Source organism: Rousettus aegyptiacus, unplaced genomic scaffold, assembly GCF_014176215.1.
Source record: "Rousettus aegyptiacus isolate mRouAeg1 unplaced genomic scaffold, mRouAeg1.p scaffold_m13_p_6, whole genome shotgun sequence".
Taxonomy (NCBI): domain Eukaryota; kingdom Metazoa; phylum Chordata; class Mammalia; order Chiroptera; family Pteropodidae; genus Rousettus; species Rousettus aegyptiacus.
In genome coordinates, this window is record NW_023416309.1 from 84,125,596 (window position 1) to 84,268,812 (window position 143,217).

At 50.2% G+C, this 143,217-nt stretch overlaps 1 protein-coding gene and 1 non-coding gene across 3 annotated transcripts; both read left to right on the forward strand.

Annotated features, from left to right (window-relative positions):
- Positions 1 to 26,118: 26,118 nt before the first annotated feature.
- On the forward strand, positions 26,119 to 80,775 carry TMEM132E (transmembrane protein 132E). 2 transcript variants are annotated; one of them, XM_016163223.2, is made up of 9 exons: positions 26,119 to 27,627; positions 67,541 to 68,471; positions 69,945 to 70,091; positions 70,359 to 70,551; positions 71,414 to 71,557; positions 74,035 to 74,240; positions 76,132 to 76,420; positions 77,347 to 77,538; positions 78,557 to 80,775. In XM_016163223.2, exons 1-9 carry the CDS (start codon positions 27,561 to 27,563, stop codon positions 79,610 to 79,612), a joined length of 3,225 nt encoding a protein of 1,074 aa, XP_016018709.1. In that variant the 5' UTR covers positions 26,119 to 27,560; the 3' UTR covers positions 79,613 to 80,775. The 2 variants fall into 2 exon arrangements, with proteins under 2 accessions (XP_016018709.1, XP_016018708.1); XM_016163222.2 differs by lacking the exon at positions 26,119 to 27,627 and having other exon boundaries at positions 67,034 to 68,471.
- Positions 80,776 to 120,888: 40,113 nt separating this feature from the next.
- Positions 120,889 to 121,010, forward strand: LOC118604433. The gene has a single exon (XR_004951741.1). It is a non-coding gene; the product is annotated as a small nucleolar RNA SNORA70 (small nucleolar RNA).
- Positions 121,011 to 143,217: the final 22,207 nt, after the last annotated feature.

The following is a 143,217-nucleotide window of genomic DNA, read 5'->3' on the forward strand; positions in this document are numbered from 1 at the left end:
CCTTTGCCCTACTTCAGAAGTGTCCCTTGACCCTCACTACCATCTCCTCCCCTAGGAGGTGTGACAAGACCAGAACTGAGGGGAGATCCTCTCTGGGGGCCTTTACCCCTCTGTATCAGAGAGGCTTGGGCAGCTCGCAGCACCAGAACACCTACTGGGGACCCAGTGAGACAATAAACCGCGATAATCATGTTTTTAATAATCGCCTGGAGTTTGTTTAACTTACAATCGCAGCCAGCAATAAATCCAAATTAAAAGCCTAACCGGAAGGCCTGAGTTAAGCTGAGTGGTTTGGAAATGGAAGTGATGAGGGGGAGGAGAGGGAAGAAGAGGAAGGGCAGGCCGTCATCTTCCAGGCTGGGACAACTTCAGGAAGGGCAGAGGTGGCAGCCAGGACGTGGGCAGGTCTGGCCGGGCCTGGCCCCAGCATCGAGCCCAGCCCTAGCGCAAAAGGATTTCTTCAATGGTCCAGGTAGAGAAAATATCTAAGTTACCAAACCTCAGAGATGAAAAGAGACAATATCACCCCCCACACACACACACACACCTGCAAGCTCCATAAGGCAGGGACCTTGCTTATTCATCCCCAGCCCAGGGCATCTAATCTACAAATATGTGTTGAAAAACAAATTAATGAATGTGAATGAATGCTTCCACATTCATTTATCATTCATTCGGGTTTTCCCCATTCATATATTTACTGAGCACCTATGGTACCTGGGACTACAGAAATGAACAAGATCCCTGCTTTCTAGGAGCTCACTGACAGGGGGACAGAAAAGCAGATGGTTTCAGTCTGTGTGATGTGGCTGAGAGAGAGAGAGAGAGAGAGAGAGAGCACTCAAAGGGATTAGGCTTAACGAGGACACAGGTGAAGGGCAGGCTTAACGAGGGCTTCCAGGAGGTTTCTTGAAGCTGAGTCCTGAAGGACAATTAAGTGTGGTGGGGAGGGGGCCTGGGAGAAGGTCAGGGTTGGGGTACTACTGACCTGAGAATAGTATTCCAGACAAAATGAACAGCCTGTGCAAAGGCAGGGAGGTGAGAGAGGATGTGGCCTGTTCAGAGAAACGAGGAAAGTTTGCTAAGACTGGAGGAGAGACTTAGGGCTGGAAGAAGAGGAAGCGGGGAGGGAGGGATGAAGGTGGACGTTGGCCAGATTGTGAAGCACTGTGGGAGCATGCTAAAAGACTTTGGACTTTATCCTGAGGGCAAAGGGAAGTTATTGAAGGATTTTAAGTGGGGGGATGACATGACCAGAATTACAGTTTGGAAAGATCACTCTGGCTGCAGTGTGGAGGATGGATTAGAGGTGAGGGAGCCTGGGGCCAGACTGAACGATTAGGAGGCTGCTGCAGTGAACCTCGCCAGGAAGAGCGATGGCCTGGACCAAGCAGGAACAGGGAGGCGGAGGGATGCAAACACATCCACCGGGAAGGGTCAGTCAGGGTGAACAAAGGGCCACGGCAGCTGAATGTGGGGGCGAGGCAGAGGGGTGATTCCCAGGTGTCTTAGGTGGGCAGGCAGACGGCAGTGCCATTAAAGACAGAAACAGCAGCAGCCTGGCAGAGACACTGAGTCTACTGCAAAAGCCTCTCGGCGAGGAAGTGGCCACTTGCCCCTGTGTCTACAGCCTCTAACGGGTCACCTCCACACCCAGCCACACCCACGAGTACACTTGAGCTTGTCAGACCTGTGCCCCACCATGGGGGTCAGAAAACACTGTCCCTGTAGCCTCACTGAACTACAGAGCCCAAGGGGCTCACTGTCCTTTAGATTCTAAAGTCTGGAGTAAATCACGGGGTAGAAAGGAAAGAGAATGGGGCATCGGGAGATCTGCTTTGAGTCCTGACTCTTCAGCTTGCACATGCTGTGCAACTTCCTGGCCCTCTCTGAGCCTCAGTTTCCTTATTTATAAAAAGAGAATCGAATGGGTCGGAAGAATGAATGAGATAAGAATGAGCATGCAAAAGGCTTTTTGAACTATAAAACACCATATGAGTCTCGTATTGTCATTGTTACTCCTTTAACAATGATTCGGCCCATGTCTGCTCCATTCCAGATGCGCCTCTGTACACCACGGGGCCATCAGTGGGAACCGTCCCCCTCTTCACTGGCTTTGGGCTTCAGGTGAGCCAGGACAGAAGGAATGGGGCGCTGGAGGCTAGTGCACTTCAGCAGGAGTGTCCTTCCTGTCATACTCCCGCTTGCCACACCCACACTTTCTCCAGGACTCTGAGTTCCCGCCCATGCCTATCATCCCAGGGAGAGTACTGCTCACAGGCCATCCAATAGTCATTCAACGACCCTTTCTCGTATGCTGGGCACTGTGCTAAGGGCTGGGCTCTCTGCCCTCAGAGAACTTACAATCTGACAGACCCAAGGTATATAGGATTCCCATCTGCAAAAAGATCATATTTTTTAAATTTTATTTTATTTTTTTAAATTAGTTTCTACAATGGTTAGACAGTTATATAATTTATGAAGTGATCCCTCCAATTAGTACAGTACCCATTTGGCAATATACATAGCCATTACAATTATTATTGACTATATTCCCTATGCTGTACTCCGCATCCCTGTGACTGTTTTGTGGCTACTAATTTGTACTTCTCCACCCTTTCACCTTTTTCACCCAGCCCCCCAATGCCTGTCCCCTCTGGCAATCACAGTTTTGTTCTCTGTATCTGTGAGTCAAACGGATCATGTTTTGCTTCCTGTCAGACTTAGGATGAGAAGCCCCAACCTTCCCTTGACTTGGGACCCTATCAACCACACTGACCTCATGCGCCAGCCCTCTCCTCACTCGTGCCACTCCAGCTGTACACGGACTCCACCTTTCCTTCAAAGATGCCAAGAATGGCCCCACCACAAGTCCTGGACACTTGCTGCACTCCCTGGCCAGAATGCTCCTTCCCAAACACCCACGCAATTCATTCCCTCCCTTCATTCAAGTTGCTGCACAAATGTCCCCTCCTCAGACATGGCTCCCATGATCACCCTAGCTAAAAGAACAATCCCCAATCACTCTCCATCCTCCCACCCTGCCTTATATTTCTTCAGAGCTCTTACCATGACCTTCCTTTTAAATTGTTTACTACTTGTTTCTACCAATGGAATGTAAGATACATGAGGTTAGAGACTTGGTTTCATTCACTGCTCCATCTCAGTACCTAGAACAGAGCTCCATAAATATGGATGGATGGATGGAGGATGGATGGATGGATGGATGGATGGATGGTGGATGGAATGAATGAGTGAACAAATGAATGAAGTCAACCCTTGTAGCCCTTGTGCCATGACAGAAGCACCTGTTTCTAAAAGGCACTTCTCAAAAACATTTGCACATTTCTGAAACATGGATATGTACATTTAAAGCAGGATTTCTTTTTCTCCCAAAGCTATTATTGAATCGATGGTATATCTCACAATCGATGGCATCTTAAAATTGAGGAAATGCACAAGAAACCAGAGAGGCAGGGATTCATCCTCCCCAAGGAGACTTGGTGGAAACGTCCACAGGTAGAGCATATTTGGCAGAGCTCTGAGGAATGAGTGAGCATTTTTCTGCAACGAGATTGTAGAAAGGGCCTTCCAGGTGGGAGAAACAGCAGGTGCAAAGGCACAGAGGTCTGGAACGGTATCTGTCTATTGCAAGAAGAGATCCACAGGCTGGTGTGCCTGGGGAGGAAGATGTTGGAGGCAGTGGCTAAAGTTGAGACTGGAAGGCATTTAGAAAGGACCTCACATTCTCCTCCACAGAATATGGGCTTTGTTCCGGAGGCAGGTGGCAACTGTGGAGGCGTTTGTGTCCCTCACTTTCTTGCCTCATGCTGACCCCATACCGAGCCACTTTGACATGCATTCTTATGGACTGAGCAAGATAGGATGAGTCTTAAATCTAAATATCAGAACCCAAAATGGATTTTTTCCCTCCTTTCTCTTAATTATCCAGGTTATCTGTGACTCGGCCCTGCTTTCATTTGGCCTTCAAAGGCTGAGCCTGCGGGGCATGGTGCATTCTCTGGAATTCCCTAAGAAGCCTGGGTAATGATAACAAAATCTGACCCTCTGCCCACCCAAGGCGGCCTTCCGGCCACACACAGAAGCTTCTCCGGAAAGGAAGGACTAGCCTTCCCCCACATGGAAGAAGGTAGAAGTTCAGGCTCTCCCCTAATAATTCCACATGCCAGGCACTGTGCCAAACATATCACATCTATTATCTTCTCTCCTTGCAAGATGAGGAAACTCAGGCTACAATTCCAGCACCTGCAAATGCCTGGCCCATAGTGGAGCCTTAGTAAACATTTTATCTCCTACAAACATTAATTGAGTACCTACTGTGTGCAAGGCCCTCTACCAGGTCCTATTCCTCAATAAGCTCTATATGTGTCACACTCATTCTAGTCCCTCTGCATAGAGTCCTACACCCCTGAAAAGCTCCACAGATGTTTCCTGATGCTGCTCAGATGCCACTTCTTCAGTCACCTCCCCAAGCAGGACCTGTCACTCCCTTCTACTTCCCTCACACTCTGCAGGGCCCTCTGCACAGCATGAGGAGTTCACCTCTCAGCTTTTCTTTCTTCTAGAGCAAAGACTAGGACTAGTTCACTATCGTGCACACTGTAGGTCTTTGAAACACATTGGTTAAACACGTAAATGTATGGATGAACAACCATGTTATCAACAAAAAAATACTGCCCTAACGAAGAGCAGAATCGAAAGGGAGAAAACAGGCAGAGCTGAAATGTGAGTCAGGGAAAACCAGCCTCCACCTCTGTTCAGCCAGGTTCTGGGGTGCTCTGAGCAAGGAGGGAGGGATTCTGGGCTTCCTCCAGTCGGGAGGAAGGATAAGAGAGGCTTTCATTGAGGAGGTAGCTGTGTGCAGGGCTTTAGAAGGGGGCCTGGAGCACTTTCGTAGGAGAAACAAGGTGTGGGGACAGCCAGCAGGCTTGTCCTCACAGCAGTCACGCCTGGGGAAGCAGAGGGCTGGAGCCTTCATTTAACAAATGAAGCTGGCATTCCACAGCCCTTCACCAGCAGAACAGAAGTAATCTTTGAGTTTGCAGTTAATTTGTTCTTTTAATGGACCCATCTTGTTATCAGCTATTAAAATGGGCTTTCCCCATTAGCTGCTGAAATCCAGGGAGGCAGCTGGTTTCCCAGCCCCTCTGCCTTAACAAGGAGAGAATGGGTTGGCACATGTGTGTTCAGGCATTGAGGGGATGGGGGTGGGGGTAGCTGGGGGTGGGGCGTGGTGGGGGATAACTCACCAACACACACTTGCTCAGGGGCATTTGAACTCTGCGTGCATGTGCAATGGAACTTACACAGGATATTTTGAACACAGAGAGTTGCAAATCCCACCCCTGTATGGAAAAGACACAGGTATGGAAAAGACTCAGTGATTCCTATATGCATACAAAGGCAGAGCTGAAAAGGGCCTTAAAGACCATTGAGCTTAGAGCTCCTCTTGCGATAAAGGGGAAAGCGCAGAGAAGGAAAGTACAGCTCCTGAATGCCAAAGCCAGACCTGGACCCCAGGTCTCCCAGTGCCTAATTTCAGTGGTCTCTCAAAATATGAGCTGCAAAGGCTGGTCCAGGTCTCTCAGAGCTGGGGTTTCCAGCAGTCTCCTAGGGTCCCCCTTCTTGTTTATCTTTCGCTCCTCGAACCTGTCTCCTAAACATAAACCTAATGATGCCATCACAGCTCGGCTCACACTATTTATAACAGTTACACTCCTCCGCATGTGGACAGTACTTTTTAGTTTACAAACTGCTGTACCAGTTAACTCTCAAAGGTAGGCAGAGCCACTACCGTTTTAATCTCCATTTTCCAGATAAGGAAGCTCAGGCTCAGAGGTGGTAAGGAATTTGCCCAAGCTCATAGCTTGGAAGGGTAAGGCCAGGATTCAAAGCCTGGCCTCCCAAATCCAAACCCCAGTGCCCCTAGGGCTGCCCTGCAATTGTGGGTGTAGAAACTGAGGTTTCTCATCCAAAAACTGCCCCTGGAAGCACAAGTATGCAAGAACGCACATGCACTCATCACCCCAGCACATGCACTTGAACAAATGAGCAAGGCTGGAATGCATCTGCAGACAGACGGCCTCCCCCTTACTCACATATTCCTCCCCCAAGCCAAGGCTGGCCCAAATCTGCCGACACTCCAGGCACTTAATAACCAAAACATCAAGTCACTCAATCAATAAGCTCAGCTGTTGACAACAGTGAGGGCTGAGTGTTCCTAAGAGCTAATAATGCTCTGAGCTATAAACATGACCATTAGCTGGGCTCTCGCCCTGCCAGGCGGGCTCTGCTTCCATGGGCCGGGCACCCGTGCCTGTAGCCAGAGGCCCCGGCATTTCAAGGTTGGCTGAACCCACTTGGCCTGCCCAGACTGCTGCCTCCTCCCACCCCTGACTTTCCTAGGTACCCCTGCCCAGGACCCAAGAAAGGGCTGCCAGGCTGAGAAAGCCCCAGTCGGACCCCACCATGGAAACCCACAGGGTCACCCCTAGGACTCCTAACTTTGAAATCTGGGCTATCTCACAACTACCCTTGGAGAGCTGCCAGCAGAAGATGTTACACACCCAGCTCTAAAGAGACCCTATTCAAGAGGCTGCCAGACTCTCGGCTCAGCTGCCCCTTCTGTAAAATGGGAATAACCGCCACTCCCTAAGGTGGTTATGAGGCTTAAATGTGATCACTGTGCCTAAGCAGAATGCCCAGCATGTGAAAGTGCCTGAGAATTGAGGCAGCAGGAAAGTGATCCATGGGAGCCACTTGTGAGGGTGGGAGAAGCCAGCACAGTGGGAAGCAAGGAAGCACGTGAGCCAAGTGACATATCTCGACGTCAGACATGATTGGGCAGCAAGCAAAGGGTCTGCCTGATTCCAGCTATTTTTTTTTTAGATGATGTCCGACCTTAAAATTCCTGTTCATCCAGGGCAGATGGGGGAGGTGAGGGATTAATAGACCTGGAAGGCATGGGAAGGCAGTAACCTGTGAGGATGCCAGCCCTGGATTAAGGAGGGCACCGGGGCCACATCACGGATCCTAAATCTGGGCACAGGATTACATCGGCCTCTCTTTTTAAATGAGTCTTGGCCCTGGCAGGGAGTTGCAACATCTGAGGGTTGCCCTTAATTAGTTGTTGCTCCAGCAGATAGAATGAAGGGGCATGTACTTCCCCAGCTTCCCAGAGGAAAATAATATGCCTTCTTAGTAAGTAGGATTATTTGAAAGAGGTGTCAAAACAAAAGCTTTTTTTCTTTTTCTCACTGGAGATCTCTCAGCATTTCTGACTTTCCAGTGCGCGTGCGCCTCTCTCTCTCTCTCTCTCTCTCTCTCTCTCTCTCTCTCTCTCTCTCTCTCTCATTTTCTCTCTGCCCTCAACATATGTGTGTGTGTGTGTCGGGGGGGGGGATTTGGTTGTGTGGATGTGTTCCTCTCTGTGTGTCTTTTTCTCTGTCTCTCCCTCTTTGTCTCCCTTTATCTCTCGTGTGTCTCACAGATATAGTCTGTATGTGCACATGCACGCATATGCCATCTTATTTCTCCCACTGCCTACTCTTTCAGCCAGTTAAGAATTCCTGAAGACCTTTGGATAAGGGTTCCCACCAATGTCCCTAGACTGGGGCCCGAAAGTGCCTCGGAGGAATCATGATTCAGAACCATGGACAGAATTTCTTGTGGGCCGTGCTGGAACCTCCTGGCCTTGATGAAGTGGATGCTGCCCGGAGTGCTGGAGCAGGGTGAGCAGGGTGGGAGGAGGCTGAGCAGTATGAGAAGAAGCTTCTGGAAGTGGAGAGGGTGGAAGAGGAGAGGAGAAGCCTGAATCAATGGGAATGGGTGGGGCTGATTGCAGAGTCATGAAAGGAGGTGGGAGTGTAAAGAGGAAAGGCTATGAGTTCACGTGTGCCTGAGCATAAGAGTGAGGGGAGCAGGAATGTGAACGAGTATGTCTGCTCATTTGAGTGGAGGTGAAGGCAAATATGAGAGTTGTGCAAACGGATGCAATCCAGGATTACAGCCTGGTCGCTGTCCAGCTTCCTAGTTCCCTTCTTGTTGCTTCCGGGGAGGCAGCAGGGGCACTGGGCTAAGCCTCAGGTACGGGTGGAGTGGCAGGAAAGCTGAGCTCGCACTCGGGGCTCTGCTTGAAGAAGGGAAGGCAAGCAGGCCACTCCACCAGGCTGGTGGGTAAATATTTAGAGGGCTGTTTCCACGTGTATAAAAACTCAGCCCGTCTGCTAGGCAGTGTTTGCAGAGGCTGGGTGGGGAGAGCTGGACGTAGGCCAGCCAGGAAGCCTGTTTAAACCCTCTAACTCACAGCTCCTCCAACCCACGCTGCACCGGCCTTCTGGCTCGCAGCGACACACACAGGGCACCCAGCCCACTGGCACGCACGCTAGCACCCTGCATATGGGGCCGTAATCGCAGACACACACAGAGCGTATTGCTTCTCACACAGATGCACATGTGAACGCACACCTGTGGCACCCATATACACCCTATGCTCTCACATCCCAATACAGAAAGTGCCTTGGTGCCAGCTCGCGTGCTCGGGCACGCGCTCTCTCCCTCTCACACACACACACCCTCCCCACTATGTCACATACACAACCAGACCACACAGCTCACATATCATTACAAATGCATCTACAGTAGCCCATATAGCTCACACACACATACACTCAGTTCACAAGGCATCACATTCATGAATGTACGTAAGACATACACATAAACACACAGAGACCGAGAGTCATAGATTTTAAAATGTCACAGGTGCAACAACACACACACAGAACACACATATGCTCTCTCACAGAGGCCAAGTTAAACGCTCAATAGCATGTCACTTACCTACTAAAGTGCATGTGCATGCACGTTTAACCCTCATGGACTCATAAAGCTCACACATCATCACGAATACAATTTATTTATCAAAGGCCCTAGACACATCCTACAGCATCACATGCTATCTTGTACAGGCAACTCACCACCACCTAGGAGGTTTTATTCTATAAGTATAAAATTTATAGGGTAAGTAATTAAAAGACACCTTGGAGTCAGATGGCCTGGCTTAGAATCCTGCTTCTGCTACCCATGAAGTGAGCTTGGGCAGAGGAATTAAAAGAGACTGTGAACTTAGAATGGTCCCAAGCACGTGGTTAACACTCAATGAACTAATAATTATCACAGAGTTTACATGTGTTTACTGTCCACACTGTATAAGTTAGGAAGTTGAGGCCCAGGGAATAGAAGCCATGGGATATGATGAAGATGGTGGCGGTGGGGGACGGGCGATGCTGGTGATGATGACGATGACGAGGACATAAGAGCAGGTACTTAGTTGGCACTTACAATCGCCAAGTTCTGTCCTAAGTGCTTCCATAACATCTCATTTAATCTTCGTCACAACCATATAAGAGAGGCTCTGTTATGATCTCCACTTTGTGGTCGAGGGAACTTTTCAAGGCACAAGCGTTAGACAGTAAAGGTAAGAAAACAGGAGGCGGGCTCCAGAGTCGTTGCAGAGTTAAGCAGTCCCTGCTCTTCCATCTTGGCTTGCTTACTCCTCAGCCACCCTCTACATGAACTCCAAGACCCCTGAGTGATATTGGGTTTTCTCCCTGTGACTCCTACTCTCCCCTTCTGCAGGGGGGTTTCTCACTGACTGTCAAGGCCTCTTCTCTGGTCTGCATTCTTTCCTAGGAATCTAGGCCTCACTCTTGGCCCAAGGTGTTGAAAACCCAAGGAGACTAGAGCCAAAAACTAGGATTCCACTCCCAGGTCTGTGACTCAAATAATCGATGACCTTGCCAAGTTCCTTCTTCCCTCTGGCTCCCAGTCTGCCCATCTGTGAAATGGGAATGACTGTCTTTCACCCAGAGAGATCAGGCATATTTGTGAGCATGAATAGTGTAAACTATGGCAGTGTCGGGAAACTGGAAAGCTCCCAGAAACCTTGGCTCTCAGAATCTGTACTCAGAGCAGCATCGGGATCTCGATCCAGCTTTGGTGGGGATATCCAAATACCCTGAGATCCTACTTTAGAAGTGCTCAGAGAGTGATGGTCCTAGGACCAGCAAGGCCAGAGTCTTGGAAACAAACTGGCTTCCATGTCTTTTTACAGCAATGAGGAGAAGGCACGTCTCAGTCAGGATCAGCTACATTATACTGCAGTAACAAGTAATCCCCAAATCTCAGTGGCTGAAAAACAATTTATTTCTTGTTCACACTGATATCCATCACAAGTCAGCAGGGAGCTCTGCTTGCTGTTATTACTGGGCCCCAGACTGAAGGAGCAGTTAACACCTTTCCTGTTGCTAGTCACTCTACCCTGGACGGCCTCACTTTGGCAATTAAGCGCTTGGCCTGGAAATGACATATGTCAATTCTGTTCACAGATCAGGAGTCAGAATGAACACAGAGCCCTACTCAAGGGCACCAGGCAGTGCGATCTTACCTGGTAGGAAAGGATAGGTAGGGACAGCTGGACATAACAGGATAGCAGTACTATTGATGACCCCAAGGAGGGAAGAAGCTGTGACAGCACTAGGATGCCCTGTACCCTGCAGTCACAACTCCTAGGGTGGATCCAGCCTCTGTGGTAAGCACACCCAGTCCTGTGAAATATTCTCTCCCAGTGTAACTTTCCAGAAGGATATGGACTATGGAGTCCCAGAGGCCTGGATTTGAACCCTGGCTCTATAATGTAATGCCATGTGACTGTGGAACAGCCATATACTCTCTGAGCCTCAGTTTCCTCATCTGTAAAACAGGGTAAGTGCCTGCCAGAAAAAAAACGTCATGGAGATAACAACTATATCACTCCTGCCACCATGCCTGGCACGTAAGGGCACCACATTAATGGTGGCCGTTTCTCCCAAGGGCTAAGGCACTGAAGAGACCCACCCTCCACCATGGCTCCAGCCTCTGAGCCTTGCCTTGCCCCCTCATCACTCCATCCCACCCTGCCTTCGTCCAGGTGTCATCGGGTTTCCACAGTCCCATCATGCTTTGTAATGAGGTTGATCCATCCTTTGCTGGTGGTACCCACCCTAGGGAAGGAGAGGGGTGGGGCCGACTACCCAGCAATAGGTAACCCAAAGAAAATCTCCATGACTAGTCTGCATGGTCATTAATGAGGAAAACCATCATTCACTGGAACCTAGAGACTGAAGGGCTGGAAAGAGACGTTCCAAGCAGCACAGATATACTCATTCTGAGCATCTCCCTCCTCCACAAAATATGGCTGCTTCTGGCCCCAGAAGGACCGGTGGGCAGCCCCCAGCTCAGGTAGCTGGAGAAGGGGGAAGTCTGTCCTCCACAAGCCCATCCTTGCTCAGCTTCCTTATCTTCTCTGCTCTTTCTCCCCAAGACGTGCATGTGCCCCATAGCTCCAGATGTCACGCACGAGTGTGCAGCTCTCAAATTTCTCCCTGGTCCAGACCTGCTCCTGAGCTCCAGGCTCATATGTCCCTTTTGTCCCGGGTACCTCAGTGTCCAAATCCACAGAGAGCTCAAATTCTGCCTGCCAAACCTCACTCACTTTCTCTCCTCAGCCCATCCCAACTTGATCCTTCTGCCACATCCTTGCTGTAAATGCAGGAATTTTTGAAGCCGTTTATTTGTTCAACACAACTTTAATGCTGCCTGCATGGCAGGCCCTGTGCCAGGAGCTGAGGATGTTGAGATGAAAGACAAGGTCTCAGCCCTGGCTAGTTTTCAGTCCAAAGGGGAAGACAGACAGGAACAAAACACTGTGGAGCAATTGCAGGGGCATACGGGGCAGAGGAGGGAGTGATTGACTTTGTAGGGGTGGTCAGGAAAACTTCCCAGAGGAAGCAACCTGAAGGATGAGTTCCCTGGGAAAAGCTGGGAGGGGGCACTCCAGGCAGAGGGCACATTGCATGAAAGCAGCTATTAGCACGAATTCAGAGAACACAGGCCTCCGTGGGAAACTAAAGGAAAGTAGTGAGTGGGAGAAACCGCTACAAAGCAAGAAGGGGACACGTGTTTCAGTTTTGCTTTACAGGGTCCCTCCCTCCACCAATGAGAGAAAACAAGTGAGACAGGTCGTCTCACATGGGAGCTAGAGATCTCCGGGGATCCCCTTGCAGAGCCCGGGCCCATTGAGCCTCCTACCTGTAGCTGCTTCTTCCTCTTGGCTCACATCTCCTCTCAGCTTGTGCTGGCCATGGCCCTTAAGGCCCTGACCCTGCCTCATTTTCCTGGCCTCTTTTATGCACTCTAGCCCCCTGTATCTTTGGGTTGCCTGCCCTTGTGTTAGGTCCACCCAGGTCCAGCCAGCTGAAACCTAGGGGGACCTGCAGCTGCCCTTTCAATGGGGGCTTTGCAAAGGCAAGATTGATGTGGGGAGGGGCCCAGGGGGTGATCAGCTGAGCCACTTCGGGGGCTAGTGCTGTAGCAGTTCCAGGGGCCTTGGCGGAAACACTTAGACTCTGTTTTGAGGGCAATAGGAAGCCATAGAAGGTTTCTAAAGAGGGAGGTGATAATGCTGGATTTGTAAATCAAACAGATGATGAGAAAATGTGAGTAATGGCCCCACTGAGTGCTTGGCTGAATAGGACCTGCTGGGACACTCAGCAGGGAGGAAGCCTTGGCCCATCTGCCCAGAAAGCAGGGGCTTTGGGGCCACAAGTGGACTAATGGCAGATAGTCACTAAAGAAGTCCATTTTCCAGACTTGCAAAAAGCAGAGCTCACCCATTGACACCTCTTCACGAACATAGACGCCAGAGTCTTCTTCAGTGTCAGTTTGTGAGCTGATGTCTGAGTTGACCTTGAGCCCTACCCTCCAGTCCAGTGTAGCAAAGCCTCCGTGGCTGAGTGCTGACAAGGGAGCCTTGCAGGAGGGAAGAAGCCATCCCAATTCTCTGCAAGGGGGTGGGGAGCCCCACTGGCTCCACTCCAGCTACCTGTAACCCCACTTCTACCACATGCCATTTTTCCGAACTTTCTGCAAGAAGTCCAGAGGCAGCCAAATCAGCAAACTTGCTGCCATGATGGCTGGGCTGTAAGGAGGCAAAAGCCATGAGAAAAGTTCCATTATCTTCCCTGTGTCAAACCAAAGCATTCTGAAACCCACACCTCAACATGCAGAGATGCACACACATACACTCAAACACAGACGCCGGGAGCTGCTGACACAGCCGAGCCCTTCAGAAGCACCTAGAGGCTGCACTGACAGTGCCTTCTTTAGGCAGTCCTCATTCTGGAAAGGGGCAAGGACTCTGCTTAAAGACCACCACCCAGAGCAGCAGCTGCTCATCCCGCTCTTCCTCCAAGGCTTCGGCCTCTTAAATCTCCTCTGACGTGCTCTCAGTCTGTTTCCTGCTTTCTGTCTGTCTATTTCTCTATCTTTCTGGATCTTACTGACTCTTTCAGCTAGGTGTTCCTAGACCTCTCTGGGTTTCTAAGTCTTGATCTGCGTGTGTCTATGTCTCAATCTCACTGTTTTTTTTTCTATCTTCGTTTCTATGACTTTTTCTTTCATGTGGCACCATCACAGACTAGCAAGGTAGAAAGAGCCCTTATACTTCAACAAGCCCCAAAGTGTAGTTGTGGAAATGAGGAAACTGGAGCCCAGCAAAGGGAAGATATGTGCCCCCGGGCATACACCTATGGCTAAAGCCTATCTTGTTTTATCAAAGCTGGCATCTTCCTCCCCAACTCATGCTGATGTCAAGTAGTAGTAGGAGGAACAGGAGAAGGAAGGCAATGGCGATCCCACAGCAGCAAGGTGAAGTGGGAAGAACTTCGGGCCAATAGACAAGAGCTCAGTCCTAGTAATGAGCATGCCATTTAACCTCAGGCATGTAATTTACTATCACTGAGTCTTAGTTTCCTCTGCTGTAAAATGGAGATAATCAGAGCAACCCGCCTACTTCACAAGCCTCTAATTGTTTTCTTATTTTAAAAAAAGAATGTGGTAGAGTTTGGGAATAAATCATAAAGCATCAGGCAGGAATGGAGGGCAGAACAAAGACAATGACTGATGAATGGTGACAATGATAACCCTGACGATGACAGTATGATGATGGTGGCGGTGGTAGTAGTGATGGCGGCAATGGTGGTGATGGTAATGACAATGATGGTGGTGATGATGATGGTGATGATGGTGGTGATGATGATGGTGATGATGATGGTGATGATGGTGATGGTGGTGATGATGATGGTGATGGTGGTGATGATGATGGTGGTAATGATGGTGATAATGATGATTATGTTCACAATAACAAAATGCAATGCCCTGGATCCAGCCTTCTGAGGATGAGATGTAAAACAATGGTTCTGCTTCGGAGACAATAGCCACCCCCTCCTCCTCACACTCAGTGACTTCTCTCCACTCCCTGCCAGCCCAGACTTCCTATCCCATCTTCCCCTTCAAGTTACCCCAAACTGCAAATCCAGGCTCCAGACCTTCAGCCTTCCCATCACCTCCGGCCCCTCCCCTACAGATGTTACCACTCTCTCTGAAGCCTCAGCTCCACTTCCCCAGCCACCTCCCCAGCCTGTTCTTTCCCTCAACTCACTCCTACGCCCAAGCAAGGAGAGCGAGCATACTCACGCTAGCTATTTATACTCAGAACACCTCACATTTCCCCTGCCTTGGCTTCGTTCCATTCAGCACTGCCCTGCAGTCAGCTTTCTAAGACGAGCGTCAAGAAGGACAAGGTCCTGCCTGCTACTCACTCCTAGCTCTTTCTCAACTCCTGGGACAAGGCAACTGTGGATATAAGTGAGTTGCTCGTGGGGTGGCATCAAATCCAGCTCTCTGCCTCAGTTTCTGTCACATGAGAATGACTTGTTAGTCTCTGGAAGCAATGAGAAGAGTTCCCACCTGGCACAGATGAGGGTCAGTGTCACCCAGCCAGTCCTCAGAAGGCTAGAGCCAGAAGGGTAAGAGGAGGCTGTAAGATGGGTCATGTCCTATTTGTGTCATTGGACAATCACTCCTTCCACAACCCTCTTCTCAGCATGGGCATGGGTCAGGACTGGTCAGGAATTGAAAGCAGAATGGGAACAGAGCTATTTGCCAGAATCGAAGGCTGAGGTTTGGAGCTCGGGTGTCCCATCCCAGTAATGCCTCCCATCACATCACCATCTCTCCTTGGGCTTCAGGTTCCCCTTTGCAGGACACATAGCCACTGACAGATGCAGAAGTCTGTTGGGTGCCCTCGTTGCAGAATGGACAGGGGCTGGCCGCCTCCCACCACCCTGGCCTCCCCAGGGTCACTCACAGACTTCTCCACGCCTCCTCCCCTGCCATGGCTGCGCCTGAGAAGCACCACTCGGAAATTAATCACCCCAGCAGAGCCAGGCCCCAGCCCCTGACGTTCCAATTAAACACTTCACTCTGACCTTGGTTGCATCATCTCGGCTTGGAATAACGTCATCTGTCTTCCCCAGATGGATGGAGCTTACAGGCCAGTGGGGAGGACCAGAAACCCCCCATCCCTGGAGCTGGCCTCATCACCACAGGGACACATTTCAATCAAGAGGAACTGTGGCACTCTTAGGGAAAAAAAAAAAAAAAAGCTGTCAGCCTTCCCAGGGACAAGCATTCATCTCCTCAAGAGGAGAAAAACAGTCTTGATTCCCACCAAGGGGAGCCCCATGTTTATGCCTCTGCCCTTCCCATTAGTCGGGCTGTAACTGGCCAGCTGGAACTCTGGAATCCTAGGAAAGTAGCAAGCAGGAACCAAAAAAGACCAAGGATGGGATCTCACAGGACTTGGTTTGAGGAGAGCGAGGTCCCTGGTCAGGGAGGCTTGTCTGACAGGGAGGTTCAGCTCCTCCGTGAGCCAGCCCCCGACATGAGGGGAAACAGAGACCGGGACTTGGGACTTGTCCAGCCTCGAGGGAGACAGTCTCATTTGGGTGAAGTCTGAGTAAGCAGGGAGTCCTGCTCTTGGAAACCCCTTTTTGATGAGGGAGACATAGCTCTGCCTTATAGAAAACCCAGTCTGAGAGACACGGTCCTTGCCTAGGGGACCCACCAGGCTTAAAGATGAGACACAGCCCTCCCCGGTGGCAGAGACTAAGAACTTGACTTAGGAAACACCATCTGAAAGACAAACACGGTCTTTGTCACATGCCGAGCATCCCCTTGCACCCAGCTGCATGGGCCCTGGGGAAGGAGAGCCCCTCGATTCAGGGCTTCCTAAAGGAACCTTTGTGATCTTTGGCATCAGCAGGTCTGACCTGAATTCAAACTCTGTGCTTTCCTTCCTGTGTTTCCTTGAACCAGTGACTCAGCCTCTCTGAGCCTCCTTTCTTTACCTGGAAAATAGGACCCGCCTTGAGGAGAAAGCGGTGAGGCTATGTAGGGGAAGCACCTAGTAGTGTGTCCAGCACACGGAAACCCTTGGTAAAGGTCAGCTGCCCAAAATCAGACCAAATCACAAGACAAGGCAGAGAGGCAACCTGGCTGGCTCAGGAATCCTGGTCCTTGACAGGAGAAAGATAGCCCACATCCCACAGAGTAGTAACCAAGCCAACAAGGATACCAGGAGTGAGACCCCCAACTTGCCACAGCCCTCCTTGGGCCACCAGAAGATGGCACAAGGCCAGATGCCTAGGGAGTATGCTGAGGAAGCCCTAGGGACCCAGAATGCAGGGTCAGGGGGACAGGACCCACCTCCTGAAGCAACTCTGAATTTAAAAAAATTAGAAGCGATTACCCCATAAGCAACAGAAGAGGTTCCTTGGATGCCCCCACCTCCAAAGAACTGCTTCTGAGCTGTGCTGCTTCCTTCAGGGTTATTTTTAGCTTGTTTTCCCAGTAATGATTCTTTTGGGTGGATTTCAGGGTTGTAGCTGTGTGCTCTCTGGGAGACGCAAGCGGTATCCACACAAAAAAGAAGAGGTTGTTATTCATAGTAATTCCACTGGATTTGTAAAGTTATTATTAAGCATTTGTCACCACAAAAGTCACTTTGATTTGGCTTTCCTTAGAGCTGTTCTCCATGCCCGATTTTGCTTCCTTATCTTACATAGAAAGCCTAGAGAGTACAGGGGGGCCGTCAAGAACACACATAAAAAAAATGGAGACCATTCTTTTCAGAAAGATAAGGGAGAATGCAAACCCTTTGGGGCTTGCATCTCAGAGGAAGAACAATAATAATCTGGATAATAATGATAGCAAACACATACAGGGTATTTACTGTGAACCAGTCACAGCGTTAAAGAGCTTTGCAACACTTCATGGCAGGTACTATCAATGTTCTCATTGTAAAATGAGAAACTGGGTACAGAGAGGTTAGGTAAGTTGCCCAAGGTCACACAGCTAGTAGATGGCGGAGCTGGGATTTGAACCCAGGAGTCTGGCTCCAGGAATTAGGCTCCGAACGACCCACTAGACAGTCCCTGGTAATTGCCTGTGAGGATCTGAGAGACAGCTAGATGCCAACAAGGATGCCTTCACTTAGCCTAAGGGAGGAAGGGGACCTCCAAGGGAGGAAACCACTGAAGTCACCCCGGACTGTCCCCTGATGAACTTTGAGGTGGGCAGGAGAAGTATGGGGAGATCAGCCTCAGAGGGCATTTATAGTCGATGTGCTCTGAGCAAGTGAAATCAACACAGGCTTTAGCAACAGACAGACTTCGAGTCAAATTGCAGCTCTGCCACTTTCTAGCTGTGTAACTTTGAGCAAATTACTTTGCCTCTCTGATTCTCAGCTTCCTCATCACTAAATGGAGATAATAGTTACATACCACTCAGGATTATAGTGAAGACTCAAAAGGTAATGAATAGGAAGTACCTGAGACATTGCAGGGCATCGATGTCTAAACTATTGCCTCTTCTGCCCTTCATTCATTCATTGATTCATTCGTTCACTGAGTAAACATTTATTGAACAATTAATGCATGTATGGAAGTGTGTTCAACGTTGTGGGAGATTTAACAGTGAATAAGTTATCATCCTTGTCCTCAAGGAGTTTATACGTGAACAGGGAAGCTAAGAGATCTGGTGAATTCTAACTATGAGGCAGACAGTGATTGATTCCATCTGGAGTGATGAATAAGGCTTCGCAGAAAAGGCTCCACACAGAGGTAGGGAAGGAGGAACAAGTTTTCCAAGCAAAAGGAATGGCAAGCAAAAGACACCAAGGCAGAGAACGTACACATTTGTTAGGCGGGGAGTGGCTAAAGAGCATTGAGAAGGTATGTGTCGAGCACTAAATGCAAATCTGAGGAATTTGGAATGAATCCTATAGGCAGTGGGGAGCCATACCCGGCTTTATAGCAAGAGTGATGCATAAGAAAGCTGAGAATCAGATTTGGGAGGTGGGGAGGGGAGTGGAAACTAAAGTAATAATTTCCATCTTAAGAGAGCAGGAAGGAGAACCTGGGTTTTGATCCCAAATCTGAGTTGAGCTCACTATGTGAAGTCAGGCAAACTGCCCACCGTTCTGGGTCTCATGTACCCACCTGAAACACTGGATTTCCTGGAAGGCCTCTAATGGCCTTAAAAGTCCATGGTGTAAAGGCTTCCTTCCCAGTCCTCAGCATGGCTGGCTCCCCTATCATCTTCCCCAGCAGCCCAGTCTGGCATTCTCCACCCAAAGCAGGAATCATGGGCACTTCCACTTACAGGAGCCAGGCAGAGCTGGCTTAACAATTCTGTTAGGTCGCAGGCAGCAGTTTGGGAGGCTCTGGGGAGAAGACGGGCCCCTGGCTCTTCCTCTTCTACCTGCACCTGCTAGCCAAGTTGGCTAATAAAAGAGAAGTTGAGTAAGTTGTGGGAACATCAAGAATTTACTGCCATTTAGCTGCTGGGCTGTGGCAAGGAGAGTGTGCTTGCTCACTCTATATTTCTCTCTCTCTCTCTCTGGCTCTGCCTTTCTTTTTCTCTGCTGTACATTTGATCAGAGCTTTGCCCTGGAATTAAGTGAAGCAGTATGGGGGTGGGGAGGAAACGACTGGTGAGCCAGCCCAGCCCACATGGCCTGACTCCAAGTCCTCCCTTGGCCAGGTGCCCAGGGGTGGGCCTAGCTTTCTGTCCATGTGTGCCAGCGGGAGGAAGGGAAGCAGGACTGCTAGAGCCAGGGTTTGGCAAAGGGTGGGGGGTGGAGGGAGGGTGCTGTCTGATAAGGAACTATATAGGTGGAGTGCTCTAGGGAAATGAGAGTAAAAAGATTATAAACAGGCAGTTCAGGGGGCAGCTCATTTTGCAGAGTTGGGATGTGTGCGTGCGTGCGTGCATGTGTGTGTGTGTGCCTGTGCACACACATGCACCGATATTTTATACACATCTCAGTGTCTCTGACCACGTATATGTGAAGCTGTATGTAACTGAACATAATAGCCCTAGGAGTGCATGCCATACAGGCGCATACCTTCGTGTGTAGGGGATCCCTGCTTGCCTCTCCAGCCTCGCTTCCCAGCCCATACTAGCTCTCAGTGCTCCAGCCATCCCATTTCCTGATCGCACTGTATCCCCTGCACCTGGCTCCAGGCATTCTTCCTACGACAGCCTCCTCTCCTCTCTCTTCCCCCCACTTCCTCGGCCCACACCGACTTGTCTTTCCTCACTACTCATCTCCTCCATGAAGCCCTTACTTTTCCTGCAACACCTATGACCTAGACTGAACAAGATGCTCATTAACCCTCTCCCACAGCCCCTGCCCTTTCGTTTTGGGGGCAGCACTCACAGCCACCCTTAGTCCTAATCCCCTGTCTACCCACTCACCTCTTCCATACAATGGTGAGCTCCTTGAAGACAGAGACCATTATTCAGCTAGCATAGCTCCAGACACATAGTAGGTGATTAACAGTTCATTAATTCAATAACCATTAACTGAGCAGCCAAAAGATGTCAGGTAAAGGACATGAAATTGAGACAACATAGCCACAGTGCTTGCCTTCCTGGGTCTCCACTCCATAGAAGGAGACAAATAAATCAACACAGTCATATACATACTTAGATACAGGAAACAGGGCTTGAGGGGTGCAGAAATTAAGGATGAGGTATGGACAGTGTCAAGGACGGCTTCAGAGAAGAAAAAAATATCCAAAGTGAGATAGAATGAGAGTATATAAATAAAATTATTAAAACTGGAGTCCAAGGTCTGAGCTAAACCAGCAGCCACACTGAGTCAGGCTAAGCAGATTGGGATAAGGAGGAAGACTGGTGAGCCAGCCCAGCTCGAAATGATGACCTGGGGAGTCTCATCCTCATTCCCTCCATCAAAGGGAAGATTGATTCCCACGTCCATGGCAGGACTGAGCCAAGCAGTGAAACTTTGGGGATGCGCACATTGTGGGGCAGGGGGCTGGGCCCATCCTTTCATGGAGTTATATTTTCTATCTGTCAGTAAATGGCTATGTGACCTTGGGCCAGTCACTGGCTCTCTCTTGGCTTTAGGTTTCTTATCTATAAAATAGGAAGCAGGTAATTCTGATCTACAATCTTAATTGAGAACACGATCTTATCCCAGGAGGAGGATTTATTGTGCAGTGATGCCTGAGAGATCCAGATGCAGGGAGAAATTGAGCAGAGGGTTACTGTGATCAGGATTTGCAACCTGACTGATTCCATAGCCTCTGTTTCTTCCTTTTTATCATGAGACCATGTAATCATATCACATGGAGTCTGGGAGGACTTCATAGAGAAGGTTCTCGAGTTGAAAAGTTAAGATGGGCAGGATTTTGATTGGTAGAGAAGAGCACTCCTGAAGCAGGGTGTACAGCATGAGCAAAGATGTGGAGCGAGGAATAAGCCTAGCATGAGGAGGGATATCGCTGAGAATGGGGGTGGCAAGCCTGCCCTGGCTGGGCAGAGGATTCACACTGGGGGTAGAAGGTGATGCTGATGGCTCTGTCCTGCAGGCTCACAGGTCCCAGTCCAAGTTGCACCAGTCAGGGTGAGGTCAGCATGACAAGCTGGAAGAACTGGGATGAGGGCACAATTAGAGTTGGGACGATTAAGAGGAACATCAGAAATGAAGGTGACTTAGATAGTGGCCTCTCAGGTTCTGAAAGGTCAGGGGAATGAGGTGCCAGGCAGGTCCTTGATGTTAACTCAGACCCAAGACCTGATTATAAGGTCTGGGTGAAATCAATGGCTAATTACCAAAATAAACGATTATGAATAAATAATCCTGCATCAGTCTATTTTGTTGAGCACATATGCCGGGCATTGTTCTGGGCACTGGGAATGCACTTGTGAACAGTTCCTATGAAGGAATCTTGGCCTTGAGGAGCTTGCATTCTATCAAGAGAGTAGATTCAACAGACAAATGATAAAGTTAAATGTCAATTGCTATGAATCAAATTAAAGTAGGGTAAGGGGATAGAGCAATGGGGGCAGAGTGATAGTTGTATTATTTAAAATCAGGTAGCCAGGGAAGATGTCTCAAGAAGGCAGAATAAAGTAAAGGAGCAAGGCACGAGATCTAGGGAGAAAGCATGCCAGAGGAGGGAACAGCGAGTACAAGGCCCTGAGGCAGCAATGTGCTTGACATGGTCCTGCAGGGAGGCCTTGGTGGCTCCAGTATATTAACACAGAAGGAGAGTGCTAAAACTGTAAGTTTAGAAAAACAGCTAGGGGTCAAACCATCTAAAACCTAGTAGATTATAATGAGCAGTTTGGTTTCAAGAATAGTAACAAGTCAACATTACAGAGCACACATTTGGGCTCAGCACCATTGAGCAAACAGTGTACATTAACTGGGATTTTAAAAGTGATGTGGGATTGATGTGATTATCTTCATTTGACAGATGAAGAAATCGAGGCTTGGAGAGGTGAGGCCTTGGGCACCTGCCATTAGCAGCAGACATTCTCCTGGCTTGAAGATCAGTATTGTTCCTGGAATCTGAGCCGGGAGATCAGCCTGCAGGGGGCGACAAAGTGGTCCCGCGTCAGGGTAGAGACTGGTTTATTGTACTAGCTATATGTATGCATAACTGTGTCTATCTAACAGCACATAGGTGTAAGTTAAGTTCGGGTGCTGAAAAAGAGAAGGCGAGAGATGGAGACGCTCAATGTAGTGTGCGGAGAGAATACTACCTTCTCGTCAGAGGTTCCTGTGCTCCCGGAGCCCCTGTGCTGGCCACCACAGCATTGTCTTCCCTGCATTAAGTGGCCTGTTTATGCCTGGTGCCCCCACTGACCACGAGCTTCTACAGTCATGGTCATGGTAGCTTTCTCATCTACATAACCCTTGGAACTTACACCTCATAGTAAAAGTGGTTAAGTGGGTTACATGCCTAAGTTATGACTCTGCTACTTTCTAGCCATGTGACCCTAGTCAAGAAACTTACTTTCTCTGAATCTCAGTTTTCTCACCTGGAAAAAAGCAACAATAATAGTATCTACTTCACAAAGGTTATAGTAAGGACCCAGATAATGCATGCGAATTGCCCAGCACAGTGTTCGGCATATAAAAAGCCCTCAGTTGGCTTTTAATATGACTACGTGCTCAGTACGGGTTTGTGGAGCTAAGTTCTTGAATTTCCCCCATTGGAGTCTTGTCTGTCTTATTCAACCTAGGTACAGATTTCCCCTACTATCCAAAAGTAGATCGTTCCTGTGAAACGTTTTGTAAGAGAAATGGCGTAAAGCAGAGAAGCAATTACCGTAGGACACATCTTGCTAACAGATGCACAAAATAAATCGAGATAAAGCACAGATGCTCACAGACACAGTTCAAAGGTACGTTGGCTTGATGCTGAAATGCTGAGTGTTAGTCCCAGGGAAGGAGCTTGGCAATGCCACTCTCGCTACTCAGGGTGCATGCCGCCTCTATAACTGGCTCGCTGCTAAAGAAATGCTGAATGCTATTTTTGTTTTTCCGCCTTTTTCCATAAAAGCAAAAAAATTTTTTGGATATCTTTCAGTTAGCAAAAACAGGTACTAATGTAGTTCTTTCCTAAAAGTAAAGTGGCATAAAGCAAACTTTCAAAGAGTAGGGGATACATTTATTCTAGCACCTAGCACAATGCTTCACACGTAGAGTTGGATTTAAAAAACAAAAAAAGTCAAAGCATTAAATAAAATGACCAAATAAACAGGCCTCAGTTTTTACAGCTGTAAAATGAAAAGGCAGGCTTAGAAAACCTCTGAGACCCTCTCCAGCTGAGCCAGAGTAGGATTTCAGGGGGACCCCAAGTGCCCCCACAAATGGTGACCTCTCTTTAGAGAAGCTCCACGTTGGATTGTCCTTCTTCTCATGTTGGCAGGCATCCTAAAAAATAGGTGCATGCTGACAGGGCAAATGTCACCAGGTCCACCATGGTGCTCAGGTTAGGCAGAAGAGGAGGTGGGTATGAGTTTCTGCTTGGGTCCTTGATATGCATCCATGCATGGCTCAGGGGCCTGACACAGAGCCCAACTTGCTCTCCGGCTTCCTAGCAGGAGCCTAGGGCTGTTCCAAGTACCACCAAGGAGCTGGGGGTCAAGAAAACCTCAACCATTGCCAATATTCTAGCTAGAAAAGACTCTCGACCCTGACCAAAATGGAAAGGGCAGAAGGGAGATGCCACCAGCTTACTGAATAAGGTGCTTACTTGAGGCAGAAGAGTACACACATGCCAGGTACTCGCTCCAGCCCGGGGTTGCTCCTTTGATTCTGACATCCTACCCAGGTTCCAGCTGGCATTACCAATTGTGATCGCTGACTAGGCCTCACAGGTGCAGTCGGGACAGTCTGTGGATATGTTAGGAAAGGCCCAAAGGAAGGTATGAGCCCCTTTCCAGGTCAATGAGATGTGAGAATAAAATAGTTGGGGCACCGGGCTGTGTCTTCCTCATGACGACAGCTTCCTTCCTGAGCCTTAGAACCAACACTGCCAAGAGTAACAGGTCCATTGGGCACTGGAGTTGGAGTAATTTGGGCATTTGATTCTGGGGAGGGGAGGGCATTAGCAGCCCTTCACTTCCCTGGGGCAGGGAGGGACAGCTACCATTTGGAGGATCAGAAGATGATCAGACACCCAGCAGAAGCCTCTGGGTCCGTGAAGGGTATGTCCACATAAGGGAACCTGGGGTTGACCTTATATTTTCTAAAGATAGCAGGCTGCTCCCACCTCCAATTCTTCCTGACCCTGGGCCTGTAATTGATTATAAGCTTAGTGTTTCTTCCTTTTGGAATGTAAGTTCCATGAGGACAGGCTAGGTCTGTCTTTCTCACTGTTGTGAGCAGTGCCTATGATGTTGGATATATTCACTATATTGTGAAGAGGAAGCGGAGGCAAGGGACAGAGGGAGGAGGGAAAACTGAGTGGGCAAAGGGAGGCTCATTTTCCTATCACCTAAGAGCTGGGGAGTTGTGGATGGCAGCAGGTAGAGAGAAGAACGAGAACCCTGTGCTCAGTTTCCAGAAAGAGCCTCAAGAGTGAACTGAAATGGCTGACCCATGTCAGCTACCAACATCTGGGGAGAAGGCGAGCTCAGTTCCCCTCGCTGGAACAGTGAGTCTTCAGCTCAGAAAAGGACACTTGTGTCTCTCCTCTGGGCTTACTCTTTATAGGCCCTGTGCCCCTTCCATTTGGGGTTTGGGCAGGGGTGGGAGACCTCATTGTTTCCTTCTTCCTCTTCCAGGAGCCCTCCAGTGTCAGGAGATGTCTTCTCCCACATACAGTCTATCTGCTAGCTTGTCTCTCACTGGGATGGTTAATAAGCCCCAGGGTGACATTAATTGCCATCAGGCATTAGGGGCCTAATGAGAATCATCTTCCTGACTACTCCAGCACCTTCCATTCCTAGGGCCTCCAAGAGCTTGCCAGCCCTCCCCACCTTGCACCTCAGAGCTCCAAGCAGATGTGACATTGGGGGAGGGGTGAAAGCCGCTCTCCGCGGGCTCCAATACCAAGCAGAGACAGCAACAGTCGAAGCCAGGGAGGAGGGAGGCTTCCAGGAACGACTCAAGCCCATTTTCCAAAAAGAAAATGTCACTTTCCTGGATGAACAAGAAACTCACAGGGTTAAGAAGTCTAGGACCCAGTCAGGCAGATGGGGGATGGAAACTGAGCACCCCAACTGGCGTTGCTCTGACCTGCCTCGCCCCACACTCAGTCTGGTAGAGTGCAGAGGTATGGGGGGGGGGGTGGCCCTCAAGATCTACAGCTCCCTCCCATAAGAGCTGTGGCCATAGCCTGACCCTCCAGCGTAGAGTGGGATTGAGACCCAGCCCCTGAGGGTTAGGGCTTGATGTTATAAAATCATTACCATTTATCCGATACCTGGCTGAGGGTTGACAGTTGACTTGTCGGGTCTGATCTCGGTTGCGCTCTAATGGAACGAACGGGCCTGATGGTGGGAAAGAACGCCACCCCAACACCCCTCCCCCTCGTCAGCAGCTCCCTGGGTGAGTGTGCAAGAGGGGCAGTTCTCCACTCCCACCTCATTCCCCTGTAAAGGCTTGCAAAACAACCTGTAGGAAGGCACGTCCCTTCCTTTCCTCCCACCCGCTTCCCCAACGGCGAACGGATTTTCCCTAAGCTGCGCCCCGGACCCGAACGAAGCTGAGCCGGCGAGCTCCGGCGCCGCGGGAGAGGACTGGGCGCGGCAGCTCGACTGATCCCTATCCAGTGCCCCTGAAAGCCCCACGCAGACGCTGAGATGGGGTAGGGCGTCCCCTACCCGCACCTCTGGCAGAGCGGCTGTAAAACACCTCCGGCGCCCGCCTGGGAGCGTGCATCCTTTAGAGGGGACTTCGGTGGCTGCAGTGGCGTCTACCTAGGGAAATGCAGCCGCCGCAGCCGGCTGGCCCCACTCGGGCCCCAGAACTAGCCTGCACTGAGGAGGAAGAATAAAACATAAAACAGGGGCGAGCGGAATCGCGAGGTCGGCGCTTGCCTGAGCTTCATTAAGGAGCCGCGCGCGCCCCCAGGCTGGGAATGCGGAATGGACACGTGGACAGGGGAGGGGGAACTGGGGGTGGGGGGAGTCTCCGTGGCGCGCGAGTCGTGGGCTGCGCGCTCCAACGCCACGTGACCACGGGGACTCTGGGAGGGGGAAGCGAGCGCGCCAGGCTCTGCGCCCGCTACTGCTGGGGTGGGCGCTGAATCCCGGACGGGGGAGGAGGGAGGGCGAGCGCGAGTGTGTGTGTCTCTCTCTCGAGTCATTTACGGCGGAGCAGCCGGCGTGAGCGCCGAGGCGGCAGCGGCTGCTTCGTGCAACTGTGGCTCCCCCCACCTCCTCTTCCTTTTTGCTCCTTGATTCTTCTTCTCCCCCCACACACGTCCATGGGGAGCCGGCCCTCCTCCCGGCACCTCCTCTCTGCTCGGCCCCTTAGGCATCAGCTGCCGCCTCCCTGGCCGCCGGCTGCGCGGGCGCCGGGTTCCCCGGCCCCTGGCGTGGAGCCCAGGTCTTGCCGCCCGCAGCCTGGGCTGGCGCGGCGCTCCGCTCGCCCCAACTGACTCCGAGAGAGAGCGCCAATGCCCGGCTGCACCGAGATAGCCAGCGATCCGTCGTCCGGGGGCAGGGCGGGGGCGGTGGGGAGAAGGAGACGTCGGAGATTCTGAACCCCGGAAAAGTTCAAGGTTTGTGTAGATCCCCTGGGAAAGGCAAGGAGCGAGGCTGAGCAGTGTGCCCCTCTGCGGAGGCAGCAAGACCTGGGAGGAGAGGGGGTCGGCCCGGAGCTGCTGTGGGCTGACCGAGCCCCTCTCCATCCTACTACGCCTACAGCGGAAAGGCTGGTGTCGGCTCCCAGGGCAGGAAGGCTCCCAGGGTCAGGCTTTCCCGCTCCCTCAATTTCCAAGCCCCATCTCCATGGAGCAGCCCGCTCCGGCCGCGCCACCCTCGCCCCAGCCGTGGAGCTGCTGCCCCGGCAGGCGGAGCTGAGCCGGCCTGTGTGCAGCCTGGGCCCTGGTCGAGACTGGAGAGAGAGCACTGGAGCTCGGTGAGCTCCGCGAGGGGACAAGCCGCTGGCCACCCGCCTCGGGCATTCCGTCCCGGCGTCGCGTAGGGTGGTGGCGACCCGCATCGCCGGTCTCATCACTGCATGGAAACTTTTCCTTCTCCGGATGGATTAAAGTTGCCTGGATTTTTTTCTTTGCGAAAGAAATTCATTTACACCTAACCTGGGATTTTTATGCTGGAGCTGCTGCAAGGCGCTTGGAGGAAAGAAGCCGCGCTATCCATGAGGGGTTACTACCGAAACCGAATAAATTGGAGCTTGTGTTGGAAATCGACACCCTCGAGCGAGTTCGGATTCGAGCTGGGCCCGGGGCTGGGGAATCCAGCACTTGGCTCTAGGCAGCCCGCGAGACGCCAGTGGCGATCGGGCCGCGGGACCGCACGTGCTGCTCCCCCCTCACCGCGCAGATCCTGCAGGGGGCACCAGCCGGGGAGGTGGAGGCTCCTCCTGCCGCGAGCTGCGCCCCCACCGGCTCCGAGGGTGTAGCCGGCGGCGCCTGGGACGCCCCCCTCCCCAAAGTGTCCCCGAATTGCACTCACTGCCCCCCAGAGCCTCAGCAGAGACAGCCGGACGCCACGGCCATCCCGAGTTGGATGTAACCAAGCCAAGCCTGGGGCCAAGCCGTCGTCGACTGTTGCCCCCTCGGTCACTACCCGCTCGCGCCTCGGCCATGGCCCCGGGGATGTCAGGCCGCGGCGGCGCCGCCCTGCTCTGCCTCTCGGCGCTGCTTGCCCACGGTAAGTGTCTCGGCGCGGACTCGGGTGTGAAGATGCGGCGATCGCCGCTGGAGGGGCACAGAGGAGACTGGGGAAAGGCGAACCCCCACCCACGGACTCGAAGCCACCGCTCCTAGCTTGATATCTCGGGCTGCATTTCGAGTTACCTCCAGCCTCCTAGCCCTTTGGCGGGAGCTGAGGATGCGAGCCCCGCCCTGGGGACCGAGCCCTGCCCAGGAAAAGGGCGGGTGGGGTGGAGTAGGGATCACTCCAGTCCTCTCCTCCTTAGAAAGAAGGGTCCAAACCCGAGCGTCCGGGGGCGCGTCCGCCCACGGAAATCTCTAAGGATCCGAGGGACAGTGTCCGGGCCGCCCCTCCTGCCACTCCCTTCCCTGCAGCCAGCGGGACTGGGAGCTAATGGGGTCCGCGGGGATCGTGTCTTCCCTCGTACCTAGCGCGCAGGCGGGTGCGGGGCCACGCCACCCGCTGCCTCGCTTCCTGCGGCGGTCCCCGAGAAGGGAAGCGGACCGACAGGCACCCTAGGAGCCGCGGTGGCTCGCCCGCCCGCCGTCCTGTGAGCTGCATCTAAATGGCCGGCTTAGCCGAGCCTGGAGGGCGGGGATCTGGGCAGCGGGCGCAAGCTGGGGCGGCGGACGGCGCGCGGAGCGACCGGCCTCCGCGCTCTCGCGTTCTGCAATCTGTTGCGTCTGCTCCCCAGGCTCGCCCTGGGCTCCACGGTAGAGGGGGTGGCAGAGGGAGGGGCCGGGTTGGCGAGCTTTGGCAGTGGGACAGCAGGCATATGGGTGGGGAACAGAGGGTGTCTGAACAGCCCCCCATAGTGAGAACTCAGATCCGACGGGAGGAGCTGCCGCGGGCCTTCTTCAAGCTGGAGGCGCTCTAGGAGGCGTGGGGAGACACCGAGGGGGGAGGGAAAGAGAAGGGGAGAAAGAAGAATAGAGAAGAGAGGCCCTCTTCTCCCTCCCAACGTGAAAGCAACAGGCCTGGGACACATTTCCCTACCCAGCGGGGCGTGGGGTGGAGGGAGGGGCGTTTCATTGCCCTACGCTGAGGAGTGAGCCTAGACTGGCTGGAGAGGGCCTTAGACAGAGTGGGCAGTAGGCCCTCCGCGTTGGTGAAGACTTTCAATGTGTCGTGTTCCGCTGTTGCCCACATCTGCCCAGTCCCTAGGAACCTTCCTAAACTGCTGTGAGCACGCACAAGGTCTCTAACCAGCGGCCCCTCACCCTGACCCAGGCCACACTCTCAAGGTTGGAAGCATAAGGAAAGGAATGGCTCTGGGAATCTAGGGTCCTGAGGCTAAGGGAGGGGCGGTAAAGGTTGACCTCCCTCTACCGGTGGGTGGCTTCTTCCATGTTGGGAGTTGATTTGCCAGCAGTTCACTAGACCCAGCCAACCTCAGTTCTTGATCAGAAGGGTGGGCCTGGTAATGGTTGAGGGGAGGCCAGGGGAGAATGCAGCTGGGAACTCAAAAATCTCAGCTTCATATGCAGGACTGAAGGCGGGGAGGTATTGGGCTTTGCATGTCTGCTCCCTTGAGCTTGGGGGTCTACACTGTGACCCAGCCCTCGTGAGCAGGGAGTTTGGGCACCCGGCAGGAGGAAACTGAGTTCAGGCCTAGATCTAAGGGTGGTCCTGCCCCCCTCCTGCATCTTGCTGCCAGAGTTCTCTTTCGAAAGCCCTGGGCCATGGCCCCACCTCCGGGCAGTTCAGAAGCTCTTACTAGGTTCTCATTGCCCACCTTCCTGTGCCCTCAACCTGATACTGAAGATCCTTTCTCCTCCCTCACCTGCCGGAACCCTGCCTGCTTCCTAAGACCCAACTTCAGCTATCTTGGTACTGCTTCTCTTAGAGTAGTAGCAATCTGCCTTGTTTCCTCCTCAGATGCCAGTGTCTTCTCATGCCTTGTTAGTCCTGGAGTGGTGGCAGCAGAATCATGGGCTGATTCTTCTCTGTCCCTCCGTATGTATAGCCAGTGCCCAGTATGCTCAGGGCCCAGTAAGAAGCTATTTGAGGGAGCAAGGTCTCCCACTAGGTAGGCATTTTCCCTTCCTGATTACCCATCTGGCTCTCTTTCCAAGCGCCTTCCCTGAGTCTTCATCTTCTGCTTCAGTCTCCCCTTCCTCAAGGAAGAGTGCCAGCAGATGCTTAAAGCTTGGGAACCTCCCAGATGGATAATGGCCAGAATCACTGCAGTTCCTCCCCCCCAAAAAACCATCTCCCCTGGGCCTTTCTCTTTCACGGCTGCCTAACATCCACCCACCCAAACCACCCCTCTGTTCAGGAAAAGGGTATATGGATTTATCCTCACTTCCAGCTAACTCTTAGTTGGGAGTTCTGGGCTCTTCGAAGATGCTGAGGTGTGGAAGCAGTTGCAGATTTTTGTGTCTGGCAGGCCATTGGGGCCACAGGGTTCTGACCACACAGCCAGACTGGGAGCCAAGCAGCCTGCGTTTCTGTCTGACTCTGGTGCCATCAGGCAGAGTGACCTTGGGCTGCCTCCCTCATGTTCCCCATCTTCCACAAGCAGTGTGGCCTCTGGCCCATCCCTTCCCTTCTCACTCTCTGCCAGAACTGCTGAGCAGATATAGAGCCCCATTACCTTTCAGGGCCCAGCTCATCCTGTGGTGTGGCAGCCTCTACCCTGCTCCCAATTCTCAAGGCCTCCACCAGAGAACACCTGAGAAGTCCACTTTCCTGCATCTGGTTTTTGGGGACGTTTTCTGCTCCATTTTTAGTTTGAACAGTTTAGGGGAGCAGGGTGGTGGCAAAATCTGTTGCTAGCTCCCTACTCAGTAACCTTCTGGCTCTCCACTGCCTGTAAGATCAAAGATACATTCTTTGCCCCTGCCCTCAGGATCCAAGGCCCTTTATGATCTTGTCTCAAGCTTCTTCCCTTCTTCTCTTCTTCCACTCTTCACTTCTTCCCTCCATCCTCCATTCATCTTATAAGGGATCGCTCTTCTCACCTTCTTGCCTTTCTGCTTTTGAACCCACCAGCTCCTCCAACTGGAAAACTCTGCCTCCAGAAATTCTCACCTAGCCTTCAAAGCCCAACTCAAACATCACCTCCCCCAGGGAGTCTGCCTAGATTACCCCTTAACTTCCCCCCAGCAGAAACAATTGACCTCTTTCTGGTGTATCCTTGGCCGTTCATGCTCCCTCTGCAGCATTCTTCATGGTTTGCAGTGCCTGTGTGTGAAGGACATGTGTGGGCATATTTATACATGACCCCCACATACTTGCATTTAGTGCAGAAACCATGTCTTCTTGGTTTTTGCCTCCCTCTCCAATGTTTGACATATAGTAGATACTGAGGAGATATGAATATAGAAGATGCTGGGAAGACAACTCTATACAGAGGGGCCACCCCAGTGTCAATTGAAAAGGGAGCTCTGGGGTATAGGGCAGAAGAGGAGAAGAGAGGAGACAGGAAGAGACAGGCGGAGACACCAGGAAGAGAGCAAGGGGTTGGGGCAAGGCCATGCCACTCCCCTTGGGTGGCACATACAGGATACGAGCATCTGGGATGACATGTGATAACACAGCTCCATAGAATACGAATGTAGTATCCCATGGCACTCTGAATACATGATCTCAAATGCATGTGTCCTCTGGCAACCCCGAGTTTCTCCTCCAGGTTGTGTCCACACTTTGCCCACCCCAAGCTCTGGGATCCTTGGAGACGGAAGAGGGATGAAGCAAGAGGACAGAGTCTGTGCTGGGCAGCGGACAGCTCCCTCACTGCTGTAGTGAGGAATGATGCTTGCCCCCCACCCCCACACACCCATCTTCTCCCTGGCCACACAGAGCCTTTCGCCACAACACAGCCTGGTAATGTTTAAGACCAGTAGGTGGAGATGTGTTATAAACTTGGTGGCAGAAAATGAGCTTTACTGGAATCCATTCTGAGGACAGCCAAGCTCAGTGCTTGGCTGTAGGAGGTAAAGCCACTTTGCAAGAGCAGGGTGGGACCTGGGCATCTCCTCAGCCCTCGCTGGGGACCTGTCTGGAACCTGTAAACCCTAGGCCTGAGATTGATAGTGAGTGCTCGTGATGCTGCAGAAATTGAGATTCTGAGAGACACCAAATCTAGCCACCAGGGTCTGCCTACCCAATATGGGCAAGGGGTGTGTGTTGGGGTGAGGGTCTTGCTTTGTTGCCCTACACATAGTATTGTCCATTCACAACACTGAAATGAATGAGATCACAGAACCATCGGATCCAGCCCTTGTGCAGATAAGGAAATGGGCACTCAGAGGGAAAGGGACTGGCCAAGGTCATCCTATTGGTTGGTTCTGGAATCAGGACTAACACCAGAGCCCAAAGGGGGTTCCCGGATTAGCAGTCTGCTCCCACCCCCTCAGCAGAGATTGCCTCACCTCTGTTATCCCCTCTCTCTATGGCTTCGTCCCAAGATATGCTTCTGGCCTCAAATTAGCCTTGGGTCCCAAGAAGGCAAGATAATCAATCACCAGTAGCTTTAATAAACCTTGCCGAGGATTGCCAAGAGGGAATGTGTAGGGGTTCGGGACCTGATCTTCAGCTCCCTTTATGAGCTCAATGTCCAGATGAGGAAATGAGAAAGAGGCCTTGATTCTGAAATTGAAGACAATTTGAAATTGGGGTCCTCAGGACACAGCAGACAGGGGGTCAAATCCTGACTTTGTCATCAACTTGCTGCACAGCCATAGGAAAGTCACCTCCCTCTCTGAGTCTTTTCCTCTGCTAAGTGAGAGGGGTCAGTGCCCCTCCCAACTCTCTTGTTTGGTGATGGAGAAGCCTCTCATTAAGTCCCTCATGTTTCTCTACCCTACACCATGCCTCCCTCCACTGAAGCCCACAGCAGATGCCAACAAGTGGATACGATTCTTTTTCCTCGTTCTCTCCCCAGGATATCCCTCACTTTTTTTTTTTTTTTTTTTTGCCAGTACCCAGTACAGAATTTTAATAAGAGATTAATGAATCAATTGTGTATTTTCTAAAGAAAATAAATTTCTTTTTCTATTTTTTCTTCTCTGTGTTTTTAAATGTAAAGTGGGCCTCCTTATCATCAATTCAGTTGGCTGTGCCATATTCCAGCAGTCCCCAAGGATGGGCCAGTGTGTCAGGGAAAACCAACACTCTGCTAGCTACTGCACCAGTCTCTGGAAGATAGAATGCCAGCTGGAGGGAGGCGCTGAGACAGGTGAAGCTAGCGAGGTAACAGAAAGCGGACAAGCCCCTCTCCGGACACAGGCTGAGTCCAGAAGTCATTTTCTCCTTTTCTCTGGCGTTTGCCCCTTTCAGCTCTTCCTCCCCACTGCACCCTCCCAACACACACACACACACACACACACACACACACACACTCTCTCTCTCTCTCTCTCTCTCTCTCTCTCTCTCTCTGTCTCTCTCTCTCTCTCTTTCTTTCTTTCTCTCCCTCTCTCTCTCTCTCATCTCCTCCCCAGGACTGCTGGCTGGCAGACAACCTAGCAGAATGAAGTGGAAAATGGAAGCAATTACCTGGATTATTCAATGCTTGTTGCACGAATGAATGAATTCAAGAATGACTAATTCAGTGCAAAAAAGGGTAGAATATGTAATTGAAGATAATCTCTTTTTGGCTAAATTATCTAGATAATCATCTGTCTTTGGAAAAGTTCTGTTTTTTATCAAACTTAAATCCTTCCTGCTGCATTCTCACCCACATCTTTTTGGCCTGTGAGGGTGGGCAACTGGTTATTCTCTTCTCTTAAATGACTTCCTGTTCAGTTCAAACTGGAGGCAGTGGGAAGGCTGTGTGCTTACTGGAAGAATTTCCCAGTGTATCTCTGTTCCCTGGGACCCTCTCTCAGAGCTGGGAGAGTGATATGCTCAAGGTATTACCTAGATAACTGGGATGACATTCAAAACGGTCCAGGTTCTCAGAGGCATCTCCATCTAAGAATCCAGGTCTGAACAGCATCAGGCCCCATAGGGCAGGCTGCTGACCCTGAGAGACAACAGGCAGGTAGAACACCCTTAACCCTGAATCCCTCCCCAGGGACACCCTACAGGTGTCCAACCCTAGGTCAGCCACAGTTACGCTGAGTGACATCCTCTCTGCTTTTCTGAGGAAGCAGCAGGGAAGAGGGGAAATGGTTTCTGCCCCTGAGGAGTGCCCAGTATAACAAGGGACACATATTCTCATCTTCAGAGAGGCTCCAGTCTTACAAAGGGGACACAGCCCCACCCCTCAGAGGTAGCCGTTGTCCCTTCCCGTGGTCTGACGGTGAGAGACAAGATGACCACCTTTGTCCAGAGGTTGTAAGATCCACCTTGCAGGCCTCCTCCCAGTCCCCAGAGCTGTTGGGGAGCCTGGCTCTGGGCCAGAAGCAAGTGTATTTTGGGCGGCTTGATAAAGATAGTGCAGCGGACTTGTCATGGCAGGAGGCAGTGTCGGTGAGAGCTGGCAGCACGGGCGCACGTGCACAGAGGCACCCACACAGCCACGGGCACACACTGATACGATATGCTTGAGAGTTCTAATGATCTCATGAGTCTCGCAGCAGCCGCTAGGTGAAGGCGGTGATTGTGATCCCCATTGTACAGAGGGGAAAACTGAAGCTCAGCAGAGTCCTGGCCACACCAGCTCTTGAGGTCAGGTTTTCTGACCCTGAGTATGGCGGTCTTCTTGCCATCCCACTGTGCCTTGCGCATACAAGGAATAAGCCCAGACATGGACAGACAGACACGTGGCCCCATACACCTGAGCGCGCCCCCCACATCTGGCCCCACTAATCATTTCGGTCTCGCCTTGAGGCCCTCTCCCCTTACTCTGGAGGCTTCTTCCAGTCCCTTGAATGAGTCATATTCTTTTCTATGTCAGAACCTCTGTACATGCTATGCTGTTCCCTCTGACCAGATCACCCTTCTCCCCATCTCCTACTCAGCCTTCAGGCCGAGTGTCTCCACACTTCCTCTTGGAAGCCCACCCTGATTCTCAGATGAATAAAGACCAACTACTCCTTGCAACTCATTGCTGATTTTCCTTGATTGTAACCGCACTGCTCGACCTCTCTGCTGGCCATAAGCTCAGGTGGACCTAGAAGGTGGGTGGCCTCTTCCCTGTCACTGTACTCCCGGGGTCTGCTGGGATGTCTGGAGTAAAGTAGGCATTTACCGCTTGGTCAGCTGAGTCAATGAATGTGCACATGTGTACATACTTGTGCACAGAGATACCTTCCCTGACATTCAGCAAAGATTCAGTTAGCGCTTATGATGGGCTGGCATTTGGTCTTAATCTGTGACTACAACAAAATCCCTGCACTCATAAGCCTATGTTCTTATGGGGCAAGCAGAAAGCAGACAGTAAATAGTGAATATATTAAACAAGTGAATTACATAATCTGTTAGAAGGCAGAAAGTGTTAAGGAAAATAAATAGGTAGAATAAGAGGAAGTGGGAATTCCAGTGTGTGTGTGTGTGTGTGTGTGTGTGTTGGGAGGAGTTGTGCAGCATTGAAAGGAATGCTCAGTGATAAAGTGTCAGGAAGCCCACCTGAAGGAGGGGAGAGAACAAACTAAGCAAATATCTGAATATTACGGGGGACCAGCCCTGGGGCAGGAGTGGGCTTGACTATTTAAGGTACAGCAAGGGCGCCGGAGGGGCTGGAGCTCAGTGCAGATGGAGAGGGTGGGGAGAGAATGGTGAAAGAGGGAGGCCCTTTAAAAACTTTGGCTTGTGGACTGAATGAAACTGGGAGCCATAGCAAGGTTTGGAGCGGGAATGACCTGAGCAGACCCACAGGGATGGGGACTGGCCCCTCGGAGCCACAGGGAGGGACCTCTGTCTGCTCTCTTCAGCCCCTTGTCCTTTACAATTCTGGCTGTGGCTGCCTTTCCTGCCTCCTCCCAGCCATCCATTGGGGAATGCAGGGGCAGGGCCAGGGTGTGCAGGGGGCACACTGCAGCAGAGACCACCCAAGGACTGGCAAGCTGGTTTCCAGGCTTGCCCGGCCAAACTAGCCGTGTGGCCATTCGGGCCTCTTCCGTGGGTGGGGCCTCCTGTCTGTAAAATGGGGCTGCAGCAGCAGGTGCTTCCACGGCCTCTTCTTGCTCAAACCGCCAGCGTCACTGCCACAATAGGGGCCAAATGCCATTGCCCTCATCTCTGCTGGGACATTTGGGATTCCAAGCAATACTGCTTCCTTCTCGGATTCTGATTATTTAACTAATTATCTACCTTTACAAAAAAAAAAAATGTGCTGTAGAGATGAGGGGGTAACATGCCGCTGTTTGGGCAGTGATCTTCATCTCTCTAATTTGGGGAATATGATGTCTACATCTCTCTTGTTCGGAGAATACAAAATCCAGTTTCTCTGGATCCCTGAGTGCCCGGCAGTGACACTGGGTTACCTGTTGCTTTGACCTCTCCGCTTGTCCCTGTTTTATGTCTGCAAGTGTTCAGTTGGCAGCCCCCTCCTCCCACCACCAGCCTCTGCCACAGTATGACCGCTGCAGCCCATTCCTCTTAGCCAAGGAGGTGACCTGCCTCAGGTGACCCATGTTCTCCTCTACCCTGTGGGGAAAGACAGGCTTATGGAGCCTTTGTCCAATAGGAAAGAACTCTTGGATTGGAAATATGAAAAATTGCCATTTTCTCAGCTGCCAACACAGCAGAGAAATGATCTCAATTTTCTGTGGTTGTTCTCAGCAGGAGAAAAACTGCCAGCAACCAGCCCCATGCATGAGAGATCTGAAATGCTGGGGAAAGGGGGCCAGAGCTGGGGGAGGTGGTGGGAAGAGAAGTAGAAGGCACTGGCCATGGTGCAGAGGGCTGGGCTCCCCACATGGGCACTGCAGCCCTCCTGCCTGGGAAGCCCTCCCCCACTCCAGCCCCCACGGACCGCAAACCTATGTCGGAGCAGCAAACTGAACTATCTAGTTATCTTAATAGTCACTTCTATTAACTGAGCGCCTACTATGTGCCACGACCTGTGCTGGGCCCCAGGAATCATCCCCTGGGAGCCAGCGGTATACTCTGTTCTGTTTTGGCTTGGTCCTGATGCTCATAGCTTTCCTTCTCAGTGTTTCCCTGAACTTGGCTATCAAACAAACTTCTTGGTTTCATCACTTCCTGTATGATTTTGGACAAGTTACTTAACCACTCTGTACCTCAGTTTCCTTATCTGCAAATGAATATAATTGTACCTAACTTATAGGGTTGCTGTGTTGATTAAATGAGTCATTATTCCATGTCAAATATTTAGAATAGTGCCTGGCTCATATTAAGTGTCTAAAAATAATAGTCGTCAATATTATTGTTATTAGTATTATTAGTACAGTCAGACACTGTGTTAAGCGGAAAAATGAAGTAAGCACAAGACACTTCTGTGGTGATATCTGGGGGGGAGATGAGCCATGTCCGCACAGCTTGTGATAAAATGCAGTCATGGATAGGTTGGAAGGGATACAGAGTGTTGTGGAGGAAGAAAAACTTCATAATTGTTTGTGGGATCTGGGGAGGCTTCATGGAGGAAGTACCACTTCAGGAGGCCTTATCCAAGTTAGAGAATTCTTCCTCTGAAGACTAAAAAACCGGCATCTCCTGTGTGTCTGATCCCCTGGGGAAGACAGAAATGCAAGGTAAAAATGGTCACCGGCCTCCCAGTTCTGAGTCCAGCAGGGAGAGAGCCACCGCTGCCTGTGAAGGAGTAGCAATGCTCTAAATGCAGGGTACATGGTTGGTGATTCTTTACCTAGGCGATCTCTTAGGAACTCTCAGAACCATGACCCTATGTTTCATGGAGCGCATGGGAGCTGTTACGTGTTATGGAGCGAGGGAGTGACTTGATCGAAGCAGGGTTCTCAACAGCGACGTGGCTGGGGACAATTTGCAGACTGGGGTGATGTTGGCAGCAGCTGTTGCAACAGCTGATCTAGGAGCGAGGGCTCTCGGGATGGGGAAGTCATCGGAGTTTCTGACCGCATGGGAAAAGCCCACTCTTAAAGCCAGGGAGAGAGATCTGAGCGCCGGCTCTGCCACGTCCCAGGGGCCTGATTTCTCTTTTCTCCTCCTTGGTTTCCATCTCTGGAAGACCGGATGGCAAACATGAGGTGCAGAGTCTGCAGTACGAGGCTCAGTATTTGGAGCTGTCCTTATTATTTTAGCAGCTAAGGCCCAAGAGCGGAGGGCACTTGCCTATGGCTCGCAGCCAGTTCTGACCCCCTTGCGGTACTTTACTGTCCAGTCAGAAGTCCTGGGGAAAGTGGCCGAGGAGAAGAACTGAGAGAGATGAGAACTCCCTCACTATCGTTAATAGAGGCTCAGCCTCCCTCTTCATTTCTCACCCCCATGGCAGCCAGAGGCCGAGGGGTCAAATCTGTGCAGGGGCCATTGTCAGCGTTTGGGCTCCAGGAGAGCCTCAGAAGGAGCCAACATGTCAGAGGATGGTGGTGGAGTTTCGCGTGGAACAAATGGAGGTTGGAATCCTGCCCCGCTGTGGTGTAGCCGGGCGACCCAGAAGCCCGTGCCCGCCTGGTCTCCTTGAGCCTCGGCTTCCCCATCTGCTGAATGGCAAAACTAGCATCATCTCCCCCGAGCCAGGCTGCTGCAAGGATGCGATACCACAGTGCGTGCGGCAGTGCCCAGAACAGAAGCTGCGTGCCTGCTGTAGGGGCGCTCGGTACACGCGGTGGGTTCGGCTTCTTTCCTTCCTTTCTGCCAGGAGCCAGGCCTCGCTGCTGGGAAGCACGTTTAAGACAGTGCCAGAGACTTCCCAGAGAGCTGTTTTCTGGTGGTTGGTTTGTTTTGCTTTGTTTGGGGTCTGATTTTTCTTACCCTTGATACCTCCTAGCAACATCCTAGCTGCTTCCTCCTAGCTGCTTGTTTTAAGAACAGCAGTGGCCAGCTGCCGGCCCCTCTCCCTCCCTCCCTTCCTCCCTCCTTCCCTTCCCGAGAAGACAGCCACAGACATGGCCCCCATTCCAAGTGCCTCACCAAACCCGGGGTGGAGGAGGCTTTCCTGGGTTGGGCAGCTGGCTCCACCGCAATGCCCGGGTACTGGCCGGCGAGGCCACTGTTTCCCAGTATGTGCCTCTCCCCTACTGCAGCTCCCAACGTGGGAATAAAGGCTTCCTGTACATCAACAAGGCAGGCCACCTCTGCCTCCCCAGGGAAGCTCATGCCATTGCCAGAAATCATGTCTGGGGTTACAGGGAGTCTCTGACACAGAACCCAGGCATCTCTGATCCATCCTGCAGCCTGAAAGCATGTGGAGACCACTCCTGGTCCCAGAGTGGACCCCTCTTCCCTCTCTGCAGTCTCAGATTCCTTATCGCAAACAATAGGGAGAAAACACACCCTCCCTGTTAGGGAGGTTGACATGGGTAACTGAGATCGTGTGCCTGCCAGCGCCATCTGAACTCAGTGCATGGTCACTGGAACCATTTATTATTCATCGTGACCCCTGAGGATGAGTGAATGAGAATCACCTCTAACAACCCGATCCAGCCCGAGGGCCCTCGGCTCCCCAGCCTCCCACCGTGTTCTTCCTCTGCCTCGGGTGTTCTCTGCTCAACTGCTGTTCCTTCTCCCAGCCAACTGCGTGCCCTCTGACAAATTCTTTGCCACTGCTGGAGTTTACTTTCCCTGTCTTTGAAAGCTAGGTTTACTGAGGTGGATCAGTGCTGTCCAGTGGAAATATACCGCAATCCACATAGGTAATTTAAATTTTTCTAGTTATCTCATGAGCAAAAGTAAAAAGAAACAGGTGAAATGAATTTTGATAATATATTTTAACCAATATATCCGAAAGAGTCTTTCAACACGTAATCTGTACGAATATTATTTAACGAGATACTTTACATTTAAAAAATGTTGTATTAAATCTTCAAAATCCTTTGTGCATTTTATACTTACATCACAGCACATCGCAATTCTAACTGACCCCATGTCAGTTTCAAGGTAGCCACATGTGGCAAGTGGCCGTCATCCTGGACAGTGCAAAGCTAGGTGTTTCTAGGGCCCTGGAGTCGGTGGTCTGGGTACCAGTGAGCTGGGCCACTCTTCTTTCTGAAGACCTTCTTGGAGAGTCCCTGCCCAACAGGGCGCCTTCTCAGCTCTCCCCCGGCCCTGGTGCGATTCATGCTGGCCACTGCAATCCCCCATTCATGCCACTTTCCCTCCCCCTCTTCCTGGAGAGTCTGTAAACTGCAGGTCAGACCAACTCGCCCTCCTGCTCAGAACCCTCCACCTCACTGACAGCGAAAGTCAACGTTTTCACAGAGACTGACAAGACAGCATGACCTGTTCCTTTACCCGATGACACCCCTGTGACCGGATTTTCCCTCTCACCCACTCTGCTCTGGCCACACTGTCCTCTCTGCTGTCCTCACACATGCCAAGCACCGAGCCTCAAGGACTTGGCCCTTTGCTGCCCCTCTGCCTGGCCTTTTCCCACAAATAAACATGACTCATCCCCCCTACTTCCTTCAGGTTTCCACCCAAATGCATCTCAGCAGAGTGGGCCTCCCCACCCTCTCTGTCCCCTCACCCTGCTCCTTTTTCCTTCACCTGACATAGTGTGCAGGTATGTGTCTGCTTGTTCATAGACTGACAGCCCCTCCCCCACTGAAATGGAAGCCCCTGAAAGCAGGGGCCACATCTGCGTCAGTCACCGCTCCGTTCCCCACACCTGGACTGGCCTGAACGAATAAAAAGGCTGCTCCTTCTCCTCCTCTCACCCTTCCACCCAGGGGGCCACCCAGGGGAGAGAGATCTGGGAGCTAAGTGGGTGACAGGGACCAGAGCGGGGAAGTTTATTCCTTCATTCACTCTTTCATTCATTTATTCACTTACACGCTCATCTGCCATATCCTAGGCTTTGTGATCTTCGGAAAATTACTTCCCTGCTCTGTGGCTCAGTTTCCAAATCTATAAAATGGGATAATAAGAGCTTATTGTTTGTCGTTGTTATAAGGTTTCCTCATAAGGTTTGTTGTTGTGAATAAACAAATCAATGCACATAACCTGCTTGGAGCAGTGCCTGGCTTATAGTAAGTGCTTAATAAAAGGAAGCTATAGTTTTAATCGGCACATGTTTTTGATCACCTGTCTACTCCATGCCAAGCACTGTGACAAGCACAAGTCATGAAGCAGTGAAGACACGGTTAATGGTGTCTTAGACACTGATGTAAGACAAGAATGCAAACAATTTCAGTGCCGTGTAATCAGTGCCAAGGTGACAGAGGTGCAAGTGACCGACCTCACCTGGACTTCAGAGAGGGGCGGGTGCAGATTCCTGTCGTTTTGCAGCCAAAATCTCTGTGAACTGGTGAGTCCAGGTGCAGCAGCAGCATGGGATGGCCGCCTCCGGGTGGGTCCAGAGCCTTGCCCACCCAGCTACTACAGTGTGCTGCAAAGAGTAGGGCCCCGCAGCTAGGGGACCTTGGCTCTGTCACCAACCTGCAGGGGAATCACTTCTGTTCCCTAAGCTTCAGCCTTCTTATCTGTAAAATGGGCTAAGAACAAACAGCACCTACATCTTAGATCATGGGGATGTGATGAGCTAATGTATGAAAGGCTCCAGCACAGCCTGATGCTCAAGATACTATCATTACCCTCACCATTGAAGCACTGGCTACAGGGAAGAGAGACAGTGTGAACCTCCTAGGACAGTGCCCTGCATGCGGCTTGCACTCCATTGTGCTTGTCAAATGCACTGAAAGCTGGTTTGCACCCTGAAATCCTCTCCGTACTGTGGCACCGAGGGGTTGCTCAGTAAGGTGAGGCACTTAAATTCGAAGAACCTTAGGTTGGAGGAGCTGGATGGGAGCTTCAGGCCCCTCTTCCCAGCCCTACTGGAAAGATGGGTAGACTAAGGTCGAGAGAGGAGAATATCTTAGCCCAGCTCACACAGCAGCAGGGCGAGGCAAAGCCAGGAGTAAGACTAGGTCCCCATGCCCAGCCCAGTGGGCATGCTCCTGTCTTCAGAGGTTTCGCATGTAGGTGGGGGAGGGCAGCACGGCCAGCAATTGCGGGAAGCTGGTTGGTCACAGATGGGGCTCCTCACCTCCTGTTTCCCCGGGGGCTGTATCTGGGGGACTGCCTCAGCAGGCATGATGTTTACACAGAGTAACCAGATTCCATGTCCAATAATCACATCACAAACAGCATGAAATGTACCTGTGGGGAAGGCTTTGCTAAATGTGCAACCAGTTTTATTTTCCTTCCATTCCTCTCCCTAGGACCCCCACTCCTCTCCCTCCCACATCATACACACGTGTACAGCAACACAGACGTGACCTGCATTCCCCAGTCACACCAACACAGACGTGACCTGCATTCCCCAGTCATCCGGCTCAGGCTTCTGATCCCCGCCCAGTGAGGACCAGTTGCGTCCGTCGGCCTTAGAAGAGTTATTTCTCCTGTCTAGGGGGTGGACAAGAGGAGCGGGTATTTGAAGGTCTTTACCCCTGAAGTTCCCCACCATTCCCCATAGAGACCAAGGAATGTGAAGCCTTTGGCAGTTCAAAAACGCCTACCACATACCTTATCACACCTTATCACCTTATCACAGGTAAGCCTCATCCATAATCTTGATCCCCATTGTATGGATGAGGTTTAGAGAGGAGAAGTAACTGGCCCAGGTCACAGACAGGAAGAGGCAGAGCAGACTCCAGACCATGTCTTCCACTCTCCCTGGGCCCTAACTCCTTGACTCTGTGGTTCTAGGTCCCAAGGCCCAGCCCCCAATGTCATAGAGGAAGCATCATCCGCATTCAGCTTAATTCCAACTCGCCACGCAAGTGCCCGATTACAAAAGAGAAAATTGAGGCACAAAACAGCTGGTTCATCCACTGGCGTTGGCTTCCATCTTCCTCAAATGTCCCAGCCCTCTGCCCAGCAAACACTCTGCCACCCATCCTTTTTCCTTGGTCCCTGGCTGCTGCCTCTGGGTCTCCCAGCCACACGGGTCAGACCAGAGCTCTACAGGCCCTCCTGCCCCTCCCACATCCCTTAGAATCCAGATTCTTCTTCTCCATATCCCTGCAAAGCTCATCTACATAAAATCATCCTCGGTCCCTGCCTTTAAAAGTCTTCATCTTTTCTCTTCTCCCTAAACGGCCCCTAAATGATTTCTGTAAATTGCTCTAAGTAGCTCAAAAAAAAAAAAAAGAAAGAAAGAAAAAGAAAAAGAAAGAAATAATAATAACTCAGGGACTGGCTGCCTGACCAGAATGTCAATGGCTGTCCTCCTCCCTGGCCGCAGCTCCCAGCTCCTTTCCGCCTGCGCTCAGACACATGCCCCCTCTGCTACAAATCCGGGAAGGGAGAGCACTGCCTCTGAGACCCAGCCTTGCCTCCGCTGTTAGGCAGGAGGCCGCCCAAGGCCCGTGCTTACCTCATCAAACAGGGAGCTACTCAGGGCAGCAACACCCTTCCTTTCCTTTCCCCACCCCCTATCAAGCTGGGGACTCTCCAGCAGCAGCCTCCAGAGAAGACTGTGGCTCTCTCCTCAGACCAGGGGCTTCCCCAGGAGAGACTGCCTGCTCCATCTGACCGGGTTCTCTCTGGGCAGGACTGCAGGGGGCACTCAGAAGCCCTGCTGATTGTAACTTAGCTTGTTCTGCAACCAGTTCCCCTACAGTCTCATTTTCTTCACTCCAGATTAGAAATCTGGGTTCTGATTCCTAGACTGGGCTCTTGTTTCACTGATTCAATCAAGCATTCATTCATTCATTCATTCTACTAAAGCTTTCCAAATATATAAATTACATGCAATACAGATTATATAAGACACAGATCGAAGCAGAGTTGCTGGTTGAATGGAGAGAAGTATCTCCCTGAGGTCCTGCATGTCCCACTTTCCCCGTCACCCCATGGCAGCCCTGGAGACTCCCCCAGCGAGCCTGATTGGCCCTTAGTCCACTTAATCCATCTCCGAGGCCGCTCTTGTTCCGCCATTGGAAAGATCTGGGTAATGCTGCTTGATAGGCGGCAGGCCTTTCACCTCTCTCCCATCGATTTCCTGGGTCCCCACTCAGTTTTCCAGTGGATGTGAAGCCCATGAGAAGGATTGACTTTTGCCTGGGTTCCCAGCTCCCTGCTAGAATCCTTGAAGGAGTCCAGCCCCCAATTAGAAATGCAAGCATGAGAGATGCTCAGAAAACCACAGGTGGGCCACCCCAGGAAATCCCCGCTTGCCTCTGATGGAGGCTGGGATTGTTCCAGATGAGATGAAGCCCATTTGTCATCTCTTTGAACTCCCTTTGATGTAAAAGAGGAGGAAGGAGGAGAACAAACACAGACACAGCCCTTCGCTTCCTCTCCAGTTTAATTGGAACCCAATTAAGTGAGTAATTGTTACAAATGTGAAATCACCTTCCACTGGCTTGGAGATATAAGCCTGCAGGCATGAGCTTGAGTCTGCAGGATCCAGGCTGGGCCTCAGTTTAGGGCTTCCACCGGGCAGGGAAACGGTGACCTCCAGCACTCCTGACCCTCCGGCTAGAAGAGATGCAAGGTGACCCAGGCCCGCCTCTGCTGCTGGAGCACAGCCTCTGGCCTCCAGCCTCAGACAGTCACATTCGGCCAATTGTATTGACTCAAGATATGAGTTTGCCATCCCAGATCCCACAGACACTTGCTCTAGGCAGATAGTCCAGGCAGATAGAAGTAAGTGTCACAGCTGAGGCATGGACACAGGTCCCAAGGAAAAACAGAGAGGAAGGGAGCCAAATGGAGCATCGTAAGCCTTAGGCAAAAACTTTTAAGGAGTAGGGGGATGGGGCTTCTGGGGCCATCTAGAATGGGTCTCTTTAGAAGAAACAGAGATGGGTGTTTCTCCACAAGAGGGTATGGGGAGAAGCAGAGCAGGGATGATGAATTACTCACAATAAGAAACATTCTGGAAACCATCATAAGGACCACCTCCCCGCCAGGGGCGCCCACTCAAGTCCAGGGGTCAGTGGTCAGTTGCGTGAGCACGGAGTGTTTCTTGCTCTCACCTTCAGGATGGGGTTGTCCGATTGTGGCCTCTGCACTGGGGCTCTCGGGGCATAAAAACCTCATTGGGGATACCCGCAAAGAGAAACGCTGAGGCTGCTGCTTCTACCACGCACGCAGTGGGGAGGGGAGGAGGGCAGAGGGCGGGTACCAGTTTTGGGAATCTGTGAATTCCCTTTCTCACAACTGGGAAAACTTTTGTGAGGAATAGAACTCAGGCAGTTGTTCTCAATCTCGGCTGCATATTCAGATTTCTTTCTTTCTTTCTTTCTTTCTTTCTTTCTTTCTTTCTTTCTTTCTTTCTTTCTTTCTTTCTTTCTTTCTTTCTTTTCTCTTTCTTTTAATGCTGATGCTTCGGGTCCCATCCCTAGAGATTCTGAATTCACTAGTCTGAGGTATGGCCTAGGGTCCCAGGTGATTCTAAAGGGAAACCATGATTGAGACATTACTAGAGCGAGATTTTTCTTTTTAAATTAATTTATTTATTTTAATTAGTTTCAAGTACACAGTACATTGGTTAGACATCTATAAAGTTCATAAAATGATCGCCTCGATTGCTCCCTCCCTCCCCTGGCCCTCCACCTAGCCAATGTACTAATGCTAACTGCATTCCCTATGCCGTACTCCTCATCACTTTGACCATCCATAAGCTACTAATTTATACTTCTTTAGCCCTTCACCCCATTCTCCTAGTCCCCCAACCCGCTCCCCTCTGTCATCAAATTGTCCACTATATTTGTGAGTCTGTTTTTTATTAGTTTGTTCTTTTTGTTCCTTAGATTCTGCATATAAGTGAAATCATATAGTGTTTATCTTTCTCTGTCTGATTTATCTCACTCAGTGTAAGAACTTCTTGGTCCAACCATGTCATTGCAAATGGTAGGATTTCATTTGTTTTTTTAATAGCTGAGTAATAGTCCATCGTATATATGAACCATAATTTCTTTATCTACTCATCTGTTGATGGACATTTAGGTTGCTTCCATATCTTGGCTATTGTAAATAGTGCTACCATAAATATTAGGGTGCATAGATCTCTATGAATTATTGTTTTGACTTTCTTTGGATAAATACCCAGAAGTGCAATTGCTGGGTCAAAAGGTATATCCAAATTTATTTTTTGAGAAACCTCCATGCTGTTTTCCATAGCAGCTGTACCAGTTTGCAATCCCACCAACAATGTATGAGGGTTCCCTTTTCTCCACATCCTACTAGAGCAAGATTTAAACATGGCGGGAGTGGGGCAAGAATCGCCTTCTCAGGATCCACCCAACCTTCTGAATTAGGATGGCTGGGGAGGGGCCTAGGAACCTATGTTTTATAAAACTTCCTGAAGGTGGGATAGGCCTAGAGGGGACCCCTCATGCTGGGGGCCCTGGCGGGGAAGGGAGACTTGGAGACGCTGAGGGCCAGAGGGAAGGGGCCCTGGGAAGGAGGACGAGTATAGACAGGGTCTTGACAATGTATCTGTCCTATTTTTAAATGATTTGAAGAGAAACGTTTTTCCACTTTTCCTCTCCTCTTTCTCTCTTGCTCAGTCTTCTGTTCCAGGACCCAGAACTCAAGGTTCCACTCTTAGAACCACTGTTCAGTCTCATTATACACAGCAGGTGCTCAATAAACATTTATTGCATGAATTATAGATAAAATCTGTTTGGTGGGCTAGCCTGGGAATGTAATGACTACTGATAATATTGTCTCTAAAGAGAAATGTGTTGAAATGTGTTTCCAAGCTCTAATGGCCAGTTTCCAATGAACCTTTGATAAGCATCTTGTTTATAAGTCAGAGTGTGTACATGCATGCGTGTGTGTGTGTGTGTGTGTGAGAGAGAGAGAGAGAGATGAGAGAGAGAGAGAGAGAGAGAGAGAGAGAGAGAGAGAACCTAGCATAGACTCCAGCCTTGTAGATCTGCACTGAGGGATAGTATCAGCACCTGCATTAAATCCAGTGGAACATTTATGGAGATGGCAGAGAGGATGCAGTCAGAGGGAACAGGGCCTGAGTGGTGGTCGAGGGAAAAAGTAGCAAGGAAAAGCCAGAGAAAGCAGGATGTGTCTAGCATCTAGGGCAGTTGAGCCCTAGGTCTGAGGGACAGCAGTTCAAGTGTGGCCAGGCAGAGTTGGGGACCCAGGCTGGAGCCGTGAGGACACAGGAGTGTCAGGGTACTTTTGACAGTGCCTCGGCCATATGTGCATGAACCACTCTAGCAGAGCAAAGATTCCAAGCAAGAGAAAGACAGATGCAGCTGGAGATGGAGCTATGACGGGTGGGCCATGAAGTCACGGGACCTAAACCGGAGTTCTCCAGCCCAGGCCCGGCTCACAGTGGGTGCCCTTATCAGTGTTTGCAGTGGGAAGGGGGAAGGGAAGGTCCCCACCAGGGAGCAGACAGAAACCAGGAGGGTACAGGGGTGGGAAAGAGTACCCTCCCTGCCTTCTCACAGTGTGGGATTTGGGCAGTAATAGCTAACAGAAATCCTGGGAAGTATCGCTAGAGACCAAGGAGTGCTCTGGCTTATACTTTCATCTCCAAGGAGGGATAGTGGGCAACTCAATTGGCCCCAATGAATCTCTGTCTCTCTCTGTCTCTCTCTGTCTCTCTCTGTCTCTCTGTCTCTCTGTCTGTCTCTCTGTCTCTCTCTCTGTCTGTCTCTCTCTCTCTCTCTCTCTCTCTCTCTCTCTCTCTCTCTCTCCAAGGGGTGGCTATTGAACTCAGAATGAGAGACTCATAAGAGGCCACCAGTACCTGGGGCCACCCTTTCCCAGACCAGGCTGTCTCTCCTAAAACCAGACTCAGGTCTGCATGGAGCTCTGACCTCTGGCCAGAGGCTGCCTTTGTCCCAAAGTCCCAGCCCTACTTCCTGCTGATGGAGGACCTCAGAGAGGTGGCCATTCACAGGGGAGATGACCCAGATGGCCTTGGGGGAGGTGGGCTGTCCCTGACCACACAGGGTGACAGTGATTAAATAGACCAGCAGCTGGGCCGTTGGGGCCCTCCCTGCTGCTAATTTGGGTCAATTAAGCCAATTTGTCTTCGTTGACTTAAAGTTCCTGTTCTGTAATGGCTCTGGCCCCTCTGGGTCCTCGAGAAAGGCAGTTCCCTGGCTACAAGACTGCCTGCCTCTCCTTCAACCCCATCCCAAAGCCCCAGGCTCAAGGATACCCTGTATTGCACTGCCCAGGGCCTCTGCAGCTGTCATCCCGGCAGCTGCCCTGTAAGGCAGGTCAGGCAGGGTTAATCCCTGGAACACAGATGAGCAATTAGTGGTCCTCTAGGGACAGGATGGCTCCAAGTTAGTGTTAGTCATGGGCCTGTCTGTAGAGCGGGCGCGGTGCGGTAGCGCCTGGCCCCATGCACAAAGCGGCGGAGCAGCAGCATTTTAGGCAAGCCCAGGGGCAGATGTCAGGTCCCCAGACTGGCGCTGAGCTGGGTGAGCTCGAACAGGCCTCTTCCTTCCTCTGGACCTCAGTTTCCTCATCTCTGACAGAGGGCTGACAGAGGAAGTTGGGCCAGCACCCTACCGGCTTTCACATTTGATAGATTGTCCTGAGGTGGTAAGGGGGGAGCAGGGCGGGGCTCGTCTCTCTTCTATGTCTGGGAAATGGTATGCTCCTTCTCTGTCTCTGTTCTGAACAGTGAGAACAGGTGGGACTTTGCCACGTTCAGAAACAGACAGGGACAAGGAGGATTTGTAGCTTCACAGTGTCCCCTGCAGGAGGCTGCGGCTCAGATTTCATCCCCATGGAGCCGATCTGATCCTAACACCCAGAGCAGAGGGAGCACATGGCACAGGGCGGCGTTTCCGGGAGAGGGTGGTGGGAGAGGAGAATCTGGGAGTGAGGCACCATGGAATTAGTCGCGCTTCCCTTTCAGCCCCCGCCGATAGCACCCTTAACCCATCCCTGTGACCAGAGGCACTTACGCCAAGGGCAGAAGAGGGGGCAGCGGGTCCAGGCGGGATGGAAGTAGTGGCTGGCCTACCGCGGGGATGTGAGTCACCTCGCAGGAGCTCTTACTGGAAGTGATGGCGCAAAAAGCCAGAGCCAGCTGCTCAAGGAGGTCTTCCCGTAGGCCGTGTTCCCCGAGCTGAGGCCTGGTTGACGAGAGACCAGGTGAACCTGATGGCCTGTGCAGGGCATAGAGGCAGTTTCCTGGGGTTAAGGTTTTACACTGTCATCTTTGTGGCTGCATCTAGGCTGACAGAAAGTGTGATTGCTGAAGGTCAGGGTGGGGGATGGTGACAAATGGAGGAGACCCTTACCTCCCAGTCGTCTTCTCCTGGGTCATTCCCTTGAGGATAAGCCATGTTGCACCTCGGATTCCCCAGTCTGTGGGTGCCAGGGCCCCCAGGGCAGGAGGTCAGAGGGTGACAGACTCACAGACCACCCAGAGCCCTAGGGTAGAGGCTCCCAAGACTAGAAGGGACCCAGAGAGAGGCTGGCTCAGCCCCTTCTGATTATTACTGGCAGGGAGACTGAGACCCGGAGAAGCCCCGCAGGCCCCTGCGTCTCTCCCCTACGCCACCGCCACTGCCTCCTGAGTGCTCTGCCTGGCCCCAGACTCTCCGCCTGCGAGCCACCTCCAGGAGAGCTCGTTCCAAAATGAAAATCTGACCACCTCGCCACCGCCCCTCCACCTTCAGTAGCTTCTGTCTCCCATTCCTATGTATAGGGTGGACTCCTGCAGGCCCATCATAGTGGCACCCAAGGGTCCATGATCCGGCCCTGCCCATTCTCCTGTGCCATCGCCTGGCTTCTCTGCCCTCATCCCTCCAAACACATGCACTCTGTGTGCTCCCCTCCCCAGACGACCATCAGCACCTGAACTCACCAAACCCCAGGTTGTCACGCTGTGACCCCCGCCCCCATCCCTTCCTCTTCCTACCAAACTCCTACTCGCTTTCCCAGGCAAGAGGTCTCCATCTCTCCCTGCTCTGTGCACCCTCAGCATCTTAGCTGCTTATGGGTCTGTCCCTCTCAGAATAGCTGTGACCTCTCTGTGTCACACCTGGCACATGGAAAGCCTTTGAAGGACTGAATAAAGGGGTGAATGCATTTTGAGGAAGAGAATGAGAATGATTTATTATTAATAGCAGTTGCTAACGTTTATTACGGAGCACTACTTCTGTGCCAGGCACCATGCGTAGCGCTTGCATTTGATCCTCACGGCAACCCCATGAAGCGTCTGTTACTGTTGTCAGCATTTTAAAGGAGAGGTGGCCGAGGCTCGGGGAGTTTGAGCAGCTTGCTCAAGGTCACACAGCTGGAAAGAAACAGGACCAGGATTCAAAGTCTGGTTTATCTGAGTCTAGAACCTAAGCTGCACACCTCTACTGCCTGCAACCCAGCTGCCCAGAGTCGTCCAGGGTAGCAGGGCAAGTCTGCAGGGGCCGATGGATGTGTAGGCAGCACTGAGAGGGATGTGCCTGTCCTAAAAAGCTACTTGCATTTCTTTACGCAATCATCCCTGAAGCCCTAAGTGAGCAGACTGAGGTCCCTCATCCCTGACTGTCACATGGGCAGTCAGAGCCCTCAGAGCATGAGCTAAATGATGAGTGAGATAGCCCAGCTCCAGAACCAAGTGGCTCTTCAAAGCTTGGCCTGGCCATAATGTCCCCCTTTTGGGAGAAGGGAGTCAGGTATACTCAGAACCCTCACCTCAGTGGGGTCAGGCAGGACAAGGGGCAGCCCCTTCCAGACAAGCTCCTACGGGGGTCCTTCCCTCACCATCGAGAGGAGGCCCCACTGAGCCAGCGTCCCCCAAACGGCATTGCAGCAGCCTCGCCTTGTCCTGCTATCCCACTTGGGCTGCAGGCAGACAGGGAACTGCCTTGTGCCTCCAATAAGCTGTGAGTTTGTCTATAGGAAGAAGAAAGGCTGAGATGACCCATCAAAGCTCATCAGGACCAGGATTCCATGCGTCTAGGAAAAATTTATTAGCCAGCCATTGCCACAATAATGCCACATAACAAACCACCCCCAAAACTCAGTGGTAGAAAACAATGCGCGTTGATTTCTTGTGAGTCTGTGGGTGTCTGGAGTTTAGCTGTCTAGACTGGGCTTGTTTGGCTGGACTGCACGCTGCTGGTTGGGTCCTGTTCTGTCCATGTTTCTTGCATCCTCTTGAGGCTTATTCTTCTCATGGTAAAAAGGCCCAATTGTGCAGCATATTTCAAACCTCTGTGTGTATCTTCATTCACCAATACCTCATTAGCTAAAGCAAGTTCCATGGCCAAGCCCAAAATTAGGAGGTGGGGAAATATGTCCCACACACCACAAGGCCATGGCACAGGGTATGACTGCCTCATAGAATCTCACAGTTGGAAGGTTATCCAGGTCAATGCTCTGCCTGCGTAGAAGCTCCTGTGTAGCATTCCCAATGGAGATCATTGGCTTGTCAAGTGGCTAGGATCCTTTTGAGGATAGGGAGCTCACTGCCCCATAAAGCAGCCCTTCTATTGTGGGGCTGCTCTGACCCCAAAAAATTACAAACTCTTTTTTAGTTCCAAGTCTACTTCTCCCCAAATTTTATTCACTGATCTCAGTTCAACCAATATTTAAGGAAAACTTACTATATGTCAGCTGGTGACTGGGGATAGAGGTAAGAGTCACTGCCCACATGTTTGAGGGGCCATAGACCACAAAGAAGAGAGACAAGGGTGTGAGATGACAGGTACTCAGGTAGGGAATTTTTAACTTCGTTGTCCTGAGGAGGATACCTAACTTCCCTGGGACAATAGACAGATCTCTTCCCCAGGATGCCTCGCAAATTCTTTGGCGCTAGTCACACCTGGGTTTGAATTCTAGATTTGTCATTTATAAGCTGTGACCTTGAACATGGCCAGGCTGCAACATCCTTCTGTATAAAACTGGGATAATGGATTCATGCTCTCATAGGAGAAGCCAGAGTACATAAAACACTTGGCACCTGGAAGAGTTCAAGGTATGGTATTGTCGTCATTATTGTTGTTAATTGCATGCCCCGAGATGGAATTAGCTTTTAGTGCATCTACACGCATAAAGTTAAAACTTTGACCTTCAGAGAGGGACTTTACACTTGCCCCCAAGTTGGAGTGAGCAAAGACTGGTGGGAATGCGACTTTGTTATCTGTCCTCTTGTCGCTTCCTCTCAGAAGTGAGGACCGGAGGCGCTCAGCAAGGAAACTTAGCTGTGGGCATTCAGATCATAGAAGTTAGAGCAGATCTTCTGAGCAAAGACAGGGGAACAGGTGGCCTTAGCTTTGAAGAAGATATCACCCACTCTTGTGCAACCTCTTCCAGAATCTGAGGGCTGCAGGGAACCTCGAAAACGTCTAGTCGATTACCCTGTCTGATGCTTGGAGTTCAGGAGGGTAAAGATGTGACCCAGAAGCCCATGAGCGGTTCCCTGTCCACACCCACAGCAGACAACGTTCATCAGTTATGGCTCTCTTCTTCCTCGACTGTAGACTCAGATTCAGAATTGTTCTGATCGCAGACTCCTTAGCATAAGAGATAAGAACCTCTAGATCAGCTTAACTTTATAGCAGACCTGACAAGCCTCCTAATGGAGGTAGGATTTCAGAATCTTTTTAAATGGTGGGTGAATTCCAGTGAGCACCATGTTCTAGGTGAGGAGTATGTCTAGAGAGGGTTCTGTGCTCTGCACAGGGGCCTAAGGGAAAGCCATCCCATCTGCTCTGCTCTCGGGAACCCCCTAGTAGGTGCCTGGGGAAGGCCAGAGGAAGGAAGGAATGTGAGAAAGAAAATGAGATGGACCGGAGTGGAGTGGAATGGGGATGGGAGACGAGGAAGAAGAAGGCCATTGTGAGCAGAAGGGGCCATCAGGTGAGGCAAGGGTTGGGAAGGTGCCTGCCAGGGGTCTCTGCCCCTTCACCTTGAAATGCTGAGCCCAGTGACACAGGGAGCCCTCTTCTCCCCAGCTGGGCAGTGACCTGCCAGGTTATTGAGATAACATCAGCTCTGGAATTAATTATAGCACTTGCTTCTTGTGTTATGCATGAGCCTCTCCGAGTGGCAACTTCATTCATTTTCCCTGCTTTTGCCTTCCTAAGTGTAAGTGGTGTATGTGTGTGTGTGTATGTGCGTGTGTGTGTGTCCATCTGTCTGTCTGTCTAGGATGGGGGCAGGGAGATAAGGCCAGGCACCACCTCATGGCATCACTCCCCTGTTCAAGAACCCTAGTGGCTTCCCATTCCCCATGGCATGATGGGGCAGCTTTTAAAGGCATAAAAGCTATTATTCATGTAAAAGCCTTTATGAAAATCTGTGACTACAAAAGTTGCTCAGGATCCCTTGTAGGGCCTGGGACCACTCCGCAGAGCCCCAGGGCTCCAAGGAATACAGTTTGAAAACCCCTGCGACAAAATCCACAGGCTCCTTCACCTGGCATTCGAAGCCCCTTTTCCCCTGAGGCCCCCCTGCCCATCCAGTCTCAGCTCTCCTACATGCCACCCTACATGCCACTCAGTCCAAAGTTGCCTTTAATCCCTGGCCTATTTGCCACCCTGCTCTCTCCACTCGAAAGGTCCCTGATTCCCACACGGGTCCCATCACATCGGTTATTGAATTCCTACTCATTTTTCAAGACCTGACTACTTAAATCACTCCTCCTCCTTCAGGTATTTCTTATGTCAGCATCTGGCTCTTCTTAGAACACCCAGGAGTTCTATGCTTTTCCAAAATCTTGCAGTACTTCCTACCTTTTAGCATGGTTATTTATGTACTTGTCTGGTCTCCCCGTTAGCTGGCACATTTCTTCAGGGCAAAAACTACCTTCTTTATCTCTGTCTCGCTGGCAGTTCCCAGCAGGTTCTTGAGCAGAGGAGGGGCTGAATATTTATTCGTCGAAGACCTTTACTGAGTGATGTACTAGGCAGTTAGGCCGCATGGTGTAAGGCACGGTCCCTGCCCTCACCGAGGCTCTAAGAAAAAGCTAACCCACACACCCACAGTTGCAGTAGAGGAAAAGGTACAGAATGGCAAAGTGGGCAGTTCAGAAGTCACTGCCTAACCCAGCCAACGGGTGGTCAAGAAAGACTTCATAGAGGAGGTGACACCTGGGAGAAGTCAAGAGACAAGCGACACCTACCAAGAGCAGCATGTGGGGAACAGCACAGCAGACAGAGGGATCAGCATGTGCCAAGGCACAGAAGGCAGAAAAGAAAACGGCTGGAGCTGCCCGGACCCAGGCATGTGGGTTACAGAATGGGAGACGACTCAGAAGCCGGTAGGAACAGATAATGCAGAGCGCCGTGGGAAGAAGGAAACACTCGAGGGAACGTCAGCCTGGGGAGCAGGAAGGAAAGCATCCCACAGTCTTCCAGAGCTGCAATGAGGCAGAGTGGTACATGGGGCAGGAGGCAGCTGTGAGATGCTGGGCAGGGTTTTTCTCCTTTCTGAACCTCCGTCTTCTCATATGTGAAGTGAATGGTTTGAGCCAGAGAATCTTGAAGACCCCTGTCTAGCCGTGAGTCAGAAATGCCAATAGAGCGTAAGCCAGATGACTGCCAATCAGTCAATGTTGTGCCAAGAGAAACTAGGTATAATAGGGCTTTGAGGAGCAGCTAGGATAGGGCAGAGCTGATCAGGGAGGGCCCCATGAGGGACATGCAGGGGAAGGGCCAGCGGGAAGCTGTGGGCCAAGGACTGTGAGAAGCGCTCTGCGTGGATGCCTGTATTTCCTCTTCACAACACCTGTGTGTAGTACGTAGGTTTTGTTAGCCCCATTTTGTAGGTGAGGAAGTTGAAGGTTAAAGATTGAGTGACGAATCCAAGGCTGCGGTTTGGACCCTCTGAGTCCCTCCCCAGCTGGCAGGCTGAGCTCACCTTCCAGGACTCCCATCCTCCACCCCAGGCCGCATAGTCACCCCTGCGCCCCTCGCCGTTCTCTCTCTTTTAGGCCCTATCACTGCTCCGTGGTGCAGAGGGAGAAGAGATGGTCAGACTCCTTCTCAGGGTGACTGACTGTGCCAGTTCGCCCGGGAGCAAAGGACTTTCAGTATTAAACCCGTGATGGTCTTGAGCAAGACAAGTAGGTCCCCCTACTCCTTTTTCGAGTGATGAGCTGAGGCCCAAGTCGCTCCTTGCAGGCGGCAGTGCCTTAGTCCACGAGTCTGACCCATCCCCAACGTACACACACATTCCAGCGTGGGACCCAGCTCAGGAAGGGGGCTTCCCTTCCCAACCACCCAATTCTCAAGGCTTCCTTCAGCCCGGCCTGAGTGGGGCTTCAGAAAACTCCCTGGTGAAGACACTAGGAAGCTTGTAACCAAGTCAGGGAAACCCACCAAGGCTAAACAGCACAGCAAGAGGCCAGTGATGGGCCTCTCTCCCAGGCCCAGATGCCCAGACTGCTTAGCATGTGCCCTGCTCCTTCCTCTATCAGTCGCTTTAGTCTCTCCTCCCCAACAGGAAACTGCCCGAACTGGGCCTTGGCTCCCTTGACTCAGCTACACGGCCCCAGCAGACCCCCACCCCAGGGATCAGGAGTCTGAGTTCCAAACCCACCTGCCATTAAACCTCTGGGACCTCAGATTTCTTTCAATCGCTAGGCCTCCGTGAAATCGGGATAGGAAGAAGGCTCACCTCTGAGGACTCTAGTCAAAACATCAGAGGTGGTTCACATAAATGCACTGTGGACCAGTGAGAAGGTCCTACCTTCACAGTCATGCCCACCTCCAGCGCGGGTGTGGGAACAGAGTTTAGTCAATCAATATACCTGGTCCCCAACTTCCAGGCTCTCGTGCTCCCAGGAAATGAGCCCTGGGCCAGGGAAATCGGGAGGGCTCATGAGGCTTAACCCCAGCTGTGTGTCCTTGGGCAAGCCTCTTAGCCTCTCTGAGCTTTGGTTCCTTCCTTGGCAAAAACAGGGATCTTATTTCCTAGGGTTATAGTGAGAATGTGTGACACATTTAGCCCAGTGCCAGCACTCCATAAGCAGCCTCTAAATGTGCGCTGGGCCCCCTGGAGCCCTGCTGTTGGCTGCAGCCCTGACCCTGGATAGGGCAGAATGGGCCGGAGGGGTGCTGTGGTCCCCCTGCTCCCCCCAAGCCCTGTCTTCTCAAGGCCCAGCTCCAAACGCACCCCCGCCACCACAGGCACACAGCCGGCACGCATGCGGGTGCGCGCGCGCACCCTCCCTCTCTCTCTCCTTTTCACACACACATTTTCTTTTTTTGTTGTTTGCAGTTAATTGTTTATTAGAAGACGCAGGCGGCTGCGCCAGTGGGAAGGCTCAGCTTGCTCCGCTATAATTAGGATAATGCACATTAGTCATTTAGTGTAACTCAGAGAGCAGCCCCCTCCCCCGCACGCCCCTCCCCCCGCTCCTGCTGTAGCTCCCTCAGCTCCCGGACCAGGCTATACGGGTTTTCTCGGGTTCCCAGGGGCCTGGGCCTGGGCCTGCGCCTGGGCCACCAGCCCCCCGGCCTCCCTCCTTCCCTCACTGGCACCCCCTGCCCTCTGCTCTCCTCCTCCACCTCATTCTTCCATCCCGCTGGCCGCCCTACCAGCGAGGGGTTTTCTGCCTTATCTCTCTTCCTCTCCCTCTCCTTCTCCACTCTCACCTCCTGTTTTCCTTTTCTTTGTTCCCTTTCTCTGCCTCCCGCCTCTCCTCTCCCTTCCCAATTCCAGCTTTCTCTCTCTTTTTCTCAGCCACCCCACCTCCAGCTTCCTTCTCCTTGCCTCATTTCCTCTCTCGCCCTCCCTCCACAAGCCCTCACCAGCAGCCTGAACCAGAGGTCTAGTTAGGTAGGTCAGCAGAGTAGGGTGAGCCTCCGTTTTCAGGCCCTGGGGCTGGCAGTGGGCCAGTTTCCGTGTGACCTCATTGGAAGGAGCAGGCCTGCTCCCTGGGAGGGTGCCCTCCTGGCCGCTTGCCTCGCCCCGGCCCCCAGGGCCCTAGCGTTTGTTTGCAGAGGACTGGAGAGGCAAAGGTAGGCCTTCCTCTCCAGATGGCCCTTCCCATGAGCACATCAGTGTGGCCTCACTGCCCCATTCCATGATTTGCTCAATCTGAAATCCAGGAAACAGGGCCCCACGAGAGGCTAGTGCTTCGGAGGTGAGGATGGGAGCTCCCGTAGGCTGGCTTGAGTTGGACAGGGGGTAGGGGAATGAAGAAAAGTGTTTAGTCCACCAGGAACAAGGGGCTGTTCCAACAGTTTCCTTTTGTCCCCAGTCCCACAGCCGCTGGCAGACTCCAGACCTGTCAATGAACCCCCTGACCCCTCTTCCTCCATCCCTGAGCCCCCACCCCCAACCCTTTCCATCACAAAAGGGACCTCACATCAGGCCCATTATAGCTGAGAAACTTCGGTCCTGGGGCCAAGGGGTTGTTGCTGGGAGCAGGGGTGAGGGTGGGGTTTCCTTCCGATTTTCAGAAATAAATAAAAGAGCTGTTCCCAGGGGTGAGGGATGCCTGCCTGGAAATACAAGGCCTCCTTGTCTTCACAAGCCCGTTTGAGCCTCTGGTCCCGATTCTGAGGTCACATGCAGACAGACCAACAGACAGACACACGCTCACAACTCACAAGGGCAGGTTCACAGATCAGAACCAGGAGGGGGCCAGGGCCACTGGAGCGGGAGGGGCTCCTCTCTTGGACTCTTCCCCAGAGAAACCCTGCCTCTGTGCCCCAGGCTCCTACAGCCCAGGGCCACCTCCCTGAGGGGTACATCTTGAGGTCCTTGCCCCCAGGGGATTTATATAACCCCCCCCCCCTCAGCTTCCCCTTCTCAGCCTTCCTCTCTGTCCTGGGCCCAAGACTCTGCACTCCAGTGCCAATTGTAACTTACAGTATCCCATGAGAGCAGAGAGCAAGGGGTGACCGTGGCCCAGCTAGTCTCTCAAAACCTCCGTCTCCCCTTGGAATTGCTTTCCTCTGGTGGCAAGGCCGTAGGGATAACAAGAACGTGCCCCTGGGACGAGCAGGGAGCGGGGAAATAAGAGCCCTGGTTCCCATGGGCTCCGGTCTACTTCGCTGTGTGCCGAGCAGAGCTGCCTTTCCTGGGCCTCAGTAGCAGGACTAGATGGCCAGTTCCAGCTTGCAGGACCTGTCCTAGCATCAGTTTCTCGGGGTCCAGTGATCACCTGACTTTCTGGTGCCCCTGTCCTCCTCTGGGCTCTAGGGGAGCATTCCTACCAGCCAAATTAGCTGAGCAAGGTTTCCTCTCCAGTCTTGACTCCTCCCCTCTTTTCTGCCTCCTCCTGTCTCTCTCTGATTTCCTTCCTTACTTTCAAAGATGAGAGGTCATAGCTCAGTGGCAGCATCTGGTCTGGTGGAGAGAAGGGTTTAGGCTGAGGGAGGAAAAGGGGTGGCCAAGGTTAGGATAGATGTCCCAGGATAGGGTAGGGCAGGGGGGTCTGCAAGAAAAAGACTGGTACAGACTGTGTGTGTGTGTGTGTGTGTGTGTGTGTGCGCGCGCGCGCGCGCGCGTGTGACCAGGCACAGCCTCCCAGGACCACCTCAGTCATTCTTTTATCTTTTCATGGGGTTCTGTGCTGATGTCAGGAATAAAGAAATCCATGGGGGTCTTTCCCTTGGCTCCAGGCAAATCAACCTCCAGAGAAGTAAGGTTGGGGTTCATTCATGGGCGGGGAGGGGAGCCAGTCACTGGCTCTTGGAGGATCCCTGTTCCCTGATGACAATAATTTAATTTAATTTAATTTATTTAGTGATGTTGATAATAGCACTCAAACAACAGCACACATTTAAAAAACGGTAACCGTGTGCCAGGCATGGTTGAAGCACTTCACAGGTCATCTTAAAATACACACATTTCATTCTCACAGCAACCCAGTGAAAGAGGGACGGCTATCACCCCATCTTATAGTTTAGGAGACTGAGGTAGAGGAATGCTAAACCACTTGTCCAAGATCATGCAGGTAGTAAACTGCAGAGCCAGTCTGGTGAGAACCTTCTCGGCCCTCAGTTTCTTCATCTGGCAAATGTGGGGAAGAAACCCTGACATCCTTTCAGCTAAGAGATAGGGAGTTCCCAGGCAGATGGCTGGAAATGACCTAGCCAATCACCAGTGCTGCTGGGAGTAGGCAGGCGGGAGGTTTCCTGGATTTAGGACCAAGCCGGGGAGGGATGCCCTTCTCCTGCTAGCCCCTCCCCCAAATTCACTTATTCCAACACTGTGTTCCAGCCAGGGGTGAGTGTGGGATGGGCGACAGTATTGGGAAGCTGCCTGTCCAGATTTACAGCCTCTAGGGGCTATGGGCTGCTGGAGGCTTCCGTTGCCCCTCCACTTCGCCCCAACCCCACAGAAGCGGTTAGTTATTGCATACACACTAGCTACAAGTCCTAGCCCTGGAGTGCCTGCTGATCCCAGCCGAGCTCAGACTGTAGGCTCACAGGGGCTCTCACTGTCGGGGATACAGGGGCCAGAGGAAAAGGGAGCCTCCAGTTCGATGGGGCACACACAGCCCTGCCTTGGGGAAACTGCTTTGGAAAGGGGGTAGCAAGGTGGAGGAAGTATGGAGGGGCTCAGGTAGGGGTGGGCATCTCTCTCAGGCCCCACACCTCAGGGAGGCACCCATTACTCTGCTGGGCTCCTGCTCCAATAGGTGACTTACCAGCCTTGGATGAGGACATGTCTGCACGAACCAACATATATGGCAAATTTGTCAACTTAGAAAGACAGAAGTAGCCCTGTCCTAGGTGCCAGGCTTGGAGAGCATAGCTGGGGCTGGGTTTTAGCCCAGCACCTTTATGCAAGATCCAAACTGCTAAATGGATCTGTGATAATAAATCACAGCCCCTGGGATGTTTGGGAGACCCTGTCCTAGTGGGTGTGGAAAGGCAGTGTTCTGGACTCACCAGGCCCAGCTGTCACCTCCCCTTTATCCAAGTGACTCTTGTGTGCTCCGGAACCCACCAGGACTCCCTGTTCTCATGGCCCCTGCTCACCCCTAGGTCACCCATGTAGCAGACGGGGCAGGGACTATCCACTTCTCTCCAAGATGAGGAAACTGAGGCCCAGAGAGAGGAGGAAACTGCCAAGGTCACATAGAAGATCAATGGCAAGAACTTCCTGGTCTGGATTCCAGGGCCCCCAACAACTAGTACTCCTTCCAGCCTCGGTGCCACTTTTGAGGTCCTTGGGACACTGCTTCGTGTGCCTGTCGTCTCTGTATTTGTCCTATTTAACTTAACAGATGCTGACATGAGCTAAACAATGCACCAAGTGCTGGAGAAAAACAAGTCAGGACTACCCTCCTCTCAGAACTAAATAACCCTAAAGTGTTGAATGAATTAATGAATGAACACTGAACTGACTCTGTTTTAGGAACTGCAACAAGAAACTTGCTTATTTAGTCATGACAACTCTGAGATAGGTTCCATTCATTTTATGGGAATGGAAATCTAGGTTCAGAGAGGTTAAGTAACCTGCCCAAGGCTACACAGATAGGAAGAGTCAGAGCTGGCATTTGAATGTGAGTTTGTGTGGCTCCCAAACCACACCAGTTCTTCCATCTTTTCTTTTCTTTTCTTTTTCAAATTTATTTTCTTATGTTTTATTTTTTAATTCTTGGAATAGCTTCAAACACTTTCCTTCATTTTTAATGACATTTATTGTTTTCTTTCTAATTTTATAAGCAATACATATTCACTGCAGACAACTGGAAAATACATAAAAACATAAAGTAAAAAATAACAATCACCCATAATCCTCACCCCCCAGAGATAACCACCATTAACATTTTGATGTATTTTCTCCCAGAGTCTACATATTTTTATACAAAATTCGTAGCAAGCAGTACAGCCAGTTTTGCACCCTGCTTTTTTTAGTTCAAACTATTTTGTGAACATTTGCCATTCTGAGTAAATAGTTTTTAAGAACTTGATCAATAATGTCTGCATACATCCATTCTCAGGCATTTGCTTTTATTTGTCCATGCCCTGCTCTTGGACATTAAGATTGTTCTAATTTTTACTAATAAACATAATATTGTGGTGAATATCTTTCTACATAAATCTAAGCTGATTTGCGCTTATTAGATTCCTCAAGGGAGAGTTACTGGGGCAAGAAGCAAGAACAGTTTCAAGGCTTTTAAAACATTTTGCAATTGCTTTCTAGAAAGCTTGTCCAGTTTACCCTCTGACAGTAGGGCATATGAATGCCCCATTTCTTAAAATTTAGTTAAACTGGATATTACTAATTACAAACACAAAAACGAGAACCTTTCTCAAGCCATAGGTTTTTCCCACTGCAACACCATGCTCCGCAGTAATTGGTGTACTGGTTCATGATTCCCCATTTTGCCAGTGGGGAGATAGGATCCCAGAGAGCAGAAGTGACATGCTTGCCCTAGGTCAGACCCACCCATTAGCCAAGGAAGAGCGGGACTGGAACCCAGACATCTCTCCTCTTATCAGAGCTTCTTCCATGCACCCTCAGTGGAAAGCTTCCTCCACTACAGCTTTCCTGGGCCAGGGTGGGGAGACCCTACTGTGGGCCTGGTCATCTGTGTTAGGAGGGGTCCCTGGGCATAGCCCATTCCTGGCCTCTTGATCATGGGCCACATGGTCCCTAGAATCCTCACCACCTGCGTCAACCATGGCTCTTGCTCCTTCTCATTCATTCGTTCATTCATTCATCCACTTGTAGATTTGGCACCTCTGTGTACTAGGCACTGTTCTAAGCTCTGGGCACTTGATCACTCACTGACTGTCAGCATCCCTGAGTTACACCCTGCAAATCACAATCCCTTCAGTCCCAACCCTCCATGCTTAGCCCTGTGTTGTCCAAACTTCTGTAATGATCACAAGACCTGGGATGGTTGATAAACATACAGACAATCAGGTCTCTCTCTTGAAAATTCTGACTGTAACCCTGGGGTCTGGCCCTAGAAACTGTTTGCTATTATTGTTTTGTTTGCTCTGGCTGATTCTTACATTCAGGCAGGTTCAGGAGCAAGTGCTAAAGGATCCCCAAGCACGGACATCTGGTGTGGTTCTCTCTCTCTCTCTCCCTCTCTCTCTCTCTCTCTCTCTCTCCCCACTCCCCCCCCCCCTGCCCCCTTCCCCCCTTCCCTTCCTCTCTCTTCTTCCCTCCCTCTCATAGCTCAGCACCCTCGGGTCCTGCTGGCATGCCCTGCTGTGACCCTCAGCCTCAAATTCGCCAAAGCTAACGACAATCTTTTTTTTTTCTGATTTGCAAGCGATTAGTTTTAATTTGGGGACAATTAGAGGTAGAAGCAGGAGGCATCTGATCTTGATTAGAAGCAAGGAGCTGGCCAGAGGTGTCCCCAACCCCCTGCCTGCCTGCCTGGCCCTAGCCTCCACACAGATTATATATTCAACAGGGAAGGGGCTTCTGTGCTTGGGGGAGAAAGTGCAAAGATTGGAGTGGCCAGACGCCCTTTCTGTGCTCCCAGACACCTAGGGCCAGCCTGAGATGAAAAGGGAGAACCTCTGTCCAGCTGCTGTCCCTCTTAGGAGAAGAATTGACATTTGTTAAGCACCTACTGTGTGCCACATCTCGCACTATACATAACTGGTCCAGACTCAGTGTTTGCCCATATCCTAGTTGGCTGGAAAGGCAAAAGTATAAACAAGTACTTGCCTTCTGGAATTGAAGGTGACTGGAGAGACCTTGGCACAGGCAAAGGGGCACATGGGCTTGGGTCCTGCCCCCAGGAAACATTCACAGAAGTAACTAATAAGACAGCTCATCGATAATTTGTATCTCATGCTCATACCAAGACCAAGCTCCTGGTCAGTCAGAGCCAGAGGTGGACAGAGCGTAGTAGCAGCAATGCATCACCCAGGTGGTGGCAGTGATAAGTATCAGGAAAGGCGTCATGGAGGAGATGGTGCCTGGGCTGGGCATGGACGGATACGGGGACTCTCACACCTCTCCCCCTGTGCAAGTCTTTTCAAGTGCTAGTGGGTCCAGTGCCCTTCTGTGAGGCCACTGAGGCCACTATTCACACCTTAGTGTCTTTCTGGAATAAGAAGGGAAGGATGAAGTTTGCTGCCTCTCAGCTGAGTATGGCCCTGAAGTGGCCCTAGGAGCTGGTGGGAGAGGGGACTTTGGGGGATGGGTGTTCAGGCCTATTGCATCTAAGGACACCTCATCCTTAGTTCCCTGCTACGAAGAGCCGGCTGTGCCCTCCCTGTGTAGTGGGAGAAAGGAGCAGTTCGGCTCAGCTGGGAAGGGTCACATACAAGGCACAGTCAGGGGAGGGATAGGAATAATGCCCATTACAGCTAGGAGTGATGCCTCGGTCATCATCATTATCCTGGTGGACAAAAGCTGCATGATCTTACCCTGTCTTCCTCCCCCTACCCAGTATGGTATCTCCACATCTAACTGGAGAAACTGAGGCTCTGAGGGGAAGAAATAACCAGTCCCCATGTATTATTAGTCTGCTTGGGCTGCCATAACAAAGTACCAGGGACTAGGTGGCTCAAACAAGAGAAATTTACTTTCTCACAGTTCTGGAGGCTACAAGTCCAAGATCAAGGTGTCGGCAGGTTGGTTTCTCCTGAGGTCTCTCTGCTTGGTTTATAGATGGCACCTTCTCTCAGTGTCTTCACATGGTCTTCTCTCCGTGCGTGACTATGTCCTAATCTCTTCCTATAAGGGCACCAGTCATATTGGATTAGGGCCCGTTCTAATGATCTCATTTTAATGTCATCACCCCTTTAAAGACCCTATCTCCAAACGCAATCATATTCTGAGGTACTAGGGGTTAGGACTTCTATATGAATTTGTGCACAACTCAGCCATAACCCATCATGAGCCCGTGAAGACATGGAGTAGCCCCTTCCATAGGGAGAGGATCCCAGGGCCAGACCCAAGTGATTCCTGAGGCCGCGCAGGCTGTGTAGACCGAGGAAAAGCCAACTGCTGCTCCTGGGAGAGCCAAGGCCGCTGACAGGAAGACAGTGTTAAGTATGGCCGGCAGGGTGAGCTGGACTGGAGCACAAGTGCAGTAGGTAGGAGAACATGCGTGGGGTGCAGGGAGAGTGGAGCAGGCAAGAGGCCGGGGCGGGGGGCCGGGGTTCAGAACCAAGCCCGAGGGACTGCTGTGGGCTGCCCAGTGTGGGGCCTGGGGGGTGGGCCTGTGCCAGCCCGTGTGTAAGCACGAGTGTGTGTGTGTGTGTGTGCACGCGTGTGTGCTTCCTGGTCAGTCTGGACAGTGTGAGCACCCCTGTCGTGAGGAGTGTGTCCAAGGCAGGGCAGGTCCAGGCTGTCAGTCCACCCCAGCCATACCCCTGCAACACCTCTCCACAACCTCTGGACCTGGCCTGACCCTAGCTCTGTGTTGATCCTCCCCTCCCCCATCTGTCTTCCTTCAGCAAACCTTCTGTCAGCTTTTCTTTCCCGAGCGCATGCCGTGATGTCTGCAGAGCTCCGTGTGAAGTTAGAGGCAGGCCTGTGTGCATGTGAGCGCACACGAACGTATGCACACATGTTCACACGTATGAGTCTGAAATATCTCTGAAAACGTGCCTGGATGATCTGTTGACAACTCCACCAGCCTCACCTTCCTCCTCCCAGCCAGAATGCTTCCTGAAGCTCTCCCATCACCCCAGGGAAACTGAGTCCCAGAGAGGTCAAGCAACTTCCTTTAGGTTCCAGAGTAAGTGAGGGGGAGCACAGAGATGAGTGCTGGGGTCTCAGGGGCCCTCAGCCCCCACCTCCACCACAGAGGAGGCCTTAGGGCCCCAGAGGACAGAATGATTCACAGCGGTGAGTGTTATGTGTCGTGATGACATAAATACTAAAATTTTAGTGCCCCTAAATCATCTCGTCTGGCCTCCCTTTCTGAAAGTTAGTTGTTTTCTTAATACAATTGCTTCCTCTTCCAGAAACTGTCTCCTTATCTGCAAGGTTGCTGGGAGGGGCCGACAGCCCAGGCCAGGACTCTCCCCCCTCAGTGGCCACCCCAGCTTCTCTTTGGTGCCTCGATCAGGAGGCATTCACCAGCCCACGGCCTCCCAGTCAGTGCTGGGCAGCCCGTTCAGAGAATTCCATTCATTCAGCCAAGATCTACTGAGGGTGAGGGGTGCCTGCAGACACGTTTCTCCAACCCTTCCTCCATGCCTCTCTGAGTCCGTTGCTCATCTGGTGGCCCCTGCCCCCACTGTGCTCCAAGCAGTCCAGATGGCCAGCCGTGAGGATGGGAAAATAAAAGGGTCAAAGGGGACTAAGTGCCACTTAGCAGCCTCTGGGGTCTCCAGGGGGTGGTAAGCGAGGCAGAGCAGTGGTTCTGACTTCCGCGTCCCTACCCTGTCCACCCTGGTCTGGAGAGTGAGCACTTACAGCTCACTGACTGCAACTGCCATTCTCCTCCCCCAGTGGGACAAGCATGGTGGCCCCTCCTTATCTCTGCCCTGGACATCCCACCATGTCTAGCAGTGTCTGCCTGTCCCTCTCGGTCTTTTAGCTACTCAAAATATCCCTGTGAGTGGGCTGATGTCATCACCTCAATTTTAGAGGTAAAAACTGAGGCTCAAAATGCAAGCAACTTGTCCGGTGAGTGTGGCAGGGAGAAACCTCGAACTTGACTCCCAAAGCCTCTGTAAGTTTGCCTGCTCCCTGCTGCTTCCAAAGTAGCACATCTAGGGGCCAGCCTTGCCCCAGGTGTCAGAGGGACCTTCTCAGAGACTCCAGGGGTAACTGTGGAGCAGGGATTCCAAGCAGCAGCCAAGAAGTTTCTCTTGTCTCTCCAAACATCTTCCTATCCTCATCGGGGACTCAGCTGCCCATCTCCACCCCACAATCAGCAGCAGCATACCTTGCAGGGCTACAGAGCATCTAGGGGGTAAGGGGGACTTGGGAACAGAGTTCTTCTGGGAGTGGAGGGAGCAATCTGGTGGTAAAAGTGTAGGCTGCCCAGAGGACCAGGGACCAGTGGTTTTCCCAGCAGGTCCTAGAGGCTTCTCAGGAGGAGCCCTAAGGAGCTGTACTGAGAACAGTACTTCTCTTAGAACAACCGACCCCAGGGTTTTTGCTATGCCCTAAGCCAAACACCTCATTTTTAAATGAGAAAATTAGACCACGGATTTTAAAAGTAGGATGTAGTAGATACCAGAGCCTCAAGAGCAGAAAATTTTTTAGCTCACTGCATTTATGAGGAATTGAGTATGAACGTTTGTCAACGTTTAGCTGATGGTGGCAAAATGAAAAAAAGTGCAGAAACTTCAAGTACCCACCACAGAGCCGATTAGGAGACTCTTACTTAGTGTAGATCAACCATAATTTACTGAAGGCTCGTTCTGTGCAAAGCGTTGCAGGTAGCTAACTCCCATGCGATTCAGGACAAGAGGTCTCTCAGAGAGGACAAAGCTCTGAGGAAAGTTCCAGAAGTTGAGGTCACATCTTGGAGGGCCTCATGGCGGAGGTGATGTTCAAGCAGGACCTTGGAGGAAGATTCAGATGTGGATGTGTGCAGATAGGCAGAGGGCATGCACATGAGCCAAGGAGGGGAGATTAGGTGGCATCCGAGAGTGTTAAAGCCAGAAGTTGTCCAGTTATGATGGCAGCAGAAGGCTTGGGAAGAAGATTCCTGAGGAAAGGGGAGCCTGGAGCCCTGTTCTAGAGGGCCCTGAGTGCCACGCTCAGGTGCAAGGTGAGTTTGGATTTTATTTTATAAGCAGGAGAGATACTTTACCAATACTTACACACACGTTTGCATTTTGTTGTGCAACCTATAGAGCGTTTCTTATTTGATTCTGAAAAACAATACAAATGACTGCACAGCATCCTGTAAGATAAGCGTTATTAGTATTACCCTGATTTCAAAAGGTAGGAGTATGACTCAGGGGTCCATGAGAAGATCCAGACCAGGTCCTCAAACTTTGAAGCTTCATAATACGGTCTTTCCTATTCTGTGAGTGTCTAATAAGTGTTGAGTTGGGATTGAGGGGCCAACAATTTGTGTCCAGGAGCAACAAATCATTCTGGCTGCTATGTGTGGGAGGGGTGCCAGGGAGGGGGTGAGCTGGGGAGAGATAAGTTTCAGTTAGGTGGTGTTACGTAGTCATAGCAACAGGAGTAAGGCCAGAACTGGGGCAAGGGCTTGGGGATGGAGGACAGGGGCACTCTGGGACATACCAGTGAGTCAAGAGGTAGAATTGTTAGAATATAGCAGGACCCTGCAAGGATGGGGGAAGGGGACAAAGAGGAGGACGAAGTCAAACCCAAGGCCTACATTTGGGCTTGAGTAACTGAGGATCGGATTCCTGTCTATAGAGTGTATGGGGCATATAGAGGGCATAGAGGGGAATATGGGGTCCCTGCACCATCTGAAGTAGCTGGAACAGTAACGGGCTTGGGTTCTAGAGTCAGGTGGCCCTGGGTTCAAATCCTATTGCTGGTCCTTCTGCCTTATCACTTGAGTAAGTTACTTAAGTGTCTTATACCTACCTATATCTGTATAATATAAGAGAGACGTTGTTAATAGAAAACTGGTTGACTCAATGGAGGTAATAATCATATTTGGCTCGAAGGATCGATCTGCGGATCAAATGAACTAATGCTTGTCGAGCACCGAGCATGGTGATGATGGTGAGTTATCACCTCCTCAGCTCTCCACTCCACTCTCAGCCATTGCGCACTCAATTTTTGTAAGTCCTCACGACAGCACCTTAAGGCAGAAAGAATGCTTATGTTCATTTTACAGATGAGGATACAAGGGGCACAAAACCTGTTTAAAGTTTCACAATGTTTTGCACTAGAATTAACTTTACCCCTACGTTGCTGATAAGGAAATGAAGCAGTGGTGAGAGGGAATTAACACCTGCGAAAGTGGGGCTAGGCTTAGAGCCCGGGCGGCCTGGCCCAGGGCCACCCCTGGACCCAGAGCCAGGCTGGGCACTGCTCAGTGTAGAGTTGATGGCCCTGTGTGAGAGTGGGAGGCTGGGGTGCCCTGAGGTCCGAGCACAGCATCTCCTGACCACTCTGAGGTCTTTCTTCTGTCTGTCCCCAGCCTCCGGCCGCTCCCACCCAGCCAGCCCCAGCCCTCCAGGGCCACAGGCCAGCCCGGTGCTGCCAATCAGCTACCGCCTGTCACACACTCGGCTGGCCTTCTTCCTGCGGGAGGCGCGGCCCCCACCACCTGCGGTCACCAACAGCTCCCTGCAGCACTCCGAGCCCTTCGTGGTGTTCCAGACAAAGGAGCTGCCTGTCCTCAACGTCTCCCTGGGGCCCTTCAGCACCAGCCAGGTGGTGGCCCGGGAGCTCCTGCAGCCGTCCAGCACCCTGGACATCCCTGAACGCCTGACAGTCAACTGGAAGGTGCGGGCCTTCATCGTCCGTGCCCGTGTGCCCGCCTCGCAGCCAGTGGCCCAGGTGCTATTCTACGTGGCCGGCCGGGATTGGGACGACTTTGGTGTCACCGAGCGGCTGCCTTGTGTCCGCCTGCACGCCTTCCGAGATGCCCGGGAGGTCAAGAGCTCCTGCCGCCTCAGCGGGGGCCTGGCCACCTGTCTTGTGCAGGCTGAGCTGCCCCTGGCCTGGTTCGGGCCCCCTGCCCCTGCTGCACCGCCCACCACACGGCACAAGTCTCCAGATGGGCTGGAACCCGAGGCAGCGGGGGAGAGCCAGCAGGCTGAGCTGTACTACACTCTCCACGCCCCTGATGCATCCGGGGGCTGTGGGGGCACACGGCGGGGGGCTGGGGCTGGAGTAGGGGCCCGGGCAGAGAGCCCTACTCAGCACCCCCTGCTGCGCATAGGGAGCATCAGCCTGTTCCGCCCACCCCCCAGGAGGACCCTGCAGGAGCACAGGCTGGACAGCAATCTGATGATCCGCCTACCTGATCGGCCCCTCAAGCCTGGGGAAGTGCTCAGCATCCTCCTCTACCTGGCCCCGAACTCCTCCTCTCCCTCCAGTCCCAGTGTGGAGCATTTCACACTCAGGTAGGGGGTTATGTATGGGTCAGAGTATGGCTTCCCTTCCAAGGTCAAATGCATATCTGATGCCTATCCAGCATCCAATTCCAGCTCTTTATCTATCACTTGACTGACCTCAGAAGACACACCTCACTGATTTGAGCCTCAGTGTTCTCATACGTCTAATGGCAACAGAAATCTGCTCCTACCTCTGCATCTCACAGAAATGATGTCCTGGTAAAGGAGATATATCAGTTTTCACAAGCATGGATGTCCAGAAAGATAAGGTTGGGGGCTGGAAGGGCCCTCAGACATTAGTCGATGCAACCCTCCCATTTTACACATGAGACTGAGGCCAAAGAGAAATGGAGATCAGAGAGCGGCTCCTCGCTGGAAGCCAAATGATGAGCAGGAGTGTGTGCCTGTGTTGGAACATTTGTCCAATCCTAGAGTTGGGAAAAAAGCTTTCAGGACTCCCAGCTCTTTCTATACCCTGAGAAGTATACAGTTCACAAATTCAGAAATACCTTAAATCATATCACATCCCCACGAAATATAATGATGTCTCACAGTAGGAATCCATGGTTTGAGCTATATTGGGTGGTTCGTAAGAAAAGCCTCACCAAAATGCCCCTTTCTACCCCAAACACTATGCAATGGGAGCTGAAACATCACCATTAGCCTCCAACTTCTTTGAGTTAAGTATTGCCTTCTGTCCTGGGTGTACTACGTTAAAGTTCAAATATTCCTGGAAAGGATCATACCTGATTGAATGATTGATACCCGAATGTGACTATGAGTTAAATCAGTCGTCAGAGATCTTGGGCTGCATCAATAGGAATAGAACATGTAAAATTAAGGAGGTGATAATCATTCTGCTTTTGTCCGTGTTAATTAGAGCACAGCTGAAGTGTTGTATTTAGTATAAGACACTACACCTTATGGGTTCAGAGTGTCCGGAGGAGGGTAACTAGGATATGAGTGACTTAAAATACGGCAAAGAAAGCAATGATCGGAGGAAATGGAACTTGTAGTCCTGGAGTAAAGAAAACTCAGAGAAACCTGCTCACCTTCCTAGCTTTCTGAAGAACTGCTATAATTAAGATGGAGGAGAGTTGTTCATTCTTGCCCCATTAGAACCTGTGGCTATTATATTACAGTTAGATATAGAGAAGAGGTTCTAGGCCTTAGGGGTTTTCTGAAAATGGAACGGGACGGGTACAGGAGCAGCGAGACCTTTATTACTAGGTATGCAAGTAGAGGTTAAGTAAAGACTCAGCAGGGATATAGCAGAAGTGGTTATAGCTTCCATTGAGGGTCAGAGGTTGTAGCTACTTGATACCAGACTTCCCAGGTTAGTCTCAAGCTTTGAGTCTAGGGCCCTGGGGAACTTACTTACCAGGTCCCCCTACTCTCAGCCCCAGCCTAGGGGTGGTGCAGGTGGGCAGTCATTGAGCCCTAGGCTGACGCTCTCCTGTTCTTTCTACCCCTTTGTCCCAGAGTGAAGGCCAAGAAGGGTGTGACCCTTTTAGGCACCAAGTCACGGAGTGGCCAGTGGCACGTGACCTCGGAGCTGCTGACTGGAGCAAAGCACTCAACAGCCACCGTGGATGTGGCCTGGGCCCAGGGCACACCCCTGCCCCCATGGTGAGCCGAGGTGGCGCTTCTGCCCACCTTTTTGCAGGACAGGTGCTTGGTTTGGTGGGGAAATTCTTGGTAGAGGAGGCCAGGCTTGTAGAAGGGCTGGGGCTTAGCCTGCGAGGACTCTGAGTCCGGGCGGGTGGCTCGAGAAGGCTCAGAGGGCCTCGGCAGGCAGGCTGCTGAGAAGGACTAGGTTTCCATAGGGGTTTCAGAGCTCATGAGCTGCTCCCAGCCCTTCCTCCCCAGCTCTGCCTTTTTTCCTCCACCTGGCAGGGAGGGCCAGGGGCCCCTGGAGATTCTGCAGCTGGACTTTGAGATGGAGAACTTCACCAGCCAGTCAGTCAAGCGGAGGATCATGTGGCACATTGACTACCGTGGCCATGGTGCTCTGCCTGACCTCGAACGGGCAGTCACCGAGCTGACGGTCATCCAGCGAGATGTGCAAGCCATCCTGCCCCTGGCTATGGTGAGCAGGGCAGTGACTGGACCAGCGATTGCATGTATCTGTCATGGGAGTGTATGTGACAGGAATATGCATGGCTGAGTGTGCATATGGATCGATGTGTTTGATGTGTTTGAACGGGTGCCTGGGTATATGTGCCTGCCTCCTGAACCCAGGTGTGTGTATGTGTGCGTGTGTGTGCGTGTGCGTGTGCACATGTGCGTGTGTGTGTGTGTGTGTGTGAAGAAGCAGGCTGTGCCTGTGGCTCGAGTAGGACAGCAGATGCTGTGGGGGACAGGTGGGAGAAGTCATCCATGGAGGCACCATTCAAGGGAGGTTTCCTGGAGGAGGTGGCCATGCAGTTAAACCTGGAAGGTCACATGGGAGGAAAGGCTCATACAATCAGAGGAGTGTTCTAGGCAGGGGCTCATACGGACAAAGGTGTAACAATGGGAATGTGAGTAGTTTGTTCAAAGAAGCAATGGATTTAGGAAGAATGCATTAGGATAGTAAAGCTGGAATAATCATCTGGGAACAGCCCAGGAACACCTTGAATGGCCAGGCAAATGTGTTGGGCTTTACTCTGTGGGTCCTGAGGGGCATGGAAGATGTTGAGATAAGATGGAGGGGATTGAGGAAGGATTCTTTTCTGGCAGCAGAGTGACCTAGACCATGAAAGCTACTGCAGAAGTCCAAGCAAGCAGACTTCTGAGAAAGTTCATGAAGCTAGGTGGATATACCACCCTGCACATGTGCGCAGGCGTCCCCATGGGAAGGATGCACATCTGAGGAGTGGGGGCAGTCAGGAGCCAGGGCCTCGATGGGTGTGTCCTGGGACAGCAAGCGCCCAGGCTTGGCAGAGCCCCACATTGCTCCCTTCCCACAGGATACAGAGATCATCAACACGGCCATCTTGACAGGCCGGACGGTGGCCATCCCTGTCAAAGTCCTCGCCATCGAAGTGACTGGCCTCATCCTAGATGTCTCTGCTCTGGTGGAATGTGAATCTGACAATGAGGACATCATCAAGGTGAGCTTCCTGGAGGTGGGGCCCTGAGAAGAAGGCCTCAGATCTTCAATAGAGAGTGGAACCCCAAGCCAGAGGAGAATTCACTTTCCAGGCAGGTGCCCTTGGTAGGCAGGAAGACAGGAAATGGGGGACCAGAGTAGGGAAGAGCCACGGATATCCCGTATCCCTCTTGTGTGGGGTGAGGGAAAGCCCTGGGTACCGCTCCACCGGTCCTGGAGGGCTGGCTACCTGTAGGAATGAGGAGGACGAGACCATTTGGCAGGCCGGGGGGAGAAGGCAGCATTGACAACTCGAACTCAATCCAGTCTGGTAAGTTGTTATTGAGCCCCCTGCTCTGCAACAGGACGGGCCAAGGCAATGGGGGGCTGGGGGTGGACTCCTCAGAAACACGCCCAGAACCCAAATGGAGATCCAGCAGAGGGAGGAAGCTTCCAGAAGCATGTGAGGCCATGACTGAAGGTTGTATAAGGAGAGACCCACTCTGACCACACATACCCCACTTCCTCCAACTCCCGAGGGCCCCCCACTCTGAACTCCTTCTGAAAGACCCGCCCTGGGCCCAGAGGCCTCCACGGCCCAGCAAACAGGGTATTACTCTGACTCAAATGGCCCAGTTTGCCAGCTCCCCATAGGAAGGGCTCCTAGATATGCCCCTGTCCTGGCCTTGGATCGTGGTCAGAGGCAGTGAAGCAGGCAGTAATGCAGGAGGGTGTCCAGCCCCAGAACCTCAGAGTGGGTGGGTAGTTTGCCATGCCAGCCTCCAGCAGGTGCCCAAATCAATGAGTAGACACCAGAATCTGTTCCTGTGACTCCTTCAGCTTGAAGGCGAGTGGGAGGAGGGGGGTGTGGGCGTCCTCCCTCTGGCTCACTGGGGCTAACCCGGAGTGCATGCTCTCTCTCTCTCCGTGCTCTGCCCTGGATCTCTCCGGGTGTCTGCAGAGCCTGAGGCTCACCTCATCCTTTCCTTCATTCAAGAAGAAGGGCTGCCTAGTAAGCCAGAGCAGATGACTCTGTCCCACACCCCCCTCGCCTCCTACGGGTGCAAGCCTTGCACAGGACCATGGAGCCATCCACTGCTGGCAGACTAGAACAGGAAGAAATGGGCCTGTTCCCAAGGGCCCAGCACCTTCCTCTGCCAACTAGATCCCCGCCCTCCTCCTCAGCCTCAGAGGGACCAGAACAAAGTCGTGATAGCTTAGATACCAAAGGGAATTAGTGAAGATTCTAAATGGAATTTGTTTCCGTTCTCAATGAAATATACTCAGATTCTTTTTGGAGTTTGCCAATATTCTAAATGGAATTCGCCAGCCTTCAGATGGACCGCTTTGCCTTCTGAAGTGGGAAACGAACGTTTCTGGCGGTGCCGCTGTCCCACCTCCACCTGCCCCTCTGAGATGATTAAGCAGGCGAGCACGAGTTTGGGACAGTCCAGGGGCTCGTCTCCATGGACGAGCCCCAGACCCAGCACCGTCCCCACCCCCTACCAGAGCCTTAAGGGTGTCATCAGCCCATAGGCTGCATCTAAACCTGCGGATGTTGCACCAGCAGGAACGCCTAAATATACTGCACACGATGTTCACTCCAGGGTGTGCCAGGTGTGTATGTGGGCACGTTTGACGCGAACACCCATCTGCATCAGCCCTGAATGCAGTACTGGCAGCGACGCTTCTGTGAGTGGGCACAGTTTTCCACCCAGATGTGTTCAGTGGGCATTTGCTCCATCCAGGGAACCTCTAAGGTTCAAGTTGGTATCCAAGTGGGCATGCATCTGCCAAAGCTGCAGCCATTGGTGGCAACCATCAACCTGTCTGGGCTTGGGGTTCTCTGGTCTGGAATTTTCCTCTCCCTTTCCCTCACCTCAACCCCTGGCTAGAACAGCTCCCTCACCTGAAATTAACCAGTGCCCATTTTCCTGGGGCCATTGGGCCAGAGGGGTCCAGAAGAAGCTGTGAGTCTGCCCCTCACCCCGCACTCTTCCACCTGACCTCCTCCCTGCCCAGGTGAGCACAGGTATCCTACTCAAGACAGGCTCTTCCTCTATACTGTGGAGGACTGTACCTGCCAAACATCTACTCCCAAGCCCAGGCAGTCATAGGGGATGGGGGGCCAGTCCTGAGGACCCTCAGCCTTAAGGCTCCTCGGAGTATGGTCTGCCAGTCAGAAGCAGCCCCTTGTAAAAACATTTGGACATCGGCTCTTTTCCAGGGAGCTAACACCTCCCACAGTAGCCCCTATGAGATGATCTCTGGAAAAACAGAATGGAGGCGGGGATACCCAAAGCCTATTTAATTCCTTAAATAAGGTGCCTCCTCTCCACACACACATCCCCCCGCCCCTCCCTTTCAGCCTCATGTGACTGGCACTTTCTCTCTCCAACAGCCTTCTGGCCCTGCTTGTCAGACTGCAGTCCCCTGCACTGCCCTACAGGAAGACCTGTAGGGCAAGACATGCCAACCAACCTCCCTCCCCCTCCCCAGGTATCCAGCAGCTGTGACTACGTCTTTGTTAGCGGAAAGGAGTCTCGCGGGTCCATGAATGCCAGGGTCACCTTTCGCTACGACGTCCTCACTGCCCCCCTGGAAATGACAGTCTGGGTCCCCAAGCTGCCCCTGCACATCGAGCTCTCGGACACTCGCCTCAGCCAAGTGAAGGGCTGGAGGGTACCTATCCTCCCCGACCGGAGGTACAGCCCCTCCACACACAGCAGATACTCGGGACACTCGTGGGTGGCCCAGCCCTGGCACACAGTCTGATCTGCATGTGTGTATAAGGCCCTCGATGTCCATAGTCTGCAGGTCAGTTATGCGATCAACAAACTTGTATTGAGCAGCTACTGTGTGCCAGGCATGAGATGTGGGGTAAATGTGGCCAGTGCCTGACCCAGCCAAGCTCTGGGTCCATCAGGGAAGCCATCATGTATATGCCACAGAGCATGGTGGAGGCGGGAAGCCCTAAGTGCAGGGAATTGAGTGGCACGAAGGAGAGAGAACCACCTCTTCCTCCAGGAGAAGTTAAGGCAGGTTTCCTAGAAGTGATTCTTGAGCTAAGTCTCAAGGAGTGAGTGGAAGGGAGTTGGCTGGGGAGCAGGGTGAATCCAGTCAAGCAGCAGACAAAATGGAGTAGACACAGCAACACGGGAGCACACACACCTGCGCACACGTGACCCAGCCCGGCACCTTTGCGAGCGCATAGCCAGTGCGTGACTCATACCGGGCCCCCTCTCTGGGAGGCAGGCGCGCACACCTGAGTGCCGTTCTGTGAGTCACGTACGTGTAAACGCAGCGCACCCCACTCACCCACTCATCACTGCTAGAGAGAAAAGCCAGCAGGGAAGAGGGGGAGGGGTGGGACTGGGGAGAGAAGCAGGTGGCCAAGCGAGAGCTGGGCTCAGTTCAATTCTGCAAGGATTGGGAAAAGCAAGGCAGTGTAGACCAGAGCCTCTCAAACTTTAATGTGCACGCAACTCGCCTACATATTCTGTCAAAATGCAGATTCTGCGTTTCAGACCAGCTCCCGGGCGATGCTCATGCTGCTTCGAGTACTGAGGACATAGTGAACTCTGTAGACAGCCAGCCTGGGTTTGACTCTGGACTCTGCTATTTGCTCTCTGGGTAACCTTGGGCTGTTTCCATAACCTCTCCGTGCCTCATTTTCCTCATCTGTAAAATGGGCACCTTAACACTTACCTCACAAGACTGTTGTGAAGATTAAATTAGTTAACACTGGTAAAAGAACCCTCTGTGTGAATGAATATTCTGGTGGTTCAGTCCTTCCAAGCACTAGCAAAGCAGTAGCCACACCCTTCGCTCTCTCTCCAGAGCATGCTTTCCTGACAGCGACTCTCTTTGTTTTCTCGTTCCTTAAATAAGGTGCCTCCTCTCCACACACACATCCCCCCGCCCCTCCCCTTCAGACTCATGTGACTGGCACTTTCTCTCTCCAACAGCCTTCTGGCCCTGCTTGTCAGACTGTGTGAATAATCTAGATAGGCTGAAAATTCCCCCAAATCATCGTATCCTGGTTCCCTTTTGCTCATCAGTTCTTCCCTCAATCTCTCTCTCTCCTCTTGCATCTTACTAAGAGCAGCAACAGAAACCCACACTGCCCTTTGGACACTGCTCGGAAATCTCAGCTAAACACCTAGGTTGACCACTTACAAGCTCTGCTTGCCACACAGCGCAGGACACAATGCAGCCCAGCTTTCCGGCACTCTGTGACAGGGATCACCTTTGCTCCAGTTCGGAGCTGAGAACAGAGGCAGGCGCACGCTTAGTGCTGAAAAAGAGGCTGCACTTGTTAGGATTTGATGCCAGCTTTTTGCAGCCGTGGGCGAAGCCAAGCAGAGGCAGACAGGGACTCTGGAGGGTCAAGAAGTCGTCTTTCTAGGAGAGAAAAGCCTGGGACTCCTAACTCCAGACTTCTCAGGGACAGGAGAAAGCCAGAGAAAAGGCTTGTCATTTTCACAGCCTCCACTTGTGGGAGCTGGGGAGCCCCAGGGGTCGGCAGGGCTGGTGGGGAGGGGCTTATGCAGGTCGTTGCCAGGGAAAGGAGCCCTGACTCCATGCCCTCGCCAGGTCTGCCCGAGAGAGCGAGGATGAGGACGAGGAGGAGGAGGAGCGGCGGCAGAGTCCCAGCCGTGGCTGCACGCTGCAGTACCAGCACGCCACTCTGCAGGTCTTCACCCAGTTCCACACGACGTCGTCCGAGGGCACCGACCAGGTGGTCACCATGCTGGGCCCGGACTGGCTGGTGGAGGTCACCGACCTGGTCAGCGACTTCATGCGGGTGGGTGACCCCCGAGTGGCACGCATGGTGGACAGCAGCACGTTGGCAGGCCTGGAGCCAGGCACCACCCCCTTCAAGGTAGGCACAACGGCAGTGCCAGGGGCCTTGTTTACCTGCGGGGGGAGGACAAAGGCAGGATTTTCAGGGCCTCAGCCTCTGGGAGCGACACTGGCCGGGCTCCAAAACACACTTTCTTTTCCGCCTGCCCTTCTGCCTAAAATGCCACCACCGAAGGTCAAGGTCCTTTAGCTTCACCGTTGGATCTCCCTTCAAGCCTTATCAGCCTTGCCAACTGTGCATTGCTCAGTGTGGTCTCTGAGAGCAAGTGCGGATGAGGAAGGGGAGCAGGTGAGAGGGCTCGGGCGGCCTAGGGGCCAGAAAAGGGAGTTCGGGATGGAGGAACTCAACTCTGACCTTCCTCCTGGACAACCGGGTGCCTGGATAGAAATCTTCCACGGAGGAGTCGGTAATCAGTGACCTGGGCTTGAATCTGCCTTCAGACATATTTGTTTATAGAACAATCGATCCAACATTTAAAAATTGGGACGTTTCTAATTTTTTAGAAATCTTGATTTCTGGTTTTACAAACTATGAACCTGGCAACACTGGGCCTCCCTTCCCACCTAGCGATAAGCTGCTAGAGTCAGTACTGGTGCCTCCTTGACATAGGTATGAATTCTCCCACTTGCCACAGTCCCCAGCACTCCCTTTTGTCTCCCTAACATTGAAGTTGGAATATCAATTGCTATTTATCACTGTGCAGAGCTGTTGTTTTCCTTAAAATCTGCCCCTCTCTCATCTGTGCTCCTGCCTGGCTCCTGTGAGCCCTGAGCCACGCTTGGCCCCTGGACCCTCGTCCCCAGTTGCAGACCTAAGACAGAGCCTTCCAGCCTGCCCCACCCCGTGGGCCTCTCTTCCAGCAGCACTGGGATTCCTCCCTGGCTGGTGATCCTGGGAGCGCTGTTTTCCTGGCCCTCACCCACCCCTCCCCCACTCTGCCCCAGGTGGTGTCGCCACTGACGGAGTCTGTACTCGGGGAGACACTCCTGACGGTGACAGAGGAGAAGGTTAGCATCACGCAGCTGCAGGCCCAGGTGGTGGCCAGCCTTGCCCTTTCCTTACGGCCCAGCCCCGGGAGCAGCCACACCATCCTGGCTACCACGGCGGCCCAGCAGACCCTCAGCTTCCTCAAGCAGGTAATTGGATGCCCAGCCTGCCAGCCTGGGGGATTGGGGTGTGGAAGGAGGACTTGCAGGCTCTGGTTTGCCCTTGTGTCATGAGTCCCCCAAGTCAGGGCTTTAAGTAATGGAAGATCTATCTAGCCTCCATGCCCTGCACACCTGCCCCGCCCCATGCCCTCTGCGCAGGGAGTCTAACCAAGGTCTGTCTTCCTGTGCCTGCCACCCTGAGAGCTTCTTGCTGAGGGATCCCCCTCCCGGATTCTCAGAGGGCCCATCACCTCTGTCTCTACCCCCAGGAATTACTCTCACCCATCTCTGGAGCCCCAGTTCCAGCCTCCCACAGACGCACCAGGACACTAGCTACAGACAAAAGTAGAAGGATGACAGGCAGGAGCACAGGGACTGAGAAGGCGGGCGTTGAGCACTAAACCAGGAGTCAGGAGCCAAAAGTCCTCCGCCTCTGAATCGCTCTGTGACTCAGGCCAATCCCTTCTCTCCGGGCCCTGCTTCCTCATCTGCAGAGGCTAATTCTCAGAAGGCTTTAGCAAACAGAGAAAACTGGACATGTATTCTCAATCTCCAAGTGTCTGATCGGGATGACCCCAAGGTCGGGCATGGAGTTGTGAGGTTACTCCTGCAGCAAAAGGGACCTGAGTTAGACCCAAGACAGAACTTACCTTAGCTCGTCAAGGGGACAAGGGCAAAATGGGCAAGGGAATTCTCAAAGCAGCAGGAGACTACAGTGTGCCCGGGTACCCTCCTCATAACCTCCAGGGGAGGACTTCTGCTCAAACAATAGGTCCTGAGCACTTGCCACCAGCCAGGCACAGTTCCGGCACTGGAAATACAGCAGGGAACCAGAATGCCTTGGTCCCGTCCCTCACAGAGCTCAATATCCAGCAGGAAAGTGAGATGAATCTAGCTCTCTGACCCTTGTCCCTTCTTCTTCCTCCTCCTCCTCCTCCTCTTCCTCCTCCTCCTTTTCCTCCTCCTCCTCCTCCTCCTCCTCCTCCTTCTCCTCCTCCTCTTCCAGGAAGCCCTCCTGAGTCTCTGGCTCTCCTACAGTGATGGTACCACAGCCCCACTCTCCCTCTACAGTCCTCGGGACTATGGGCTGCTAGTGAGCAGTCTGGATGAGCGGGTGGCAACTGTGACCCAGGACCGGGCCTTCCCGCTGGTGATAGCCGAGGCAGAGGGGGCAGGGGAGCTGATCCGTGCTGAGCTCACCATCTCTGAGAGCTGCCAGAAAACCAAACGCAAGAGTGTTCTGGCTACGACCCCTGTGGGCCTGCGGGTACACTTTGGGCGGGAGGAGGAGGACCCCACCTATGACTACCCGGGCCCAAGCCATCCGGGGCCTGGTGGGGGCGAGGACGAGGCGCGAGGAGCTGGCCCACCAGGCACAGCCGTGCCCCCGCCCAAGGCCCCGGGCCCAGGCACTGCCAGCCCAGCCATGCTGCCTACAGAAGATTTCCTGCCACTGCCCACGGGCTTCCTGCAGATGCCCCGGGGGCTGACAGACCTGGAGATTGGCATGTACGCACTGCTGGGCGTCTTCTGCCTCGCTATTCTTGTCTTCCTCATCAACTGCATCGTCTTCGTGCTGCGGTATCGGCACAAGCGCATCCCGCCAGAGGGCCAGACCAGCATGGACCACTCTCACCACTGGGTGTTCCTGGGCAACGGGCAGCCTCTGCGGGTGCAGGGGGAGCTGTCTCCGCCTGCTGGCAACCCACTGGAGACCGTGCCCGCCTGCTGCCACGGCGACCACCACAGCAGCGGCAGCTCGCAGACCAGTGTCCAGAGCCAGGTACACGGGCGGGGTGATGGCTCCTCTGGCGGCTCAGCCCGGGACCAGGCTGAGGATCCCGCCAGCTCGCCCACCTCCAAGCGCAAGCGGGTCAAGTTTACCACCTTCACCACGCTGCCCACGGAGGAGCTGGCCTACGACTCGGTGCCCGCCGGTGAAGAAGATGAGGAAGACGAAGAGGACCTGGGTTGGGGCTGCCGGGATGTGGCAGGCACCACGCGGCCCGCTGCACCCCCAGACCTGCACAATTACATGCGCAGAATCAAAGAGATTGCATAGAGGTGTCATCCCCTGACAGGGGGGCCCTGCGTGGGACACAGCCAAGCCCCTCCTCACACTGATGCGGGCAGCCGACGTGGATTTGTATACCCTGCCCCTGCCGCTTTGCTCTGTGCAGGTGGCCACCTCGCTCATCTGGTCCTCCCTGCCACCTCACACTGTTACCTTCTTCTGCCCCGTCAGATGGAGGGCTCCTTCCTCAGGAGCTTGCTAGAAGGAAGTGATCCCAACCCTTGTTCTACCCTTTCCAAACCTCCTCCCATCTTAGATAAACCTGCTGCCCCAAGAGTGAGGCACAGAGGCCGAGCTTGAGGCCAGGTGGGCCCACACTGTGTCCCACCCCTGCCTCCCTCGTTCCCTGTGTTCCCCCTGTGCAGGGAACGGGGCTTCTGGAGGGTCTTGTGTCACAAGCTGCACAAAAACTTTTCTCAAACCACTATTCAGGGATTTCTGTTCTGCAAGGTGAGTAGGCGGTGGCTACCTGCCTTGCCAAGGATCTTGCTGTGGACAAAACATTTGGGAGATAGGGGGACACTTGTAGCATCTTCTGGCTTTCAGGTGCCACCCCCGGCAGTCCCTTCACAGGATCTGGAAGCCGACTCCAGAGGGATCTGGGGCCAAGGGAGGCACCTTCCTGAGAGCTCAGGACTTCTTCCTCTGCCCCTACGGGCTCTGGGCAGGGACATAAAGGGGAGGAGTCCTCCATCCACCCCAGACAAGCCACGCCCAGAGCACCATGGTCCGGGTGGGCCCGGGGAGGCCTGCATGCCTCCTGCCCAGCCCACCGCAAGGTCAACACTACGCCTTAGTCGCCCCTCCTGCTCTGCTGACCACTCCTTTTCTCTCTGCAGGGGCAGACACCCATTCCCCCAGGAAGCGGAATCTGGTGGGAGGGAGGAGAGGGCACCAGGGAATGCTGTGAAGGACCTTGGGATGGGCAAGGCAGAAGGGAGCCGGGCGCCTCCCTACCCCATCACACAGCCGCTTTTCTCTCGGGTTCTACCCACCACTGTGTCGGATGTTTCGTTAATAAATGGAGGCGACCAGATTGGAGGTGGGGGCAGCAGCTCCCAGAGAACAGACAGTACATAGTGGCTGGCTCTACGTCTCGTCTTTGTGTGCGTGAGCACACACCCACCCTCCCCACTCACATGTCCACACACGTCCACTAAATGATATGAAATGGAAACACGACTGAGCTCAGCTGCTCTTCCTCCTCCAACATCCGGGCCCCTTAGACCTCTGGCACTATGGAGATGCCCACATTAGAGGCTGAAGGATTTGCTGACTCAGAAATGTGCCCCTACAGAGAGATGCTTCCTCTAGGAGTCTGCCACGATTGGCTCAGGAGGGAGGGGCTAGCCTCAGGGCCTCTGGAGAAATGCCTTGAGGGTGAGAGGGAACAGAAGAGTAAGGAGAGGTGAGAGAGTTTGTTGTGCACACCTGAGCTCACTTGTTTCCTTCACTGCCTTCAAATCTCCTCTCAGAGGAGGTTCATACCCAGCACTCTCACCGCCTCTCAGGGAGGCCTCCTTTCTCCATGAATCGATGGACAAAGTCTGGTGGTCTCCATGACAAGAGCCAGGAAAGAGAAAGTGAAGGCTGTTGAATGTACCCCACCCACACCACCCCACCCCCCTGCCCCAAGAGGGCCATAGGCTGGCCCATAGCCCCTCTTGGTGCATCTGAACTGTGTGTATGCACACGGCCTCCCCTGGCCCTGGGAGACCACTACCTGGCACAGACAGCAGCCCCTGAATGGGAGCCCAGCCAGGGCTGCCTGGCCAACCTCCAGTGCCGTAGACAGGTGGCTACAGCAACCATCTTGGAGAGAGGAGAGGGGAAGGCACAGCAACCAGCATCCTTTACGGAATGAACCAGGGGCAGGACGGGCTGCACTAGCACCTGCCCCAACATGCTCTTGCCAACACAGAAGGATGCCTGCCTTGCATGGTCATCTGCTTAACTAATCACAGCAGCCCCGGGGGCATTGTGAGGATTAAATGATATCAGGTATGTAAAGCTCTCTGCTTGGGGCACAGCTGCAGACGAAACTCTTAGCTAAGACAGAACCTGGCACATAGCTGTTCCCAACTAATGAAGTTTCCCGCATCCAGGCTTAATTATCAGGTAAGGTGTGGGCCTTAAAGGAAGACTAGAGATTGGCCAGCTCTGGCCCAGTCGTGTTGGCAACGAAGAACAAATGTAGCTCAGCGGCCAGAAGAGAGCTATAGGGAAGCAGTGCCCAGGACAGAACCAGCGGGGGGCTTTGCCTGCCAGCTCTCCTGGACTTCTCAGAACTCAACTCGTATGCAAATGAGCCCCAACAGTGACCATCCAGAGGGGAGTCTCAGTCATTTTTCATACAATGTCTGGAATCTCAGTGTGTTCAACAAATATATTTGCCGACTAACTGAAGTCCAAACATAAATTATAAATGGCCTTTGCACTATTCCACTTTTGGGGATTTTCTATATCCCGACACCTTACCACGTGATCAGTGTGAAAAATCACAAGTTCCAGGAAGAAACGAGGAAGACATAGGTACTAGGCAAGGGAAAATGTATTCCAGTTTGGGGGTACGTGCATGGGAGAGGGTGCTGGTGTTGAAGTTGAAACATGGATCCATTTGTTTATTCGACACATGGAGCTTCTGCTATGTGATAAGCCCTGCCAGGGAGCATGAAAGCAAAACCATGGGCCTGTCCCCAGGGAGCCCCAGCCATGCAGGGAAGATGGACGAGTCAACGGGCCACGGTCATGTGGAATGATGGATGCTATCTGTGATAGCTTTGCCCTGGGTCGAAGAGGCACAAAGGAGATGGGGGGAGACAGTCTCAAGCTGATTTTGCTGAAGATGAGGCCGGAGACATTCCAGGAAGGGAGGATGGTGGGTGTGAAGGCCCACAAGCCGCACAGCCTGACACCCCAGGCTTTCTCTTGCTGATATGTCTCTGCATTTGCTTTCCCCATGCCTGGAACAGGAGTCCCTGGTGATAGGGAAACATAAATACATATATGCAAAGGTACAGAGGCCAGAGGGAGTAGGGGTGGGGTTCAGCATGGATTTGGGAGTCAGGCTCAGACCTGAGGTTCAGATTATTTCCTTCTCGCTGGGTGAAGGAAGCATCGGAGGGGCCAGGGGACTAGTTAGGAAGATGCTGTAGCAGAAAGGACGAGGGCCAGGGCAGCGAGAACAGAGAGCTGGGTGGGTACCGTGGTTTTCAACTACAGACTTTGCCAACTGCTTTATCCCTCATGGAGGTGAAGGAGAGGAGATATGAGCTACTGCTTGATGTCACGACCTCCTTCCCAAATGAACCTCAGAGAGCAGGCCACTCCAGGGGAGACAGCGGATGCTGTCATAATGGTGTTTGTCAGCATCCAGGCTTTCCAGACGGGGAAACGAGGAGCCAGAGAAGGGAGCAGTTCGTTAACCGGCTGAAGGTCGCCCAACCAATCTAGCGATAGAGCCAGAACCCCACTTTCTTCCCTTTCCTGTAATTTGTATCCTTTTCCCTTCATTCCTCCTCACTACCCCACCCTCCACCCCCCCTCCCAACCCTCAACCCCACCACCGCCCAAATGCAAGAACTCAGAAGCAATTGCTAGAAACAGCAAGTCCTGACCCTCCTGTAGTTCAAGAGGGAGCAGGCCTGAAGGAACAAGGTGGGACATTAAGTTAACGGCCCCTCTGGAAGGGCCCTGGCACTGAACTCCTCTTTAAAAATTAGTCTCCAACCCCGAAAACGTATTGAGGGACCTTGTAAAAAATAGTTATTGACAGAGAGCTGCTTTGGGAGCACTGGAGAACCAGGCCCATGAATCAGCTTGCTAGCAGAAAGAGATCTTCCAGACAGCCGGGGCCAGTGAAGGTAGAGCCAGAGATGCATAGAAGCCACCTGGAGCCTGTTCCCACCCTGGTGCTCAGCTCTGTGCCCCAGCCCCACGCTGCCAGCTCCCGTCTCCACACCAGCCCCAGGCACACTTCCATGCCTGTCTTCAACAAATATTGACAGGCACTTCCTGTGTGCCAAGCACTGTGCCCCCTTAAGAGAAGCCTTCAATGGCGGGGGAGACATCTGGCAGCCAAATTGAAAACATGGTAAAGAGGCCAGAAAAGGAAACTCTCATTAGAAGGGATGAAACTTTCTAAGACAGTTTGCTAAGGACTCCTTGGGTCCGACTGTGCAACTGCTGTGTGACCATCGGCCAGTACGTCACCAGCTCCGGGCTCTTGTTTCCCCATCTGCGCAAACATGGAAGTCGCCACTACTAGGTGATATCCACTGACCTCCCCAAAGAGGCCCCATTGTTTCAAAACCTGTATTGCTAACAAACATCGAGAGAGATAAGAATCACGACTCCTATTTTATAGATGTGAGGACAGGAACACAGAGAGGGCAAGTGACTTGCCCATGGTCTCCAGCTTAGAAGTGACCTGTCAGGCAGCCACAAACCTACTCTCTTTCTGCCACATCATGAAGCGACATTGGCAATTGAAGGAGAATGAGGTTGGAGAGATTTGGAGGTGAGAGAGAGATAGGGATGGGTCTCTAAATGTTTGATATGCTGAGTGATGGAGGCAGGCTGTGGGACCCCCATCCAAGGCTCAGACCAAGGATAGTGTTTGGGGCAGATGGAACACTGAACACTATGGCCTTTCTGCCATTGCTGGAGGAACAGTACTCCACCCCTCTCAGAAACACCATCCCTACCCAGCTGAGTGACACAACAGTCCATCCAGTCCTCCTGGTCACCCTTTGAACAGAGAACCAGCAGAGCTTTCCTGAGCATGGTGCTGAGCTGGCTTTGTAAGAAGAGGCTGGCTGCACAAACAGAGATGCCCAGTGTGGGGAGGTGGATGTGAGCTGGCACCTGCCTTTTTCTTTGGGATACTGGCTGTCCCTTTAGCCTCTGGGGCCTGAGCAAAAGAAACTTGGAAGCTAATCCCTATGCCCCACCTCTATGCCCCCAGCTCTGCCATGGTAGCATAATGAGTGTTGATTAAATCTTTGCCATAAATCTAACAGAGGAAGTGGATTATTCAGTCACCAACATTTACTAAAAGCTCACTATGTGCTAACCACTTTAGATCCATTATTTCATTGACTTTTCACAATAACCAACTAAGGCAGGTGACCTTATACCCATTTTACAGGTGACAAAACAGGTTTGGAGAAGTTATATGACTTGTCTCATGCCGCACAGTAAATAAATAGCAGAGCCAGGCTTCAGACACAGGTCACATTGGCTTCCCACTACCCTCCTTGGTGGGGACTTGCAATTCAGAGAATCCTTCTGGCGCAGTGGCAGGAGCGCCAGGCTGGGAGTCCAGGAGCTTGGTGGGAGCTCTCACTCTGCCATTGACTGGTCATGTGGCCATGAGCCTGGCACTACGCATGTCTGGAATAAGCCAGGACCATCAACAAATTCCAACGGCCAGATGGTCCCTCTAGTGCCTTCAGTCTTGATGGTTCTTGGGTCTTGAGTTGTGAAGCCCTGGGCACCATCCAGCCCTGCCAGTTCACACCTCCCACCTACTACCCTCTTAGAGAGATTGCTGTTGTGCGGTAGGAGGCAGGGACAACAGCTTCAGTGGTTCTCGGCTGTCCTCCAGGCTTCGCCGTCTCTGCCATCCTTTACTTGATGCTGCCACTGGCAGCTGCTCCCAGGGTCTCGGATTCTCCATGTTATGGGGTTGGGGGAGCATAGTGAAAGAACTAAGGGGGATGTGGGAGAGGTGACTACCTCTGTGTGTGCCACAGCAGCAGTGTGTCTCGGGGCTAAGACAGAACTTGGAAGGTCAAGTTGTCCATCCCCCGCCCTCAGGGGGCTCCTAGTCTGATGGAGGAGGAAGAGGCCCTGACCTACAGCGGCTCCCAGTCTGAGGAGAAAAACAATCCATGAGAAGTACCCAGTCTGATGGGGGGCTTAACCAAACCCTGAATAAATGACACCATGCATTCAGAGGAACATACAAAGAGGTGCATATACGTGAACTGTAATCTGTGCAGGTCCTTAGAACACAGAGCTGAGGAAATAAAGTAAATGTGGAAGCCAGGCAGTTAATCCAGAAAGGCAGTCTGGAGCGGGGTTGTAGTTGTATTGGGAGGAGGGATTAGGGAGGGTCTACCAGATGGCTGGAAAGTCAGAAACAACTACTTGAGAATTAGGAGATGGGATGGATTTGTCCTGCCCAGAGGGATTGAGCAGTATAGGGACCTGGCTGAGAGGAATGTGTACAAGGAGAAGAAGGAAGTGACCCTCAGGTGACCCTGGGCTGCTGAGGAAAGGGCTGCTGCTGTCTAGGTATGGGAGAGGCCCAGGAGAGTGTCCCAATCATTCTCACTTCTCAGGGAGAAAAAAGAGCCTGGTGTATAGGGAGGAAGCCTGGGTCAGGGTCAAGGGGCTTGGCTTCTAGTCCCCTGGGCATCTCCACTTCCACTGTGACCTGGCATGAGCCTCTTGCCCTCTTCTGTGAGACGAGAGGTCTAGACAAGGTGTCATCTGAGGACATTCCCCAGACTGACCCCCTGTGCCCCAGTCAGGAGCCTAGCCATGACCCTTCTGCAGAGTGTGTCCCAGCATGTGAGTCATGATACCTGACAACCCTTTCCTGGTAGCTGAGCAGGGCTGGGGCACAGGGTGGGCCTCAACTTCTTGTGGAGCTCCCAGCCTCCTGAGCGAACAGCTGTAGGACCTCCTGAGAAGCCAGGCCAGCAGGGCTTGAGCAGGGCTTGAACAGGCCTTGAGCCCTAGTTCTGCCTCTTTAGGGGCGTGCAGTATCCTTTCCCTCCTGATCTTCTGCAATTCCAGAATGACTTTCTTTATCCTCTATTATGAAAGTTCCCAATAGGCCTTCCTGCAATTCACAGACAGGGGCACTGGGGTTGCATCCTGTAGCTTCTCCCACAAGGAGGGGTCCTGCAGTGAGCAGGGCCCTGGCAGTGGGCTTCTGTGCCCATTTGTAGCATGACTCTGCAGCCCAGCCCTTGCTTTAAAAGTGGACTCCACTTGCAGATCCTACCCTGACCTGTCAGGAAAGAAGGCAGGTGGGGGGTCGCAGGAGGTAGGAGGTAGTAAGTGCCTCCCCTCTCTCCTTATTATTTACTCTACCTCCACTTGGGCACATATACTCTACCCCTCCACGAGACAGAAACAGCAGAGTCTACCCCTCCCCTGGTGGACAATTCATCAGCACTGATGGGAACCGGGACACTGTTAGGGCCTCTTCTGTCACACACACTTGTCCACAGTGTCCTCCTTTCAAAGTCTGCCCCCTACCCCCCACCCCCGGCTCAGTTCCAGGTTCTAGATCCTCTGCGGGATGGTTATCTACCCAGGGATCCAGGGAAGTGGGGGGCCCAGAGGAGGGCTGGTCTGTGGTTAGCCCACTGGGCAAGGACCATAGCCACTGGGGTGGAAAGAGAGGCGGGAAGCAAAGAACCCTACAGCAGCTGCAGCAACACCAGGCAATCTCCAGAGATACTAGGGCCACAGGGTGACCGTTCACCCCAGCAAACCCTGCTCCAGGAACAGACACAACAAAGCTCCAGACACATCCAGTGATTAAAGTGCTGCCTTTGTCAGACACTGAGGAACAGGGCTCTGGTGGGCGACAGGGCAAGCAGAGTGCATATGCAGACATTTCCAGCATACGCACAGAGTACACATCGTAAAGGCACTCTCTGAGCAGCCCTACTCATTCATGCTTGCAGGCATGCACGAACGGGCACATGTTCCTCCTACACATGCGTGCGCGCGCACACACACACACAATGCATGCACACGTATACTCCCTATATGGACACATGTACACACACATGCACGCATATCAGCATTTGGAGCCCTACAGCTCCAATGCTGTGATAACCAGGGGTAGCTAATGCTTGGCCACATAACGGGGCAAGGCCCTCACAGCCTGTCCACCCCACCAGGAAGGAAGGCAGAGGTCACAGGGGTGGTGGCCAGGTCCAGAGTCGTGAGTGAAGGATAGGTGGGCCTAATGGGGAGGAGCTAAATAAAACAGGCAGCACTCGGCCCTGAGGTACCCATGGGTCTCTTCAGAGGGGGTCAGCTGCCTGCCTATCTGTATAAATCACCTTCAGGGGTGGTTGACTGGATAGGAGCTTATTGGAGAGTAGGGTCAGGAGCATATTTACTCCAGACTTAAAACAATAAATAAGTAGTCTCATAGCACTCAGAAGAATGCCCATTTACATGCAAGCCATCGCTGAGTTAATTACAAAGATTCTTATCTGTTCATTAAAGCAGACTGGAGAATCCTCTATTTGGAAACACTTTGCAGTTAAAGGGACTATGTTATTAACTCTAATGAAATGATTTATTTTGGGCCCAAGCCTGGTGAGGTAGAACCTGGGGCCAGAAGCCCTCATTCTGGGAGTGTGCTCTGGTTCTTGGGCTGATATTCTTTGCACAGAAGCCAAGATTTCTGGGAAGAAAGAGACAGAGATCCTGGAGAGAGTATTAAAAGCTCTCCTATGGATGGAGAGAGCCCCAGCCGAGGTTGGCTGGAAGGAAAGGGCACTTCAGGTGACGTGGGCTCAATCCGGCCTAGCCACAGAAGGCAGCAGAATTTATTTCTCCCTGAGCTCAGTGCCCCGTCTATGGAACGGGGATAAAGTAGCTCCTACCTCATAGGGTTCTTGTGAGGATTAAATGAGTTATTGCATGTGAATAACTGAAAATGTCTAGCCCCCAACTCACCCTAGCCAATATTTATTTTTTTCCAAGGAAAGGTGAATTTTCTAAATTGAGGAACATGGAGATCAGGTCTGATTCTCCATTTGGTACTCCAAGTTTTTTTTCTTTCTTTCTTCTTTTTCTTTTTCTTTTATCTATCTATCTATCTATCTATCTATCTATCTATCTATCTATCGTCTATCTATCTATCTATTGTCTTGGTGTTTAGATGCAGGAGTTCCCTCTTAGATGAAGTCATCTCTCTTGGGTACTTGCACAATTTTGAGGAGAGATCGATAGTCCCCCAAAGAAAGATATTGATGTTTTGCTAATTTGGAGAAGTTCAAGTTTGACAACCCCACAGAGATCTGATTCCAACCTTGTGTCATATACCTGCATTTAAGACATTCTTCAAGACAGACCCTTAACTAATATTCCTTGGAATTATCCTAAAATTGGAAGGCCTGAATGGAATCTTTGTGTGTGTTGGGTGAGGGGAGGCCCCTGGAGCTGAGGCCAGGGACACTCAGCTCACAGAAGCAGGCCCTCAGTTAAAGTAGGCCAGGGAGCAGTTTGCCAGGCCACATAGAGCCCAGTACCCACTCCTCAATCTGGCTCAGAGCTCAAAGGACAACTGCGGGCTGCCAGCATTCAGCAGACAGAGATGTGTATCTGCAGGAGGGAGATAAGGCCCAGCCTAACAGCAGAGAGCAGATCTCCCGCAGGCCCTTCTCTAGGCTCTGTTCATAGGCTGGTGAGGACAGAGCCAGCTGGCCAGCTGCCACCACTCCCCACTCCATTTTCCCACTCCTCTTCTCTTTCGAGGCCTCTCAGTCCCCCTGATAGGGCTGTGCTCTGGGACGGCGGCATTCTAGGCATACTAGCCTGGGCCCCTCTGGATGGATGAGTTTCTACAGTTGGGGCAACCAGAATGTGTGAGGAGTAAGGTGCCCACAGTAAGTGCTGGGGGACTCCAGGATTCTCCGGTGTCTGTTTTGGCATAGTCTCCTTTTCCAGGGCCAGACACAGCCCAGCAGGGGCCTGCCTCATCCTCAAATGCTCTCCTTAGGATGTACCTCCTGGCTGGGATATGCAGTCCTAGTCTTGAGGGTGTCCACCCATAAGTCCATGGAGATGCTCAGACTTTGGGCCAGACCACCAGATCCCCAAGGCATGTCTAAGAAGCTGCCTTCTGTTTGTAGCTACACCGCCTGACCCAGACAACTCATCTCTGAAGAATCGCTCCATGACCTTAGGCCAGCGGGAAAAGCAGTGATCCCACCTGTGCTCAGCTATCGGCTCCTCAGAGAGGCCTGCTGTGATGCCCTCCACCCAAAAGAGCAACCCTCAGTCACTCTCTGCCCGCCTAGCTGGCCTCAGTGTGCACAGCACTATCACCACCTGGCCCTGTCTGTCTGTAACCCCCACTAGAGTGAAGTCTCTATGCAACATTGAGGAACATTGTATTCAACACTGTCTCTCCCACACTTGGAGCAGGGCCTGGCCCATGGCGGGGACTTGAGGAATATTTGAAATGAATGAGACCCACACTCAGCTGGCTGTGGTGTGAGCAGAGTCAGAGCCACTGTTTTCTCCCACTGACACAGGGAAGGAGACGGTGCAGTGAGGCTCTCCATCGGGGTGTCCACCATCAGGAAGCAACTGCCTGCAGCATAGAAAAGGAACCCAACATAGAACAGACTCTGGGGGTCCTCACAGCCTCTAGCCCAGCATCCCGGCTTCACCTGAGGGGCAGCTTCACCATGGGATGACCCTGGCTATAGGAGGTGTGTGGCGTGTGCCCACCACCACCAACAGGATCCTGATGGGGGTCGGCCATGGCAAGGGTGGGGTGCGCAGGGTGGGGAAGGGAAGGCATGGTCAAGGGGATGTGAGCGATGTCTGGGGTTTGAATTCAAGCCTGAGAGCAGGGCTTCTCAGCTGGCGGTTTGTGGAGGACTCCAGGGAGTCCCGACCGCCCGACACAGGACACAAACTGAAATGTGTGCATGCGCACTTGCATGCCTGTTTTTCATCACTTCAGAAACTGTTTACCCCTCCTTCACCCTCCAGGGTCCCACTCTCTCTAAGTCACACCTGAAGGGCGCTCACATCAGCAGTAGGTGAGGCCACTCATCTTAGCAGGGAGTAGAAGTCACAATCAGAATAAAATAAGACCAACTCTCCGGCTCCAAATAGCCCTTAGTGCAGTCCCAGGCTGAAGGGATATGAGTTGGAGAGTGATTCTATTTGGGGTACTCCGTACTCTAGGTCCCTCTGCTGAAAAAGGGAGCCTAGGAGACAGCCCTACCTGCTCCCCAGCTGACACAGTGGGCAACTCCCACATTTCTTGGTCCCCACCCTCCCCCCACTAGGGCGGCATGGCAGGAGCTGCACTCAAAGACTAGGGTGAAAGAACCTGCCCTGAATCCTTCAGGCTCACCTCCACCTGTGTCTCTGTCCCTGTAAAAGAGACTCAGCTTTCTTACCCAGGTGTGGGGGTGTGAGAAAGAACTCCAATGTTTAAATAGATAGACAAAAATATTAGGAAGGTCAAAACTTTCTTCGGGAAACAGCACAAGGAGAAATGCTGGTAAGGGAGGAAACCCAGACTCCAGCAAAGACCCAAAGGCAAGAGAGGGCCTGGAAATTTTGGAAACTCACAAGGGAGTCTTCCACTGAGCTCAATGAGCAAGCCGAGAAGGCCAGCAAGGCCACCCTAGGATTTGGAGTGGGCCCTGAGGCCAGAGAGCACCAGTAGAGATGTAGAGTGGCCCAAGATTAGGTTTTAGAAAGATGGCTACGAGGAGGAAGGACGAAGAGGGACTGGGACCTGGTGAGAGAGAGAGAGAAAGCGCTATGCTAGGAGTTAACTGAGGCAGGAATGGAAATGCTTTCCCGAACAGCTCTCCCAGGGTTTCCAAATTCCTCCTTTCAGATAGATGTTTATTCCTCTATAAGATTCCCTACGGTCCAGGCCCTCAAGAGTCTCTGTGCCCTGGGAGGGTCACGTCATCCAGTGAGAGAGAAGGAGTTTGGAGTGCCAGGGCTGGATTTGAATCGTGGTTTTGCCATTGAATTTTTGCGAATTACTTCGAATCAGTGCCTCTGTTATCCAATCTGTAAAGTGGGCTGAAGCTGGCTTCTTCCAAAGGGTCTTGTGAAGACTGGTGGTCTGTTCCATATGGTCTAAGTCATATAGTAAGTGATCGCTAAGGGGTGAAACATTAGTATGACATTTTGAAATTCCCAGTAGATCACCAAGCCCCGGCACTGGAAGGAACCCTTCCAAATTTGGAAGAAAGCAAAACCCAGAGCAGCGAAATGATCTGCCCAAAGTCCTAGAGTTTCAGCGATAAAGAAGCCAAGATTCAACCCCAGGTCTCTGGGCCACTGTTCCACCTCCCACCTCTGGGTTGCCTCACTCGCAGGCAGACTTGGCCTTCGGGTGTTTCAGTGAAATGACTGCCCTTCATCATGTTCTCAGATGGTTTAAAGTTATCAGGTCTGGATCCATACGTTCTCTTCGCCTCTCCCATGATCACAGCGTCATTATCTTCTCCCTCGGAGATCTGCTTTCGAGTGCCATCGAGGCCCAGGAGAAAAGGCGCTGCAGGGCCTCCCAGTGGAGTGGACGGATCTGGCTGGAGAGAAAGAGCCGCGGGAAAGCAAGAGATGCAAAATGTTCGTCTTGTCTCCACTCTCCCCCCTGGGCCCCAGAGTGGGCCTGAGGCACAGGCCTGTGCTCCGTCAGCGGCTCCGGATTGCGATGGATGTGGGACCTGGTAGGACGGTGTCGGCAACACTTGGTGAGATTCATTTTCCCGCTGCTAGGGGAGAAAAATGTAGCCTCCGTGTCATCCATCTGCTCTGCAGCGAAGTGGTAAACAGGCGAGCAGCACGGATAACAGCCTGGAGCGGAGCCCAGCTCAGCGGGCTCCCTGCAGGGCCTGGGCGGCTGGGAAAAAGCGCTGTGATTTGTTTCCTGTGTGCCACGGCTGGGAGGACTCCTGGATGCGGACCCACTGGGTGGGACCCTCAGTGGAGTCACACACACACCTTCGAGAACCAAAAGTTAGGAAGTCGGATAGATCATGATTCGCCTTCCTCATCTTTCTCCCCTCTGGAGGGATCCAAGAGAAAAATGGCTGTGCTCCTCCGTGTCCCTGAAGCCCTGCCTTTCATGCCATCCCTCAATTAGACTGTCACTCTCAGGATCCTACCCATAGCCAGCACACAATTCACCTCCTCCAAGGAGCCTTCCTAGATCCTCCTAGCTTTATCTCCCAGGGCTCTCAGTAGGTATTTTACAATCGAATTTGGCTTTCGGTAGTTGAATGCTGTTTATCCCACTTCCAACCCCCAAAGCCATATCATTTCGGAACCTCATTCCTCCCCGCTGCCCCTGGAGTGAGTTTGCCACATTCCAGGGCAATCAAAGACTGGGCTCAAGCACACGCAGAAAATGAAAGTGCACCATTTCCCTCCCAGGTCAGAGCCTATCTCCTGGCAGGCTCTGTCGAATGCTGTTGTCAAGTACACCGTGCTTCCAGCAAAACAACTAGACACCTTGAGGGAGATTTGACTCTTTCTCCTCCTGACCACCCCCCATCATTTCCTCCCACACAACCTTTCCTGACTGCTGTCGACCATCCCTTGATCTGTTTTCTATAAGCATCAAAGTGCTTTCATGTCCGCCCTCCTGTCTTCATAACTCACATGCTAAGAAACATCACTACTACGATTATGTTCCACTTAGCAGATGGGAAAACTGAGGCCAACGCAGAGACAAATCCTGCCCAGAGTGACAGAAAGTCAAAGCAGGGATTAGCGCTAGATTTATTCTGAACCTTCAGAGGCAAACTCTTTCCACATTTTTTAAGTTCCCAGCACCAGTGTGAGGTCTCTTCCGGCTCCTTTGTCAACGACAGGGACGGAGCTCACTCACTCTGATGCTCTTTCTCTCCATCCTCCACCCCTCCATTCTCACCAAGACACCACGACACCTCCTACCTGGCCTCCCTGCCCAACTCTCCCCACCGCGGCCCTTGGCCTCAGATTCACCTTTTTAATCTGTACCTGTTCGAATCGGCCCTCACTGAGACTGCCCTAACCACCCCCGTCCCATCCCATCCTTGCAGATGTCCTTTGGGGGGAGTGCAGAGATAAGGTTTATGCCACCCCAGGTGAGGGGTCCTTGCAGGTGCTTTCGGTTTGCCTCCTTGAGCACCAGAGCCCTTTCCCCCACCCCCCGCACCCCGGGACCCTCTGGGGAAGCGGGGAGTGCAGCTCATTCACACACACCAGACTTTTGAACACCCTGACCTCACCCCACCTCTTATCCCCCAGCCCTTCCACCCCATGGCTCACAGGAGGAGGAGCATTCGGGGCCGGTCGGGAGGCCGGGTTCTCTCATTCAGTGCCCTTTCTAGCCAGGTTGGATGAGAGACTGTGGGAAAATGAGGGTGACCATTCCCAGCCCGGCCCCCACATCCACACACCTGCCCCATGACAATGCATGAGCCCTTTCTCCTCCCCGTCTGTCAAGCAAGAAGGCAGAGTCCGGGAGATCTTAGCTTGGGGTGGGGGTGTGTGGACCTTTCACAGAAGCTGATGAAAACCATGGACACTCCCTCTACCACCTTTCTAAAAAAGTCCTACTTACACACAGTTTCACGTGCTACTCAGTGGGGGTGCGAACCACTGAGGATCCTCTCACAGACTTCCCGTTAAAACTCCATGGAGGCCCCGTCAGAAGCCCTTCCTTGTAAGATGGTTCCTAAGCACCTTTCCAGCTTTAGCTCTCTGATGCTTACTTGTCTGCATGTCTGAGCAGAGCCCAGGCAGAGGCCGGGGAGAGCAGCCCCTCTCTGTCCCTTGGCTGCCAGCTTCAGAAAAAGCGAGGGGAGCGAACCTTTCTCCCCTCATCCCTCACCTGGGGTGTTAGTGAAAACTGCATGGCCATTATTCACTGAACCAATCTCTCACTCCAGCACTGGCCTGACCCCTCTCCCTCCCCTGAAGAACAAAATTAAAAGAGATTTGTCCTCGAGCTGCCACAGCTCATCTCTCTTGCACCAGCGGCCGCCACTTTCCTGGGCTGGCAGCTGAGCTCCGGGCGGGGATTGCCAGGTGAGCCTGGCAGGAGGCCCGAAAGCCCCTCTCCTTGGCCTCTGTCCTCCCTGCTCGGACCCTCCCTCCAGCCCTCTCCTCCTTCCCCACTGTCAGCCAAGGAACATTTTAAACGGATTCAATTTAAAACTTCAGAAGCAATCCCTTCCCACATTTTTAAAATTCATAGTCCCAACGTTATACCCTCATCTCTCATTTGTTCATGCTTTCATTAAACAAGTGGTTCAATTTGTCACCTCTTTGCTGAAGATTTTCTATCCCTTCGAACTGAATTATGGTGTCCTGCTCTCAGAGTGAGCTCCTCCTTGAGGCTTCGGTCTACACTAGCTTGAGCTGCCAGCTTCTCTGTCTCTCCCACTGGGGCAATGAGCTGCTTGAGGGCATGACCCTTTGGGTTCATCTTTATAACCCCTACCTGTGCCTGGCATAGAGCATGTGCCAAGATGACTGACTATATCTACTTGTTGTGGGTCCACTATATGCCGGGCACCACATAGGCCCTGAGAGGCTTGACCAAGAATGATGCATCTAATAAAGGAGACAGATGCAGAATCAAACAGAATGCTATTGTGACCAGTGCCACAATAGGAGTGAGACTATGCCCTTTATCCACTCACCCCACATCTCTGGCCACACTGTCACATCCTCTGGAGCTGGACCAGGCACTCCCAGGCAGACAAGACAACCAGTTCACCACAATCCCTTGGCCATTACCAGGACTCTGGGGCCAGGAGAACTTAGTGCCAGCTCTGCTCCATGTGAGGAGATTGGAGGATTGTGGGAAATTCCCCAATGACTGTTCTTATAAAGAATGGAAAGAGGCTGGCAGAAATGAGGAAGGGAAGGGAACCATTCTCTTGATCTGCCCCAACCATGCTTACTTTGGCCTCACTGACGAAAGAATATTATCCTAAATGCCACAAGGACGGCAAACTCACTGCAGAAAACAACTGAAAGCCTCAGAACTGAGCTTGGAGGACTTGCTTTTGGGGACCACCTTCTTAGCCTCCTAGATTTCCTCCTTGAAGGGGCTTGCAACTAGAGCAGAAGTCTCGACCAAATCATCATTGCATGTGAAGTGTCAGCTCAGAGGGTCCCAAGGAGGAGAACCACTCAGACCAAGGCAAGAGCAGACTGATGCCTGGTCTTTCTAGGTGGTCTCCCATCTAAGTACTAAGCGATGCTGCTTAACTTCCAAGATCAGACATCGGACTTGTTCAGGGTGGCATGGCCATAGACCATGGACCGTGGCTCCACTGGGGCACGAACCCAGGACCTTCTGGGTGTAAAGCAGACATGCTAACCACTACACTATGGAGCCACACCAAGTTATCATTCATAGCATTTGCTACAGTTGATGCAGGGGGCTGAGGAACATTTTGCTACATTAAACAATTCTTTTTAATCATATGGTATATATTTAAGTCTAGATATAAAAAGCAGACTGATCCACCACATTAACAAATATATTGGACATTTAATGCTGAAGTTGTGAACCGTTTTATTTTTTATAAAAATACATAATGATACTTAAACAGCTTTTCGAAAAAATTAAAATAAAATTTCAACTGTATTTAAATAATTTTAATTTTTATATTCATTTATTATAATGTGAATTACACATTTTAGTTTTAATAATCATTTTGGATATTTTTTTGAAAACATGAAAAAATTCAATTTTCAAATTTTTAATAACACTTTGAACTGACACGTTAAATGAAAATATATTCAAAATTTTTACACTTTGAATAAAATTGCATTTGTTTTTAATTCTTTGACCGAGCTCTTCGACAGAGTAGCACTGTCGACATATGATAGCTGAGCACTCGAAATGCGGCCGATTTGAATTGAGATGTACTGTACATGCAAAATGTGCACTGAATTCTGGAGACCTAGCGTGAAAAAAGGATTGTGAACTATGTTATTAGTAACTTTTAATATCGATTACTTGTTGAAATAACCTTTTGGACATCTTAGATTGAGTAAAATAGATTATTAAAATTAATTTCGCCTGTTTATTTTTACTTTTAAAATATGGCTGTTAGAAAGTTATATGTGAGGCCCACATTTGTGGTTCACATACCTTGCACAGGTCCGCTTCAACCATCACTGTCAGGAGAACACACATTTTATGAAAATCTTGATTACAAGAACAAATTTCGTGACTATATGGAGTAAGTTCGTGGTAATTTAAGCACGTGTGATTTTTAACACTGATTTCTTCGAAATTTCTCACGATTCTGATGTTATTACGTTTTTTGTTGTGTTATTTGAGGTATAATTGACACACAGTGAAACATCCTCATTTTAAGTACATACTCGGATGAGTTTGGGTCAGTGTGTCCATCCATTCTACCAACACCCCAGTCTAGATATGCGACAACCCATCACTCCAGACAGGTCGTTCACATTCCTTTTCAGTTAAACCCGCCTCCCAGGGGAACTGGTTTTCTGATTTCTATCACCATGGATTCATTTTGCCTGCTCTTGAACTTCGCATTTCAGAGTCCTGCATTATCTAATCTTCTGCATCTGGCTTCTTTTACATGTCTTTGTTACCGGCTCCCAATAACTCTCTTTCCTGGTGTCACCCATTTGAATTTTCGGCCCCTTCCCCTGAGGTCCCAGGGCACCTTCCTCTCACTTTCGTCATCGCGTGCATCACATTGGGTGGGAGTCGTTTGTGGCTGCAACTGTACCTCCCACCAATGAGAGATCTCTGGTGAGGGGCAGGAGATGGAAAAAGTAATGTACATTTCAGTCCTGGTTCCACCACCTAGAAGCTCTGTGACTTTGCCAAGGTGAATTATTGTCTGAGTCTCAGTTTCCTTGTCTGTACGATGGGAACAATGATACTTACTTTGTATCATTTTTATGAGGATTAACTATGTCTAGGCACATAGACCCTGAGTAAATGTTAGTCTTTCCACGCACTCTCATCCCTCCCACCTTTGTTTAGGAGGCCCGGGACCCTCTGAAAGGGGAGTCGACCACTGTCATCTGGCCTCTGCATCCAGACCTGGGAGCTAGAGCAGGGAGTGAGATAGACTGAGACGGGCTGGAGACTCAGAGTTCCTGAGTTGCCTGGCACGCAGAGCAGCTGGGTGGATTGGCTCCCACCTGTAATGTGGCTGAGGGTAAGGAAGAAATAGCTTCTCTAGGCAGCATCCAGGCTTGGAGTCAGCGACCAGAGTGAGCCCTGTGTGGTGGCAGGACAGGCCCAGAGCAGCTGGTTTCCAGGTGGGCACTGACAGGAGCAGGCCAAGGATGCTGGAGCATTGCCCAACACCACTTCCTAAATCCCATCTTCTCCCTATTCCCAGTGTGGCAGCCATGCTGCCAACAAGCCTGGCAGCCCCTTGCATCTCTGTTTCCAGAGAAGCCTGAGAGCCTGGGGCTTTGCCAAGCCAGTCACTTTCGAGCTGAGGTGTCCTGCCTGAGCCCCAAGAATAAAACCTGTATCATATCCCATCACCAAGCTCTGGGCTCCGAAACTTGAACACAAGCTGCGTTGGAACAAAGCCCCACCCCAAGTCGAGGGACAGCCCCCTACTCCAGAAGGGGAGGCCAGAGTCAGGATCTTGAACTCCATTGCTAACTCATTCTTTGACCTAGGCTTGTGTTTTTCTTCTCTGAGTGTCCATTTTCTCATCTGGAAAAGAAGAATAAGCCCTGTCTTCCCTACCTCCCGCAATTCTGTGATAGCAAAATGAGAATGCATTTTACAAGTAGGTCCACTTGCTGTGTGACCTTAACCAAGTTGCTGCTCTTCTCTGTGCCTCGGTTTATAAGAGGCAGCATAAGGGCAGAAGCTAATACAGTGCTGCCCCCATCCCTGCCCCATCCCCATCTCTGGGAGCAGAGACAGCATCTCACAGCTGGAGCTGCCTGGGGTGAACGTCAAGGTTTTCTTTGTTTTCCCTTAGAGAAAGCCAAGGCTTGACTCACACACGGTCCTCACCCCCCAATCTCCATCCATCCTCAGAGATGACCAGGGAGAGTTCCTGTGTCCTGGAGGAAGTCCAGAGGGCTCCTGTCCTAAGAGATAAGGCCCCAGCCAGATGCCAGCTCTCCCAGCAGCAGCCAGCCTTAGCCAGGCCCTTTTGTCTCCCCCAAGCTAATTATCAGTGTCCTGGAAGCTCCTCTTGGCAGCTCCAACCTCCACACCTTGCCCAGTGGGTTTCTCCTCTCATCAGTCCTTCCCTGTCCCTCCACTTCCATCCTTTTTTCCCCCCGATATCATCACATCTAATAGGGATTCGCCCTGAACTGCTGAGGTCCCAGCACTGGTTTACACACAAATAAATGAGACGCAGCCCTGCCCAGCGGAGCATACGGACAGAAGTGGCTCTGGTGATCCGAGGACCATGTGCTGTCTTACAAGTGTATAATAACAGACACCATTTTTCCATGCACACCAGGCTCCAGGGACAGGGCTGAGGGGCTGACAAGCATTATTCCCTGGAAACATCACAGCACCGTGAGGTGGTGCCATTACTGGAATGAAACGGTCCCATTGCCATTTTGGAGACAGGAACACTGAGGCTCAGAAAGGCTATCCTTGTTCGAGGCAGCATGTCTAAGAACTGCAGAGCCAGAGATTAGACCCAGTCTGTTTGACTTAAAGTCTCTTGCTCTTCACCTACTACATGTAACACAACTGCAGTCGAGTGACAAGGAGCTATCGATTATGCCTGAGAGGGTCTAGGAATGCCTAAGGGAGGTGACTTTCAGACAAGGACGGGCCTTGGAAGATGAATAAGTTTCTGCCAGGCAGACAAGGAAGGATAGGAACAGCCTAGACAAAGGCACAGAGGCATGGAAGTACATGACAGATTTAGGGACACGAGCTCTTAAGTACGGCCAGACACACAGAATTAGTGGGGCCAAGCAAGTCCTCTCATGTCACCTCTTCCTAATCAGTGAGTGGCTGAGGCCCAGAAGGGCTCCACCCCTCATAGCCAGGCAGCCAGGGCTGAGCATGGGACCCCAGGCCCAGGTTTCCAGGCTGGGACTTTGCTCCCATATCAAGCTACCCCTCTGTTTTTCCCATCTTCTCTCCTTTTCGCTCCTCCCTCACTTCCTGCAAACCTCTCCCCTACTCCCTGACACCACAGGGCTCCTCCTCCTCTCCCTCTCCCTTCTTCCAGATCCGGTGCTCCATTGTCATGGTCACCTCTAGTGTGCTTCTTCCCTAATGCAAAAGACATGCTTTTGCCAGGGGTGAGTTCACAGGAATCATTTTACTATTCTGTGTAGGGTGCTCAGGCCACAGGCTGCTCCTCAACAGGTAAAATGGGGGGCGAGCAGGTCCCAGATAGGCTGTTCGATTCCACCTGCTTCCAGGTCGTGCACAGGTGCACCGTGCACAGCACCTGCAGGCCATGTCTCTGTCACTGGAGTGGGCCAGCCCAGCTGGGATGGTGACCGTCCAGGGCAAACATGAAAATCCAGGGTCTTCTCATCTCTTTCCTAGACCTTGGCCCTGCTGCCATTCACATCCCAACTGGTAACAATGCAAAAATAATGATTACCCGGAGAAGTGCAACCGAGTGTTGTTCTGTGAGTACAGATTAGATTTGCCAGTTTTGGCATCTCTTTATAAAGTCATTTCGGCCCACCTATTTGATGACATGCTTTGAATTTCGGGTACTTTGAATTCTCCTTTGAACAAGTCATATGTAACATCTCATGGGGTCCCTCACTAATCACTGAGTTAAATACAATCTTTGACTCATGTTCATTGTATTTCAGGATGAGCGTCATGATGGTATTCAAAATAAATTTTTCTTTAATACTCCCAAGGTGGCTGCCAGTTTCTCACCTGGAAACGAGGACAGGGAGCTGAGGTTAGGGGCAGGGTGCCCCCTCCCGCCCCGGTGGCAGGAGTGTGCACCTCAAAGTCTGACTGGCCCCAGTACTCTGGCTTCCTTACCAGGCATGGGGCGTGGCCAAGGGAGTGGGGGCTTCTACTGATCTCTCCCAACAGCTGTTCCACTACATGTTTGCTAAGGAAAGCACCTTCTTTCTGAAGGGAAGCCCTGGCCCCACATTCTGAGCAGAAAGGGATCTTCCTTTCCCAGTCACGCGCAGTCTGTGGGTCTCACAGAGGAGGGCTTTGGAAAACAAGTTCTGGATCTTGTTGGTTCCTCAGTCAGCCAGTCATTCAAGCAGCGTCACCTGAGCGCCTACAACATGCCAAGTGCTCTGAGAGTAGAGCCAACCAGGGCTCCCCCTTCTGGTCTCTCTCACCTTCCCTGGGCCTCAGCTCTGCTGTCACTCATGTCCCAACTGGCCCTGGCTTCGGGTGAGTTCTTAATGAACCAGAGAGGCCCTAGGTCCCCACCCCTGCCCAGCCCAGCAAGCCTGGCCCAAAGGCTGCACCCTCCCATGGGAAGCAGGGCTCCCCAGACCAGACGGCAGCTGACCTGCTTTGATGTCCAGTCCCTCCCCTGAGAAAGACTTCCTGCAGTGGGGCCTCCTTCCTCAGAGAGGAATCAGCACCTTTTCTCAGCCAGGCTCCTGGGTCTCTCGAACCCGCAGTGTGGTTCGGTGCAGGAAGCACTGGGCAGAGTGAGGCTGGGATCCCATCTCTGCTGCTAATTACTTGATGTGTGTCTTTGTGCCGGGGGGCTCACTCCTCTATTGTCCCATGTGGACGATGTGGCCCATAAGAGCCCCTACCCCATGAGACTGTGAGCATTAAATAGAACCATACTAAAAAGTCTTCCTACCATACCCCATACACGATAAGCTCTGAATAAATGCTGGCTGTTTTTACTGTGGTTATTAATTATTAATCTCTCCCATGAAAGGCTAAGTGGGGTCAGAGTTGTTAATGCCATCCTATAAACTGGCAAATTGAGGTCCAGATGATAAGGAGATTCAAAATGTCTCTAAATGTAAGTTCAAGTACAAAGCCAGAAAACAAGAACTGGGGACCCACCATACCTGATTTGAATTCCCCTCATCAATTCCCTGGGAAGGAAAAAGGACAGGACCATTTAGTGAGCAAATGGTGCAGAAAGATGAGGATGGCCACGAAGTCCCAGCCACCACAATCCCAAGAGTCCTGTGCACAGTGTGCCGTGTCCACCGTGGTGGTGTTAAGGAGCCATGTAGGTAGCACACTACCCCTGACGCTGTGGTTTGGAACTCCAGGCACTCCTGCTAGGAAGCATGGGGGGCAAGAGGCCCCTCCACCTGGGGCTCCTGTTCAGGATGCTCCACCCCATCCCCCTCTGGGCTGCATCAGCCTGCAGGGAGCAGCAAGCAGGTCTCCTGGGAAGCAGGTGATCTGAGAGCCCCAGTGGAGGCTAATTAAAGAGCTTTTGGAGGCTCCCACGGCAAACCTACAGATGGACGGATAAATGAACAGGAGAGTGCAGAGAGATCTTCCCAGGAGACCACAGCCCCACTTCCCCCAATCCCCACTCTCTCCTTTGTCATAGTGGACATGACAGGGATCAAGGTGAAGGACTCCCAAAGGAGGGTGCAGGAGGAGGGGGAGCCAGTGTCTGTGGCGGGCAGGGCTTACATGGGCTCGCATCCCGTTATGGCCCAGGCACTGTGCTAGTAACAATAGGTGACCTCATGTGGTGCATACTCCTTACCAGACAATGGTCTGAATGCTTTGTATGTTCTATCTCATTTAGTCCTCACATTGTATTCATTGGAGGTGAGTACTGTTATTATCCCCCATTTTACAGATGAGGCAGAGAGAGGTTAAGTAACTTGTCCAAAACTAAGCACAGTACATGCAAGATCTCATCGAACTGTTCTTACAACACTATGGTGAAGGGGACCATTTTTATACCATTTTATAGAGAAAAAACCATGACTCGAAGGTAAAGTAACTTGCCTAAGATCACATAGCAAAGAAGTAGGGGAATATGAATTAAGATACAAGTTTGTCATACTGCCATCAACCCTGAGATCTAGGTCATATTATCACCAACTTCATTTTCCAGAGGAAGAAACCAGGCTCTAGGGCTAGTAATATATTAATTAGGATGAGAGCCCAGCCTCCATGTCTCCACACTACAAAGGCTGTTTTCTGGGATACCACACACTCCTGCACATGTGTAGGCTGCATCTTCCCCCATCAGACCAAGCACCCCCAGAATTAGGGCTTGACACCTCTCTACTTCACAGAGTCCCCGGGTGGGAGTGGCTCATTGTTGAGATGATGCTTCCTGGGGCACAGGATCTAAAAACAGACCTTGTGGGCTCACAGTGGGGAGCTTCCAGTCGCTGAAGGTCTGTGTCGGGGACTAGAGGCAAGAGAGGGGATGCACTTCATGGGCTTACTGGGTGTCTGGGGGCCTGTTTGGGGAGGGCCTCAGTGGACCCGATCTCAGAGAAACTTCAATGTTCTACCCAGTTCCCCTGGATTCCTTGACCCTTGGGAGCCCCTCATGGCTCCCTTAGGACTGCCCTGTGAATCTTGGCCTGAGGACAAGCAAGAGCTTGTAGAGTCCACTCTTCCCCAGCCACCTTTCTCTGCTCTCCTCCTCCTCACTGGGTGACCTTGGATGGCAGGTTCTTCTAATATGGCCCTCTTTCTGCAGGGGAAAAAGAGGGACCCACCCTCAAGGCCCTAAACACATCAAGTCACGAGAATACTTGCCCCAGTGGAGGCAGCCAGGCCCAGTACATTCAGGAACCCACCCTAGTGACCACTCGTGTGGCCTCGCACTAATACAGGAGACACATACACATGTGAAAGGCCCTGATGGAGAGGGGCTGCCTATAGTTGAATGTGGTTGTCCAGACAAAACACACAAAGCACACAAAAGGAAAGGGGGGAGAGCAGAAAAGGTAGAGAGGGTTAGAGACCTAGAGTTGGAGAAAGAGAAATGACAGAGAGACAGAGAAATGTGGAGGGGAGAGAGAGAGAGAGAGAGAGAGAGAGAGAGAGAGAGAGAGAGAGAGAGAGAGAGAGAGAGAGAGAAAGAAAGAGAGAATAAGAGATGGAGACCTACCAAGACAGAAGCAGAGAAAGAGAGAGCCAGAGAGATTAACCAAGACAGAAGAACACAAAGAGAGACAGAGATGCACCTACAAATCCAAATATAGACGCTGAGGAAACTAGGCAGTGAGAAAACGGGGAAACTAACAGATGTAGAAAGAGAGGAGGAAAGGGAAGGGAAGGGAAGGGGGAGAGGGGAGACAGGGAAAGCTAAGGGAAATTCCAAAAGAAAAACAGAGACAAGATACAGAAGAGACGGGAAAAGACAGAAGCCAGAGGATTGTCTGGAGGAGAGGAGGGAAGGAGAGAGAGGAGGGCTCAGGAGAGGGTGCGGCCAGTGGGGAGCCAGCAGAGATGGGCACCCCAGCCCCACCACCCCCACCCTTCGCATATGGCTACTGATTTCCTAAAGGCACGAAAATGAGAACTATTAATCTCTATAAATAATTTTATCCACCGAGCCTCCTAAATGGGTTCTCTGTGTCTATGAAAGCTTTTAAAAACCATTTGCTTGGTAAACATGCAGGCAGCAAACAAAAGCCTCTTCCTAACAGCCAGGAGGGGAGGCTGGAAGACCAATTAGGCCGAGGGGGTAATTAAAAGGGAGAGCTTGCTGGCCAGCCCCCTGCCCGCCTCCCTCCCTCCTGGGGCCTGGAGCCAGCAGAGGCTGCCAGTCCAGCTCCGATATGTGCAGGTTCCTCGGCTCTTCACCCCACTCCCCACTCTGTCCTCCCTTCCTGGCTCAGCCAGCTCACAGCCATGCCCTGGGGCTGGGAAGGACACACTGTGAGCATCTCAGTAATTGCTCAGCCCTGAGTCAGCCCACCCACTCATGGAGGGCATCTTATTCTTAATAGAAGCCCGAGGGAGGTGAAACCTTGACACCGCTATGCCTAAAGGTTCAGAAAGTCCTTCCTTGTCTCTAGCCTGAGTCCCTCTTGCTTCTCCATGCCCTCCAGCCTTTAGATTTGAGGTGTTCTTGGTCACAGCTTCCTAGAAACAGACTGCTCGGCTTCTCAGATAGAGAGCTTCCTATCCCTGACTCTAAACCCCAATGTTTCGCGTCCACCACAGGTACTTATTTCAAATAGTTTTCAAGGTGCCTCCTGGCCCAGCCCTGGATAGCGACATCCTACTTTGCTAATATCCTTCCTAAATTACACTGGGAACTGGAGTTGCCCCTTATTTTTGGCATCTATTCTGGTATTAACAGAGCCCAGGGAGCATTAGCAGCTTGGCTATCCACGCCTCTCCCACAAAGCATCTCTGCTGCCTGGTGTCAGCTGTTTGACTAGTTGCTAAAGCTCTCAGGTTATCATCACTCCTGCTGGGCCCAGCCTTGGCTCTTGGGCCCCCCAAAGAAGGGCACCCCCTATGTTCCTGTTAAGCTTCATCTGGTCAGACTCCTGTCTTCACTCCAATCTAGCGAGATCCTCTTGGATCCTTATTCACAGTCCCTCTGGTTTCTATTCCACTTCTCAGGGCTGGGCTCTGGAGCATTGCTGAGGACACTCTGGATGGTGATGGGCACTAGGCATCTATGTCTCCCCTCACTCTCCGGGGCTGATCCATGTGTGGGCCCTGCTGGCTCCCTGAACTGCCCGCAGCCGTCCAGCCTTCCATTCATGCTGCATGTAGTCAGCCATGCCAAAGAGCCCCACTGGGGACCCTGGCTTCATGGGACATGCCCAAGTGGTCCAGGGGTGCCAAGGTACCTCCATCCAGCTCTCCTTGACCCCCAAGAACCCCACAGGTCCCTGACTCTATGAACTTAGAACCCACACAGGCTCCAGCTAGCAAAGAGAGGTCTGCATCCTTCCCCCGCCCCCAACTCTAGCTGTGATTAAGCAAGACCCGACCCCTCCAATGCCCAGAGAGGCCTTGGTAAAAATAGCTGAGGGATGGAAGGGGAATGAATGACAGATCTCTTTTGAAGTGCTAGGTGTAACAGCTTTCTGCCACAGGCCACTGGTCGTCCACAGATGTGGCAGTTGTGGTTTACCAAACTCTACCTGCATCAAACCAGACAGGAGGATCCAACGACACTCCAGCCAGCCTTTCCGAGTCCTGTGTCGCAGGAGCGAGGGCCAAGGCAGGGGTGGGCAGCGGTCAAGTCACGAGATAGAATTCATCTTGGATTAATTCGGTCTTGGAAAGACTGAATCACTTGACAATGGACTTTCTAATTCAGGGACCCGAATAGTGACTAAGATAGTGAATTTTGTGTTTGAATGCAGCTCTGTGACTTAGCTGCTGGGTGACCCTGAGGAAGTTACTTAACTTTTCTGAGCCTATTTTCTTTTCTTTTCTTTTTTTTTTCCCCTGAGCCTATTTTCTGATGTGTAAAATGAAAATGCCACCGCCTCTTTACAGGGGTCATCCGGACACCTATCGAGTGCCCACGGTGTTTAGGGAACCACGGGAGAACTGCTTCATTTCAGCCCCATAGAGTAGATGCTCTAGTTTCAAATCCATTTTCAAAAACCCTTGGAACCAGATTTTTAAAAAGTAATTCAGTGCATAAAATGTTTATTTCATAACACTTCCAGGGGTTTATTGGTAATCAAATACATTAATGTAGCTACTATGAAACATGTGACCAGTCACATAAAGCAAAGTGAATAAACTTTATATGTTTACAGCTTCCTGTCAGATCAAGTCAAGTTATGTCACCATATGAGTTTTGAAAAATAGTTTGGTTTTGAGAATTATTCGCTTCCTGAATTGCAGGTAAGAAATGTGGTCCTGAATTGAAAGCAGCGACAGAAGCCGGAAGGGCTCAGGCAGCGTGCCCAGGGACACTCGGCGAGTGAGAGCAGGACCAGAGTTAGGGATGAGGTCTGTCCCCATCCCAGGCCTGAGCCCTTACTCAGTCACCTCACCTTCGGAGGTGTCTGCACAGGATTTTGCCCCTCACCTCCTACCCAGCATTTTCATACCAGGTCTCTCCTTCCATCCTGGTAACCTCTGAAGGGCAAACTAGAAAGGTTTAATGTCTACGAATGAAGCATTAAGTCCCAGACCAGCGGTGATGTTTACAGGGATACAGGGGTCTGCCCTTGCTGTTCCCTGCCTCCCTTCCTAGTTGGCCTCTCTTTCCAGCCAGCCCTTTCCTCCGACGATGCCCACGCTACATTGTGCAAGGTCTAAGCTCACATCTTATTCTACCATGCAATGCTAGGGTACCCTGGGCAAGTGACTTAACCTCTCTGTGCTCCACCTGTCTCATTCATTCGACAACTATGCTTCAAAAACCTACCACATGCTGGGTATAAGTGCAGGGAATAAAGCAAGGACTCTTCCCATCATGGGCATTGTATCCTAGGGGAAGGGAGATGGGGATGAACCAAATCAACATATCAAATGTCAGGTGGTGGGAATAATTGTTTATTGAGGAAAATGAGCAGGGGAAGGGTGTGGTGGGATGCTATTTTAAGAAAAGCCTCTCTGAAGAGGTGACTTTTGAGCAAAATGAAATGAGTGGATCAAGGCCTATGAATATCTAAGGAAAAGAGGTTCCAGGCAGGCAGGCACGGTCCAGACAAAGGCCCCAAGGCAGGATTAGGCCTGAAGGACCCAGGGAGCAACCAGGAGACCAGAGTGGTAGGAGAAAGCAAATTGTAGGCGAGGACCTGGAGAAGATGGGGACCGCAGTAAGGGGGCCTGGCGAGCCACGGGGTGGGGGCACTTTGGGCTTTATGCTGAACAATATGGTCAAGTCGAGAGCAATAAATCTTAGGGATTAATGTTGTGGAAACACACCCAGCACAGGGTCTGACCTATCACAGCGGCTTAATGAACTAATATCCGTAACCTCCTGGGCAGAGGTCATGTGTCCCCAGTGAGTCTGGGAGCTCCCTCAGGCTGGGCTGCATCTCCCCCATCGGACTGGGGGTCCCCCATGGCAGAGCATCTTCAGACTGGGGGCCCCTGAGCCGGCAGGGCTCCGACGCTGCAGCCCAGAGCCCAGGCCTCTCCCCGCAGCCTGCGGCATGTCCCGGCTGCGTTTGTGTTTGCTGAGCATTTCCTCGCAGCCCCCGTCGTTCTGTTAGTTTTTGTTGCTCCTTTATTAATTGGTTTTTCTGTCCTTGGGATTATTTGATTTCCACTTAATTGCTTGATGACAGCAAGGTTTATTTTTGTTCTTTTCTTTCCCAGAAGAGGGGCAGATGCTGGAGAGAGGCCAGACTGGCTGCTCAAAGCTGTCTGGTCTCCTCTGGGGCAGCCTTTCCTCTCCTGCCTATGCTCTCAGTTCCCCTTCCCACCTGTCACACTGCAGGGGTCAGGGTGGGAGGTTGCCACGGGCTCTAAACTGCAGGCCAGGCCTGTGGGGGAGGGGCAGGGCCACCCTCTGTGTCTACAACTGGGATCTGGCGCTACAGATCCAGTCAAACCCCTCCTCTGTGCAGTGTGTCTCCTGAGTGGCTGGGCCAGGCCTTGAATGAACACTCTCACGCATTCTCAACAGCCTGTAAGTACAAGCCATTAATATACCAGACGAGGCAGCAGAGCACCTAGGGAACTTGCCTGGGGCCACCAAGCTAGCTTGTGTCAGGACAGGAAGCCAGATCCGTCAGATGCAAAAAGGCAGATAGATTCTCCCCTCTTTTCTGCGGGTGAACCCTGCCTCTAGGAACTCTCAGACTAGACCAGTGACAGACAGGTGGGACAACAGAACACCGAAGGTAGAGAATGGCCCTGCCACACAGCTGAGCGAAAAAAAGCAATTAAAAAAAAAAAAAAAACTTACAGCATGGTCCCACTTTAGTTAAATGAATACTATATATACACATTTTTGGAAAGATTCATTCTTTCAACGGATATTTATGAGAGTTTTTTGTGACTGTTTCCCATCTAGTTACTAGGAAATACAGAGTGATGGGAAAGATCAGGCCCTGCCCTCATGCGACGTACATTCCAGAAGGAGAGATGGGCCATAAAAGGAGTACGTCAGCAACTGGTAATTTCAAGTAGTAATGCATCCTGTGTAATACTACATAAAAAATCAAAGCAGTATTAAGTGACATGGCTGCGGAAGACCTCAAAAGACCTCAAAAGACCTAAAAGACCTAAGAAGGTGGCGTCTTGTTGAAACCTAGGTGATGAGGAGCTACTGAATAACAATCAGACAAAAATAATGGCCCGTGCAAAGGCCCTGAGGTGGAAACGAGCTTCCTGTGTTTGAAGACCAGACAAAAAGCCTGGTGTGTGAGCGGTGGTGGGAGGAGGTGGGAAGTGGAGAGGATGAGGTCAGAGAGGAAAGCTGGGGCCAGATCAGAGAAAGCTTTGCTGGCTATGGCATGGAGTTTGGGTTTTAAGTTATAGCATGCTATGAAGGATTTTTAAGCCAGTGGTCCCCAGCTTTTTTGGCACCAGGGACCAGTGCTCTATGAGAATCTAATGCCTGATGATCTGAGGTGGAGCTGAGGCGGTGATGCTCGCACTGGGGAGCGGCTGCAAATACAGATGAAGCTTCGCTCGCTGGCCCGCCACTCACCTCCTGTTGCATGGCCCAGTCTTAACAGGCCACAAACTGGTTCCGGTCCGCAGCCCAGGGTTTGGGGACCCCTGTTTTAGCTATGTGTAGAAAAAGGTCTGGAAGTATACCTGTGATGCTCTGAACAGTGGTTATCACCAAGGAGAGAGGGTTGAGGGATAAACGAGGAAAGGATGGGGTAGCAGAGACATCAAGACTCACATCAAGTTATAGCGTAAGAGGCAAACTTGGGGCCGCTTACCTGCTTGGAGGGACCCAGCACCAAGGAGGCAGGATTTTTCAGCCAGAGCTCTGGGGTGAAGACAGGGGACAGGTTATCTAGACACCACTGGAAGAGGCCACTGGACCAGGGAATGAGAAGTAGCTGGAAGTTGTGTCCAGCTCCAGGGGACCCTGGCAGGTTAGGGCAAACACGGAACTGGGTTCTGGGGACATGAGCAGCAGGCCAGCTCTACAGACTGGATGTTCATGCTGGGAAGAAGGGAGAGTTGGGTAAAGAGGCAGCAGCCTCTGAGTTCTAGAACTGGGTCTCTGGGAATCGTTTCTTTATGAATTCATTTATTCAATGAACATGTATTAAACATCTACACGGTGCCAGGCATGCCCTTGTCATTGGAGATGGGGAGTGAACATGATCGACTTGGATCCTGCTCTCTGGGACCTTACGGCACAGCGAGTAGAGAAGTGTAGACTTGACCAGCCCTAGCTCCTGGGCAGGTGGAAGGCGGAGGGAGGGAACTTAATTCTCTGAAGTATATACAATGAGCCAGGAATATGCTGGGCCTCTTATACGTTTAATCCTCATGACAACTCTAGGAGGCACAATTATTGAACATGATTCATATAGATGAGGACCTTAAGGCTCAGAGAGGTTAAGGGATTTAAGTCACAGCTATAAGTGTGAGACAGAATTTGAACCCAAATGCTGGGCTCTTTTGATGCCACCATGCTGGGAACAAGTTAGCCAAGACTGACGATACTGGAGAGAGGGTATATGTTAAGGAATCTGACAGAAGGTGCTTCCTTCCTCCAGGGGCATCTGGACCCATGCCTTGCAAGGGGTCCCTGGCAAGACTGTGAGCTGCACCTGGCCCTTAAGACTCTCTCTCTGGGGACACTTAGGATTCCAGGGCATTTGGGCTTCCAGGGCACTCAGAGACTTCAGTGACAACCCCTCTCCCCCTAATACTGCCCCCTACATACTCTACCTATGGACTTACATATGATCTTGCAGCCTGGCATGCAAAGCCCTCCCCAACCTGGCCGCAGGCTCCTCAGGTTCATTCCTAACACCTGGCACCACCCCAGCACACATTCTCCATCCTGTAGCAAGCCAGGGGTTTTAGCCCAGGAGTCACTGGTGGCCAGACACATAAACCCATTGGTACTAACTCAAGGGAGTTTAATGGAAGCACAACAGGACACCTGGTATGGGTCCCCAGGGTCTCTATCTGGCTTCTCTCTGCTCCCTGCTCCCTTCTCCTGCTTCTTGCTGCACGCCAGCTTTTTCTGCTTACTTACAGCCCCATAACCCAGGCTGACAGGTGGCTTTACCCTATCTGATGCCAATTCCTACTCCCGTGATGAGTTTTCTGTCAGCTCACCTGCTCACCACTATCTATCTGACTAGTTCTCAGGGTTCGAATTCCAAATTTCCAGGAGTGGGGCTCTGATTGGCTCAGTGTAGGTCAGGGGTCCCCCCTGGTCCAATCAGCTGTGTCAACAAGAGACAGAGTTACCTGGACAGAGGATTGTCCTGTCTAAGCGCCCTGGGTCTCTAAGAATAGGCAGTGGACTAGGAACAATGGTTGACATCAGGCCACCCACCATTCCTTAAACAGACCTATACTTGCTGGTCTCTGAGCCTTTACTCATGCTGTCCCCTCTACCTGGAAGACCCTGCCCACAAAGCTCTGTCTTTTGTGGTTCAGGCCAAGTTATTTAATTCCTCCAGTCCTTTGATAGGGTAACAATCCCCGTTCCCAACACCCCATTCTTGCATACGGCCTCACCCAACAGTTCACTCCTGGCCTGTCCAGGCCCTTCCCCACACACAATGATTTGGGTTCCCCGGTCCCCAGTTTGCACTGGGCACAATATCCTTCACCCTAGTCTGTCTCCCCACCCTGACCCCGTACCCAGCCCTGATGTTCAAACATACTAAACAGGGAAAAGAAAATATAAATTCCGAAGGCCCAATCAGGCCCTTTACCTCAGTGGGAAAAACCATTTACCAGGCTTTTTTGCAGCAAAGCTAACTCTCTCTCTAGATGGAGAAAATTCCTCCTCACCAGCACAGGCTCCAAGCTAACCCTTACCCTCAGAACAGGTGTATTTGGCCAGATTCCCCCAGCAGGCCTCCACTTTCCCCAGTTTCCCAGTCTGGAGCCCACTTCTTTCCCTTCCTAACACCTGATCTGAAACTCTCATGGTGTGGGGAGTACTCCCCCATCCCCTCCCCACACCCCCAAAGCCTTTTAACTCAGAGCTGACTGACACCAAGAGCTCGGATGCAGAAGATAATAACCCCACCCTTCCTCACCCTTTTTGCCTGCCAAGCAAGCAAGGTCTCACTAGGACTTTCCATTCTAAGCCCCATTATTTTTTGCCCTCTCTCTTCTTTTTTAAACACAGGCTAATTTAAACCCTCTTTTCACAGATGAGAGGCTTTCGACTTTGGCATTAGAACTTGAGTTTGAATTATATTTTTGATCCTCGAAATAGATATTTTCCAGCCAGAGGGACCCCTGATCCTCTGGGCTGAGCATGAGCTTTTACAGAAGTGATTGCTCAGAGGAGAGGTGACCTGCCCAAGGTCACACGGCACAAGTAGGACAAGAGCCCATTCTGCTACAGATGGTTGTTTTTTTATAATGTGCAGACACTATGCACTTAAAGAGAAAAACAGGAGGTAATTGGACCAACAAGCATCACCTGAGAGAAGCAGAAAGCAAACCAGCTCCAACACAGACAGACACAATTATGAGGACAGTCCCTGTGTGACCCGCAGAGCTGGCAGCAGAGCCTGGGGAACAGTACTAGAACCATGGCCACCTGCAGAGCCCCTTGGCCCTAAACAGGCTTTGGGCACTGAGGAATGTAGCTATGGGGCCTCTCCTCCTGACATTCCAGGTGAGGCCAGAATGCCAGGATCCACCCATTGTTCTGGCTGCTGCCATAACAGAAGCCAAGGGTCATGAGGGCTTTCTATGTGCCAGGTCTTTTGCATGCATTGTCACATCCAGCCTTCCCAACGACCCCATGAGGTCCATGCCATGCCACTAGGCCTACTCACAGATGAGGAAACTGAGGCTCAGAGGCACTCAGGGACTTGTTCAAGATCACACAGCAGGGATATGGTAGACCTGGGATTGAAAGCTATCTGGCTCCAGAGCCCATGCTCTTCCTAATACTACCCTCAGATTAGATTTTTTAAAGTTCTACAGGTTGGGAAGGAGCCAGGTGGAGAGGGATCCATCAGAGTTGGACTGAGGGATCATTTCATTCACTAAAAAACAATGCTGTCTGTCAGGAGTGCCTGGGGCTGTGCAAGTCCACAGACAGCTGACCTTGCAGCCAACCAGGGCAGATCCGAGCCGGTGGAGCCAGCACACTAGACGGTTTCCTGGAATCAGGTCTTTCTTCTCTTTCCCCTGAGGCTGGCCCTGCCCATGTACACAGACCAACCCCTCCAAGGCCAAGACACTTGTATGCCCCCAGAACAGGAGTGTGGCCCTGAGCCACGGGGGTGGGTGACATCAATGTAGAACTAGATGACAGTGGACTGTGCCAGGACATGAAGTTCTGAGTTGATGGAAGAGAGGCGGAAGAGTCTCCAGCAGGTAGAGAAATGAAGCTGCTCTGTCCTCAGAGTTTGGGCCTCAGGAGGATTCTCTGTAGGGCTGGCAAGCGCTTTTACCCAGAATAAAAGCCCACGGTCTTTCAACGACAGCCTGGTCCCCCATATGGCCTGGGCCCCGTGACCTCACTGACCTCATGTCCTACTTCTGTCCGCACTGTTTCCTTCACCTCAGTCAGCCACATCAGAGGCCTCGCCACTCCTCGAACACCACGGGCCCAGCCCTGCCTCTGAGCCTTTGCAACTGCAGTTCCCTTTCCCTGCACCTCCTCCAGACAGCACATGGTTGGCTCACTTTCTTCTCGTCTTGACTCGTATCAGCTTCTCAGAGAGGCCGCCCCCAGCAACTCTAACAAGAATTGCAAACTCGCCCCATGGTTGCCTTTTCTCCTTCATATCTCTGGCCGTCTAGTAGAGTATATTTTGTCCTAATGTATGCAAGCATTTGTTTGTCCCTCCTAAGTCCTGTAAGGGCAATGATTCTGTTTATTTTGCTCTATCCCGGAGTTTCTAATGGTGCCTGGCACTTATGTGCATCATCGCTGAATGAGGTCTTTAGCTTCCTGGAAGCAGGAGCCGGCACCACCTGGGCCACAGTCTGGTTGGTGTTTGAAAGCAGCAAGAAGATGTCAGATTCAGGCATCTATAAAACCACCCAACTGTGAATGAGTGTGTGAGTGAGGGCAGTGAGAGCCAGGCCAGGCCAAGGAGGAAATTTCCACTGGGTGGTCCGAATTATCATGGTAATTACAGCCACAGATTTCTCTCCATTGCAGCATATGCTTCTATTTAATCAGGAGGCTCTAGACCGACGTGTGTGTGTGTGTGTGTGTGTGTGTGTGTGTGTGTGTGTGTCAGACAGACAGACAGACAGACAGACGGAGGAAGAGAGAAAGAAAGAGAGACGATGAGAGGGGAAATTTTAGGAAAAGTTACTGAGTCAACAGGCAGCTACAGACAGAAAATGAGAGGGGATAAGAGGCAGAGGCAGAGCTGCCTTGAATATCTTGCAGTTACTTAAACGCGCACCTCACGCTGTTGGAATTTTTGATGCTCATACACATCATGTGTCGTTTGAGTGCATTTGTCTCTTTCTCCCCTCTTTTAGGGCAGGGACAACATCACACCCACCTTGGCCTCACGTGTGCCTACCTGATGCCTGGCCTGCAGCAGGAGCTCAGTACACCTTTGATGAATTGACTTCATAAAAACTGAATTTAATTGGCTCAGCCAGGGGAGGAGTGTGTCTGGGGGCTCCCAGGGATCACAGGTGGGCTTGCTCAAACTCCTTGCCCTCCCTAGACCTCATTTCGGCATTTATGATATGAAGAGTTGCACTAGGTGATCTCTCCGTATCTCCAACACTAACGTTCTGTGAATTTATGAGGGTTTTATTATGAATTTCACAATCTGCTTTCTGAGTGGAGGCAGCTACTCCCCTTCCCTGGAAGGAAAAGGAGGCCCTGCCAGAAGAGACATGGTGAGTCTGGCCTCATGGTGTAGGCTCTCTTTTCCCCGGTGGTATACACCAACTCTTTGGGACCCACCCTTGGTCTTACGTGGGTCATTGTTTATTCTGCATGGCTCTGCTCAGTCCCCCTAACACTCTTCAATCCCACCATCACACCACTGCCAGATAAAAGCTCATAAAAGCTCAGCTCTGGAGACCTCTCCTGCACATCCCTCAACGGCTCCTCATTGCTCACAGAATTAAGCAGTCTTTTGCCCAGCATTCAAGGCCCTCCACAATATGGCACTGACTTCCCTTTTCCAGCTTCAGCTCTCTTTCCATTCTCTATTCTCCAGACCCTGCTCTTTCACATCTCCATACCTTTGCCCATGCTAGTGCCCCCTCTTGGAATACCCTCTCGGGCCCAGTGATAACTCTACTTATCCTCCAGTGACCCAGTCCAAGACTACATCCCCTCTCTAGTAGACCTCGCCTGTCTTTCCAAACAGTTGGAACATTTGATCCAGCCCCACCCACTGCCCTTTGTCTATATTTGTTGTGGACATCATGAAGAGGCATGTTAGGGACTATCTCTGACTGATCTTTGCAACCTTCACACCAGCCAGTTACCAGCACACACAAGGTGCTCTGTACACTTGGTAGAATGGGACACCAAGGACCAAGCCTTGGAATGCTTGCTCCCTTCCAGGCACTGTTTTAGCTCTTATGTGCATTAATTGATTTCATCCCACAACAATCCCATGAGGCAGGGACTATTACTACCCCAACTTTACAGATGAGGACACTGAGTCTCAGGAAACTGTATGAGGCCACACAGCTGGTAGCAAAGCTGGGATTAGAGCTTGGAATGCTCGGCAACAGAGCCCACATTCGTAGTACTGCATCTACTGCAGGCCCTGCCCAAGCCTCTGGTCTGACCAACCCCAGCTCCTATGCCCTCCTACCCCTGTCTGGCCTAAGTCAGAAGGTATGGGGGACCCTGCTCCCCATCCAAGGTGGGGCGGGGCAGAAGAGGGAAGTTTGGATTGTTGATCTTAAGTCCTAGACAAGAACCAGGCAGAAGGCTTGCACAAGGCAGATCCTCAATAAGTACTTGTTAGAAAAATGAAAAGATAGGGATTAAGTTCAAGTGTGGAAGGATTAAGGAGAGGAGATGAGGTACAGTGAGAGGCGAGTCCCCTCAGACAAATGCCAACTGTACCAGCCATGCAGCAGGCCACAAAATAAAGAAGAAACCCAAAGCATCCAAAGAGAATGAGCCAGCAAGAACAACTGCATTCTCCCTTCTATTTAATTTCTTACAGGGGCTGTGGGACCCTAAGTCAATAAAAGGGGGTTCTAAGGAGGAGCAATTAAAGACCCCAAGGTTGTATTTGCCTGGTATCCAACATCTGGATGAAAAGCGAAAACTTACCATTGTCAGAGCGTTTTATTTACTCTGTACAAAACTCTAGGTATTTAGAAACATCTGGGTGATAGGCTGGCTGATTCAGCTTTTTGTCCAGATGTTTGGCATTACCCAGGTTCTGCCTGGCTGTCGTTACTGTAGAGACAGATTCAAGCTAAGGAGGCCAGGGGATGTTGAGGGAGAAGGGACGGCAGTCCTGCCCTGTGGAACATTCTGTCCCTTGACTCACCCTAGTCTTCACCACTATTCACAGACCTGCCTACTCGCCTGGGAGGATTTGTTCTCTCCAGCCCCCTCACACAGCCCCCAAGTTGCACAAAGCAGAAGCATTGATGTTTATACAACATCTTCCCCTGGGAATCAGCTGACCCGGCACAGAATTATCTGGCATCTTCCCTCTGCTGGATTATGCAGGCAGCAACTTTGATCGAATCTGGCAACCAGATTTATGAATCAGTCAATATTTATTGCAGAGAACAATTTATCTTCATGCCCGGTTTGTGCACACAGAACCCTGCTCCAGGCACGCCCAGAGGCCTTGTTGGTACTGAATGTTGGGGAGGTCTCGGTAAACATGTCTGGTGGGGGTGGGGAGGTAACAGAGAGAGGTCTGACGCCAATCAAAAGGAGGCAAGATACAAGTGGAAAAGGGATGGGGTGAAGGATCAGTAGCTACTATATCTATCCAATGTTTGTCCTGCTCTGCCCTTCTCACACCTGTCCCAGTCCTCCACGCCCCATGCCATCCGACGAGCAAAAGTCAATTAATTGTTAGATTATTTGAAGTCAAATGTGATACAAATCTTGATATAATGCCTTCCAAAATGAACTGAAAGTATGTGTGTGTGTGTTCTTCTAATTATCTACTCTTCTGTTTCTTCCTCTGTCCACTGGCCCATTAAGAAAGATAACAGAGCCTGAACTCCCAAGTTCAGTCTTGTGATGACCAATCAGAGAGCCAAGATTATAACTATACTAAGGACTGGCCAAGGAAAGGCTACTCAGGATTCTCTTATTCGCACGCTTGCACTGATTGGCTAAACCACTGCCCCCTATGATAGAAAGCACAGTCTCATGTTAAGGCAGGGAATCCAGATGTCCATCCACCCCAGTAGCAGTCAGCTCATTTTGAGGGCTAAAAGCCTGGCCTATTACAGTTCTGGGCTTCTCAGACTAATTAGAAGAACAAGAATGAGAGACAGAATTTAAGACAGGTGGGAAGGAAGAAAGTAGAATGGTACCCCAAATGTCACCTTGTATTGCCTCCTTCTCAGCTCTAACTCTGCCTCCTGCCCCAACCATTCCTTATTCCTCTGAGCCTGTCCCCCAAAGTGACTACTCTTTTGGCACTATGCCCACAGCCCACCCTCTCAAAGCCTCTCCCACTGGAAGCTTCTTGCAGGAAATACAAGGTATTAAGGGGAACTAAAAAGGGAGAAAGGAAATGTTTGGGGAGCTTAGTAGCTCCTCAAAAATTATAGAGCAGAGTCCTACCAGCAAAAAAAATGAGATATGCCCTGGTCTTTCCTCATTCTCTGGGCTTCGCACCATTTAGGCTCACAGAGGCTGTTCTAGCAGTGATAGAGGACCTGAGGGCAATGGCTGGGTTGAGCAGACAGGAATTGGTACCATCTTCATCCACATACAAGGTCTGGGCCTGAAGTTGGGCAGGGGGACTGCTTTCTTGCCCTAAAGAGATAATAGGTCCAGGGTGAAAGGAGTGGAAGGAGCTGGGTAGAAGAGGTAGCTTAGGAACTAACTCCATAAATAGTACGGACAAACAATGGGCTGGGCCACCCCCCAAAAGGAAGGAGAACGGGAAGCACCCAGAGAAGGTAAAAAACAACTCTCCCCACCCCTAACTTACCTAAGGGCCAGGACACCTGGGCTCTTAACCTGACCCTGAGCCTCTGGTCAATTACCTCACCCCTCCATACCCCTGCAAGGTGGGGAATCATCTCTTCTCAGACTTTCCCCAGAGCTAGTCAAATAAAACGACACACATGAAAGGCTGGGAATCTTTGTGGCTCTAAAAGACAGAAGAATTAGGACCAATGGATAAAATTATAAGGAGACAGGCTTCTTCTCAGTACACAGAAGAACTTTCTATGTCCAAAATGTCCAGCAATAGAAGTGGTTAAGATAGTGATCAAGCATAGTTCAAGCTCTCAAACACAGTTTGAATGACCATCTGTTGTAGAGTGTATTTTCTGGACACTGTCAGGCACTGAATGGGAATTTTGGCATAATTTGTAGGCTGCCACTAACTCTTTATGATTCTGTGATTCATTCATTTAACAAATGTTTATCAGTTGCCCACTAGACCCAGCTCTGTCACTAATGGGCTGTGTGACGACCACTTTTCTTCTCTGAAGCCAGTTTCCTATACATAAAATGAAGATGTTGAGCCATGGACCTCTGAGGGCTCTTCCAGCTCTAATAGGCTGCCTTTCTCTAAATGGGATCTGAAGGAACTACAAAGGCCCACCTCCTCCTTATCACCCCCCTCCTTCTTCTGATTTGTCCTGAACTACCCATAACTTAGCAGAGTTGGGACAGAATGGACTTCTCCTGGCCTGGGATATCATGTGGAACAGATGGCCCTGTTGCCATGGAGACCAGGGAGCTACTTGTCCTGGGGGACTGAGAATTGAGGGTGGGTACGGCGAAAGCAGGCATGGGTGATTTACTCCTGCAATAGCCAAGCCCAGAGTCTACATGAATGTTAAACAGAGTGGCTCTAGGCAATCACTCAGCCAGACAGATCAGAAACCACTTAAGATGAAAGACTCAGAACATTTGTACATCTCTTCCCAGGGATGCCTGCAACTTCCCCGGCTCCCCACCCCTGCTGCACAACTTTGGGGCCCCCTCTCTGGCCTACGATTTGACTCAATCCTCTTACTGACAAAGCTGGAGGAGCACATGGTCTGTCCTGAAGGAGGGGGATATAGGTAGTTCTGGAGGGGACTTGCTGAGAACTGAAGGAGGCTGACTTCTTGAGCTCATTCAAAAAAAAGAAGAAGAAGAATTCTCTGGCAATCAGCACTGGGCAACCACAGACGGGGTGCCTTAGGAAGGAGTAAGCTCCCCACCCCTGGAAGCATTCAAACTGGGCTGGGTAGGTGTTCTGTAACAGATTCTCAGGACAACTCCCCCATCAAGTAGGAGGCTGAGCCTGGTGACTTCTAAAGGTGGCTCTTCCAATTCTGAGGTCTTGTGATAGCAGAAGCAGCATAACGTGATGATTACGAGCCTGCACCTTAGTGTCAGGCAGACCTGGGCTTAGATCCCAGCTCTGCATCTCTCTTGCTGTGTTACCCTGAGCAAGTAAACTTTCTCTGAAACTCTATTTTTCATCTATGAACTATGAGGTATAATACTGGCTTTATAGGATTTGGGGGGGAAAGATTAAAGTGAAACAATGCATCTAAAGTGCTCAAAACAGTATCTTGCACATATTAAATAGCCAATTATTTTTATTGTTCTGTAAGTAGTAAACTGACACAGGAATGGGAGTTCCCGACTGTTTGGATTGGACTCAGCCAAGATGCCTGGCTCCTGATCTGCCATTTCCTGTTCTTTCTGTGCATCCATTTCCACATCTGTAAAATAAGGCTAATAATAGTGCTTGCCTCATAGGATTATTGTGAGGACTGAACTCTACAAACCTTCTGGAGTATTTAGAATAGAACCTAGCACAGAACCAATACCCAATAGCTGTGCATGTGCTGTCATCGTCACCACCATCATTATAACCATCATCCTCCTCCTCAGCTCTAGTCACCTCCACAATGCCTGGCACTTTAGAGTTTGTTCAAAGATCAAGTCAGGTTTTGGGGGACTTTTGGGAGTGGTGGTGGTGAGAACATTTAAGATCTGCTTTCTTAGCAAATTTCAGTTATGCAGTACAGTGCTATCAACTACAGTTGCCATGTATACATTAGATCCTCAGACCTCATCCCACTCATAACTGAAAGTTTGTACCCTTTTGCCAACCTTTCCCTAATTCCCCCACACCCAGTCCCTGGCAACTGCTTTCTGTTCTCTGTTTCTATGAGTTTGACTTTTTCTTTCTTCTTTAGATTCCACTGAAGTGATACCATGCAGTATTTGTCTTGCTCTGTTTGGCTTATTTCACTTAGCATAATGCCCTATGTGAGGTGATGGATGTATTAATTAACTTAATGGGGGGAATCCCTTCTCAATGTATACGTGTATCAGATCATCACATTGCACACTTTAAATATCTTAGAATTCTGTTTGTCAATTATGCCTCAATAAAGCTGTCAAGAAAAGATTAGAAATAACAAATGCTGTCAAGGATATATAGAAAAGGATACCTTTGTGCACTGTTGGTGGGAATGTAAATTGGTAAAGCTACTATGAAAAACAATATAGAGGTTCCTCACAAGATTAAAACTAGAACTACCATATGATCCAGTAATTCAACTTCTGGATTTTTATTCAAAGGAAATGATATCAGAATCTTGAAGTGCTGTCTGCACTTCCATGGTCATTGCAGCATTATTTAAAACAGCTGAACACAGAAACAACCTAAGTGTCTATGAGTATTATTATTCAGCCATGAGAAAGAAGATTCAATATTGTTCAAATGTTAATTCTCTCCAGTTTGACCTATAGATTCAACACAATCCAAATTGAAATTCCCAATAGGCTTTGTTTGTAGAAATATATAGGCTCATTCTGAAATTTACATGGAAATGCAAAGGACCTAGAATATCCAAGGCAATCTTGACAAAGAAAAACAAAGTTTGAAGATTTACACTATCCAATTTCAAGGCTTGCTCTAAAGAAGATATACTGTCATCAAGACAGAATGGTAGTATAAATAGATAGATAATTCAATGGAACAGAATAGGGAGCCCAGAAATAGACCCACATTTATAAAGTCATTTGGTTTTTAATGAGAAACCAAAGCAATCCTATGGATAAACCAGTGTTTTCAACAGGTGTGGTTGGAATAACTGGTTATCAATACAGAAAAACAACATGAATATTGAGCCTTAACTTACACGATACATAAAATTTAATTCGAGATGAATTGTAGCTTTGAACATAAAGTTAAAACTATATATAAAGCTTCTAGAACAAAACATAAGAGAATATCTTTATGACCTCCAGATAGGCAAATATTTATTAGATGGAAGGCAAAAAATAATAATTATTAAAGAAACAACGATCATTTATATTTCATAAAAATGAAAGCCTTTGCTCATGGAAAACATAGTTAAGAAAATGACAGTGAGCAATGGCTGCGAACGGCAGCCTCCTCGGTGGTATGTGCAGCCTGTTTCTTGCATGGGTTACCTTAAGAAACCCTGGGGACCACCCTTTCCAATGGAAATTCATGTCCGACTTCATGCTGTTCCCAATCTAGGCCCCAGACAAGAACAGTTAAGTCCTCATTTGATGTTATCAGTAGATTCTGAAACTTTAAGTGAAATGACCTATAATAAAACCAATTTTACAATAGGCTAATTGATATACACAACAGTTAAGTTTCTACAGCATCTTAACACTATAACAAAACAACATTGAATATAACAATGTTATTTAAAGACCTTCTGTATTCGGGGTGTCTTGGGAAAGCCCCAGACCATAGTGGCCAGGGCCCACATTGGCTAATTTATCATGTCATTCCTTACAAAGCTGCAGAACAAAGAGCAAGTGATTTAGGCCCCACACATAGCCAAGTTCAAGTTCCCTGGCTGCCAGGAGAACCATATCTCCAAAAGGTAGTGCTTTACCAAATCTAATGAGGATTAATTTGAAGGCCTGGTAGCTGAAAAGTGGATCATCCCAGATGGCTATGGTGTCAAATACACCTCTAATAATGGCCCCCTGGACAAATGGTGAGCCCTGCATTCCTAAGGGCTTCAGCCCTGCCCCTTCCTTACTCACACCCATCAATAAATTCTACTTCCTATCTAAAAAAAATCAATGGCAAGTCACAGACTAGGAGAAAATGTTTGCAAAAGATGGATGTATTAAAAAAAACATTTTTATTGTTGTGTTTTGTGTTGTTCTTTATATACAAGTCCTATAACAGGACTTGTTACACAACAATAAAAACACAAACAACCCAATAAAGAAAACGGCACAAGATTTTAACAGACTTTTCAACAATAAAGTAGATATACTGAATGTATGCCTAACCTATGATCCAGGAATTCTACTTCTAGGTATCTACCCAAAGAAAGAAAAACATATGTCTGCAAAAAGACTTATAAAAGAAAATTCATAGCACCTTTATTCATGGTAACCCCTGACTGGAAACAACCCCAAATCAACAAGAGAATGGATAAAAAAAATTGTAACCACTACTCGATGGTACAAAAAAAAAGTAATGACATATGCGACAAAATAGATGAATCTCAAAAACATGATGAGTACGTACCATTTGATTTCATTTATGTGAAATTCTAGAAGGGTTTTTCTTTTTTTTAATGAAAACTGATTGCATCTGCAAAATGAGAGACGCGATTGACCAGAAAGGGAGCATGAACAGACGTCCTGGGTGATAGAAACGTTCCGTATCTTTAGTTATTTGGTTTTCACATGTGTAAGCATTTGTCAAATCTCCTCAAAGAGTACACTTATAATTCATGCATTTCACCATTTCACTGATGTAAATTTAACACACACACGGAACCACAGCAAATATTGAATTCTACTTAATGATATGCATGCTGAAGTATTTGGAGTGAAGTATGCCGATAGTCTGCATCTTACTTTGAAATATTCCAAAAATAAGATATATTGAAGGATAGCTATATGGACCAGTTTTGAAGAAAAAGATATAGCAAAATGTTGACAATTGTAGACTCTAAATGCTGAGCACTCCATTGTGAGTACTCACAATTCTTTTCAATTTCCTACGTGTTTAAAATTTCATGTTGTATCTTATATCTGTATCTAGGCTTATCTTGAATTGAAAAAACTCAGAATAGCTTTGAGATGAGGGCAAGAAGGAGTGGTCAGGATTTCTCTAGCCCTTGTGTGTAAGAATGCCAGTCAGCATGTGTCCTGAGGTTCTCTTGCCAGCAGTCACCCCTACATAGCCTGATCACCCCTATCTAATGTGACATCTGGGGGACAGGATGGTTACATTACATTTTCCATCTTTCAATGAAGAGTGTCTTCCCCATCATATCAGAGGTCCCCCCGGGCAGGGATTAGGTCTCCCCCATTCCACTAGGAGCTTTCTTTCAGCAAAACCTAGGTCTTTCCCATCACACCAGCATTTTCCTTGGGCTGGAGGTTACATCTCTTCCATTAGCTTTGGAAATCTCTCAGGATGGGGACTAATTCCATCATCAGACCAGAAGGCCTCTCTGCATGCATCCGCCACATCATAGAGGCTTCTCAGAGGGCTGCCAATTGTTTCTTTGTATTTCCCCCATGACTCCCACTTGAGCTCTGCAGGCAGAGCACACTCAGCAGAGTGAGGGAGTAGTGATTGACAGTATCCAAGTAAGAACACTTGAACTTCAATCATCCCAGAAGCTGACACTCACTCATATGGATTTCATATTTAGTCAGGGAAATGCAACATTAATTCACTGTGGTGATTAAGACTTTGCACACCCTAAAGTGAAGAAATTGTAATTTGAGTTTCTCCCAGCAACTGTAGCTGGGAAACATCACCCCTAGGCATTGGCAGGAGGTCACAGTGTTCAACCATTCATTGGGCAGGTGACAGCACAGCTGCCTTTGCACACCTGGGCCCACAGGAACCAAGGGTAGAGTGTACTCACCCTTGTATGGTGCTGAGACTCAAGGAAGAACAGGCAAGAGAAGAGAGGGGAAGAGCCAAATTGTGTTCCCTGCTTTCCTTCTTTAGATCTCTCTCTCTCTCTCTCTCTCTCTCTCTCTCTCTCTCTCTCTCTCTCTCTCTCTCTCTCTCTCTCTCTCTCCCTCTCTCCATTATTCTCTCCCTCTCTTCCTCCCTCTCTCCCTCCCACAAACCCACAGATATACATCTTAAACTGTGTATGATTTGAGTTCACAAGGGTAAGTTCCCTAGCAACTGATGACACATTTTCAAGCTGTTGTGTGATCGGACACTAGAGTAGATGGCTGACTAAAAAATGGAACAAATTTGGTTTTTGTATGGAATATAGATAGGTTTATCTCTCATCTTTCAAGCCAGTTTCTCTAGAACCCCTCCACCTACCTATGACCCCTATAAGTTTGACTAATTTCCAGATGTTTTTGTAATTAAGTTTCTGTTGTGATGACACAGCTTGTTTTCATTATTCTGGTTGAAATGGAGTGAGAGCCATTAAGCCATCATGAGAACTCATTTACTATTTTTAATGTCAGAGTTTTTCAAAGTGTCATCTTGTGTTGCTTCCAGCAACAGCAGACTAGATAATATAAAAAAGTTTTTTCATTACAAAACAATCAGCTCCTGCTAAAAGAAACTTGAGTGCATTTCTGGGGTCAACATAAGGAAGAAAAAGATGTAATAGTCCCATCCATCCCCCAAAATTCACTGAAATGAGGGCAAGGAGTAATAAGCAGCAAGGCAACTCAAAAGGCAGGTGTTGGAACAAGACAAGGATACCTGCTTTCACCGCTGCTAGTCAAAATCGCACTACTAGAGCAGTTAGACAACAAAAATAAATGAATAAAAGTCATTCAAGTTGGAAAGCATGAAGTAAAACTATCTCTATTGCAGATGACATGATCCTATATAGAAAATCCCAGATAATCCACAAGAAAGATATAAGAGCTAACGATTCAGCAAAGTTGTAGGGTATAAAATCAAAACAAAAATATCAGCAATGTAGAAAGGGAAATTAAGAAAGCAGTACCATTCATGTAGCATCTAAAAGAAAAAAAAATATTTAGGAATAAATTTAACTTAGATGAAAGACTTATACACCGAAACCTCAAAATATTACTGAAAGAGATTAAAGAAGAGCGAAATAAATTTTAAAAAATCCAATATTTATGGATAGGAAGGCAATATTGTTAAAATGCCTACACTACCCAAACTGATCTACAAACTCAAAGAAGTTCCTATCAAAATTCCAAAAGTTTTTTTCCAGAACGGGAAAGCCAACCATCAAATTCATGTGGAATTGCAAAGGACTCTGAATAGTCAAAACAATCTTGGTAAATAATAACAAAGTCAGAGGACACACATTTCCCCAACATCAAAACTTACTACAAAGCTGCAGTACTCAAGGGTGTGGCACTGGCGTAAGACGGACGTATAAACCAATAGAATGGAATTGAAAGTCCAAAAGTAAACTCATACGCCTATGACCAATTGATATTAGACAAAAGTACCAAGTCTGTCTTAAGTCCTCTTCAACAGATGGTTCTGGGGCAACTGGATTCCTGCTACTTCACAAGCAAATATAATAATTACCTCAAAATGGATCAGTAACTTAAATGAAGAACTACAACTATAAGTCTCTTAGAAGAAAACAAAGGAGGAATTCTTCATAATCTTGGATTTGGCAGTGGATTCATAAATACGACCCCACAAGCACAAACAACAAAAGAAAATATAGATAAATTGGGCTTCTATAAAATGTTAAATTCTAATTAAAATGTTTGTGCACCAAAAAGCAACAAAAATTGAAAAGACAACCTATAAATGGGTGAAATTATTTGCAAATCATTTGATAAGTGTTTAAAATCGAGATTACATTAAAGAATCCTTACACTCGACAACAAAAAGGCAAACAACCCAGTTTCAAAAATGGCAAAGGACTTAAATAGACATTACTCCAAAGAATATATAAAAATGGCCAATAAGCCCATGGAAAGATGTTTAACATGATTAGTTATTAAAGAAATGTATATCAAAACCTCAATAATTAATCACTTCATATCTATCAGGATGACGGTAATAATAATAATAATAATAATAATAATAATAATAATAATAATAATAATAATAAAAAATGGAAAATAACATGTTAGTGAGGATTTGGAGAAATTGGAATGCTTGTATATTGCTGGTGGGAATCTAAAATGGTGCAGACTCTGAGGAAAACAGTATGTTGGTTAAGGAGCCAAAAACCAAACATAGGATTACCATATGACCAAGCAATTCCACTCTTAGGTATATATCCAAAAGAATTGAAAACAAAGATTCGAACAGATATTTGTATGCCAATGTTCATTGCAGTAATATTTATAATAGCCAAAAGGCGAAAACAACCCAACTGTCCATCAACAGATGAATGAATAAACAAAGTGTGACATAGACTATGGAACATTCATTCAGTATAAAAAGAAATGAAGTTCTGATACATGCTACAACATGAATAAACTTTGAACACATTACGCTAAGTAAAATAAGCCAAACACAAAAGGACAAATATTATATAATTGCACAAAGGGGAAATATCCATAAAAGACAAATTCATAGAGAAAGCAGATTAGAGGTTACCAAGGTTTGGAGCAAGGAGGGAATGGAGAGTTATTGCTTAATGGTTACAGAGTTTTTGTTCAGGGTAATGGAAAAATTTGAAAATAGAGAGTGTTGGTTGCACAACATTATAAATGTATTTAATGCCACTGAATTATCACTTAAAATACTTAAAATAGCAAAAAAAAAAAAATTTACCACAATCACTATATACTGCCACAAGAAAAAAAAAAAATTAAGGCAGGTGCTCCCTGTAGGCATATGCTGATATTAATGTTTCAGTGATGACTAGGAGTGTTAAATCTTGGAGCAAGTGAGGTGTAGAAACTGAGGCAAGACTTCTATTTTAAACTGGGTTCTAAAAAAGGGTTGAACGGCTTCCAGAACATTCCCTAGTTCTTGAAAAAAACAAATGCAAGTCCTCTTTGGAGGAAAGTATCCTAATTTAGGCCCCTCAGATTCTCACAGATTATGTGCAGCCAAATTGAACTCATAATCTAAGATTACAAATATATAGGGAAATAAACCACTATGAATCAAAGTAAGCAGAAGCAATCAACAACAAATTCAGACTCTCAAGGACCTCAGCTATTAGAATTATCCACTAGAGTGTAAGCTCCATAAAGCAGACATGTTTATATATTTCGTTTACTGCTGAATCCCTAGCTTCTATAACTGGCACATAATAGGCACCAAATAAATATTTGATAAATAATCAGATATTAAAAAACAAAATAAGTATGTATGAAATGTTTAAAGAAATTTAAAAATCACAAAAATGAGAAAGCAACAGTAGACCACAAAATTCTCAGAAATATTTGTAAAAAGAACCAAATAGAACTAGAAATGAAGTGGATACAGAAAATAGACACAGCTAAAGAGAGAATTTAGTAGACTGGGAAACCAATCTGATGAAATTATTCAGCAAGAGAAGATGCTACAAAATAATGAAAAAAAAGATCAAGAGATATGGAAGACAGAATCAAAAGATCTAACATTTATTTAATCAGAGACCCAGATGGAGCAAATAGAGAGAATCAAATTAAGGAAATATATGAATAACAATGACTGAAACTTTTTTGTAAGTGATTAAAGAAATGCATCAAAAAACATAGGAAGCACAATAAATATCATGCAGGACTTTTTAATTTACATTTACATACATTGTCATGAAATTATAGGTCACTAGAGCTAAAGAGATCTTAAAATAACCACAGAGAAAAGACGGCTTATATAAAAGAGAGCTAGAATTAGACTGACAGTAGACTTCTCAAAAATAAAAATGAAAACCAAAACATAGTAGATTATATTCAAAGTGTTAAGAAAAATAATCATCAGTCTAGAAACTGTTTTTGAAGAGCAAAAGTGAAATAAAGATATTTGCAGATAATCAAAGTCTGAGAGGATTTAGCACTAACAGAACTTCACTACATGAACTTCTCGAAGATCTACTTCAGGAAAAAGGAAAATTGGTTCCAGAAGGAAAACCTCAAACTCATAGCGAAATGATTAGCAAAGAAACTGGTGAAAATGTAGGTAAATAAAAACATTGTCTTTGAGGATTAATAAATATTATGTCTAATGTGCGGATTAAAAGAAAGACTGACCAAAAAGACTGGTCAACAATAGTATGTAGCAATTCCCTTTTGGCTGTCTGAAGAGAAGATTGAGGATTGACAATATTGTTGTTTATACTGAAACTTCAGAAGTCGAGAAGAACATCAGTTTAAGTGACTATCTCCGAGCATGTTTCTCTGTGAGGGAGCCCATAATGAACATTTTATTCAGATCTGTCCGTTGGACTGTGGTGAAGTTCCCCATTCATAATTTCTGACTTAAGACAACATCTGGACATGTTTCATAATAAATCTAAATGTGTACACTTGCACTGTATACTGAACGCTTTTGCACTGTGCTTTTATTTAATATGTGTGTTTTATTTCTAAATCTTTTTTGAAGATGAAAATTTTAACCTGTAAAAGAACTTTAAAAATAATTAAATCTTATATACATTATAATTTATGACGTTATATACATGTTATGACCACCCACATCAGACTCAGTTTTTAAACACACCTGCATGTTCCTGACAAATCAGGATCTCTGGGGGTGAGATCTTCCTTTTAAGGAAGTTTTTTCAATTATTCTCCCAGGCTAAACATTGAGACCCACAGACATAGGGTGATAAAGAAAGATAGAGTACCATTAGGAAAAAAAGAAAAGACATTGAGAGATGATATCAGTCCTTGAGAGAAGGCTGGGGGTACACATCTGTCACTGTAGGAGATACTGAAGAATTGGCGGGGATCCGACTGCCAAGTAGCTCACCCGTCCCTAGTGCTATTTGTCCTCTCCTCCCTTCACATCCCCCCTCCCAGCATGTACACACACACACACACACACACACACACACACACACACACACCCTATAAGTTACTGTGCAATGTTAAGAGAAAACCAGAATTATAGGAAGGCAAATAACTATTTGCAGGTGGTATCTCCAAATGGATAACAATCATGACCACATTGGAGAAGGGGTACAGATTGTGTACGTCCTTGGCTTTTACTATAAGCAACATGAAAAGCCATTGAAAGGTTTTGAAGAGGCAAGATGTGAACTGACTTATGTTTTTAAAGAACCACTACAGAAATAAAGAAGAAAGTATGAAAACTAGTTAGGAAGCTATTGAAATTATCAGGTGAGAGATGATGGTGGTTTAACTTAAGATGTAGCAGTGGAGGTGGTAGGAAGTAGGCAGATTCTTAACACATTTGCAAGTAACGTCAATAGGATTTAAAGAGAATGGAATTAGCATGTGAGAGAAGGGGCAGAGACAAGGATAACACCAAGGATTTTAGCCTGAGCAAAGGATGGATGAAGTTGACATTTACAGAGATGGGGAGGCTGTAGGAGGAGCAAGTTTAGAAGTGAGAAGATCAAAAGATTATGTTGTGACATGTTAAGTTTGATTTGTCTGTCAGATGTCTAAGAAGAGATGCTGAGTAGGCAACTGAACACATAAGTCTGGAGTGAGACATGTGTCAGAGATGAGGAAACAGATTCAGGTCTAAGATACCCGCCCAAGGTCACGCGACTGAAAAGTGGAAGAACCCAGAACTCATCCCAGGAGTGTCTGACACCGAAACCTGGGTTCTTAAGCTCTGTGTTATACTGCTTCCCCGGCAACCCAAGGTGAACCAAGGCTTGGTTTTCGAAGAGAGAGAACAAAATGGAAGTTTTCAGGCTGCTCACTCATGGCCTTAATGACTGCAATTCTCTGTCCCAACCTGAGTTGTTGCTAGGTTAGGGCTCCCTAACCTAGGTCTGCAACCTCTCTCCTGTACTTGCCTTTCTAAGAAATCATTTCCCAGGAAATGGGCACCCCATGCCTCTCTGTACATGTGAATAGAGTGGGAGGAACCGGTGGTTGTTGAAAAATTTTTTTCTTTTCTCTTTTTCTTTTCTTTCTTTCTTTAAAAAAAAAAAAAACTGTCCAGGGGGATATGGTGTTGCTGCTGGGGGTGGCAGCAACTGCTACAATCAGGGCTATTTCAAAGCAAGGAACTAATTTACTGCATCAATGACTTTAGCTCAAAAGAAGAAATAAGGACGATCAGGAGTCCTAAGGGAACAGAATAATAGGGTAATTTACACGGGGAGATGAGGGAAAGATAGGAGAAACATGCAGGGTAATTCTTTTGCATAATCTTTATTTTATATATTTGTCCTTTTTTCCTTTTGTGGGGCAAAGCCTCAAAACAGAGATGCTTTTTGATCAACCCTAGGGTTGATATCTGAAAAAAAAAAAAAAACAAAAAACAAAAAAACATGAAAGGCCAGGAAGACAGGTTGCTTAGGCTGAAGGAGAGAAGGTTGAGAGGTGGTTTTCTAAAGCCGGCTTCTATTGTGGGCACAGTCTGTGGGAGGCCCTCATCAAGCCATGGGATTGGTGAGGGACTGCAAAGGATAGCTTCATATGCCCAAATGAATTTCGTGTACAGAGTAGCTGCTATCCGTAACACCAGCTTGGGTTGGCCCCAAACTAAAACTCACTATTGCTCCTGTTATGAACTGAATGTTTGTGTTTCCCCATATTCATATGCTGAATTCCTAACCTCCAATGTGATAGTATTTGGGAGATAGTGCCCTTATAAAAGAGACCCCAAAGATTTCTCTCTCCCTCTTTCCACCATGTGCGGATACAAAGAAAAGTAAGCAGTCTGCAACCCAGAAGGGAGCTCTCGCCAGGATCCAAACATGCTGGCACCTGGTCTCAGACTTCCAGCCTCCAGAACTGTGAGCCCTATTGGTAATAAGCCACCCAGTCTATGGTAATTTGTTGTAGCATCTTGAACTAAGACCACCCCAGAGTCTTAATTTCCCAGCACAGAGAAGATCCGGGCTGGCAGGACTCTGAGAGAGCGTTTAGTCCAAAACCCACAAATTTCAGGTCCAGAAAAACACCAAGGCCTGGGTTCCTGGAGTTCTCGAATTTTACCCAGGACACTCCCATTCTTTGCATAAATGGCTAATTCTCTAATAAGTGGAATAATGAAACACAAGAAAGTGGAAGGAAGCTACGGATAGCCCTGAGTCACAAGTAAATCAAAGCTATAATCAGTCCTTCATTATATGTTATCAAATTACTATGGTTAAGGGAAAATTGGACCTAGAGGTGCTCACTTCCCAGAGGGAGCTTGAAAATTAGGTAAAAAGTGCTGAGTGTAACTGCAGAAAGAAATAAACTTTGGGGTCAGGAAGCTAGGGGTGAGGATAGAGAAGGGGAGGTGGGTTATTCTAGTTAAGCCATAGGAGGGGCTCATATGACCCTCTAACATAGAATCATAGGCATTCTCCCTTCACAAAAGAAGTATCAATATACACTAATCACCTCTGCTAGGTCCTTTTGGGGAACACAAGCACACCTCAGTCTTTAAAATATTTTAGCCACAGGTAATTCATTAATTATCTCCCAATAATAATACGACAGTGGTTTTATTATTGCACCTCCTCATTATATTATACTTTATTTGTTATCATTACAACACTCTCACTAGACTGGGACTTCTTTGAGAAAAGGGATTGTATCTAATTTACTCTTATATCCCTTGTGTTCAGAGCCTGGAATATCTTAGGTGCTCAAAAAAATTTTGTTGAGTAAATATTTGTTGATTTAGAAATTAGAAGTCGTAATTAGTTGTTAAAGACATTTCTGGATAGCTATCAACTGTACCTCTTTGCTTTTTCCAGAAATGAACATAAAACCTTACCCTATTAATCCACCTCTGCCCTAAGGCTTGAACAGATTTTGGGAGAAGGCAGGCAGAAGCCCTTAGCAGATGAGAAGGGAGAAGCCCAAACTCAAACACAGACCCAGAATTGAGTTCCAAATGCTGACAGAGATCATGATTCACTGAATCAAAATTTGGAGACGATGGGGAAGGAAAAGCCAAGGAATAATTCAAAACATCTTGCTTCTGAATCCTAAAGTAAAGCATCATCAATGTGACCTGGACACAGGGCTCATCCTTCTTGGAGGCAGCAATATGGAAAAATTTATTTCAACCACATTTCGCTCCCTTGATCATGAAATTCAACCTCAGCCACAGTTTTATATACACTGACCTTCCCCACTCCAGACCTCTTTGTCCATTTACCATATTAAGCAGCCACAAAAACTCCTTAAAGGTCCAGTTATTGCCAAAAACAGAAAAGCAAGAGTTATTCTCTGTTACCTGTACATAAATGTTCCTACTTAATGTGCAAACGCACCTATTCTATGATCGAATGAGGTTGATGGCTGTAGCTGTTGCGTTGCTGTGGCTTGTAGTTTTATGGCCCTAATTCCATAATAAACCTTAGTTTAATTTTTCTCCTTCTATCCTGCAGCCAGAGTTTCCTGGGCATGGGGGAAGGGAGAGGGTTCCTGCCCAATCACTCTAGGCCACCTGTCACAGAAAAATCCTTGTTAAAGCCAAACCTGCTCTTGCATCAAAGAAGGTCACCTACCCTGTGGGTAAGAGGCTTGAGTAGCCCAGATGCCTTCCATGTCGGAGGCCTGAGCTTTGAGAGTAGAAAGTTCATCCTGTAAATGTGCCAGGGTAGGGCCAGCTGTTCAAGGCTCCAGGAGATACCCAAGCTAGGGCAAAGGGAAGGCAGGGGTCAGATAAACAGGTCAGGAGAAGGAAGCCTGCCAGCTGGAGGACCTGACCCTAGCCGTAGGCACAGCATCATTTTTAAAAAAGCAAAGGAGGGTGGGAGGATAATAATCTCTGCCTCTGTCTGCGGTGCTGACTCATGCTTGTTAACTTTGTCCTAGTTGTTTCTCCTAACCCCAGGATCCGGTGACTCCTGTCCAACATTTTTTTTTCCTTTTATTTCCTTTCTAGATGACATTTTAGCAATTTCTAAAATTTTTAGCAATTTTTTACTCTGCTGAAGAATAAATAGAATCGTAACTTGAGTTTCACAATTGGTGCAGTTGGTTTCAAGTTAATGTTGACAATTCTATCACATTTCCAACGAAGTGTTTTCCTTTGGGCATTTTGGGGGCTCCTCCCCAACACGTTATTGCTACTCACATGATCTTTACACAGGACACAGAGGTGAGAACTGGAAATATGGTGGCATCAGCAGGAGCTACTGGGTGGGTAAAGTTGGTCCCAGCAGGTTGCCTCCCCCCTTGCAGGTTTACTATTCTAGGGAGCCACCAAACAATCCTTGTGGAGCAGAGTGTATTGTTTGAACATTTCCAATTTTGCAAGGCCACTATGTGACAAAAAATTCCCCCAAGAGGCATATATAAAACCTGAAGGGCAAGGATAAAGAGAGAGAAGCCCCACCCCAGCTCCATGCTGCAGAGAAAGAAGGATGGACTTGCTCTGAGAAGAAATCTGATGTTTTACCCACTACAACAAAGACAGAGCTGCAGATGGGTAAAGATGGGCAATCTGAAAGGACTCATAAGTTATTTTTTTAGGCAAATTCTGTTCTTACCCCCCTGGACCTGCCATTTATTTGGGAGTGAAAGAAGTATGGTTTTGGACTGGAAACTATGGTCTGCCACTCGCTAGCTGGAAAGTTTGAGCCAGAAGTCTCCTGACTTCTTTCACATCTGTAAAATGTATGATAACAAAAAAAAATTCCTTTCCATGAGGTTCTCATGAGAACTCAATGAAAGAATAGAAGAAAAAACACCCAGAGTATGAGGAGAACTCAGGGAATGGTGGAAGTTCTCTTCTGTCCTCCCTCCTGGGCCTCATTCTTTTCAGATATGTGACTTTGAACGTTTTCTCAAAAGTCCAAGAGGGCAAAGGCCCCTTGAACTTTGTATTACTGAAGCTCAAATCCTTCCATGCTCTAAAGCTATGACTAGAGAGAAAAGTGGGCTCTTTGAGGCCAGTTCTCATGTTCTTAAGATTTTGGCAGGAAACCTTAAGGTCACGGATACCAGTCATTGATGAAAGGACCGTGGCTACACTATGGACCAGAACACTCACACTCATCCCATGGGGGAGAAGAAAGAGCCGTAAGAGTAAATAAACACTTTCTTTTCTTCTCCATTTCCCCATAACAGAAATGGAGAAGAAAATTTCCTCTTCATTACTCCTTTTTCCATAAAAACAAAAACATTTGGGGAAAAAATGGGCATCAGTGGAAGTCCTAATCAGCGCAACCAGGGGTGAATGGCACCATTCAGTGAGAGGGTTGGAGTCAATGTCGTCTCAGCAACTTCAGCCCTGATCTCATTATATGTATACGCTGGTTTGCACGAGCTGCTTAGAGGCAGGATTTGAACCTTGTACTTTGGCAATGTCACTCATAGATCTGATTGTAGTACTTGTCACATGTATGCACAAAACTTGACGCTAACAAACGGGGAAAAGTATGACTAGTTGGGCCAGATGGGTTATTCTCATTGGCCCCAAGGTCTTCAGAACCACGGACAGATCCTGCCTCCAAGGGGCAGCCAGTTAAGAAGCAACACAAGGGGAAAATAACAATAATAAAAACAAGAATATCAGGGCATAAAAAAGACTTGAGAGATTTTCTAAACTCAATTAACCATTTTACAAATGGGAAAACTGAGGTCCAAAGAGAAGGAAGAACATTTCTGAAGTCATATAGTGACCAGGCGAGTTCTTATAACTCCTAGACCTTTTTCTCACAACTCAACAGGAACACAGAGTCCGACAACTTCAGTTCAGTAGAGGGAAAGATGATATTTATGTTTGTCTCAAATTTGAGTTTTTCTGCCCCAAATGACAAGGAACAAGAAAAGATAATTACTTTCTCAAGGTTTCTTTGTTACAATCTCTGCGAAACAAATTTAGAGAGTGAGAGTTCTGTTCTGGGCATGATATTGCATGCACAAACACATGCACACAAACATGTACACACAGGCACACACACCCCAACTTTATTACTGGGCTCTCCAAGAGAAAGGCCACCAGAGGTCAGAGAACTTCTTCCCTCTAGCATCAAATTGAATACTTTTCTTCAGTCATCTTTTTACATTTGAACTTTGTATTTACTTCCCTTGGTCTCCCTAACTCCTTCAGACCAGCCCCCTGCAAAGACAAAGATACTCTCTTCCCCACCAGCCCAGGAATTCCCTAGGAGAGGCAGCTACGATGTCTTGTTGGGTTGGATACTCCTCCTCACTGGGAGCTATACTTCCCTCATTGGGTTTGTATTTCCGCAGGACAAGGACTGGTCTCCCCCAGCACCAGAGCCTTGTCTATTCCTATTACTCTTCAATGCTTAGGATGATAGTGTGAGCTCAGAGGAATGGGGTTAATTATAAGAAAATTATACTTGGGCCAGGAGTCCTTTCAGGAATCAGACACCTTCCTAAAAGTGTAAAAAAAAGTGCAACACCCCAGAGTCTGAAATCTCTCTCACTACATTTTTATAGGATCACATCCTATCTCATCCCAACCCCAGAAACATCTCCATTATTCAGTGCATCCAACAGCAGGAAATCATCTGGGAGGGAACTTTGGTGCTAAGGTGCTAATTGGGGTCTGTTGCTTGAGGGAGGGAGCAAGAAAAGAGGATAATCTGTGCCACAGAGGAAGCGGCCAGGTTTCCTTGCTCTCTGGAGCCCAGAGACTGTCTCTTTATCCCACCTCCTGGTGGCAGTTTCATGTCTGCAGAGGTAGAACCAATAGTCAAAGGACTCAGTATCTGAAGGTGGTAATGGTCAGGTCCTGAAAGGCAAAAAGACACCACCTTAATTCATTGATGACAAAGGTCAGCCTACATGCCTTGATGTCCTTCCAAACCATTCATGGTTCGCAAGTTTGGGTTAGGGGAGCCCCACTACTCTCTTAAGTACAAAAAAGCAGCACTAAAAGGGACTTTGAAAAATTACCTGATCTAATCATTATATTCTACAGGTGCCCAAAAAGATTTGCATGGCAATTTAGCACTGACATCTATCTCCAAAACTCAGAACTCCCGACTCCTGAGCAGGAGAGAGATGCCCTGGTAAAATGGGAAAGGCTCCGGAGTCATCCATGACTGGCGTTTGAATCCTGACCCTGCCGCCTGAAATACTGTGTTCTTGGGACAAATCAGCTTTAACCCCTCTGAGCCTGTTTCCTAGGTGTTTAAAATGGGTGCGATGATTTGTGTTTCGAGAATTCAACGAGATAGTTTCTGTGGAAGAGCTTCGTACCTAGCTCATGATCAAAAAAGTAAATTCTCTTTCTCCAGTCCGGATTTCCTCTGCACCATCGGGCCACGCCCAGCTCCTCCGCTAACCTGCAGGGACACTTTTCCTGCCCCGTCTAAGTGTCCCATCTCCCTCTCCTCAGAGTAAAGGGGAAGGGGGGACGGATGCTGCCGGTTCTTGAGTTCCTTCTGAGCTTTCCGCCTCACTGCTTTGTTCTCTTTTCGTCTTTCCAACCTTCTCTTTGGGGTAGCAGACGCACAACCAAGCGGAGGCGGGAGCAGAGCAAGGGGAGGAGGCAGCTTGCAAGGTCAGCGAACTGGCCTCTTTGTTCCCGGAAAATTAATGCAATTTTCATTCCTTTCCATGGGAAGCTGGGCCCAGCGAGCAGCAGCAGCCAAGGTGTTGCCGTGGTGAGTAATGGCCCCAGCAATGGCGCTGCCCTCGGTTTGTACCTCGTGCTCCAAATATAAACTTGGGGCCAACGTGTCAGGGGAAGTGACACCTTCAACTCAGCCCTGGCCCCCCTTACCATTATTTCTCTTCTCCAGAGAGTCCTCCCAAGCGGGTCTCAGAAGAAACTGCCAGATTTCATTAGATTCATCGCACCAGATAGAGATGGAGGCCCATAAAGGGGAACGGCCTCATCTGAAGGCACACAGCTTCTCAAACCCTACAGCCTCTGAACCACTGTCACTCCTCCCACACAGGCTGTGGAACTTTCTTACACACACACCGCCCCCTCCCCCACAGGGCCCTGCCACTAACCCCCATGCTTACCTACAAAGGAAAGAATTAAAACCCAGACAGACCTGCATTTCAACGTCAGCTTATCAGCTATGTGACTTTAGGAAAGTTATGTTGCCTCAATGTTCTCATCTGTAAAAGGGGATAAAGAGAGCATCTTTGGCGTTGTTCCATGATTCAGTGGGTCAGCATATGTAAAGTATAGCACCCAGTGCCTGGAACATGGTAAGTGCTTAATATGCATGAGTTTCTTTTCATATCCATTCTCAGACCCTGGGTGTTTTTCTACTCTCCATCTCTTCCCCATGTATTGCCAAGGGGATCAAGAACATTCAGAGTGAGGCTCATAGCCAGTATGTCCTCCTGTTCCATGACAAATGGCCTCTGGAGGAAATTAAAGCCCAGAAATGGATAATCATGCTCCCCGAGGGGCAAAGGGGTCCATCAGGCCTGGGTGTCCACAACAAGGCCAGAGAAGCTCCTGCTGGATCATGTCCCAGGCTTGATTCGGACAGAAACAGGGTGGGGTATGCTAAATCTCAGCATACGCCACTGTCTCGTATCACCAGCAGGCCCTTAGAAGAGCCACTGAGCTCTGTGCCCGCACACACATCGTATGGTCTGCATGGGCCTGCTTGAGATGACGCCCATTTGCAAAGCCAGAGAAATATTTAATCCAGAAGAACACTGGCGTCCCCTAAAGGCCATGAAGATACCTCTTTAAGACCCTCTCCCTGACCACATCTGCAGACAAGTGTACATACCTGCCGGAGGCGTGTTATCGGCTGCATCGTCATGAGTGCTGATCGGCACTGCCTGCAGGTGTGGAGGTGGGTGGGAGCAGGCGTACTTCCTGACTCGTGGCCAGTGCTAGTGTCTCAGTTGAGTCTTATCCCACCCAGGGAGGAACATTCAGACTCCCCAGTCTCATCTCCAAGCCTCTTGGCATATGGTAAACCTAAAAATGCTCAGAGAAATAAGGTGGCCTACTACTGTCACCCAAGCGCATATCTCCTGAGTCCCAATCCAGCGCTGTTTCCCCTGAGGGCAGCACATGGGTGTGCGTGTAGCTGATGTTGCCAGGCCCCTTTCTAAGGGACTTACCAACTCAGGTTGAGCTCTTTCAACACCCGTAAGAGGTAGGCACCAGTTATCCTCATTTTTCAGGTTAGGAAAATGAGGCACAGAGAAGTAACAAGTTCAAGAACACACAATTAGGACCTAAATGTGAATCTTGAGTAATTTGGCTTCAGAACCCATCCTCTTAATTGCTCTGTCTCTGCTATAGTGCCTCTCTCTGCGCACGTGTGTGCACGTGCACACACACACACACACACACACACACATGCACAAAGAGAGGAAGCTGGCTCAGGCCCTAGAGTGGACTCCCTTTCTGGAGAAGAAGCAGAAATACCTTTCCCCACCATCCCCTTCCCCTGTCTCTACCCCATCTCCCTAAGGCCCAATTTCCTTGGCCCCCCAGGACCCTCGATTGTGTTGCAAAGATGTTCTGGCAGTCAGGAGGTAAGAACAGAATGAAATATATGTAACATCTTATTAGTAAAGGACATCTGAGCCTCTAATTAAAATTTGCCTAATGACCCAACTTCTCCATCATTTTCACTCTCGAAGACATTAATTTAAGGTGACAGGTACTTAGGCAAAGGGAAAATTAATTTTCCTTTAAAAAATTAAAGGGGAAAAAGAGTGGCCTGCTCCCTTACTTATTGATTTATCTTTAAAATGTTTATTTATTTTTCAAACTTTCTCCAACTCTTTCCCAATAAAACCTGATGCTGGAGAAGAATTCGGTGAAGGGAAGGAGATTGGAAGGAAAGTGCCATGGGGGTAGGTGCCCCGGGTGCACCACGTGCCCTGTGGAGGGTGGACTAGCTGGTGCTCTGGGCAGGGCTGTTATGGTCCCTTTGCCCAGAATCCTGGATCGCTCACCGAGAATCTGGCTGTCGGTGCTGGGATTCCCAGGGGACCTGTTTTATGAAGGCTGTTTGACTTGGCGGAGCCAAGGATATCTGAATCTTCACAGAACAGATGGCGGACGCCTCTCCCTCGACACCAGGCTGCAGCCCTGCTTTCTGCCTAGACATATTTCCCTGAGCAACAGGCTGCAGCCTAGAGCACACTCCATGGGTGCAGGGACCAGGCGCAAGATGCCCAGGGAGGCGGCCATCGTCTCTACGTGACCCCCTCTGCAGGCCCGCTGACTACCCTGGTCTCTGAGGACAGGGGAGGGCTTTGAGCCAGGGGAGGGCCCAACCTGGCAGAGAAACAGAGCACTGGCTGGCTGATGGCCTAACCTCGGGGTGTAGCGTCTGCACAAACCCATGGGGATGCACTAAAGAATGTAGAAACATTTCCCTGCCCCTTTTTCACTTATTTTTGTCCAATAGTCTCCTCTTCAGACTCTTGGATGCTCTCTGCCTCTTTCCCAGGGACCCTATCCCACTCCCCCTATCTATCTCCATCCCCCAGCTCCAGGCCCCAAGCCCTCCTGCCTCTCTGTCCTCACTGTTCAGGATGTTAGCTTTGAAACAGGGGTTCTTGGTAACTAAGGGAGAGAGGGCGAGAGGTGAGGAAATAGGAGGCCCCCTCCTTTCTAGACACCGGAAGTCCTGTTACTAACTTCTCTCTCTCTATGCTTCTCTCTTTGTCATTCTCTTTCTCTCTTCATTTCTCCCTCCAGCAATATGACCGTTGTCAGGAAATCTGTCAGGTTTTGCTTCCTGGGGAGCTGAGGAAGATTCTTCTAGCAATTAGGCCCAGACCTCTGATCCCAGAGATACCTAAACACCTGGCAAGCAATAATTCGCTCCTCTGGGCCCCATGGGGAGGGTAAGGGAAGGGGGAGGGCAGCAGGCAGAGCTCCTCTCCATCTCCTGGCTAACGGGCCAAGGCCAATCTCAGGAAGGACCATCGCGAAGGAAAGGGTGGTGAACACTGCTGTGGGGCTACCATACAGGCCTCAAAACTCCTTTCTCGTAGGCCACTTTTCCCAGGGCTGCTGGCCCAGGCCGCCTGAGCTGCATGCAGTTTCCCCTTTGCACAAGGGCCAGAAAAGAAGTTAGTGGTGAGGCTGTGGACAGGAGGAGAAGGTGTGCACGTCCAGGACAGAGCAAAAAAATAGAATTTGGAGTCAAAAGAGGCAGTCCTGAGCTCTACTCCTTCCTTCCTATAGGATCCTGAGCACTCCTTTGAGCCTCATTGGCCTTGCAAGTAAAACGAGGATGATAATAAAAATGCCCATAGCAGAAGCCCCTGGCAGGGACAGATGAGCTAGTGGACAGAAACTTGTTTTGGAAAGTGACAAAGGACCCCCTCCCCCACATCTGCCTACTACCCCTCCACCCTCTGGCTTGGGAGAGATACAATCCCACTAATGCAAGGAGGGAAGAAAAAGCATGCTTTTAAAGATGCCTGTTCATCTTGCTTTGCATATATTTGCATATTGAGTTCAAGAGGCTCATCCTAATTCCGAAGATGGAAAATAAAATAAATTAACGAATATGAGATTAACAAATGTGGCTCCTGCAGCAATTGTCTCCCTGGCCGTTCAGGGTTTGACACCAGGAGACCAAGAATGTTCTCAAGGCAATCGGCTTTTAATCATCTCAGGACAGGAGCCCCAGTTGGAGGGACCCTGCCCCTCCCATGCCGACAGAGAGGTCAGCACTGGGGGATCTGGAGGCGTGAGCTTGAAGAGTGGGGGGCCAGGGCCAGATCCTGGGGCAAGGAGGGCCCCTTGGTTTGCTACACTATGCATTTGCAGCGTAGGATGTGGTGGATGAGAGCGTGGGCTCGGAAACACTCTGCTCAGGTCTGAATCCCAGCTCTGCCACATCCAGCTCTGAGGCCTTGCGGAAGTCACCTAACCTTTCAGTTCTTTGTCTTTGGTGCCTTTGAGAGCCAACCAGGAGTAATCATAATACAACTACTCCATCGGGTTAACCTATGTACAGTCCTTACAGCATATGGCAAATGCTTGTAAACGTTTACTGGTGTTATTGTCTTTATCAACACCACCATCATCTTCGCCATCATCATTATGTGCTAGAATATGCATTCAGGACCGGGAACCAGAAATCTAGGTTTTTGTTCTCATCCTGCCCCTCATCCACTATGCAGCTTTGGGGAAATCCCCTGGGCCTGTTTGCCCTTGTACCCCAAAGGAACTGGTCCAGGCTCCCTTTAAGCTGTGACACAACAGATCAGGTAGGGTAAGATCCCAGCTTGCTCCAAGGCTAACAGAGAAGAGACTTTGAGGCAGATTGTCATATGCAAAGCACATGTAAAACACATGCAAATTACCCTCTCCCTTTTAATCGCAAGCTCTTACACATAGGAAGAGGCCTCGAGGTCAGCCCTGTGCAGGCCCTGGGAGCTAGGATGCTTCTCAGCTACTTGAAAAGAGTTTAGTCTTCCTACTTCTGGCCCTAGTAGACTGACCCCACCCTTCCACCCTGGCCCCCTGTCATCCACCTGGACCAATCTGAGAATCCCTCACCACCTCTAGAGAAGGCATGGATTGGCAGATCACATTTCGCCAAGGTGTACAGGGCATCTGCTTTGCACCAGGCCCTTGGCCCATTTTACCACATTTCTTCCTCACCGCTGGGTAGGTGCTATCAGTACCCACATTTTCTAGATGGGAAGATTAAGATTCAGAACGACTCCTGCTGTAAGAAGTCCTCCTGCTAGACAGGTGAACTGGGAGCCATCGGTCCCTCTACGTTGGGATTCTGCCTATGGGCTATAGTTCCAGAACAGAGAAAGTAGAAGTGATGGAGAGAACCATGGCAGCCCTCTGTCCTGCCTTAGCACCCCTGAGGCAGAAGACTTTCCTGCTCAGGAAGCTGGCGCTGGTAATATGGGCTGAGAATTGATGCTGCTGACTGCCAAGAAATGTCCGGAACCTCGCTGATGGATGGTGTCTGTAAAAGCCATCACTGAGCGCCATCGCCGTGACCACGAACCCAGTCCCACCCCATAGTGGACTTCTCCACTTTCCTCCATCCCAGTACCAGCACCCTGGGTTCAAGAGACTGCTAAGCTTGATCGGGTGTCAGAAATCAGAAGCCAAGGGTCAGATGTTCCCAGTTCCCAGTGGTAATTCTCTCCCTCACCAAATCCCAGAGGAGCCAGGGTTAGGAGGGAACATGCTGACATTCTCAACCGCCAGTCCAGCTTCCAGGGTTCCACTGGGACCCTCTCAGGCCCCCTTGGTAAGTGGCAGCCCAGCTCCACCTGCCCCCTGCCCACAACCTGATCTGCGGCCTCAGCGGCCATCTCCATCTCTCCAACCTTCTGAGGCCCGTGCTCAGCCAGAGGCCCATTAAGTTGATTAAGAGGCACATTCAGGAATGCAGGAACCATATTTCAGTCCCTAGAAAACCCTCTGCCCTCTTCCATCTCCCTCCCTTCCCTCTCTGGTGTTCCACTCCTCCTCCTCCTCTGTCAAGCCCCTCCCCTGGCTGCCCTGGCCTCCGGATTCTAGGGTACAGAGAGGTTGGCCAGACCTGGTCAGGGCCATACATGGGTGGGCCAAGACTGGGCCAGGCTGACATTTGAGATGTGTGGTTGGGGAGGGAGACAGGGGTTTTTCTGCATTGATCATGTAATTTAATCCTCTCAATGGCGGCCCTTCCGGGGAATTATTACCCCTGCTTTTTATAGATGAGGAAATGAAAACTCAGAGGGGTTAAGTAACTGGTCCAGGGTCACCTAGCCAAGAGATAACACCTCAGCTGTTCTGAAGCCAAGTCCCGCACTTCCTGCATCCCTGCAATGCTTCCTCCATCACCACCACCACCACCACCAAGTCTGGCTTCACCCAGCCGCCTCCTTACCACCCGGCCTAGAGTGCCCAAATATCAGTCCAGAGATTCACTGCATCACGATCTCCTGGGAAGCTGAGCCCTCTCTCAACGATGCTGGGGGTCTGTATTTAGCCACCTCCTTTAGTAGTTCAGATTTGTAGATAGGTTTAGAAATCACTCTGTTAACCCACATTCTTCATTTTATAGACGGAAAACAGAAGCCCAGAGAGGGTATGTGATTGGTTCAAGGTCACACAGCAAAAGGCCAAAGTAAGACCTAAGTCTCAGCTCACTTTCCACTTGGAGGGCCATTAGCAGAGAACGGTCAGGTCCCAGGCCTCCTCTGACACCACCCCTCCCTCACCTCCACCCCAACTTCCCACCAAGTAACCAAGTGGAAAGCTAGGCCAGGGCATTCTGCAGGAAGGGAGTGGGCTGACAGCTCCATACTCTTTTTCTTCTGGGTCTGGCATTGATGTGCTATGCAAAGGTCTTTGCCTTCTCTAGGCCTCATTTCTTCCATCTGTAACTTGGGTCTCTGGGATGTGCCCTTTTTGACTCCTGGAGAGGAGCCAAGAATCCAGCGAAAATGAAAACCCAGCAAATGCAAGGACTGACTCTGGCCATTTCTTTCGATCTTGTTGGAAATGGGTCACCAGATGAGATGATCCACCTCCAAAAACTTAAAGAGTTCACGCTAATGACCTCTGCCACTGGGTTGTTCAGGCTAAGATCTCATGGCTGCGCCAGGACACCGGTCAGAGCGACCCTGGACTACAGGGAAGCCCTCAATGTGGACAAATCCACCACATCTTCCTCATGGCTCTTCTCTCCAGTGGATGGAGGAAATAAGTCAGGGTCCTAAGACAAAAGCAGGATGACCAACTTG

Bases quoted from the DNA above. Each gene is read 5' to 3' on its own strand.
- TMEM132E (XM_016163222.2), top strand. From the start codon at position 67,447: ATGGCCCTGTGTGAGAGTGGGAGGCTGGGGTGCCCTGAGGTCCGAGCA. The intron at 70,092-70,358 runs GTGAGCCGAGGT...TCCACCTGGCAG, and splicing joins GGCACACCCCTGCCCCCATG to GGAGGGCCAGGGGCCCCTGG. The intron at 70,552-71,413 runs GTGAGCAGGGCA...CCCTTCCCACAG, and splicing joins CCATCCTGCCCCTGGCTATG to GATACAGAGATCATCAACAC.